Source organism: Haliotis cracherodii, unplaced genomic scaffold (genome assembly GCF_022045235.1).
Source record: "Haliotis cracherodii isolate W230 unplaced genomic scaffold, xgHalCrac1.p SCAF_9, whole genome shotgun sequence".
Lineage (NCBI taxonomy): Eukaryota > Metazoa > Mollusca > Gastropoda > Lepetellida > Haliotidae > Haliotis > Haliotis cracherodii.
The window spans coordinates 50,069,561-50,202,199 of record NW_027266343.1 but is presented as its reverse complement, the minus strand read 5'-3'; the positions used below and the strand labels follow the sequence as shown (position 1 = coordinate 50,202,199).

The window sequence follows — 132,639 nt, the reverse complement described above, 5'->3', positions numbered from 1 at the left end:
CGTTAAAAAAACGTCTCTGCAGCCTGCCAGTTCACCAAAGGTGGCAAAGATTGGGGTGGTCACCAATGACATTACGTATGCAGATAAATCAAGGTTTGGCCTCCGATTCACAAATAGCAGAAAATGTTGGCGATGTAGCAACGAGAGGTATGCCAGTGCAACAAGTCTTGACTAGGATCAGTATCGGGGTGGCAGTGCCATGCGAACTGATTTGGTTCTTGTGAATGAACTGACCAGTGATATGTTGATGACATTTTGTGTCCTGTCGTTCCATTTGCTAAAAGTATTGGCAGAAATTCTGACAATGCCAGACCCCATTGTGCCCAGTTCGTCACCGATTATCTCTTGACGAAAAAGTGGGCCAGTCAACTGTCCGTATGACAAGTCCCCAGACATGTCCCCAATTGAGCATCTGAGGGATGTTCTTTGCAGAGTGTACGCCAGAGACCCCAAACCTGCCAATACCAAAGACAAGCATACGCAAGTTAATCAACAGTATGCCATCGTGGACACACCCAAAATTAATTTTGCACACATTGGTCATCACTACACGCTCACTGACATTTTATCAGTTACCTTCTTTTGTTGGTAGTATATTTTGGAAAGAAATCCAGAAGATTACTGTTGGAAATGTACATTACATAGAGGGGAATGTCCGAGTAACTCTCCATTCCTTAAAAATAATGGAGCTGAGGCCCATTATTTTTAAGTAATGGAGAGTTACGCGGATATTCCCCTACATAAAACTCATCCCTACTTTTACACTTTGACAAAATATTCTGTAGTTGAAAATATTTGAAAAATTCAAATGCTGCTTCAAGATAATGTACGGTTGACAAGCAACTCTCCATTCCTGAAAAATAATGGAGCGTTCAAACAATAGAATGATGTCACAGATGTGTTTTAATATGTACCAAATACAGTAGCAAAATATTCTACTCCATACAAGTTTTTTGGAAGGCTGTGTAGCAATACTCATACAACGCCATGACAGTTTAACTAGTTAAGTGAAAAGATAGGATGTTCTTTTAAGTATATGTGAAGTTTTTACATGGTCTTCCGGAAACTTCAGGTCTTCATTGTGACATTATAATATATTATACATGACATTCACAGTAATCAATGTTTCCAGATATTTGTAACATAAGCATGATAAGCCCCAAAGCTTTTCTGTCAAGTGAAGGCAGACCATGGGAAGACAGCTATTTCAAAATATTGAATTGCCATGGTCACACTTGAGTCCAATGGTGGACTCTACATGATCTCCAGGGTATGGGTGACCCAGACATCTCAGGTGCTATAGTTGACTTCCCTTGGGCTTCAATAATCCTGTGATTGTGGGTTTATCAACACCATACTTGTGGTAAAAAGGGGTAAAAATCATCAGGAGCAAGTTGTGTCGCCTCATTCAATCTGTGCCTCCGTGCGTGCGTGCGTGTGTGCGCGTGTGCTGTCTATATTAGCCTGCCACATGCAGCAGGAAGCACTCCTCACTAACCATCACTTCAAAACATAACAGAAAGGCAATGATTTCTTGAGACTTTTAATATTTGTTTTCTGATATAAGACAATAATCATATATATTTGGGCTAAAACTTCATTTGGGAAAAAATCCTCTCTGAAATTTGACTCCATCCAAGTAACAGAAACTACATGATGTATAAATATGGAAATATTTACAGGAGAAAAGGACTTGATGACGGATGTGACATAATGTTGACAGAAGCATTTCTACAATAGGAGAGATGACCAGGAGGTCTGCAAAGTCTGCTGTGTTTATGGAGATGGACAAGTTAGCACTGCACAGGTCTAAGGTTCATCTATGTCAAGATTTCAGTCTTCCATGGCAAACTTCATGATATTTGATGGAGATGGTATGCTGTGTTGATGTAAATGAAGAAGTGAATGGTGCTATCTTAGCTTGATGTGAATAGTGATGTTGACAGATGAGAGTGGCCTGTGTGGGGGATGTGGATGAGGTCAGAATCAGATCATGATTACATTCAAGTTGTTCCATGTACACATAACCAGCATCCACTAAAATGTTAAGATTGGTGAAAGATAAAATCATACATAAACTATATACAATAAAACAAATGATAAACAGACTTGACATAAAACAACAACACTGATTGCTGGTCAACCATAACATAGAGGCATAGCGTCACCAACCATGGTAGTCATGACAACTCATTGCTGGTCATTCATAAGATCCAGGAATAGCGTCACCAACCATTGTTGTCATGGAAACATTGCTGGTCAACAATAACAACCAGGCAATGTATCCATCCATTGTTGTTCTGGTAACACGTCCAAATGCTGCCTGTGTCTTGAGCAATCCACATACACTGTTCCCAAAACGATGCTGCTACGAAGGGTGAGACTCGTATTCATGTCAATACTGAGATGTACAAACTGTCAATATCAACCATGACCCTGCTACATTCCTTGGGATATCTGTAGATCTTCCAAATTACTGTCCAAAATCTTCAGGGTCTGAAAAATCAAAGCATAAGTGAAGAGTTAAAATAATAACAGCAATAATGGAAGTGTGTTTTATCTGTGCTGTACATAAGTGTTGGGGGTCTGAGACATAGACTCACCTTCTCATTGGCGAGATGCAGCAGACACACAAAGGCAATGGGGACACTGAGATTCTTGGCCGTGTTGGACGACACTTTCGTTGGTAGCTTGGTGAGCAGTGTCTGGAACGTCCATGTTTCGTTCATGGCTGATGTTGTTGGAGGAGGCTCCATCAGGGTGTGGTCAGGATGACCTGATGTCTGGTCCTGAAACATTGTGGTTCACGTTTTGAAAGGGATGATCACATGTGTAAATCAGGGTTAGAAACAAACAGTTTTTGTCCACTAGTCCTTATAATGCTAACATATAGCAAAACCCTCAAAATGGGCCAATTTCTACTAGTCCTTATGATACCTTTACTATTGGGCAGTTTGGTAAGGACTACAGGACTAGTGCCAATTTCTAACGCTGTAAATTCTATTTAAATAAACCCTGGAATCAGTGTTGTGTATCATGGAAAAATGAAAACTATTCCTACATGAGAGGGATCTTACAGTTAGTGAGTGAGAGGGGCTATACCATGGTCATGAAAGCATGAACAAGGATGACGATCCATTACTGTACACACAATCAGATAAGACAGCCTGACCACCAGGGCTCCATTCCACAAAGCGATCTTAATGGTAAAATGATCGTAAGTTCTTAAGCTGTGTTTGTTGTTTAACACCACACTCAGCAATATTCCAGCTATGTGACGTCGGCCTGTAAATAATGAGTAGGGACCAGACAATCCATACTGTGATTGATATTGGGAGCCATGATCCTGGCTGTTGGGTTACGATGACATGCAATCAACAAGCCAAGGACCACCAGACCATTTGCTCGCCTCTTACGACCTGCATAGGTAGCTGGGGACCAATTTTGACCCGTGAAACAACACAGGTTAAATGATAAAAAATGTGTATAAATGCATAGTGATCACACAGAGTTGTAAAAGCTCTAAAGACTGTGGTATTTGACAGTCATGTATTTCCATCATTACCTCCTGTTTTGACGCTGGTGTCGTCAACAAGTTCCACATAGCTCCCTTCAGTTTACGTACATCCAACTTCTTGGCCGTCTTGGCATATGCAATATCTATCTTCGCAACCTGCAAACACCAAACATTTATGAACATCGAGTAAGTGAGTGAGGGCATATGCAATATCTATCTTTGCAAACACCAAAATTTATTAACATCGAGTGAGTGAGTGAGTGAGTGAGTGAGTGAGTGAAACACTGCTTTGGACAGTATTCCAGTTACCGTATTCGACGTAATAAGCTCCCCGCGATATTTGCTAATATATTGGCTAGTGAACAAACCCAATCAGCACCCCTTCCAATTGATCAATGTACACAAGACTTTTTTATTCGTGTATAATACGCACTCGTGTGTTATATCACCCTTAATTATGGGCAATTAAATTCTTGAAAAATATATCTGTCGCATGTAAACATTTCAGGCTGTTAGCATAAACCATGAAATTTACGATCTTTCAACTCAAAATAATATTCTAATAAGCGCCCCCTATTTCTAATTTTGAGAGCGCCCTGGGCGCTTATTACGTTGAATACGGTATATCATGTCATGTCAGTTTTATGTGAAAGGAAAGCCTGATTTATGCAGGTCTTGGATGCTTAACACTTTTGTGAAACCACTAGCACAGTGCTGACAAACGTAGAAACATAATTATATGAAGGATCACACCCTGCCATACCTTATAAGGCTGTGAGAGGAGTTTGTCTCCACACAGGGAGGTGGCATTCAGGCTGTCGTTGTAGGCCAGACTGGGCTGTGACATGTTGTCCTGAGAGGAGGCGTGGCTGTAGTCACCCGCCGTCAAGTTGAAGTCGAACCCACCACCCCCGTCTTCATCATCGTCCTCTCCCTGACAGATGGCAAAGTACACAGATTAACAGTGTTTCATCATCATCCACCTCAACATTTTTATACTACCATAGGATTAATCTGTTACAGTGATGTTAAGTTTGATTTGTTTAGTACTGAAACTCACACCAAGATCAGCACAGAAGTTCTCCCTGTCGTTTTCATTGTTGTAGTCGTAGTTGTCGATCTCATCGTCCACCCCGACACTGCTGCCTTGCTGTCGCTTGACCTGCAACATGACAGAACACGTGACATGACATAATTGTCATGACCCACATCGCAGGACACATGTGTCATGACACATACCACAGGACATGTAAGTAGCCCTGTCTACTAGTCTTGTACTTTACACCAACCCAACATCAGTTGTCTACTAGTCCCATACTTCTACACTAACCAGACACTAGCCCTGTCTACTAGTCAAATAATTCTACACTAACCAGACACTAGCCCTGCCTACTAGTCTTGTACTTTACACCAACCCAACACCAGTTGTCTACTAGTCCCATACTTCTACACTAACCAGACACTAGCCCTGTCTACTAAAGTACTCACGGAAATGAAATAAAACTGTTTTTCTCAATTTAAAAATCGACAACAAAGTGTTATGGAGCTGTAAATACGAAATAACAAAACACCTCGAAAAGTACTAGTCTGGATTTGCTAGTTTGATCTCAGTGAACAATACAAAATGTACTTTACAGGAGGTAATTTGTCGGCACTTTCAACATTCAAAAATAAAACTAAGTCCAAATTGACATAGCAGAAACAGACTATGCGTGCATTATGCACCTGTTCTCACCTGTCGCCAAGGTGTCATAGGTCACCTTGATCAACTTATACCTGGTTATGCCCTGTTTCACAATAGTCTGTTTTTTTCACATTTTTACACACTTTTACGTGTAAAAAGGCATAAAAACATTTGATACGCTGTATTTGTGCCACGGCCCAATTAGTACTAATTTAGTTGTTTGAATATTTACATATTTTGTATACTAACTGCATTTATTTAAGATCTGAGGTCGAAAAAACAGTTTTTTTTATCATTTCCGTGAGTACTTTAGTCCGATACTTCTACACTAACCAGACACTAGCCCTGTCTACTAGTCAAATAATTCTACAATATCCTGACTCTAGCCCTGTCTACTAGTCCGATACTTCTACACTAACCAGACACTAGCCCTGTCTACTAGTCAAATAATTCTACAATATCCTGACTCTAGCCCTGTCTACTAGTCCGATACTTCTACACTAACCAGACACTAGCCCTGTCTACTAGTCCGATACTTCTACACTAACCAGACACTAGCCCTGTCTACTTGTCTTGCTATTTATCACACTGTACCATGATCTTCGGCTTAAGGAACGGTCGGAACAGCTTATCAGCATCATAATGCAGATCTTCAGGTAGAGTTGTCTGCTCCTTGCTGTATCGACTCAGTGTTGTCTTGGTCAGGGCTGTGGCCTTGGACGTCTTGAAGGCAGCATCTGTGTCAGTCTTCTCCTGATAGTTGACACGAAATGCAGCTTTCTTTGTCTTGCTCTTCTGACTCTTATTTAGTGTCTTGAATTTGGCGTCTAAAAGACACAGACAGCGATTAGCAGGCAGTCACCAAATCAGGGGGATGTTTGCAAATATATCTTGAATAGGCCACATACCCAATAAACAACATGTCAGACCACTCAGATTGAGTTGGAAATGATAACGGTAAACATGTCCAATAAGCACAAGCATTTATCCTGTATTCCATTCTATTGATAATGACCCTGCACTCATTGATCTGGCTTCATTAAAAGGTCAAATCAAATCACTGTTCTTTCAAGATTGAAATAAGCAGCCATATCACCAGTGCTTGTCTCTAATTTTGTAAATCAAAGATGTCCAAGGAAAATTCTAATTTTGTTCAGAATTGGAATTTCCTAATTTCAGAGGCATGTTAACAGTGTATTTTTTACACTGCAGTTAAAGCAATAATGCTAAATGAAGCAGTAAAGCCTCTTCTTCATTATTGGTTCTGTTATCAGTGAAACACAAATCACCTTGACCAAGCCATTACGTTAGTTCTAACTGTGTGACAAGAATTGGGACCATCATAATCCACATGTGTGAGTTATTACTGATATAACTGACTTGGGGCACAATATCTGCCTCTGAGCAGGCCAAGATAAATCCCTGTAGCATTAAGTCCCTGCAGCGACAGTGGGGTACAGGAGCTGCTGTTGATCTGACACAATACATGGCAGTACTAGGGGTGAAACAATACAAGGTCACGATATGGTACGTACACAATACATAGGACACGATATGATACAAATCGGGATACACATATTTACATCAAATCGAGTGGAATCTTCTTGATTATGAATATTTCAGAGCAGTTTCTAAAGGAAAAGCTATTCGTAGCGGCTATATAGAGTAGTATTTAGTATTTAGAACACATTTTGAGATATTTGGCAAATATTAAATGTATACTAAGTAAATTTTTCAGCAAGTGTATCATCTTATATCCATGCAGAAAAAATAACCGTATGTGTATGGTATTGTCACCCCTCCATTCTGTGACAGTTCAAAGCTTTCAAAGACATGCACACACATATATTCTGTTCCTTTTGTCTGAATGTCAAACAAGAAGACATGCATGGGATCAAAAGCAAGACAGCTGGAAAAGGGCCCAACCTTTCGAGAGACATCCTCTCCTCCAGTGTGAGGGGCCAGCCCAGGTCTGCATCAGAGCTTTGTTGAAGTAGGAGTAGTCTGACGGCTGGGACGCCAGAATCTGCATCAGCGTCCCCGAGCTGCCATGGCTGCAGGAAAACATACTCATATACATAAGGTAGCTACGCGATAAATTAAAGAACAATGAAGAAAGAAGTGCAGTTTATTTCACAATAAAAAAATTGTTCTATCATGACGTCATTTCTGAAGATTCAAATATGCGCTTGCAACTTGAAGACAGCAGATATTGGACAACGTTATTTTCGAGAGGGAAGTGTCTAGCAAGTTGTTGCCCATAGATGTAGCTGGACTACGCAGATAAAAACAGTGGCCGAACGATCACATTCAAAAGAGGGAAAGTTATGACCTAGAAATAATCGGTACTAGGTACAGATAATCAACCTGAAGATTGTGAGAATATGCGGGAAATACCAAACTTAACCTGCCTGTTCGTAAAATGGACTTGTCAGACATTTCTGAGGTCGGATTCTATTCAGGGAGTCATCATTATAAAAATTTGGCTAAAAATGTTTAAAGCTTGTACATTAGGAAATAAACAACTCATGGTTGTTTCTTATTGAACAATAAAACACTGCAGGGATAATAAATCATGAGGTTCTGCACCCCCTCATGGTTTATTCTCCCTGTAATGTTGTATGAGTCTTTAGTTCTTAAATCAAGAACAATCCCAGTGCATCCTCACTTCAGTTGAGTGAGTTGCTTTGTGAGGAGCCTGGGGAAGAATGATAGTCGGTAGCTCAAGTGGGAAGGATTGGAGTTTGAAGCATTAGTTTAAACATTGTTACAGTTCAAAATTTTAAAAAATGAGTGGGTAGACAAACCATTTTGCAAGTGATGCAAAAATATAATGTCCACAGACAACAAGTGATTTTCAGTGCCAATGTCTGAGGTTATTACCTCATACAAGATGAGTTGACTTACGTGAGATCTTCAAATGCACTCTGAACAAGCATGGCAGCACGACTGTCTCCGACAACGTTCGACCTCTCCCCATCATCATCAAAGCCACCTGCATCTTCATCTACACACAGAAGTCACAGATAATGGAAACATGGCTTTCACACTAATGTTAATGTAAAGTGTAACACAACTGTGTTCTAACTGACAGAGTTTTACAAAGGTGATGGTAGGTCAAGCAGGAATAATTCAGCTCTCTTCAACTAGAAGAAATGTTGTAGCCATCATTATTAGACTGACCATCTTGAAAACAGCACTTAGGCTGTCTACAGTTATAAAACATCATGTGTCTTCATGTGTGACATTACAGAACTAGGTTCAGCCCCATCTATATTGCTTGAAGTTATCACAAGTAAACCACACTCATAAAGTCTAAGCATACAATTTACAAGTAACATCCTTACTGTGTTTCTTTTGCTATTAAACTGTTTACTTGATCTGTCTGTGGTAAGGCACCTTTTCATTCCATCCATTGTTCAAAAGTGGGAAAAGTACAGTACATGTATCTGAATCTTGGGACGCATTAATTTTCCATTTATAGCATTAAGAGTAGGGCAAGGACCCCTTCACTTTTATTCCAAACTTAAAATTTCAAAATTGTTCAAGTTATCTGGAAACCACTATCCCTCCAGTTGGTCCTGTGAATGTTGATGCTACAGGTTCTACCGGTCCTAGGTCTACTGGTTCAGAGCAGGCTCCACTGGTTCAGACCAGGCTCTGCCGGGCCTTGTTCTACTGGTCCAGACCAGGTTCTACTGGTCCTTGTTAAACTGGTCCAGATTCTACTGTGGAATTTGGTGCATCACAAATGGACTAACATTTAAACCAACTGACAGTTGGTTTTGAGGTGATCGTAATCAGCAGCAATTTGCCCACTCAGTCCTCAAATTAGGTGCTTTTTCTCACCAGCAAGGGATGCTAATGAGCTAATACTAATGAGGTTCAACAGACTGGCTACTAGCAGCACTTCACTTACTGTCACTGCCGCCATCAGCCATGTCGCCAAAATCTGTGTCTGGAGGAAGGCTTTGATGATCATCATCGTCAGCATCGGGGAAGATTGGCTCCCTTTCCGCATTCATGTCAAATGCATGCTCCGATGCACCTTTACTCAGCATGGAGCTCTGAAGAGGGCAACAAGCATGTTCAAGCATTGTCCCTTCTGGATCAACACTAAGGGTGTCATTGATTGGAAAGTTTACTGTTGTTGTCACGATATAACAATATCAAAATTCGCTATTCTGAAAATTTCCTATCTTGACATGGAAATAATTAACACAAGAGGCCCACAGGGCCTGGATATTTGCGCAATCATGACAAAATATTCATTTGCATTGTACATGTATATAAGACTGCAAATATTTCGTAATTTTGACTCTGTCAGCAATTAAATTGGGTGGATGGCAAATCTGACAGTATGAACGTGTATTCCTCTAGATACAAATGTAACATAAAGATCTGAACCGTATCCATGTTATGATCCAGGATAAATCATATTAAAGGTATTGGTAAAGGTATTCTCTTCATAACAAACAAATGTATACAATGTATCTGTTTATAATAGTGTGGGGATAATATCTGTTTGCATGTTATGGTCAAGGTTCTAACTCCTTTGGAAGTGCTGGACAGATGAACAGAAGGGCCAGTCCTGGTAGCATATGTGCATTCCTCTCATTACACTCTCAATTGTACATATGGTTATACGGTGGGGATCGTAACTCTGTCCAACTTATAAACTTTTTTTTAGCCCTGCTCCTTAGTTCCCGATTGTAGGGGTAGGGTTCAGCCCCGCCCCTCGGACCCTTGGTTGGTCAGCCCCACCATTTGTACAAATTTGAATCCCCACCACCTAGGGATGCTTCCAACCAAATATGGTTCACATCTATCTCTTAGTTCCAGAGAAGAAGTCACTTAAAGCAATATAGCCAAATTACCCCCATTTGGCCCCACCCCTCAGCCCCTGGGGGGTCAGCCCCACCATCTAGGGATGCTTCCAGTCAAATTTCGTTAATTTCCTACTAGTGGTTCATAAGAGGAAGTTGCTTGAATAAATGGCATAAGCTCACCTTGGTCCTTTGGACCCGGTAAGCTAATAATGCTGAATTTACTGCCTTCTTATTCCCCATTTTAACCATGGTAAGCTAAACAAATGTAAATGTTTCTGTGGCAGTGAATTATTAATTCAGTATTGATATTCATAAATTTGTATATCACAATATCCGATGACAACCCCAATCAACACTGAGATCACCTGAAATAAGACATAGATCACCAGACTCAAAAGTGTCTGTTTCATATCCTGGCCTATAATAAATCAAGTCTGGACCAGACAAAAACAGTGATTGATATTATGAGCAAAACCCCACGCCCTCGCGACACAATCAGTTAAGTCACTGAGCCTGACCACCCGTTCCATTTAGACTTGCACGACCAGCATAGCTGGCCCCGGACCTGCATTCTAACCCGGAATCCCCTCCGGTCTAATCAACACTGAGATGAAAGTCTAATCACTATTCCTACTCACCATGTCAGAGCCGTCCCAGTTCGTGAACTGAAACTCTGTATAAGGAGCACACACTTGTTTACTCTCACAGTCAAGTTTATCCAACATGTCTGAAAACAAAAGTTAAGACACTGAAGTTTTGCAAGTAATGAGATATCTTAAGCAAAACCAGATAAGGCTACAATCAAACACTGTAGATTATTGTTTGCTTCTGTCAAATAATAGGACTCCGATCATCAAAGTAACTCAACCAAGTGGAATGTTTGTTCCAGTGTGTTCACTACATTCCACCACTCTTCATGTGAATTTCCTTGCATTCAAATACGTCTTTCTTATAGCAATTGTTTGTGGATGACATGCAATGTATCAAGTCACTGCGTCTGACTACATGATCCATTTAGTCGTCTTTTATGACCAGCATGGGTTGCTTGAGGTGAGGTGAAATGGGGTTTAACGTCGTGTCCAAGATTATTGCACTTATATAGCGACGTGCATGCATGCGTGCGTGGGTGCGTGCGTGTGTGTGTGTCTGCTTGTACTAGTCCGGACTGATGCCGATTTATAGTGCTAGCTCACTGAGATACCATGTCGCAGTTTAACATGAATATCCCACTCAGACACAGTATACTGACTCCGAGCTGACCAGTCCTTGTTTTAGCCCCTTAATGCCAAGCGCCAGACAGGGTAACAACAAGTACCATCTTTTAACGTCTTTAGGTATGACGTGGCAGGGGATCGAACCCCGGACCTTTTGCTCTCCGGGGGGACGCTCTACCTCTAGACCACGGAGGTGGTCGGGTTGCTTGGGACCTGTATTCTTACACGGAATCCCCACAGATCCCTTTCATAGCAGTTTCTGCTGATGCAACGTAAAATCTTAATCCCTAAATAGTTGTCTAAATTTTCCCCATCAGTATTTTTAAATAAATGGCCCCTGTAAGGACTACGTGTCTTACCAAGACACACAATGTCAAACGTTATTTAAGTCCTTGCTCAAGAAAACTAGAACACAACAGATTCATTTAAACACAGATCTAATTCTCAAGCAGCTTTAAACAATCTTTGAATAAACATTAACTGAGACTAAACCTTTGAGATCGGTGACATTGAGAGACTTGGGGGATAACTCCGGGTCCTTGCTGTCCACCACCGACACCAGGGTCGACGAGTCCAGCACCAGCTCCTGACAGTCGTCATAGCAACGAAGGTTGTTCAAGATCAAGCCACTGGCACCACCCTCGTCAAATGCTGCTGACATAACCTGGAACATCGGATCCACCTGGAACACAGAATATTAGGGGTCAAGGTCATTATGAGTTGGATGATGAAGTCTCCTGTTGGCACAGATGCTCCACAAAATGTGAAGAATGACTTGTATGTTGAGAACTTGATTGGCAACATGACTACAGTGTGCACTATTCAATCATCCATGTAGGAAACAGTAGGAATGGACTTCACATAGAGTATGCATCATGAGTGACAAATGATTTAACCTCCAGCAAGGTCAAATGATGGAGAGAATGGATGTGAAAATTTTATGAATTAACATTATGATAACACAAAAGAGTATGGATGTTTGAATCATTAAACTTATTCAAAATTGAAGATTGCAATGTTTGTCTTGTTACATATTGTCACTGACATACACTGAACGTTCAGCATGTCAGTGGTTGATTTTCCTCAGTCTAACATTGAAATCCCCATCCATCACAGGCTAAAGGCATCTGAGTATGAGCAATGATATTACAGTAGGACATCAATATAACAAACTGCAAGGGACCGGAGAAATCAGTTTGACATATACTCGTACGTTGTTTGTTACATATAGAGAATCTCCCCAGAGTGCCATTTGATATCAAATATATCAACACGAGTTGATAAAAGTGGAAAGACCTCGAGGCTTGCAGATGAGTTTTTCCTCTTTTGTCAACGAGTGTTGATATATTTGTTATCAAAAGACACGAGGAAGAGATTTTATTTATCATTAAACATCGTTCTTCCAACTTTTTCAGTTTGTAGACAGTAATATACAGTGTCTTAAGTGTAAAAGGTACTGCTAACAGCTTCAGTAGCAGAGCAATTAGTGATGTCATTTGATTGTGACATCACGGTAACCATTGGTAAGCAAAGCATTGTGATGATCTCACCCAAGCAATATCTCCTGTTGGAGCCAGTTTTGGACGATAAATGTTTTATCTCGTGTTTGAGTGGATTCGCTACTCATTGAGTATAGCCAATTGCAAGTGAGACTAATTGACACTGTGAGATTTCTCAGTGTGTTGTACACATCACTAATTAGTGGTATTTCAGCTTGTCGGAATAAAATATCAGTTTGCTGTAGAGAGTTTGTTATATACGTACATTTTATATGATAATATAAGATAGCTATGTGATAAATTGCAAAGAACAATGAAGAACGAAGCGTGGTTTATTTCACAATAAAACAATATTCTATCATGATGTCATTTCTGGAGATTCGAACATGCACTCGCATCTTGATGACGCCAAAGATTAGTCGACATACTTTAGAGAGGGAAGTGTCTAGCGAGTTGTTCCCCATCGATGTAGCTGGGCCAAGCATATATATGCTATTGTCGAACAAATGCATCAAAAAGTGGGTGTAATACGACAATCGGTATTGTGAGAAAAGGTGCAGATAATCGACATGAAAATTGTGAGAATACAAAACTTAACCCCCTGTACATAAAATGGATTTGTCCGACATTGCCAAGGTCGGATTGTATTCAGGAGTCATCATTATATACATACATGTAAATGTTGTTAAAGCTTGTACATGTTATTGACATCCTGCACTCCCTCATGGTTTCTTCTCCCTGCAGTGTTTTTTTGCTGGATAAACGACCAAAAGTTGTTTATTTGTTAAATATATAAAAGATCAATAGGGGATACAGTAACAGTACATTATATCTGTTTGTTCTCTCTACCCATGTTCATTCTATCTGTGTTCTGTACATCAGTAAAATTCATGGAAATCCAGTGAAGCATGCCTTGGACCCCAAAATTATGACTGAGAGTTCCCTTGACAACAGATAGACCGAAGTAAATCTCTGTCCTAGGCTATCCCACCCTCCTTTACTAAGTGGTCAAACTTCTAGCATGATTTGTGAGAGTGTGTTGGCAAGAGAAGATTAACAAAAAAAAGCAATCAACTTTCCAGCTGGGTCAGCTAACCCCACAATAACCTTGCCAGCCAACCCGGACAAACAAGCATGTGTATGTACAGACAAGTGACCAATGGGCCACTGATGTTAAACAACAGTGTATCTGCTTCCAGGGGTCAAAGGACCAGCAGGTCAGTCAAAGCCAGCTCACCTCAAACTCCAAGTCAAACTTGTTTACACTGATGTTCTTCAGGTTTGTTTCTACTGTCCGACTTTTTCTAACCTGAAACAGAACCCTGACCTGTGAATCATCATAACATCATAGAGGACAACAGTCGTCTTGCAAGATGATGCATGATGAGGTGATCTAGATTTATCATCCAGTTTATAGTCTGAAAGGTAATTTAAGGTACCGACGTTTACTACAATATTTGAAAAACTATCGGACCTACATTAGAGCATTATACAGATGGTTGTTTCAATGAATGCTCGTTCCACCCGTGAAAGCTAAAAAGACAGATTTTTTATTCATGCACCGATATCTTTAAATGTAATATCCAGTTATGTATGACTGTTTAATAATCTCATACCAACTTTGACTGGAGTAGGTCCGATGGTTTTTCAGATATTGTAGTAAACGTCGGTACCTTAAATTACCTTCCAGACTATAGGCTACATGACTGACAGGAGTTTATCCACGAACCTAAACTAAGTGCCCTTGGCCTTTTAACTTGGAAATGTATTGGTACTTTGTTCACAATGGGGAAACTGTTCAAAGCTTCTTCTTTTCAGAGGCATCTTAACATTGTTTTGTAAAAATGCATTCAATGTCATAATAGAAAAAAATAGTTATCAAGCCTCTCCCTCTTTATTGGTTCCATCACTTTGACCAGAACCTCACCGGACATATATAGTTTGACCAGGACCTCACATTCATATATAGTTTGACCAGAACCTCACCGGACATATATAGTTTGACCAGGACCTCACGTACATCTATAGTCTGATCAGAAATTATTGAGAATTTTACATACCATTTTGGCCATCAATGTTTACCATACCAAAGGTGTATGTAGAACTTATCCTGACTTTCATTCAAGGGAGACAACTCAGTGTTTCATATTTGTAAAGTCTGACCAGACCACTGTGGAAATTGCAGCTTTGTGAAAAAGAAAGATTATAGAATCAAGGAATCTCATCAGCACAGGTCATTAGAGAGAGAACAGACATTCCACTATCAACTGTGCACCATGTTTTGAAAAATATTCAGAGTGGAGATTGAATTGAGCACAAAAAGGGAGCAGGTAGGCCAAAGAGATTTGACTGTTAGTGACACAGGGCGACTTGGTATATTAGCGTCCAAACAAATATTAGGCATGAAATGCTGAAAGGAGGAACAGTTCACGTTTCTAAAGAGACAATAAGAACCCATTTGCATGCAATGGATTGGCAGAAATCACAAGGAATTCCATCTCCACACCTGAACAACAAGATAGACATTTGAACATGGCTGATAACTTGTCTGTCGGGCTGCATGAAATTTTCCTCTACCTGCCTGACTGTCTGGCAGATAATTTTATGCCAGTTCACATATTCAGTTTTATTATGACTCCTTGTAGATTCTCAAGTAATTGTTAGTAAAGATATTTCTACTGAATCAAGACGAGTTTTGTCTCTTATTTATCGCAACTATATTTATAATGCCTGAATGCGGGCAGGTAACTTTGAAGATGGGCAGGCAACATTTATGGGTCACCTGCCCCACTGTTTGTTGGGTTGCAAAACTTTTCAAATCCTAACCTGAAGCCAACTGAAAATACTTGTGGAATCATGAAGGACAATATCAATAAAAATCTCAAAAATATATTTGATATGAAAGCAAAGGTATTGAGATATTGGGACAGTATGACTCCTGATTGGCTTACTTCTTTGATACACAGTGCGCCTCACCTCGCATTGAAACATGTATTAGAAAAAGAGGTGGTCTGACAAAATATTGAACAGTTTGCTGTTTGGTAGCTTTATGCAAGCAGTGTTTGTTGACAAACTTATCTCTTGCTCTATGACCATGATGACAGTAAATTATATTAACAATGTTCTCATTCATTTTCTGGTCAAACTATAACCATATTAACATGAATTGGGAAATATTTAATTACATAAAAGTCATGAAGAAGAAGTGTGTGCAATGTCGCTGAAGGTGAATGAATCCCTAATGGGACAGGTGGAACAATTTGGATAAAATCAGTGTGCCGCACAAGGTTTCATATTTCTGTACATCTAACCTTCTTCTTTTTCTTGAGATTATCAGGATTGTCTCCCCCTGCCAGGTCTCCCCCAGGTTCCCCGTCTTCACCTGGGTAGAGAAAACACCATAACATCAGAAAACATCACATCAGACAACATCGCAAAATCAGAAAACATCACAACATCAGAAAACATCACAACATCAGACAACATCGCAAAATCAGACAACATCCCAAAATCAGACAACATCACAGACAACATAAGAAAACATCACAACATCAGAAAACATCACAACATCAGACAACATCGCAAAATCAGACAACATCCCAAAATCAGACAACATCACAGACAACATAAGAAAACATCACAACATCAGAAAACATCACAACATCAGAAAACATCACAGATAACATCACATCAGAAGACATCGCAGACAACATCACATCAGTCTGTCCTCCATACCTTCCCCATCCTCCTCTCTGGGTTTGTTGGATCCCCGCCCCAGCCCGCTCAGCACTTTGTATGCTTCTGCATGGATACAGTCAACACGACCTGCGTAGATCTTGGCACTGGCATCTAGGGTTGAGCTGGCGATCTGGCACAGACAATATCATAGCATGTAGATGAGGCAGCAGTCTGCGACTTAGGCCACTGGTCCAAAGCCCATTCAGGAACAATTCTGTACGGTCTAGTAAGTTCAACTAATAATAGTCCATATAATAACACTAAAATCTGAAAATGATGCTTTAGATCCATGTTTGGGCTAGAGGGCTTATAACTTTTGGGGCACAGACAGCACCATGATATATGACAAATTGACACAGGACAAGGCAAGATGAAATTAAGAAACAATTTGCGCTACCCTCATGTATTGTGTAATTAAGTATAGTTTTGCCTGAACTATTATAGTTAAAGCATGAGGATGCTTGTGTCTTTTCTAGGATGCTGAATTTTAGAAAAAAACTTGTGTTTTATAAGAGATGGGTTAAAAAGAAACTTGTAATAAGCAGTGCCTTGAATTGAAAATCCACAAACTGACGGGCTGTTCCACCTAATTGCCTGTACCCCTACGTTAAGAGACACCTTTACGTTTTAAACAAATACAACTCCACTAAAACGGATAGTTTATTATTTTGATAGGTCATATTTCATTATCCAATCAGTGTGAGGATATCCATAAACACATGCAGCAATAAGTAGGATTATTGACTTTAAGTTTTTATATTACTTTACTTCAATTAATCATGTGACTCATAACATTCCACAAGTGCACTAAGGTAAACACAGCTGAAGTCATGTGGTTTAGTGATTGGTGTCGCTGGTTATTAAGAACTGACTTTCACTTAGTGTGAGTTCATTGGAGTATGAACCTTAACAGAGTGAGGGCCAAACTGTAGGAACGTCGGAGCTAACGAAGTCAATTCTCATAATTTATTATCACTATTATTCACCTCAAAGGATATACCGGTAGGCCAAGATCTATACACAATTTATTCAGTATGTGTGACTTCATGTTTACACTGACAGCCATAAAACAAGCAGCTGTTACACGGAATAAAATAGTTCCTATAAAAGTATATGTGATACGAGTATATGTACGCACAACTTGCTCTTCAGGAGCATCTGACACAACACAGATATTCAAATATCATTATTAGATGAAAAAGGTCTGTTAAGAACTACCTCCGTAAGTCAGTCACAATGATAGCTCACTGTAACACATTTACATCAAGTACAAGACGTTAAAATGGCCAACACGATAAACTTGACGGTTGTTATTGAACCTGTGGCGGTTACATGTTTTAGTCATCATTGATCAATTGGCCGATCATTGTCACTGTCAATCTAGACATGGATCGAGTCGCTACTACGATAGTTTGGATGAGCATTTCTCTGTTTTGCTCACTAGCATGGGTCTTAGCGAGGATATTCATGAACGATCATGCAGTCAAATTCTCTGACGTTTCTCAATGTATAATAAAACACTAAGTTCAAGACTAAAGGGTCTACATGATCGGAAACAACGCTTCTGTATTTAATTGTGCAAGGGAATTCCTATGGGTTCCCCCAGGAATGTGGAAGTAGTCCGTCAGTGTTTACATCATTTCTAGAATAGAGTCTCATCAAAAACGTATTAACGTCAAATTGCGACAGCCTGGGTCGTGATATTGTGTCGCCGTGGGATGAACATGGCAGTATAAGAGCAGTAGCTGAGGTCTTGTTTGACTGCTGTATATGGTTAAATGCTGTATGCTGAGCAACAGGGTACATGTGGTTATGAAACTTTTCAAGCATTGCTCATTATTTTGTCTAGAGAGACACACATAATTCCTAGGGCACCAACGCCCTCCTGGGACAAATTCGTGACTTCTGTGGCACAGACACAGTGGTTAGAATATGTTTGGGAAAACCATGTGGCATGAGAGAAGGTTGACATCATCTGTCCATATTGATCCCAAGGTAATAATATTCAAATCTTTGGCAAGTTTAAAGAAACTATTTCACCAATAATTGACGTGGATGCGCCATCTTGTTTGACAGTAAGGAAAGAATGATGTTACTATTGATACATTAGATCACGGGGGAGGTAATTTGAACAGCGTAACTCAAAAAGTGTACTTTGTCGCAGAAGAAAGTACAGTCGGTGCCTTTGATCTTTTAGCTTAGAAATATTGCCACAGGTCACTGAGTGATGTTTCGACTGACACAGGTACATAGTGAACCTATTTAGAGTCTAAAGATTATTTATTAAAATTGTGCATTACCAAACTGTTTGCAACTTCTGTAATTACAGAGTGTCTTTATATGAACAATAGCCTCATTGAAACAATGTGAACAAATGTGAAGAAATGTGAAGAAATTTACCCAATTTAGTACCATTTTACCAAACCCATTTCCCTGTAGTAACAGGAAACCAGCGCCCAACCAACCTGGAAGTTTTCCATCTTCTCCTTCTTGAGGAGCTCCGACATGTAGTCAATGAGCTGAAGGCTGAAGGCATTCTTAGCATTGATTTTCTACAAAACAAACAAAAACACCATATCAAATCAAATTTCTCTTTAACACAGAGATATAAAGATCCTAAATAAAGTCTAAAACATTTTAATGAACAACAGTGAATCTAACAGCATGTGTTTTGAAACCATAACACATCATTATGAGTCTTTGCAACAGAGTTGGACTACTTTTATCTTCAAGTGTTGCTATTCTTAATTCCAAAACACACCAAGGCGAGTTTTAATTGTAAATGTTCAAGATCCTAAATTACACAAACATTGCTTTTAATTTGATTATTATGGTGTCACAGTGCAAGAAAATATCCACACTACATGAAACTTCTTTGCCTTTCAATCTTGTCTAACAGAATGTTTTCTGTTAACTATTACTGCCTGTTTGCAAAAGTGACAATTTTCTTTTGTCAGAATTGAAAAGTGATGTCACCATGCTATGACTATGATGACAACCTAATCCATGAGATGGAACAGTCTGACGTAGCACACTTAGAATTCTGCATTGTTGAGGAGTTTGGCCCTGACTGACAGTTATTTCATCCTACTGTCAGAAGGTCATAAAATCTATCATGTCAACACAACCACAACCCTGACTATCAAGAGAAAGACATTGGTGCATCACACAGTCTAGTAAAGTAACAACCAGCAACATTCTCAATTTCACAACACATGTCAACCTACATTTTCTGTGGAGAGCTTGATACAGGATGCGTAGTGCTCGGACAGCTGATTATTGGTTAATCCAGCTGATCTGCGCCTGGAGGAAAAAGCACAAAAGTATTCTTCCTAGTGCTCCCACATTATCATCTGCTAAGTAAGAGGCAACAGTTCTATCTGGTGAAGCAGTAAGACATAATGAGTCATAATACATCTTTCAAATCATCATTATCCACTACATGTGTCATGGATTCACTTAGGAGTTACAACTAAATGCATGCATCCTGCAAATTGGGATTAAATCGTTATTTTGATTTTTAAAGATTATCACATCTTGTTCAAATTGGTATATTTTTTCAAGTTCTTAGTTTCTTAAATTCAAAGGTATTTCAACTTTGTATTCTCAGATTGCATTCAATGCAATAATTCAAAACTAAGTATTTATGAGTCGTCTCTACTGGTCCTACTAGACGTATGAAAACAATATGCTTGGTTCTGGTTACCCAACCCTACCTAATTTTACTCAGATTTATTAAATAAGACAATCCCCTGACCCTATCTTGCTGTTTTTTTAAATAATTTTATTCAGTGCTGACAATATGATTTCAACATGATTCATTAAATTCTTTTTACCCTGTTTAAAGATTGATTGTATATCTGACATGTTGGTGAAAAAAGCTTTGTTGTCATCCATGCAACAACAAGAGTGATAGACATGCCATGTCAGATATTTGAAAAAAATAAAATAATTTTCCTACCCTCTTTTATTTTTGACCACCTCCGTGGCCTAGAGGTAGAGCGTCTGCCCCGATAGCGGAAGGTCCAGGGTTCGATCCCCAGCCGCGTCATACCAAAAGATGTTAAAAGATGGTACTTGTTGTTACCCTGTCTGGCGCTTGGCATTAAGGGGCTAAAACCAGGACTGGTCGGCTCGGAGTCAGTATACTGTGTCTGAGTAAGGTATACATTTTAAACTTCAGCATGGTATCTCAGTGGGCTAGCACTATAAATCGGCATCAGTGCCGACTAGTACTAGCAGCCACACACATGTCGCTATATAACTGCAATAATCTTGGACGAGACATTAAACCCCATTTCACCTCACCCTCACCTCTTTTAATTTTCCATGTAATAGGAACCAAACATATCTTTTTGATAGGCCTTGTCAGTGACATGCAAGGCACCAGTACAAAGTCATTAGTCATAACAACATGAACAAGAATTAGGTGAGATGGGGTGAAATGGGTTATAACGCCGCATCCATGATTCTTGCTCTTATATAGCGACGTGCATGCACGCATGTGTGCAGCTGCTTGTACCAGTCTAGGCTAGTGCTGATTTTATAGTGCTAGCCCACTGAGAAACGGTCAAACCATGCCGTAGTTTTAACATGAATACCCCACTCAGACACAGTATACTGATTCAGAGCCAACCAGTCCTTGTTTTAGCCCATAATGCCCAGCGTCAGGCAGGGTAACAACAAGTACCATCTTTTGGTATGGCGCGACCAGGGATCAAACCCCAGACCTTCTGCTCTCCAGGTGTATGCTCTACCACTAGACCTTGGAGGCAGTGACAAGAATTAATAAGTTTATATTCACATTTGGGAAATTCCTGAATATCAGCCTCTGAACACGCCTTGATAAATCCCTGCCTGTATCACAGTGCTGATCACCGTTCTCATGTACTTAATTCAATCAGTAAATATAATACATAACACGTTCTTCAAAACACATTGAGTCAATCAGAGAAGGCAATTACCTGTCACTGACCGAGTGTTATAAATTGTGGAAATCTGATAAATATCTTCACAGTTCATAGTTTCTTTCACAGAGAATATGCGGGACTAGCCAAATTCTAGGGATGACTATTTAAAGCTGTTCCAGAAAGTGAATGATCAACAGTTTCTATTGATCATGTTGATCATATAGCATGACATTGATGTTAACCATGTTAACTATTGATGTTTTTGTCAGCTATTGTTTGAGCAGGTATTGCCATCGGATTCACAGTAATTCCGGTACTACACAATATCATTCTCAATTGCAATACCGTTAGCATGACTTTGTTTGTTATCTAATGCACTCTACAAATTCCAGTAATATTTTGGCGCTCTGTACATATAAAAGTCTGGACTACAGTTATTGACATCATGAGCATCGATCTACATAATTGGTATATACGATCACATGCAATGAATGTCAGCGATTCTGACCTCCCGATCCCGTTAGTTGACTCTTACAAGCATGGATTGTAACACGGATATTCACGGGTTGTTGGCATAACCAGAGTTAGTGTGAGGACACAATGGCCTGCTATCTAACCTGTCAGGTGTGCTGGGACTGGCTAAGTTCCGACGCTGCAAGTCCAAGACACGAGATCGTCGTCTCTCTTTCCTTTCCGCTGTGTCATCTCGGTCTCGTGTCAAGAGTGGTGTCGGACTCGACAAGTTGCTGTTCCTGCTGGGGGATGGCGACACGAACTTGGACGAGGATGTTGATGGACGTACTATTGGTGTGTTGGTGATAGGGGATAAAACATCTCTTTTTGACATCATGCTGCAGAGAGAAAGAGCAAGCAGATTAGTTTATGATGACTGCTTGTTCAAACTGGGTTAAATAAGAGTAGAAATACTAGAATTTGTTGCACTGCAACCAAGACATTAGGGATGTCATGATTCACTAATACATTGGTGCATCGATACTATTCTCAGACTATACAATATGTGATACATGTTTACCTGTATCGATTCATATTTCAATCATGTATCATTTCACACATGCCACATTGTTACTTACAGTGTTATTCCCTATGAAATATTAGAATTCTAGCAAAATTGCTCCAAATTAAGTATCGCAACGCATATCATATTGTGAACAAAGTATCACGTTCATATCATATTCAAAGATAGTCATATATATACAGTCATCCCACGCGATAACGCCCTTTGTGATATCGCAGATTCAGTTGACCCCGGGGTAATCACTGGTTCCCATAAATTTCATGCTATTTCCCATCTGATTACACGGTTTTGGTGAGCGATGACCTAATTTGATAAATGTACAAACAACAATAACACCTAGTTTGTTTTCTTTGTTAAAAACACATGACGTAGGTTCTCCATACCTAGACCTAATTACGATCCGACTTAACTTAATCAATTTAACTTCAATCGTTAAACAAACATTTACCTTGTTAGTAAGTTGTTACCCTTTCATATGTTTATGTTGCAACAGGTATTAATTAATGAGATCAGTGCTGAGAACTTTCGTGAATTGTTTTCAACATCAAGCGTGCTGCGTGTTGTCATTGGAATAACTAGGCCTACATGGCGGGTTTATGTGTGTTTAGGCTTTATCCAGAGAAACATCCAGACAAAAACCATAAAAAATTGGAATCGGAATTACATAGTCATCACATACAGTCTGAAACAAAGTGATCAACAGTTGTACATGTACATTTGTCTAAAAACAGTTATTGTCTGATTCATAAAGTCATAAAATGTAACCATGTATACTGTGATAAATATTTGTATCCGTTGTCATATATTTATATTTTATCTAATAAATCCTAAGTGTTGTATCACGTCCATCGTGTGTCCCTACTTTCCTGAGGTAAAGTTCACATTCTCCCGATATTAATGCGATCACCCAATCATTGCCTTCCTTTTTGTAAACAAATAGCCTATAATTCATTTGATTGGCTAGGCAACTTGTTTGATAAGGACTTAGGTGTGTTGAAATTAGCACTAAATTGGCACCTCTGCAGAGTTAAACTATTGTAACATTGATTTTAATATCAAACTCATATGTTATTTAATACCAGTTTAATAATTTGCAGTCTGAAACAGTGTTTGACTGGCTTATTTGTCGAACATTTTGTGCATAGTGGCTTCGTTAAGAAATGGCTGAACGCCCATGCAGTTGACAGTTTGCAACTTAGGGTTTATCAAAGTAAACATTATTTTATACATGTATATCTGCCCATATTTGCATTCAAGTTGTCCCAGCAGTCAAGGTAGTTAATAATAACATGATACCTAAACTTGTACAAAAGATTGATCTTACTTGAAGTAAAAAACACAAAAATAAAATCATACATTTTTATTTTTCTCAAACACTGTCAAATTTTCTTTTGTAACCATGCACATTTATGCCCATACGTGCCCATACGTTCTCAAGTGTGCATACACATACAGTATATAGGGTACTGAAAGCTGCTGAAGACAGCGGTTTCCTTGAGGGAAATACCTGAAGTGGGGACCATACAGCAGTTGACCCCAGTACATGTATTCATGTCCTCGTTAGTTCAACTATCACACGAACTACATTCCATAATTGAAATAATGCGGGTGTCTGATAACGCGGGGTGTCGTCCATCGCAGGGGATGACTGTATTTATATAGCGTAACATTGCTACAAGACATTTTTCTGTTAACAATAAAAGCAGCTATTTACCAGGGTTCAGAAATGTACTGTAGGCCTACTCATGGAACAATGTTTGTGTCAATAACCCATTTTGATGATTAAGGCCTATTGGCTATTACATCACTTTTATTACTGTCAGGAGAGCGGGAGGTCGGTGGTTCTGTGGATTTTTGTTTCAATCATTTTAGTTGAATCAGTTTTTCGACTTTCATGCACGAACTGAAAATGCGCCCTGCAAAGGGTGATGTGAATGTTTGTGTTTCAGTCTTTTTAGATAGACTCAAATGACATTAACTTTCCCTGCACGAACTGAAAAGTGCACTGCAAAAGATAATAACCCTATCATTTAAGAGTACGCCATGAAAAATATCTTTTGAGTTCTGGCATACATCTATGATCAGGAGATTGCGATAAACTGATGAAGAACTTTTGACAAGTCACAAAGCGAGCTATTGTGTGACCTATTTTCAGAAGGCTTTCAATGCTAAACATACTTTAGATTCAAAATCAACATACACTATTGGATCATACTTACGATCGTTATCAGTGTAATTCCAAATCCAAAGGTTTGTTTGACGATAATATATTGTTATTCTATTTATTCATCATTTAAACGAGCCGCCATCCGTTGATCGCGCACTTAGCGTAATATCGCGAGATCTCGCGGAAGTACTTCAGTTCGGCAAAATGGAACCATGTCGAAAAGCCGTCTAAACACGTCGACGAATGATCGCGATCAAGAAAACTATGCAAGAGTATTTCATTACAGCGTAGCCACTGCGAACTAATTTCATTACGTTAGTAGTTTTTCTGGTGACTACTGTGCCTCATTTCATTGCCCTTTGGCGTATTTCGTTTAACTGATAAGTTGATAATCGTATTCCGTATCAGACTCAGAGCAAAACAAACTTATGCCAAATTGTTGCGGGAAATACAAACTCTCTATCAAAGTAGAATACACTTAGTTCTTATGTTATACATATCTTGTGCACAGACAGCTTAAAACCAGTGGAGTCATATACTGATTGGTAAATGGTTGTGATCTGTTTCAACCTTATCGACTAAAAGGAAATAACCCAGTGGCCTAGTGAAATAGTTTTCATCACCAGAAACTGGTTTTGCTAATAATGAAGATCGGTAGTTGTATATATTTGACAAGCTAACACACTTGTAAAACGTTCTGGCTTACACAGGGTAGAGTCTGTTTGATGAAGATGCTAATGAGTACATGGGACATGACGGCAACCTTGGCCTACAAAAATTGCTATTCATGCATTCATTCATTTCAGATATGTGGATTGATGCTCATGATGTAAATCACTGGATTGTCTGGTCCAGAATCCATTATGTACTAAGAGCTGTCATATAGCTGGAACATTGCTGGGTTGAACAACAAACAATATCATAACTTGTTTCACTTTTTTCCCAGATTCCAAAGACTGATCCTGTAATTGCCTCTGTCACAATGAGTGCTGTAACTCCAACCCAGTCGAGAGGGCAAGACGCGCCTGGCTCTGGAAGAAATGTAGGATAGGATGCAGTCTTCATCACTATTGTTATCAGGTTTAACAACAAAAACTATACATCAATTGATACACATAGTTATATTGATATGTATCCAGATGGAAATGATATTGTATTATTGTACAAGATGTATCACAAGTAACTAATGCCTCGCTTCATCATTGCATCTCTTTCTACAACAGCCATGTTTATGTTGCAGCTGAGTACAGGTCTGAAGAACCGACTGAAGAGATGTGGGCGGTACCATTCTGCTACACCCTCAGCCAAGAAGCCCTGTATTGCAACACCCTTGTCTCCTGGACCTCTACACATATCAAGCGTGGGTTTGCCAGTCACACCACAAGACACGCTTCAGTCATCCACATCAAGGGGAGATAATTCAAACACACCCAAACCACTATCCTCATGTTCAAGAAGAATACGGGCATCCCTGTCCTTCAAGTCACCTGTGATGAAGACTGAGAGTTATGTCCCTGGAACTGGACCAGCAGAGGGCATCAGTGCAGCAGGGAGCCGCCGGGGGACTGAGGGGTGTCATGATGAGCCTTGTAGTGGAGACCCAAGTACTCCATTATCATCCAAACACAAAAGATTGACACAGAGTGGTAACAAGAGTAGATTGAAATTCTCTAGTGATGACGAAAAGATCAATCAGCAGTCTGCAGGTTGTGGTGACAAGACAGGTCTACATTCAGGTCGTAATGGTGACAAGATCTGTCTAAATTCAGGTCGTAATGATGACAAGATCAGTCTACAGTCAGGTTGTAGTGACGAGACAGGTCTACAGTCTGAAGGTTGCAGTGACATGACCACTTTGAGGAGGGAGAAGAGAGACCTCACACTACATCTGACGGCAGCGGAGGAGAAACTAAGAAAACTGAAAATGGTCAAAATGTATAGGTCAAAGGTGAGACACTTCACACATATCTACACGACCTACCAGATGTTAGTCACAGGGGGAGTGCTAAATAACACTGTTGCCTTGTCTCACACTTTCGTATTTTACTCACATATGCTTTAATTTTATTACTGAAACTTTGATATAGATATTGAGATATTTCATTAAGAAATCAAATTTGCTCTAGCTCCTTGTGTAGTTTAATAAAGTATAGTTTAGCCCTTCACTATTATTAAAGCACAAGGCTGCCTGAATCACTAACAGCTGGCTGTGATGTGGATTAGATATCAGCAACCAAGCTCCTTCATGTGTCTCATTTACTTTCTGTTGTCCAAGTTTCTAGAGTAGGGTAGAGGTGGCTAAGTTGACAACAGTGGTGTTGGTTTGAATCCTAGATTGCCCTGATTCTTCATCAGTTATCACCATGATCACCATACCCATGGCTGTTGGGGTTGGTCGGGTAGCCTAGTGGTTAAAGCATTTGCTCGTCACGCTGAAGACCCGGGTTTGATTTCCGACATTGGTACAATGTGTGAAGCCCATTTCTGGTGTCCCCCGCCGTAATATTGCTGGAATATTGCTAAAAGCGGCTTTAAACCATACTCACTCACTCCCCCATGGCTGTTGGATTCACCAAGATGTTAAATGTCCATGACCTGTGTCTCTTCTTGCTTTCCTCTCCTATTTTAGGTAACATGCTTTGATGACTGAAATACTGTTAGTTAGACCCAACTCTCCATCACTCACTCACTCACTCACTCCTGTTTCAGAACAACCTGCAGCAGCTGCAGGGCCTGATAGACAAATGGCGCGGAGTTACACAACAGGCTCTGTCAGATCTACATAACATGCTGCCAGAGCCCCGGCCATCTTTGGCAGACTTTGTCAGACACTTACAGATCGACTCTGATCTTGTTCAGCTTGACTTAGGAGAAGACAGTGTGGACTGAGGACTTTGTGTTGGTGACCGGAAGTCCCAGCATTTGTGATAAGAATTCCAGAGAGTGTCATATAAACTTGACGCAGTGATATAAACTTCAAACAGTGTCATACAAACCCCAGACAGTGTCATATAAACTTGACGCAGTGATATAAACTTCAAACAGTGTCATACAAACCCCAGACAGTGTCATATACACTGGATGCAGTGATATAAACTTCATTGTCATACTAACACCAGACAGTGTCATATACACTTGACGCAGTGATCTGAACTTCATTGTCATGCAAACCCCAGACTGTGTCATATGAACTTGATGCAGTGATATAAACTTCAGTGTCATACAAACCGCAGACAGTGTCACAAAATGTTGAACAGGAATTTATTCACCAGAATTTGTGATAAATCTACCTGTGTCACATGAAATCCTAACAGTATCGCACTAAGACCAGTGTCACACACCGTAGGACAAGACACAGAGATCTCTTCAGTCAGACATATTTGAAGAACTTGTCCAGTGAATACAGGAAGTTATTGAAGTTTTTTGTTTGTGTTCATGTTACCATCGGCGACGTTAGCCACAAGGGTGGCACTAGACTAACATCTAGTGGCTGAAATGAACATTTTACAGAAATCTTTTTTTTGTTAAGTTATTCTAATAAAATAATATAAAGAGAAACCAGGAGACTTTCGTTATTTTTAGCCTGAAACTGCAGTAATCGAGACCTGCCAAATATTATTGACTTGCATAGGCTGTATTTGATATTTGTTTCAGGATCTGTATGACAGACTGAGGTGGCATGGGTGGCCCTGTAGTCCAAGGTGCTGTAATTCACTGTGCAGAGTTGCATCCCTTGGCATGCCAGAAACCTATGATTGTGGGTTTGAATTCCAGTTTACTCATCTTCCCAAGGCAAGGGAGTTAACTGACTGTAAAAGTCCAGTTGCCAAACCAGTGGCTATTACGAGTTATGTCCCTCCTATTGACCTATCAGATTCAACCTCTCGTACCACTTGCATTTGCTTTAAACAAAATGGCGGCACCCAGCCAAGACAATCTGATCGATAAGCAAGATCTTTATTGTAATAAAACGGGTCTTACCTCATTAGGTGCATCTAATCATTTGAACACCTCGATTAGAAAACTGAAAAATATCTGTCGACGCCCAGTTGACAGTACATATGCCCTGCAAATCCTGCAATCAACTGAAATCTTCATGGCAGTCGCCATGTTTTTGATTGGACTATGCATAGACTCGTTAGTCCAGCCACAAAGTAACCCCACAATTCCAGCCTAGTTCATCAAGGGTAGAAACTGGACTTTTGTAGTCAGTTAACTCCCTTGCGAACGGAAGATGGGTTCACCTGATTCTGTTTCTTGGTTTGACAGCATCATATTCGTGCTTGGGGGTTTAACGTCTGGGATCTGCATCACTTATATAACTGGAATACTGTTAATTACGATGTTAAACTGACTCGCACACTTTTGCCCAAGTCCAGTAAAATTCTGTTCGGTCTGCTAAGTTCAGCTAATAGAAGTCCATAAGATTACACTTAAATGTACAAGAAAAATGCAAAGAGACAACTTCAGGCTAGTAGACTCAAAAGGTCTGGGCCCAGACTGACTGACGTGATAGCCTGATATCCTGGTCCCCGTGTGGATGCTGGCTCAGATGACTGGAGTAGAAGGGCTCTGTGACTTGGTAGATTGTGTCAATGTCATGTTTATATACTCTGATGCTCCAGAATGTCAATCATTCGATCAACTACTGGCCTGTAGGTGGCCTTTGAAACCGTTGAAATACTAGGGTGTAAAATGAACTCATTGAGGTCAATAGGTTCAGATGAGGCCATTGCCCCACTTGTCGAATCTGTATACGCTAATTTATGTTGATCATGCTATTGTGTACAAATTCAGTTTAATTTATACATAGATTTGTTAAAGGTACAGTACTCTGATATTAAGGTTTGACATTTGGAATATTTGTCTTCTTTAATGTTTTGTAATGCTCATAATAACATAAGCATGATAAGTGTAAAAAGTTCCATTCCATTGTTTAACAAGTTTTCAATTTAAGACAAGTTTGACCAAATCTCTTGCATGGGATCCAGATATGATCCTTTGATTTTGGATGATTTCAATCAAAGATAACATCAAAAAACTTGTCACAAAACTCAGGATTATTTTAATTGATAAGAAAAGTGCATGTTTTCAATCAGTGACCATAAACCTTCATGAACTCTTGGAGCGGTCCGGTAGCCTAGTGGTTAAAGCGTTCACTCGTCACACCAAAGACCCGGGTTCGATTCTCGACATGGGTACAATGTGTGAAGCCATTTCTGGTGTCCCCCGCCGTGTTATTGCCGGAATATTGCTAAAAGCAGAGTAAACCATACTCATGAACACCTGCATTTGTTCATCACCATATATACTTTATCTGACATTGTAGATCAAAGTCACTCATGAAATATGCATCACCAATGTTTGTTAACATATTTGTCTTTGTCAGATTTGTACCAAACTTGATCTCAACGATGGGATTTTCAGTCAAGTACCAATACTTATGCCCAATGGGGATTCTGGTTGATTTGTTCCTATTCTTTGTTTTATCTATATGACGGCGGTCTGGAAATAATCAAGTCTGGACCAAACAGTATCCTTTATTTATTGACATGAGCATCTATCTGGGATACGATGACAGCAAGCCTGACCACCCAATCTTGTTAGTCGCCTCTTTCGACAAGTATAGTCGCCTTTTATATGGCAATTATGGCTTGCTGAAGACCTATTCTCTACCAGGATCTTCATGGGTTGTAACCTATTCTGATTGTAAGTGTCGACCTAATGGATTTGGTGGTCAGACACTCACTTGTTCATGCCATGTCATCATATCTGACGACGTGCATCATTGCACACAATATCAATCAACCATTTGTCTTGTTCAGTCTCATCTATTTACAGCCTGCCATAGCCAGCTGAAATACTGGTATTGCAGAGTGTGGCGTTAAACAAAAAATCAAACAAAAGGAGGGTGGGTGTTGTTTCATTTGTCATTAATGCTTCTTTCTGCTCTCTTTTGGTCACTCAACCCTGGACAACACTTGTCCAGGAATCCTAATGATTTCATCACTTGGCCATGAGGGTAAGGACTTTGGATATAAAATAAAACTTGAGAGACCAATTTTCGTTTCAACAAACATGACTTCTGTTTACCGGTAGTCTTGTTTTGTCTGGGTTAGTCCATGGTGAGAGCTGTGCATCCAACAGTCAAAACAAGAGCCTAAAACTGCAGTTGGCTGAATCTATCAACCTTACGTGTTGGCTATTTTAGCCTCCAGTAAAGATATAACAAAAGACAAAGGCCAAATCTAATCATCTCAGAATGACTTATAACATAACCAACGAGTTGTCTGTGTGTGGTGTGTGTGTTTTCAAATTCAATGAACATATAAATTGGGTGTGTTTTTGAGCAGGTTAACACTAACAATATCAAATATAACGTAAAACATGTTTATTTACACAAAGCCTACATTTATTTACAGTTGAATAAAACCAAAGTATCCAGACAGTAAACTTCTGAGAAACCATTACATACAAGAAACTGACTGCCATATGCGCTGATGCAGCTCTTGCTGTTGTTAGCTCTCTGTCATGATCTTGCTGTACCAGTCTCGACTAGATGTCCGGCATATCCGCCTCACATGGCTGGCACCATCAACCAGGACAGAGAAGCTCCTGTCTGGAATACTGACTCATGGCAAGGTGTGTGAAGTATGAAGTACATCACCAAGGGGCCTAGGGAATGTACTTTGCGAACGATGATAGATGAGAGGGCAGTTTGTTGGTTGCTTCAGAGGGCAAGATGAGACAGTGAGGATGGGATGATGGTGTGAACAATGATCGATGGATCTGGCGGAGATATTTAGCACATTATGTTCAGATGTCTTTGAGTTGCAAGGTGCCAGGATTGGGCACAATACTGTAGGAGTCTTCTAGAGATGGCAGAGAAGTGTTCTGACTGGAGTCCAGTAAAGATATATCGGCAAATGGTACATCCACTTCTGGCAGGGGCACAGTCAGAGATTCCACATGCACTATAGTGTCTTCAACTGTAACAGTAATATTTCAATAATCAGTCACTATGTCTGTAGCATGTCATAATTGTTAATATTGAGCTGTGAAGGAAAGAAAAGTCTTGATGCAAAACCAGTTGCAATTCAAAGCAGTATTCAACATTACTTGTATGGGGAAGATGGGTAGCAACATTACTAGGTTGGATGAATATAATACAGGTAATTGGGTACTTCTACATTACTGGCTTGAATGAGCTGGAGTTCAGCATAACTCGGCGTGACAAGCTAGGGCTCTATATTACTTGGTGTGAGGAGCTGGGGCTCTACATTACTTGATGTGAGGAGCTGAGGCAATACATTACTTGGTGTGAGGAGCTGGGGCTCTATATTACTTGGTGTGAGGAGCTGGGGCTCTACATTACTTGGTGTGAGGAGTGGGGCTCTACATTATTTGATGTGAGGAGCAGGGGCTCTACATTACTTGGTGTGAGGAGCTGGGGCTCTACATTACTTGATGTGAGAAGTGGGGCTCTACATTACTTGGTGTGAGGAGCTGGGGCTCCACATTACTTGGTGTGAGGAGCTGGGGTTCCACATTACTTGGTGTGAGGAGCTGGGGTTCCACATTACTTGGTGTGAGGAGCTGGGGTTCCACATTACTTGGTGAGGAGCGGGGCCTCTACATTACTTGGTGTGAGGAGCTGGGGCTCTACATTACTTGGTGTGAGGAGCTGAGGCTCTACATTACTGGGTTGAATGACATTGGGGTTCTGCATTACTTGGTGAATGTGTATGAGTTGGGTGTGTGTATCTACATCACTGGGTTAGATGAGATGGGGTTATGCAAGACTTGCCATAGGAAGATGGAGTATTATGTTACCTGCAGCTATTTTGGGTGTTGGGAGGGCATCCAGCTGGCCCATCATCTCCTGAATCTTCCGGTCGTCCTCTTCATCATCACTATCACTCCACGTATTGTACAGACAGGGTGGACGCCAGCTGATCAACTTGTCGATGTACGTACTGATCCGCTCCCGCGCCGGCCACACATCCTCATCATCATCTACACAAGGAACAACTTAGCAAGAAACAAGTCATCACAGTTACAGTGTGGAAACGTCATATCTGTATTAATTATTTCTGGTTTCTACTGCCTGTACAGTTAATTGAGATAGAAAGGTCACTATTTGACAAAGCTGTCCAGAAACAAGTCAAATGTTTAAGGCAGTTTGAGTCAGCCATCTACTTTACCTGGCTCCTTCTCAATGTGCATCAGCTCTATGTCCTCACACAGTGAAGATGCAGGCTGGCAACTCCGGGCTGTCTGTAACACGGGCACAGATATCTTTGGCTCTTGTTTCCTTAGTCCTTTTTCCTGAAGGATCCAAAAATATCAAAAACTGTGCAGAAAAAGTATCAAGACGAAAGGCTGAAATAATGCAGTATTATTAACCAGACATAAGTATCTGATAAACAGCTGTTCTGAAATGAGACTGAAGCATAACTTTGTTTTGTTTGTTGCTAAAGCTGCACACTCACCCATATGATGGCAGGCTTTAAACAATAGAGTCCGGGCCAGACAAACCAGTGATTGATATGATGAGCAATGATCCATACCATCGGCGTACCGTGACATGCAATCAACTAAGTCACCAAGAGTGACCACGCAAACCATTAGTTTGTTCTTACGGACTACAAAGGCAGTTGGGGAGATATTCTAAGCTGGAATCCCCATGGGGAGGTACAGCTGTAAATGCCACTGACATAATAACCAATAGTCCGTACCTGTGACCTTTTCCCTTCTGGCTTCTTGAAACTCTGAGGGTTCAGAGAGAGCGGTTTCAACCCTCCAGACTTCCCCTTCACAGGCTTCAGGATTGTTCCACTTGTTCCATTCACATCTCCTAGAGCCTTGCGAGGCCGAGAACTAGCCGGTGTGTTGACGTCTCCGAGGGCTTTCCGTGGCTTCGTCAGGCCCGGGGTGATGGACTCCTGGAAGACTTTCCCACCTGACAGAAACACGACCAATACATCAATGACAAACTTCAACATGAAACTTATCATTTCAATCTGGATTATTACCATGATTACAATGAAAAACATTACTTCCAATAAATATAATCAAGAAAATAGTATTGACATGAATGCTCCTAGGCCAAAGCTAGCTGAAATCAAGCTAACACTGCATATATGGTTCCAAAGTGTGACTGTTATATGTTCCAGTCAGCTGTATTCCAGCTATATTTAGGCAGTCCGTAATTTAGTCCGGCCCAGGGCAACCAATATTTGAAACAAGGAGCAACAACTCATACCATCAGGGTACAATAACTCGTGTTAAGTCAGGTCAACCACTGTGACATTTCATTCCGCTCTTATGGTTTGTTTGTTGTTTTACGCCGCACTCAGCAATATTCCAGCTATATGATGGCGGTCTGTAAATAATAGAGTCTGGACCAGACAATCCAGTGATTAATATCATGAGCATCGATCCGCGCAATTGGGATCGATGACATGCATCAACCAAGTCAGCAAGCCTGACCACCCGATCCCGTTTGGGTTTAATGCCGCTTTTAACAGTATTCCAGTTATATCACAGCGTGTCAGCAGATGTGCGAGGAAACCCTGAAGTGATGCAGGTTGCTGACATTCACAACTTTGGTGAAACAAACGAACACAGGTATGGTGCTGACAAATCTAGAAACATAATTGTGGCAACCAGAATTCAAACACATGATCATAGGTTACTGGTTTGCCGAAGGGACACAGCAAATTCCATCACCTTAGACGACTGGTTCATCTGTGCCCCTGAAAAGAACTAGAAGGCATGTACTGTAAGAGTGAACAAATGTTGAAGCCAAACTTACGTATTCCGGAGGTGCTCCCATTGCGGAGTTTAGGGTTTACACCAAGTGAACTGGCATTTTCTTTGTCAACATGAATTTGAAACCTTAGTGCAGCCATTGTAAGCAAAACTATCTCTGAAATAAGAAAAGATATCAGAATTTACCAAAACATTAATTACTTTACCATTGTGTATCAGTGTTTATATGGTAGATTAAATAACAGCACTCACAGAAACTTATGATTTCTGGCCAATATCCTGCTAATGACAACTTATTGTTTTATTTATATCTGTACTGGGGCTGGGACGAGTACAAATTTACTACCCAGGTATCCAACCCCCTATTACCCCACCTAACCCTAACCAGGTACCTGTTTTAGGTCTCAAGAGATGTCATATTGGGAATTGTTTGATTCAAAAATATATAAGTCATAAGCCAGGATGGGTGAATAGTCAGAAAGAAAAGCAAACATTCATGACCTGCAGTCTATTCACAGAGTTTCAGATAATTAATAGTTCCAGTCATTAAACAATATATCACGTGACTATCCATGGGTCTTGGTTGTCCCATGGATGGGTATGCGGGTCCTACTCAGTACCCACCCCAACTCAGAAAACTGCCCCAGTTCTAATCTGTATTTCATATTCACTGCATAGGTATGAATAAAACTGTAGAAAACCTGTGACAGTCTGACAGAACATTATTGGTATGTACGCATGATGTAGGATTCTCCTGTAACTAACTCCACGTTTACTTCAATATCTACTTGCATAAACAATCAGGCTCAATGGTACCCTTTTCTTATAAAAGTCCTCCTTATGTTGAGTGTGTCGGCAAGAATGCAGTATACCCGCATCTTCCGCCAATTTGGTAAGGGATGTGCAATTGTTCACCTTATTATTGTTCAATCCATAGATTGAAATGTTCTTTTGCCAAGTATGTGCCCTTTTGCATTTAATTTTAAGTGTTATATATACTCAAAGTTCAACCTAATTTGGCAGGGAGAATCTTAGTCTTGAAGACAAAAAGGGACTGTAGGAAATGGAGGCAGTACTTAACTGTTGTCAACAGTACCACCGTTCACAACTAGGCCTTCAACCATTATCAGATAAACTGCTTACATCTAGGCCTACCATTTATCTGAATATTGCCAGTGTTTACAAATATTGATTTTTTTTTTTATATCATACAGAAGTATAGTGCTCAAGTTAAACGATATGTCAGGTCCATACGACTCCACTCTGTCAGTGTCAAGGGAACAAAAGACTCTTGTAAGCTGATGAAGCAGTGTGAGACTCGTCCATAAACAACATGGACAGGATCACCGCCACGGGGAGAGAAGCCAGCACTCTCAAAGCGTCTGAAACTGTTTGGACTATTTTTGCAGTAATTTCCGATATTCTGTGACCCTTCGCAATGCAACATGCATGGTGGCCATGGGAATAAAAGACTTTTCATACCATATGCATAACAACACGATGATAGATTCTAACCTGAGTTGTTGTCGTCGGCCTTTAGCTTTCGAAGAAAGCGCTTCCGATGTATCGACCAATCACGTTTGAGCTATTTCCAAACAATCAAACAGTTCGGCAAGATGCGTTTGCGCGATACTAACAAAGGGTAATTTGATTACAGGAAACGGTAATTCTTTTTATTCGTGTTGGAAAAGTAATAATGTTTATGTTATTTATTAGTGGTGTCTTTTACATCCCAAATTATTTGATAAAAAAAGTTATCATTGACATTCTATGAACTGTTTGATGTTCAAATTCGAACAGTTAATTTCCGAGAACGAGAAAACTGGTGAGCAAACGCATACAAAATCAAATAGTTCGGCAAAGCTCTTGTCTTGCGCCTGTAAACGTCAAGAAGAACCTGCAATCTTTTATCTTTTCATTAGTGTGCTCAAAGCAGCATTCAGTATCACCAGAAATATATATCCTATGATATATATACATACATATTATTACATAAAACGTTTTCTTTGGGAAAATAAACAGGTGATAATTTTGTATAAATAAAAAACTCAGCCTTCCTCTGCTTGAAATAACTCATCCTCAATAGAAAGTTTCGACCACAATATGGCCATCCTCATAAATACAGATTATTTCGTGAGCAAAGCCATAATATTTGACAGAATGACATGACCATGAGAGATAATACCTGTAACCCTTATTTATTATTAATCATTTCAAATCTTCAATTTTAAGAGGCCATACCAGTTGTTTACTGTGATGGGAAATGGCCATTAAGCATCATATACCCTTACTTGGAAACTGACACGCAAAAGAAACGTTACCAATCAACATTGTTTGTGCCTAAAAACAGAACAGGAAGATAATTGTATGGTCAAAAGACAAGAATTAACAACATCATTCCAAGTTACGCCATGAGAATTTAAGCTGGCCTAAAATGTACCTTATTGCAGTTTGATATGCATCAGTTGTGAGGATGAAAGGTTTGTTTTGGTCGGGATATACAAGGATAGGGGCTGTTGTAAGGGCTTGCTTTAGCTTTTCGAATGCCTGTTGGCAATTGTTGGACCAATCGAAAGACAGTTGTATGTATGGAGGGGAGGCGATGCCGGGAAGGTTTGCAACAAACACGAGGGCAAATCTAAGAAATGACACACGTCATGGACATTTTTAGACGGTGGGATCTGTGTGACTAAATCTATTTTTGAAGGATCACATGAATGCCATCTTTGCTGATGGTATGCCCCAAGTAGGTGACATGTTTTGTCGCAAATTTACATTTTCTTGGTTTTAGAGTGCGGCCTGCGTCTTTGATCTTTTGGATTACTGCCTTGAGGTGACTTAAATGTTCCCGAAACGTTTTGGAAAATATTGTCATCTACATATTTTAGTATGGAACGCCAATTCATTTCTTTATTGCCTCTGAAATGGTTTGCAGAAATGCCATTTTTGAGGCCAAAGGGGAGTCGATTCCATCCAAAAATACCATCGGGTGTAATTGAGGCCGACTTGTGTTTTGCATCTGGATGGAGTGTTATTTGCCAAAAGCCACTAGCACAATCAAGCACACTAAAAATATTGGCAGAGGTGGTAGAGGGTAGAGGGTAGAGGGTTTGGTAACTGGATTGAGGCGTCTTTAATCAACGGCAAAGCCATAAGAGCTATCACGTTTTTTAACCATGACAATGAGAAGTATCGCCGTCTCCCGTCCATCCACTGTGCCTATAACGGACTATCAGCCTGGTGACTGTCAGTCGGCTACAACCCAAACTCCTTGCAACGTGGTCGTGCGTTGCTTCTTGACGTATCATATCAAGGCTTGTTCTTTCAGTACCATTAATCTCAGCATGTTGTCACTGTCCAACGGTTTGGGTGTGGTTGAACAGTACATCGTTCCTTCTATATCCATAGCTTTATAGGCTGGCATGCTGCAAGTGCAGCACAAGTTTCACTTCAAACTCAAGTTCCACTGATCTGGGTACTATAGCACGCGCATTACTCAGCAAACTGTTGTGGTTGTGTTTGGGCCATTGATTCTCAACCATATTGTAACACTATTTGGGGTTTTGGACCCAACGTGTCCAGCTTTCCGTTTCTGTTTTTCGTCAGTTTACATTAAAAGTTATGCTACTTATGTCCACATCATCTTAGTAATTAAAAAGTACATTCCTCCAGTAGATGAGAGTACAAACATGTCAAGTTCAATGGGATTAGCTACACTTGGTCTTTTATTCATTATTTTATAAAATGCTTTATTATACTGCTACTTTCATTTACAAAATCACTTACATCTGTACAGTTATTATGTTTTAGTGAACAGTGAGAAAAGTTTAACATACTTTCCATAGGTTGAATTTGAAATTTGCCCTAAACAAATCTCAGCTCTCTCCTAAGTACCCAGTCGTCTAAGGCGCCGCGATTTGCTGTGCAGAGTTGCGTCCCTTGGGCACGCCAGAAACCTATGATTGTGAGTTCGAATCGCGGTTCGCCCCGATTATGTTTCTAGGTTTGTCAGCACCATACCCGTGCTCGTGGGTTTCACCGAAGTGGTAAACGCCTGAGACCTGCATCACTTCGGGCTTTCCTCCCACATTAAGCTGACACGCTGCGATATAACTGGAATACTGCTAAAAGCGGCGTTAAACCCAACTCACTCACTCACTCACTCACTCTCCTAAGTAAGAAAAGTCAACATAGCAACATTGCAGATTTAAATACTTTAGCGCAAACTTAAACACAATTGTAAATGATTGACCAAAATTAAATTTGAAAAACAGACGACAAAAAAAACAAAAAACAAAAAAAACGGGCAGAAGAAATCGTTCTCCAAACGACAAACTCCGCCACTGCTCGTGTTATAACGTTTTCCCGGTGTTTGACACGCAGCTCAATTTCAACGATTATCTGTTTTTATTTCTGCTCATCTATTTGATTACTGTGTCCACAAATTATGTCACCTTAGCAACAACGCTGAAGATGTTATGTTTCAGTTGTTAACTCAGGGGATTATAATCCTTGACAGGCAGTGTTTTGTTTGTTTGTTGTTTAACGCCGCACTCAGCAATACTCCACCCATATGACGGCAGTCTGTAAATAATCGAGTCTGGACCAGACAATCAAGTGACTGACATCATGAGCATCGATCTACGCAATTGGGATACGATGACATGCATCGTCCAAGTCAGTGAGCCTGACCACCCCATCTCGTTGTAGTCGCCTCTTACAACAAGCATAGTCGCCTCTTACGGCAAGCATAGTCGCCTCTTACGGCAAGCATAGTCGCCTCTTACGGCAAGCATGGGCATGTATTGTGTGGAACAGGACCAAGGGAAGCTGATGTTTATTACCAGAACAGGATGTTAGAAATAAACCACCAGTTACCGATTGTTAAATGCTTATATAATCACAATGTCATGGCCACAGATGAGATGTCCCCCCTGTTTGTAAAAGACCCATGAAATACCGATACTCCCTTGCAGGGGGATGCCAATCGAGTATATACCGAAAGAAGTGTACAGGATAATGATTGTATGATGGCCCGGAGGCCTTTTTACTGAATATACAAGTCTCTGTGTCTGTCTCTGTCTGTCTGCCTGTATGTCTGCCTGTATGTCTGTCTGCCTGTATGTCTGCCTGTATGTCTGTCTCTGTCTGTCTGCCTGTCTGTCTCTGTCTGTCTGCCTGTATGTCTGCCTGTATGTCTGTCTCTGTATGTCTGCCTGTATGTCTGTCTCTGTCTGTCTGCCTGTATGTCTGCCTGTCGAGATCATGGACGCGAGCCCAGAACACCAGCAGATGTCCCTCTTGAACTATAACATGACAACCACGTGGGTAGACTACAGCGTCCGGTTCCCTGCTTGGATCTGGAACCTCCATGGCACTCTTTGTCCTCGAACCAACAGCCATCTTGGACGCTTTCATGTACGTCTGAAAAAACCCGAATAGCTAGAGCACACTGAAACATTTACTAGTTCCTGGCGCAAATCAAGAAGGTTGGGCCTGCAGACAGGGCCAAGAGGCTGCAATTGGATCATGGTGAGTCTATAACGACAACTGGACCAGCGCATCATGCCACTCTTTGATTATCTTCCCGAGGCAAGGGAGTTAACTGAATATAAAAGTCCAGTTTCCCGAGGCAAGGGAGTTAACTGAATATAAAAGTCCAGTTTCCCGAGGCAAGGGAGTTAACTGAATATAAAAGTCCAGTTTCCCGAGGCAAGGGAGTTAACTGAATATAAAGGTCCAGTTTCCTAAGGCAAGGAAGTAAACTGAATATAGAAGTCCAGTTTCCACCCTTGCCGAACTAGCCTGGAATGATGGAGTTGTATGTTGGCTGGACTAACGAGTCTATGCATATCCAATCAATCAATTCAATCAAAATCGCGAAACAAACTCGACATCCGATTCATAAACTGCCGTGAAGATTTCTGTCGATTTCAGTATTTGCAAAGCATGTGTACCCTCAACTGGGCGTCGACAGGTATTTTCCTAATCTTTTCATGTTTTTATGAAAGGTGCATAGGTGAGTTGATGCACTTTGCGAAATAAGACCCGTTTAATTACAATACAGATCTTGATTATCGATCAGATCGTCTTCACTGGGCGTCGCCATTTTATTTGAAGCAAATGCAAGTGATATGAGAGGTGGAATGTGATTGGTCAATAGGAGGGACATAGAAGGGACATAACTCGTAATAGCCACATGTGTTGCTACGATTGAGCCAAGCCAAGTTCGGCAAGGGTGGAAACTCGACTTTTACCGTCAGTCAACTCCCTTGCCTCGGGAAGATGCTCTTTGGTCGCCTCTGCTGTGGAAGCAAACCCTCAGTTCAGTTCCTCGATGCTGCTGGTCGCCTTCTCAAGCTGAACTAAATTGAACTTTGAAACAAGCACATAAGGACTATATTAAACTGGGGCCCGTTCCACAAAGCGATCTTAGTGTTACGACTGTCGTAAGCCCGTGTTAAAGTTTGGGAGTTACGATCATCTTAGCGCTAAGATCGCTTTGTGGGACGGGGCCCTGAACTCTAAATCCAGTTCTGTTGCAAAACTCATTGTCCTACATTGACTAGTTCACTTTGTTATGGCCCATACAGTTGAAAGTTCGTCAGGCTTAGAACCTTTTGGCCAACCCTCGTAAAAGTTTTAGTTCTGTTCTAAGTGTGGATGCGTGTTTGGAACTAGATGCCCCCAACCACTGCCCTAGAATACACGAGTATCGGAGCGGAAAGATCATGACCAAGCACACTCATAAACTTACATTAAACATAACTGTTTACCATTGTTTACGGTCGTTAAGTACTGAGAGTTCAAAAATTCAATGCGTTCCTCACTCTGGGGAGATTTATGTTGTTACAAAAAGCAAAGTTCTCGAAAGAAGAGGTCTAGTAGACTCGTGTGAAAGTTGAATGTAACGAAGTTTGAAGATATTTCAGGGCATGGGGTGAAATATAATCGATGCTGATCTGGCGTTGTTTGAAGGTCTTAAGTGTTGATCCCCCCGACACCATATAACACCCCCATCCCCCACTCTCACCATTCCCATCCACACAGCGTTCTCTCTCCCCACCACAGTGTGACTGACTTGATTTGTTAACTCGGTGTACATAATGCATAATGTAACGGCGTTTCTTTTCACGCGGTCGAGAATTGATCCGTTATACCCGGACAGCAGATATTGAGTGACACATGCGGTGCCACGTAGTCTCTCGAGGAAGTTGTCAAAAAACGGCGAAGTGTCAAAAGATATATATTCAATTATTATCAATTTATTAATTATTTGGAACCTTCCATCCGCAGAGGTGTTGTAGAGCAATCATCATGCTGAAACGGCAACACAACAGAACGTCACCGTTTTCGTGAAAACGGCTACTGAAGGCTAAGCAGCACCTCCTATTTATAAAAAAAGATAAAATGATTTACGGAGTAGTATTTTAGCGGTCATAAAAAAGTATTTTAGCGGTCACTGTGCTCGGTCCGAGCACAGTGATGGGATTCGAACCTCGGACCTCCTGATCAGAGGTCGGTGGCCTTATCCACATAACCCAAAGAGGTTAACTCCGTCAGCAAGCTGACAAGGTAAGGGTGTCATCTGTGGGATGGCCCCACGCCCTGCTACAACATTTATTGTATTCATTGGTAACATTTATTCTACTTTTGTCACCACATTTCCACATAGCACTTATTTCATACCATTTATGTCTGAATAGCTTGAGTTAACTTGTATCGCCCCCATGTCTGATTTGAATATTGCAAGTTTCTCTCTCAACGCTTGTTTTGACAAAACTATCCACAAGACTAGAGGTGAGGTGAAATGGAGTTTAACGTCGCGTTCAAGATTATTGCACTAATAAAGCCACGTGCATGCGCGCGCGTGTCCTTGTTCAATCCGGACTAACCCCGGATCTGCCGCTCTCCGGGCGGGTGCTCTACCACCAGACGACGGAGGCGGTCTCCAAGACTAAAAGGAAATACAAGGTTATAAAGGGTTTCATCCGGCAGTGGCAGCTACTGCGTCACAAAAAGAAATGCAAGTCGTCTAGTAAGAGACGAGTATAAACGGCATCCGGGCCAGGCTCGATGACATGGTTGATGCATGTCATCTTATTCCAAATGTGTACATTGATGCTCATGATGTCAGTCACTGGATTGTCTCGTCCAGACTCGATTATTTACAGATAAATGTCATATAATAGCTGGAAGATTGCTGAGTGCGGCGTTGAACATCACACAAACAAAACTTTAAAATTGTGACAAACATAAAGTAAAATAAATTAGAAAAATACTATAGTGTGTCCTTCTTTCAGTGATGTATTATGATCTTTGGTTAATGTACAGGTTGACCCGGCTGTTAGTGTGTACATTGTCGCCGATGGGTTGGTTCGATATTGTTGTTTTCTTGTTGCATCAGTCTTGAGGAGTTATGTGTTTTATCATCGTGATCAAACTGTTCTACACATAGCCTTATGGCCAGAACGTGGTAGTGATATCTCTATGACATCCCTGTTGTAGATTGTACGGGCCTGCCTGTCATTGGTCCGTGTTTGTTGTAAACGTGTCAACAAACCATGTACTGTTACATGTTCGCTTACATTTAGATTTCCAATAGCTACGTCTTAATAAGCTACTCTCGACCTATAGTCAGTTGGCCAAGGGTGAAAAACAAGATTTTCGTTCCCACATTTTCCTGTATACCTTAAACCTTTTCTATTGCATAAAAGAGGTATCTTTACAAAATTTTCATTGGGATAGTACGCTTGCAAGTGTGTGCGTGAATTTTCAGGGGGTCGAAATTGCATAAATTGAAGGAAAAATGCATAATTTGACTAAATTGGTTGTAACATTTTTATTTAGTCATTAAACTATCCAAATTATGTCTTCGATTACAGGTAATGTGTTCGGTTATCTGAATTTGGCAAACATTACATACATGCACGCACGCACGCACGCACGCACGCACGCACGCACACCCATGACAAAAGCACAACATATAAAATGACTTTCTGGTGATATGGTAGATTTTTCTATATAGAAAATAAAAGACATTTAAAAAAAAAAAAATCACTCTCCCTTAGCATTAATTCTTATATTTATTTAGTGGTAGGCATTCATTATGAGTTGACAGATGAGCACTTCTTTGATATGCTATTATAATTCTTATAACATAAAAAAATCCAAAATGTAATATTCTCGTTCTTGTTCGTTTGAAGGCGGCTTGTAGACATTGGCGAATACATACTGTGAATAAATACCGTATCCAAGTTGTATCAAAATGGCGACGTCAGACGATTCCAGGGAAGTGTTTCAAAGAAAAGTTCAGGCTAGAATCGCTGGACAGTTTCTGAAGCAAATTGACCCAGGTAGATATGTACACAGGAAAAACGCAATGTCTCATTTCCCCGAAGTTAAACCTCATAGACCATGACACGTAAATAGTTGTCGATTAATTCAAGTTGTCCAGTTTTCGAGCGGCACCTATTTCTATAAGATCCACGCAATAAAATGTTTTCTTCACAAATTATTTATCCAGATAGACCATTCATCCGAAGAAACTGCTCGACTCTGATATATTGTATATGCAGTGTTTAAAAAAATGAAGCATGAAATACAAGGTGTCGTTGTCATGACCCTAGCTAATGTTGGATGTCAGATTGAGAGGGTCCCCAGATAGAAATAGAAACTATACTAGGCCTATTGGAATTGGGAGGAAGCCTCATTGACCCCAGGATCTAGGGCCGAGACAAGTACAAATTTACTACCGGGGTGCCCACTGTAGGGCTCTTGAGTTGGATAGAAAATGTCTGATTTGGAATTGTTTTACCAGAACCCTGGCCAAAAAACTGTTTAGATACATAAATAAAATGATCAGATCATGAATAAATTGAAGTTGACTGAAGCTTTATCTTTACTCAAACATGTAAATGTTGGAAGGAATGCATACATAGTCATAAAGAAATGCGAACATAAATGACTTGATGTGTAACCATTGAGTTTTATTGTTATTGTCATTACGTAATGTATTACATGACTAGCATGGGTCCGGGTAGTCCTGTGGGTACCCTGGTCCTTCTCTGGAACCAGCATGAACCAAGTACCGGAGTTACCCATACAAGCCCTACCAGGATTCCCTTAATTTCCAACAGAGTATTTATTAGTATCTATAGGGTTGGTTATGTAGCGGCCATAAAATTTCCCAGTCCCGTGATAGGATTCTGGCCTTCTGATCAGAGGTCGGACGCCTTGTCCACATGACCAAAGAGGTTAACCCCGTCAGCAAGCTGACAAGGTAAGGATGTCATCTGTCGGATGACTCCACACCCTGCTACATACTACACCGTCAACAGAAGGCACGTCCCGGGCCGCATTGTAGGGTACTGAGGCTTATTTTGCTCAAATTTGATATGAACGTGCTCAGCCCCATGTTGGGCACCAATGTAACGGCCTTAACATTTCCGAGTCCCTTGATGGGATTTGAACCACAGACCTGATCAGAGGTTGGACGCCTTGTCCACATGACCAAAGAGGTTAACCCCGTCAGCAAGCTGACAAGGTAAGGATGTCATCTGTGGGATGACTCCACACCCTGCTACAGTTACATGAGCTGGAAATCTACAAAATTTAAGCACTTAATATCACAAACATTCATAATGCAGCTGTTGTGACATCAGTGTTACGTTACACAAGGCTTGAATCATTTGTGTATATATATAATGTAACATATCAATCTGTATTAACCATGTCAGCCTCGCTGATCCAGTATACAACTTCTCAATTGTTTAAATGTTAAATACCCTGGACACATTACTGCCATAGCTTCGCTTTGAGTTTGATACAAATGACATAATGATAATCATGCAGATAAGCCATCCATAAACTTCGCCTCTTTCTGTAACCACGGAGACGGCTGTGAGTGTAGGAGATGGGGTTAGTTGTGGCCACTCACAGGCCCTGCCTAAGCACCCTCGTAGATGCATGTTTTGGGTGTTAATTGTTCATCTGTGTATAATTTTTGATAGACTTTTCGAAACATATATTTTAGTGATCTATCACCATTTATCATCACATACCACTACCAGTTTTCTGTGGCTCTTCTGTCTGACAAGGCGTTCAGGGCTGGCGACTACAAGTTAGGATGTTTACCATGTTTACATCATGTGACGCTCATGTGCCAGCTAGGTCAGCAGGTCAAAGTTAGACCAGGCTAAGAAAGGGTTATTTTTATCTGAAATTGCTGATTGTATTTAGACTGGCTGATGGGGACCCTCGCGATGGGTTTACCAACAAACTGTGTATATCAGGTTGTACCCAGAATTTCCTTGTAACTTTGAGATATCCAGACATTCGAGATAACGAGCCATGAACATTATATAGTAAGGCGGTCAGTACTGCAATCTCATTAAAATCAGATCTTAGTTCTCGCTACTGCTGAACAAAGATCTGAAGACATCCCATTGCGGGTCAGGTCAAACCGACCCTGTGCAAACTTTGACCATCCAATGGAATGACTGACAAGAAGTCGACATTAGCCAATCAGAAGGCAGCTTTTCCGTGGTTTACGGCACAAATGTAAATTGGCGACTACGCTTAGAAACATATTTTGACAAATTCTCAATTAAAATTTGAAAACTGAACAAAAGAACATTCTGGAATGGCTAATAGATGATCTAGATTGTATGGATTCAGTTGTTAAACCCGTAACTATCGTTGGAATTCCCTGTGTTAAAGTTTTCGAGGTTGAATGATTAGAAATCACATTCCCACTGTTACTTTCATGATCTAGTAAGCAACGCTCTGATTGGTTGGATGAAAGGTCGTTCTGACGTGACCCCTAATGGGATCCTCAGATCTTTGTTTAGCGGTAGCAAAAACTAAGATCTGATTTTAATGAGATTGGTCAGTACTGGAGAATAGGGTCAAGATAACGGGTTTCGAGATAACGAGTTTCGACAGTATCTGATTAATATTGTTATTTTAAAACTTTAAGTTCCTTTTCACAGAATCATTTACTCACATCCACACTGTTGTAATATTGTATTGAGTCATTCAGTGAAGGGGATCTTCTGTACCTATGATTGCTGCAATTTTCTTGCAATGTTATGTTGCAGATGCACTCGAGGACCCTGACCGATACAGTGGTAGCAATGTTGGCAAACTCTCCAGTCAGATTGACCCAGCGACACAGAAGAAATTTGAGGCGAAGTTTGGCAAATACCGTCGGAAGGAGTCTGTATTTAGCATCATGAACATACTCTGGTTGATGGCTGGCGTGGCAGTGTTTTACTTCTCAGAAATTGTCCTGGTAATCAGATACGACCCTCGTGTTGACAGGTAAGTGTTGTATGTCTTCGACATTGTCATGAATGTCAGTTATGACAGGCGATTGTTTTACTTTTCAATGTTGTCATGATGATCAGTTATGATGCTCACGTTGACAGGTGTGTGTTTTTTCTTTTCCGATGTTGTCATGGCGATCAGATATGATGCTCACATTGACAGGTGTATGGTTTACTATTCTGATGTTGTCATGGTGACACACGTTGCATGTCTTGGTTAAAGGGACATTCTGGTCAACTGGAGGACTTGATTAAAGAGTCACTCTCAGATAAAGTGACATTTTAAAGTCCATGGGTTATGGCCTCAATAGAGAGAACCAAGGCTGGCGATATATGGCACACTTCGCATGATTTGCAAAGATTTTACTGATGTCATATAATGCTCAGAAGAGTTAAGCCTTCAATAAATTGGTTTGAACTCTAACTCTTTGAACTTTGAGTGTATTTCATACCAGAATACAAGTGCCAGTTGTATGTCACATGCAATCTACAATTTTGAGTTCTACTGATTCAATTAGTAACATTTTTAGCAATATAAATTATTCCATTCTCAATTAATATGTGTATAGGATACAAAATCCAGTGGCCTGTTGAACCCCTACCCTTTTCAGTCAAACCCCTACAACGGGTGATGGTTGAGTACAGGTGAGTACTTGCCTGAACCTGTCATTCGACGTCACTTTCAGTAGGTCTAATTGTTAATTTTTTTACTTTTAGCTTACTCAACAGAAAGAAATATGACAAGACTTGGACTTTGGACTAGTGGCTAAAGTCACAGCCCTGCTTTGCAATATCCTGTGACATTAGCTACTAGCATGAAGTTTTGAATAGACAGTGCATTAAGAAAGTGGTAAAAATGTAACAAATGTTATATTTGGGATGACACTTTTTTAGTAATGTACAGATTCTAGTACTTTTTGGGTTGAATCCCATACAGGATTCGAACCCACACTCTCAAAGTGAGGCACCAAATCGCCAGCACACAAAAGTCAGCGATCTAACCAATTCAGCCACCGAGGTTTCCACTAGTTAAAGTTTGTTTTGTTCAGTACATTTATCTTAGAATGTCCATAAACTCTACTGAAAATGATGCCAAAAGAAAATAGAATAGACTCAGACATATTTGTCACATGTATATGACTGGTTTGAAATTCAAGTAATTGCTGTACCAAAAAAGATAGTTTCATAGCAGCATAGCAGCATAGCAGCATGTTTGCATGTTATGGCAATGACCCTGACCTTTTCTTGACAAGGGCAACTACTTCATATGGAATTGGAGTGGTTTCCCTTTGATTTCATCATCATCGTTATCATCATCATCATCATCATCATCATCATATTAAAGCGACAAAACCCTTTCCATATAAGATATGGAGTGAGCACCTTGTTGTTTGAAAAATATGTAGTCCTTTCGGTGTTGTGTGAAAAAATACTTAATGTCATTTGCAGACAGAAATCATAGTGTTTTTTGTAGATGGTAAACCAATCTGATAAAATAGATCTGTTGAGATTGATATAAAATGTTTACCATGACATCTACTACACTTGCTGGTGTATTTTCCACCATCACCGTACAGATATTCTAAATACTATATATTACAGAGATGCTCAGATGTGGATGCAGAGAAGCATCGTATTGGAGTAAAAGATCTGGGTTTAATGACATTGCAGTAATATTATTTTAAATTCACTCAAATTATGTCCTCAAGGATGTTTGCTCAGAGTGTGTGATGCAATCAGTCTGTTTCTGAAACGTGGCCATGCCGATATCATTTTTTAAAATAATTTTTAATTTGTTTCATTTCATATTGTTTTTACAAAACAGAAAAACAATGACTTCCATGTTACAAAAAATGTGTATGGCATGATGACCAATATTTATGGAATCTGTCTGAATTCCCATTTATAGTGCTGTGCATTTGGAGATGAAGTAATACTGCTTCAGTTGGTTCTGGAAAATCTGGAACGACGGAATATACTTTGTCTTCACGTGAGAAAATAAGACTTTTGCAAAGAATAATTATCAGGTTTCAATGGGTCATTACTTCTGAATTGGTATCCAAAACATATTGTTTGGTGATTTTTGCTTTGCTTTGAGCGCTGGTATTTAGCCAAAGTTCCAGCGCTGTCCAGATCGCTTTTACGTTGCTGCAATCCCAGAACAAATGTTCAGTCGTTTCTGTGTGTGTGTCACAAATCTACATCACAACATGCTGATATTATGCCTGTAGTCCATGTCCCGGTAGCCATGTTTTTGTTTTGCTGGATGTTAGGTGCTACATCGTGACAGTTTACAGGAGATAGCCTACAGGATATCCCGAGGAAATCCTGAACATACAGGATACTTACAGAGTGCTATATTTCATTGTTTGGTGTGAGTTTCAAGGATGAAGTACATGTAGGTTGTTCTTTGAGTTAAACCTTGTTCTTTTCTGAGGCTGAGTAGTGCACTCACAGCGTTAGAAATTAGCACTAGTCCTATAGTCCTTGCCAAACTGCCCGATAGTTGAGGTATCATAAGGACCAATAGAAATTTGCCATTTTTAAGAGTTTTGCTATATGTTATCATTATAAGGACTAGTGGACTAAACATGTTAGTTTCTATCGCTGACTCATATCGTCCTAGCTTTGTTTAATCCGGTCATATTGCAAGTTTCAGGTGTGTTTTTATACTGAATGACAAGAACATAGCAAAGTGCGCGAGTCTGTATATGGCGCCACGTTATGACATACGTTACAACATACTTGTGACATCCTGCAAATGTGACTTGGTTTCTTCAATGCTGGCTGAGAGCAAAACTGGTGTTGCCACTTGTCATAAGCCGGCGGTCATAGCTACTTATTTATTCATATATTGTTCGTCACATTTTCTTTTTTAGAATTATGTTTATTAATCTTCAACACTTGCTAGATCTATCTATTAAGGATAGCAGCTTTACGATGTCATCCTTCATTGATCAATTGTACATACCAGTAATAATGTAGGAAAGATACCACCCTGTGGTGAAGAAGAGTGAAAGTCAGCATTCATCATTACATCAACATCTATCTCCTAATGCAGTTTTATTATTTATCTTTAAAAGTTATATGTACATATATATTTAGGTACATATTTAAGTAGAAATTCAAGTATGCATTTATATGTCTCAGTAATTATTTTATGTACCATCACAAAAAAGATGAATCGCTAAGATGTTTGTCGTAAGTAAGACAATGTTGTGGGTTTAAAACCGTTTTTGAGCATGTTTAACAGTAGCTCTAACGGCAGTCGTAATTCTAGTCATAAGCTAAGATTTGTCTTGGCTAATACAGTTTCATGAATACCGGTAGGCTGTCTGATCAATAATTTACAGAAATATGAACTATCACTCTGTCCTCAAGGTCTGCTCCAGGATTGGCAATTTTTTTAACAAAAAGCAGTTTCCATTTCGCAGTTAGTGTCGTTAATTAATTTTAAGTATTTTTGTTTTTATGTGTTTCATTGACCTATTTCGAGTGATCAGCAATAGATAGGAAAATGAGTTTGGTATGACTAAACCAAGGCAGTGATAAATAATCAGCCATCGAGTTTTTAATCAAGGAAATAGTACACTTATCCTTGGTAATGTAGTATAATGAAATTTCATATATATCATCAAATACCCTGAATACAAACGGCACCTGTTTCAAACAGCCATAGTGATCATGATATGTCTTGTTATGGTTTGTTTGTTTGTTTGTTGTTTGTTGTTTAATGCCACAGTAAGCAATAATCCAGCTATATGACAGTGGCCTGTAAATAATCCAATTTGGACCAGACAAACCAGTGATTCACATCATGAGTATTGATCTACGCAATTGGGATATAATGAGATGCATCAACCAAGTCAGCGAGTCTGACCACCCCATCCCGTTAGTCGCCTCTTACGACCACACTAGGGACAGCACATGAACAAACACACATTAAAAGTCACCTGAAACAACATTTCAAACAGAATTTATTTCAAAACAATATTGGTTCAAAATACCCAATAGACTGGACCCAAGGGACAAGCATAGTTGCCTTTTACGGCAAGCATGGGTTGCTGAAGACCTCTTCTACCCCGGATGTTCTCGGGTATGTCGCGTTATGAAGATAGGTGTGGCATCATCTTGACAGTGTGCACACCCGACCTGGCAACACTGGGGTTATGTGGAGTACTGTACACATACCAGAAAAGTCCATCGTCTTTCACAATTTTGGCCGGTGATTTTCAATGCAAAGTAAGAGTAAAGTAGTGTGAATGTTTCTGTAAAACACACTAAAATATGTCACAATTTGATAAACATCCATATTAAACAGCGATAAAAACTAACATTTTCAGTCCACCAGTTCTTGTAATGATAACATGTAGCGTAACCCTTAAAAATGGCAAATGTCTACTGGTCCTTATGATACCTTATCTATTGAGCAGTTTGGCAAGGACTACAGGACTCGTGCCATCTTCTATCACTGTATTTAGTGAAAAGGTCTTAAAATTTTAGTTTTAATGGCGACCTGCAAGACTATTATGATGACGACTGCACCACACATGGCTTCTGATTCAATGAAACCTGCTAAAGTACCAACCAATCAGGTGTTGGAACACAGCTGACGTCACTCAAGTCTAGCGCAAGTTTACAGAGGCAACTGGGGTCAAACATGTGATTGAGGGCTGTTTTCCTATCTGTATGTAGCTTAACTCTAATAAATAAGGTATGCGAGGATACAGGCAAATACTTTACATTGGTATAGCTCATGGACGACACACATATATTTCCTGGTAATGTGACCACCTCTGTGGTGTAGTAGATAGAGTGTTAACCCTGGAGAGCGGAAGGTTGGTGGTTTGATCCCTGTCATAAGAAGAGATGTTAAAAAATGGCACTTGTTTAGACTTGTTGTTACCCTGCCTGGCGCTTGCCATTAAACAATGACTGGTCGACATGGAGTCAGGAAGCTGTGTCTGGGTGGGGTATCCATGTCAAACTACAGCATGGTATCTCAGAGGCCTGGACATTATAACACCAGCATAAACCTAGGCTAGTACAAAGCAGCCACACACACACGTGTGCATGCACGTCACTATGTAAGTGCAATTATCTTAAAGGCAACATTAAACCCAATTTCACTTCTGTTAGCATATACGCCATAACTAACACGAATAACAGAATCACTGTATGATTGCACACCTTATAAACTTCAGGTAAGGAGATTTGAAGGGATTTGGTCTTGAAATGATTTCTCTGATTGCTTCGGTTTCCAAAGATGATAACCATTACAATGTTGACAGCATCATTACGTTTTGCACCAAATGCCACCAATTTGATAAGTGAAATGCATTAGAATATTGGCATAAAACATCACCTGTTATTGATTTCCCGTGTTACAGTGCTTGCAGCCAATATTGAAAGCATGATTATTAAAAATACATGGAGTGGATGTTGATATTTAACGTCATGTTCGAAGTCTTGTCAAAAAGGATTTTTCCAATGTCTGCTTGTTGTAAATATATTTCAAAGGCATTTTCACATTGTGTTCGAAATAAATAAAAATTGCCAGGACCAACTTTAGAAGCCTCTGGCCCTGACTACACTCTTCAGGCCCTTATTTAAAAAGACTGCAGCTGATTGTGAAAAATAAATCGAGACGCCAATTCACTGCAGGCCATAACCTGATAAGGACCCACACAAATTTGAAACTCCTGGCCCGACGTGAAATCTACCTGCTACCGAGCCTACAGGCAGGCACCGTTTTAGCTTGGCTGGTTTATGGTTTAGATGTTCAGGTGAGTCAGTGTAAAAATTGATTTGGTGAAACATGCTCATAACAATTGCTCTTCCTTTTTATCATTCATTTGACATTGTGATAGAGAAACTGACCCTGTTTAGTCGTAGATTAAATTGTGAAAAATATAATATAAGCAGGGAGAAAGGAAAAGAGAAGAGATAAAATCATCTTCCCAAGGCAAGAGAGTTAACTGACTTTAAAAGTCTAGTTCCCACCCTTGCCGAACTAGACGGAATTCCTTGGCTCGATCGTAGCGCCACCAGTGGATATTACAAGTTATATCACTTCTAAGCCTCTCCGGTGGACCAATCAGATTCCACCACCTGTATCACATGCATTTGCTTAAAAAAAAAATGGCTTTGCCCAGTGAAGACGATCTCATCAAAACTCAAGATCTATATTGTGATAAAACGGGTCTTACATCGCGAAGTGCATCAAATCACGTGAGCACCTTGATTAAAAACATGAAAAGATTTGTAAAATGTCTGTTGACAACGAGTTGGCAGTACATACGCTTTGCAAATCCTGCAATCGACCAAAATCTGCCCGACAGTTTACGAACTGGATTTCGATTTCGTTGGGTGATTTTGATTGGACTATGCACAGACTCATTAGGCCAGCCAAAATGTATCTCCATAATACAAGCCTACTTTGGAAAGGGTGGAAACTGGACTTTGATAGTCAGTTAACTCACTTGCCTCGGGAACATGAGATAAAATGGGGACAGTGGAAGTCGATAGAGAGAGAGGAGGTGGGGTTGGTGGGTGGAGGTGGTGTGTGTAATGAATACTTGATAGTGTAGTTTGAGACATTCCCATTTACTATAGAGCTTCATGCTGTTTTTTTCAAAAATGTACTTTTCAAGATTTTGAATGCTATTTCAACTCAAACCCAAATAAGGTTTTTCTTAAGAACATTTACATGTTTTCAACATTACGATCTGCCAACAGCCTGTTGGTTATTGCAGGGTAGACACGATCCCTGCCGACCTAGTCATGGTGTATGGGGCGACTTTACGGATCGTATGGTTGTCATTGTTGACTTGGGTGTCAGCCTACCCCAATGGGGTGGATCGTTGCTTATTATATCAATCACTGGATTGTCTGGTCCTGATTTGATTATTTATAGGCTGCTGTATTGTTTGTAGGCTTGTTGTTAAGGCTACATTCAGCAATATTCTACCTTTATGACATCGGTCTGTAAATAATCATGTCTGGACCAGGCAATCCAGTGATTAACATCATGAGCATCGATCCACACAATTGGGATTCGATGACATGCATCAACCAAGTCAGCAAGCCTGACCACCCGGTCCCGTTAGTCACCTCTTACAACAAAAAAAGCATAGGTTGCTGAAGACCTATTCTACCCTTGATCTTCATGAGTCTATTTGCTGATGTAATATGGCTGGAAAATTGTTGAGTGTGGCATTAAACCACAAACAAAACAAACTGTCCATAATAAGATTTTCTTAATCTGGACATTTGTTCACCCAAACAAATTCACTAGGAACCATACAGTCTGGATAAATAGGTTTTCGCTGTAGCTCCAGAAATTTTTTTGAGCCTTTGACTATTTTCACTGAATGCACAAGTTATCATTCACATTGGATATTGATGGTTTTCTTTGTGTATTCAGCATATTTTTATTCCCTCGGGTCCAGTCTATTGGGTATTTTAAACCAATATTGTTTTGAAATATTTCTGTTTGAAATGTTGTTTCAGGTGACTTTTAATGTGTGTTTGATCATGTGCTGTCCCTAGTGTGGTATGTGTTGTACAAACACACAATAGCGATATACATGACTTATTAACAGTTAGTGGGATGTAGCACCTTGTCGTGCATTATTCACACAGTAGACAGAGTTCATGCAAGTGTGATGCCTATATTCCATCAGTAAATTAAGATCTGTAAAGAAGCAGAGATCCATATTCCAAAAAGTTTGTAATTATGCAGTGTGTTGTAATGTTATTTGATCTTGAAATTGTTTGTGTGTATTTGTAGAAATCCAACTAAAAATGGATTGGGTAATGATGATTTTGACAATGATGATATTGATGTGATAACTGTTATGTGTCTATTCCCAAATTGACACTAATGATGGGAACTGATTAAATCAGTGGTGTTTAGACTTGTTAATCCAACACTCTTGCACTCCGATGCCCACACACCTAATTTGTAACGAATTACCGAAATCACTCATTAATTAGTCTCGTTAATCCGACAGTGATCAGCATATTCCGTGGTCATCTGCCCGCGAGTACACAGCCTGTGTTTTGATGCGAGATGTGTTGGCTGGTAGCTGTATATTACAACGGCTGCAGAGATAAACTTGCTTAACAATAAACAATTAATGCTTTAAATAAAGAAAACAGGATTTATCACATGCTTAGATTACCTCAATCTCATTAAAATCAGATACAAGTTCTCGCTAGCGCCAAGGGCATCCCATCACAGCTAGGTCATGTCAGAACAACCTTTCACGACTGTATATTAATCCAGAAATCTGTACATAGAAGTTAGTGTGAGACCAACAAACAGCCAACAAGTGGTATATAATCAACAAATGTATTACAAAATTCACTATGTTTACAAATCAATACAAATTTCTGCACAGTAATTACAATGGCAGTAAACAATAGAGTCGTAGTACAATATTCAATGGTAATATATAATATGATGGCAGTGGTCAGTATCAAATACGAAAATACAGTGGTGATAGCAAAAGTCAGTGATAATAATATATATTCATCCAGCGGGGACAGTGGTCATGCTTCCGTGATGAGCTAGGCAGGGAATCAGGGATTATGAACGATCCTCACGTGAAATCTGGTCTTGATGTGATGAAATTGTTTGAGAGACAAAATGTGTGAGAGATGCGAGAGGCATGCTCTTGTCCCCTTATATACTGTCTAACTAGCGTCCAGAACTTTCTACACAGTGCTGTAAGGCTCTATACAATGCTGGGCACATCTCGTCATTTCTGAAAGTTACCACACTACTCTAGCAGCTAAATATAGTAACTTCCTGACGACTGCTTACCTTAAATAGTGCTACATTCCTAACGACTTATCACTGCCAAAATAAAATGCAATGAGCATCTACCGAATCTCAACAGAAACATGTGTCAACAATAACATACACTGCCGTATTACATAACTTTCTGATAATTGTACATGTGCAGTTTAGCAATTCTCATTTGCAACGATAATCCATGACAGCTGCATTGTTCAGAGCAGTAATGACGTCGTCCATTGTTCATTATGTATAAGTTAGACCACGAGGACCCAGTGTCTAATCGTTGAAATGGTTAATTAAGCCATGAGGGGCCCTGTGTGAAGCATGTGAAATCTGTCCCCCGAGCCTTTCGCACGGGCACCTTGCACTTTGCCAATTTGGGTTATAAAATGCTTATCCCGGGGCAACTATACCATTCAATTTGGACCAACTTGAGCACTTTTATCAATCACCTTAATATTACTTGCCCATCTTGATGGGCCTATTATGAGCAAACGTAGCCCTGATCAAGATAACAGTAATTTTGTTGCTATCCGTTCATTTCTTTGAACGAAAACCTACCAAATCACAAGTACTATACAAATACTAGAATGCAAAGAGAAACATACTGTATAAATATTGCATAAAACATATTTTGCAGTTCATAAACGGATAAGCCAGTAGTCCTGATGTAAGTAAATATTTAGTTGTTTATTTCACATAATTTTTCCCATGTCGCTGTGGCAGAAGCCTTCGTTAGCCTTCCATGCAGACTTCGCGGGTTCAAATCCCGCTGGTGACAAACGTTTTTCATGAAATTGTTCTATCATCAAGATAAATGATAGGAAAAATAAGAAGTTCCATCATTGCCAAGTGCTGTTTAACTAACAATTCAGTTGGTTAGACCACGGTCAAAGACAAAGTCACAGTAGATTAAGTCATCCAAACAATTTGATGTCTTGAGTGAAGTTTGTAACATTGACATTTTGTATGTTTCTCTTCGTTATCTTCTGTTTCTAATGAGTAATATATATGATAACCTATGCAGACTTGGAATTGAAAATTATCTGTCACTCGTGATTGAATGCTGGAAGTCTCTTGCTAAAGGCATGGGACATTTGCCATTCATTCACTGGGAAAAGATAATCCGTAATTACCTTAGCCGACATATTGTATTGCCAACAGATGTGACACACGATGGTTAAGTTTCCCAGCTGGTCTATCTAACACAGTAAGGGGGTGTCTAGTTGTCTGTCGACCAATCACACACCCCGAGTGAGTCATGTGGAGGGGTTCTGAGGTCTCGGATGGAAAGTTGTTTTTGGCATTGTTTTTTATGTTGTTCTAAACGACATTTCCAGACACTGGTATGCAATAATAACCATATTTTGAAACAGATATGTGTCACCTAATTGTTATTGAGATGGACTGTTTTATGTGGTGTTTTTTAGTGAAAAACTCCCGTAAATTGTTATTGAGATCACGGATTGGTGATATAGGTCAGTGTTGAGATTGACTACTTTATGTGGTGTTTTTGAGTGAAAAATTCCCCATTTACAACTTGATTTAGTTTCACTATTGGGGAAATTGTCCAAAGTGACAGCTTTTTAATTGACCTCTGGATGTAATGTTTTTCTGTGGGAAATTGTGAAGCAGTGATTGAAATTAACTGAGAATGTCTACTTGCCTGAATATTGCTAACATGTAGCAAGACAGATGTTGTGTATTGTTTGTGTTATCCTTCATTACACGAGTTGAGATGGCTCCTTGATGAGATGTGTTGTGCTTGTATTATCCTCCATTACATGTTTTGAGATGTCCCCTGGATGAGATGTTGTGTATTGCTTGTATTATCCTTCATTACACGAGTTGAGATGACCCCTTGATGAGATATGGTGTTTTGCTTGTGTTATCCTTCATTACATGTTTTGAGATGACCCCTTGATGAGATGTTGTGTATTGCTTGAGTTATCCTTCGTGACGTTTCGACATGACCCTTGACATTCAGAGTTTTTCCTGGCTGAGATTTATTAACTGTTGGCAGTATTGATCATGAGTTATCAAGTCTTTACTCAGCTCAATATTTCTTCTGCCATTTTCTGTCTTCATAGACACTCATTCTTCTTCAGACTGACACTCCATTATTTTTGTTAACCTGTTGCTATGGCAACTGATGTCCCTCGATCTGTCAGTCATTATTTTGGAGGATCATCATTAGGTTGGTTTAATTACCCTGGAATGTTTTCAGTTAGATGGGTTAGCTGAATGATAAATGGGACTTGTTTTTTCCACCCAGTAATCATGTTTGCCCCCTTTCTTGCATCAGCAAGAGTGGATGTAACTGTAATGGCCACCAAGCACCTGTTTTACATTAGTTGGGCTTCATTTTGTTTGGCGTTCATTAGAAACATGGAATCTGATGAAGTACAGTTAGTTCTGATCCTCTTGTCTCACCAGTTTGTCATCTCCGAGCAGCATGGGTTTCCTGGATTGTGACTGTTTAATGTCCTGGATGACGTTGTACGAAGCAACCATAGCACTACAACTGTCGTAAGTCTGTGTTGAGGAGTGGGAGTTATGATCACCTTGGCACTATGACTGTCGTAAGTCTGTGTTGAGGTATGGGAGTTATGATCACCTTAGCACTACGACTGTCGTAAGTCTGTGTTGAGGTATGGGAATTATGATGACCTTAGCACTAGGACTGTCGTAAGTCTGTGTTGAGGTATGGGAGTTACGATCACCTTAGCACTAGGACTGTCGTAAGTCTGTGTTGAGGTATGGGAGTTATGATCACCTTAGCACTACGACTGTCGTAAGTCTGTGTTGAAGTATGGGAATTATGATCACCTTAGCACTAGGACTGTCGTAAGTCTGTGTTGAGGTATGGGAGTTACGATCACCTTAGCGCTACGCCTGTCGTAAGTCTGTGTTGAGGTATGGGAGTTATGATCACCTTGGCACTACGACTGTCGTAAGTCTGTGTTGAGGTAGGGAGTTATGATCACCTTAGCGCTACGACTGTCGTAAGTCTGTGTTGAGGTATGGGAGTTATGATCACCTTAGCACTAGGACTGTCGTAAGTCTGTGTTGAGGTATGGGAGTTATGATCACCTTGGCACTACGACTGTCGTAAGTCTGTGTTGAGGTATGGGAATTATGATCACCTTGGCACTACGACTGTCGTAAGTCTGTGTTGAGGTATGGGAGTTACGATCACCTTAGCGCTACGACTGTCGTAAGTCTGTGTTGAGGTAGGGAGTTATGAACACCTTAGCGCTACGACTGTCGTAAGTCTGTGTTGAGGTATGGGAGTTACAACCAGCTAAGCGCTAAGTTAAGAATTGACCTTCACTTTGTGTGAGTTCATTGGAGTATGAACCTTCATAGAGTGAGGGCCAAACTGTATGAATGTCGGAGATCATTAGATGAGAAAGGTTTGTAAAGAACTACCTCATTAAGTCAGTCACAATCACAGCGCGTCGTAATACATTTACATCAAGTACAAGACGTCAAAATGGCCGACACGATAAATGTCACACGAGAGATTTCGGAAGTTGTTAATGAACCTGTGGAGGTTACATGTGTTAGTCATCATTGTTCAACTGGCCGATCATTGAAAGGTGAATAAAGATGTGTCAAACAGACACTAAGGTAAATTCATAATTTGCTGGAGACAGTCAATGTCAGCCTAGGCACGGATTGAGTCGATACTATGAAAATTTAGATGTGCATTTCTTCGTTTGTTTATTAGGATAGGCCGCAGCGAGGATATTCGTGAACAATCATGCAGTCATCCTCTCTGACATTTCTCAATGTATACTGAAACGCTGAGACCAAGAATAAAGGTTCTAAATGATCAGAAAGAACGCTTATGCATGTTATCGTCCTAGGGAATTCCCAGGGGTTTCTCCAGGAATGTGGAAGTAGTCCATCAGCGTTTACGTCATTTCAAGAACACGATCTCGTGAAAAACGTATGAACGTCAAATTGTGTCGTTCATACACTAATGAACGTCAATTTCGCAGTCATGTGACCGACCTCTTGTCCATCGGAAAAGCTGTATATCGTGTAAACTTCAAATTAACAAACGATATTGCTTTGTACAATGACACCCTGATTGTGTGTGGTTGTTGTTAACAATATTCCAGCTATATATCACAGCAGCCTGTAAATAACTGAGTTGGCCAAGCAAACTACTGCTTGATATTTCGAACAACATCCCACGCCATCAGTGTATCATGACAAGCAATCAACTAAGTCACTGAGCCTGACCATCCCATCCAATTTAGACACCCCTGATGACAAGCTATAGACTACAAGGCCTACACAAACCCAGGTCCTGCCTGCCAAATGTAGGATTAGATTGCTTGAAGATGTGTAACACAAATTGACAGTTTTGTTTTGAAAATTCAATGACAGCATGAATTCATTCACTGTTTCAAGGGGGCAGTGGTATAGGGTGGTTCAAGGGTGTAGTGGTATGGGGAGGTTGAAGGGGACAGTGGTATAGGGAGGTTCAAGGTGGCAGCGGTATAGGGAGGTTGAAGGGGACAGTCGTATCGGGAGGTTCAAAGGGACAGTGATATAGGGACGTTCAAGGGCAGTGGTATTGGGATGTTTAACTTGGGCATTGGTATTGAAAGGTTCAGGGGGGCAGTTGTGTAGGGAGGTTCAAGGGGTCAGTGGTATTGTGAGGTTCAAGGGGGCATTGGCATAGGGAGGTTGAAGGGGGCATTGGTATTGGAAGGTTCAAGGAGGCAATGGTATAGGGAAGTTCAAGGGGGCAATGGTATAGGGAGGTTCAAGGGGTCAGTGGTATAGGGAGGTTCAAGGGGTCAGTGGTATAGGGAGGTTCAAGGGGTCAGTGGTATAGGGAGGTTCAAGGGGGCAGTGGTATAGGGAGGTTCAAGGGGGCAATGGTATAGGGAGGTTCAAGGGGTCAGTGGTGTAGGGAGGTTGAAAGGGGCAGTGGTGTAGGGAGGTTCAAAGGGGCAGTGGTATAGGGAGGTTCAAGGGGGCAGTGGTATAGGGAGGTTCAAGGGGGCAGTGGTATAGGGAGGTTCAAGGGGACAGTGGTATAGGGAGGGTCAAGGTACTTGGTGGACCAAGGTGGGCAGTGGTACGAGAATGTTTTGTTTTAGTGTAGAGTATAGATTACACGCAACCAAATGTTTTCACATAGACTTTTATAGTAATTGATTGACTGGCATTCTAGAAGTAAGAATACCTCTCATCACTTGGTTGTTGTCACTTTTGCTTGATAACAGTATAAGAATCTGCATCGAAAAATCGCTATATACAATAAACCAGAAGTTGTTTTCCCTAAAGTTGTATGTTTTCTGACTTCCATGGTAATGTGATGATTTCATTTAAAATGACTAAGCATTCAACAGCTATCACATGTACATGTATGCACAGTCTGGCCTTAAAGCAGCATTAAAATAAAAAAAAACTTTGACGAACTTAGCCAGTTCCTTTTCCCAGTACAGGAAGCTAAACACATCATCCCCAGTTCTGCTCCAAATGTCATTTGCTTTAAAATATCGCTGGTCACATTCAGCATAAGTCATTAGGTAAAAAAGAAAGCACCAAATGTCAGAGCTTTGTCAGTTTAAATTACTGGATTCATGTTCATTTAGTAAACAGAAAAATCTTACACAAAATCATCCAATCACAGCTACCAGATAATTCAATCTTCACTGAATGAAATTGGGACAGACAGTTCAGGGATGCTTGTGAAAGATGTGACTAGAGTTACCTCCCTTTGCCCACATGGCCGCAAAGCCCCAGTGGACGTGGAGCAAGGCCACGATGGTGTAAGTCATGTGACAATAACTGTTGTGAAGACTGCACAAGTCCTGGAATCAAATAACAAAACAAAAAATGGAACATCAATCTAGAAATAAAAAGTCCTTTTTCAAATGAATTATATGAGTTTTTTGTGTGGCAAGCCCACTGGCAGATGGGAGTGAATTGCTGAACTGGCACTGGAATATTGATTAAATAGTCTCTGTGTCAAATATTATTGAAAAACACTACAAAAACAGCTATAGTAAATTGACCACAAACACGTCTTGGCATAACAGTAACCTCCTGACTGCTGCTGAGCGAAAGTGTTGCCATGGGAACTAGACGATTTACCCTTTTTATTTTCACGAGAAAGTTTTCGGATTATACCTAGAGCAATGTTTTTTTCTTTGTTTTGTAACATATGTTGCAGAGGAGGTATCGCTCGACTTCTTGTTGTGCTCAGAAAACTGTTGAGTCAGTGTAGGAGATTTCATTGCAGTAGTTTTAAAAGATGCACCATTGTTGTAATATAGGTGTTGGATACACCATTGTTGTAGTGTAAGTGTTGGATACACCATTGTTGTAGTGTAAGTGTTGGATACACCGTTTTTGTAGTGTAGGTGTTGGATACACCGTTTTTGTAGTGTAAGTGTTGGATACACCATTGTTGTAGTGTAAGTGTTGGATACACCATTCTTGTAGTATAGGTGTTGGATACACCATTGTTGTAGTGTAAGTGTTGGATACACCATTGTTGTAGTGTAAGTGTTGGATACACCAATGTTGTAGCGTAAGTGTTGGATACACCATTGCTGTAGTGTAAGTGTTGGATACACCATTGTTGTAGTGTAAGTGTTGGATACACCATTGTTGTAGTATAGGTGTTGGATACACCATTGTTGTAGTGTAAGTGTTGGATACACCATTGTTGTAGTGTAGGTGTTGGATACACCATTGTTGTAGTATAGGTGTTGGATACACCATTGTTGTAGTGTAGGTGTTGGATACACCATTGCTGTAGTGTAAGTGTTGGATACACCATTGTTGTAGTGTAAGTGTTGGATACACCATTGTTGTAGTATAGGTGTTGGATACACCATTGTTGTAGTGTAAGTGTTGGATACACCATTGTTGTAGTGTAGGTGTTGGATACACCATTGTTGTAGTATAGGTGTTGGATACACCATTGTTGTAGTGTAAGTGTTGGATACACCAATGTTGTAGTGTAAGTGTTGGATACACCAATGTTGTAGTGTAAGTGTTGGATACACAATTGTTGTAGTATAGGTGTTGGATACACCATTGTTGTAGTGTAAGTGTTGGATACACCATTGTTGTAGTGTAAGTGTTGGATACACCATTGTTGTAGTGTAGGTGTTGGATACACCATTGTTGTAGTGTGAGTGTTGGATACACCAATGTTGTAGTGTAAGTGTCGGATACACCAATGTTGTAGTGTAAGTGTTGGATACACCAATGTTGTAGTGTAAGTGTTGGATACACAATTGTTGTAGTATAGGTGTTGGATACACCAATGTTGTAGTGTAAGTGTTGGATACACCATTGTTGTAGTGTAAGTGTTGGATACACCAATGTTGTAGTGTAAGTGTTGGATACACTATTGTTGTAGAGTAAGTGTTGGATACACCGTTGTTGTAGAGTAAGTGTTGGATATACCATTGTTGTAGTGTAGGTGTTCAATACACCATTGTTGTAGTGTAGGTGTTGGATACACCATTGTTGTAGTGTAAGTGTTGGATACACCATTGTTGTAGTGTAAGTGTTGGATACACCGTTTTTGTAGTGTAGGTGTTGGATACACCAATGTTGTAGTGTAAGTGTTGGATACACCAATGTTGTAGTGTAAGTGTTGGATACACCAATGTTGTAGCGTAAGTGTTGGATACACCATTGCTGTAGTGTAGGTGTTGGATACACAAATGTTGTAGTATAGGTGTTGGATACACCAATGTTGTAGTGTAAGTGTTGGATACACCATTGTTGTAGTGTTGGATACACCATTGTTGTAGTGTTGGATACACCAATGTTGTGGTGTAAGTGTTGGATACACCATTGTTGTAGTGTAAGTGTTGGATACACCAATGTTGTGGTGTAAGTGTTGGATACACCATTGTTGTAGTGTAAGTGTTGGATACACCATTGTTGTAGTGTAAGTGTTGGATATACCATTGTTGTAGTGTAAGTGTTGGATACACCATTGTTGTAGTGTAAGTGTTGGATATACCATTGTTGTAGTGTAAATGTTGGATACACCATTGTTGTAGTGTAGGTGTTGGATACACCATTGTTGTAGTGTAAGTGTTGGATACACCGTTTTTGTAGTGTAAGTGTTGGATACACCATTGTTGTAGTGTAAGTGTTGGATACACCAATGTTGTAGTGTAAGTGTTGGATACACCATTCTTGTGGTGTAAGTGTTGGATACACCATTGTTGTAGTGTAAGTGTTGGATACACCATTGTTGTAGTGTAAGTGTTGGATATACCATTGTTGTAGTGTAAGTGTTGGATACACCATTGTTGTAGTGTAGGTGTTGGATACACCATTCTTGTGGTGTAAGTGTTGGATACACCATTGTTGTAGTGTAGGTGTTGGATACACCATTGTTGTAGTGTAAGTGTTGGATACACCGTTTTTGTAGTGTAGGTGTTGGATACACCAATGTTGTAGTGTAAGTGTTGGATACACCAATGTTGTAGTGTAAGTGTTGGATACACCAATGTTGTAGCGTAAGTGTTGGATACACCATTGCTGTAGTGTAGGTGTTGGATACACAAATGTTGTAGTATAGGTGTTGGATACACCAATGTTGTAGTGTAAGTGTTGGATACACCATTGTTGTAGTGTTGGATACACCATTGTTGTAGTGTTGGATACACCAATGTTGTGGTGTAAGTGTTGGATACACCATTGTTGTAGTGTAAGTGTTGGATACACCAATGTTGTGGTGTAAGTGTTGGATACACCATTGTTGTAGTGTAAGTGTTGGATACACCATTGTTGTAGTGTAAGTGTTGGATATACCATTGTTGTAGTGTAAGTGTTGGATACACCATTGTTGTAGTGTAAGTGTTGGATATACCATTGTTGTAGTGTAAATGTTGGATACACCATTGTTGTAGTGTAGGTGTTGGATACACCGTTGTTGTAGTGTAAGTGTTGGATACACCATTGTTGTAGTATAGGTGTTGGATACACCGTTGTTGTAGTGTAGGTGTTGGATACACCATTGTTGTAGTGTGAGTGTTGGATACACCAATGTTGTAGTGTAAGTGTTGGATACACCAATGTTGTAGTGTAAGTGTTGGATACACCAATGTTGTAGTATAGGTGTTGGATACACCATTGTTGTAGTGTAGGTGTTGGATACACCATTGTTGTAGTGTGAGTGTTGGATACACCATTGTTGTAGTGTAGGTGTTGGATACACCATTGTTGTAGTGTAAGTGTTGGATACACCAATGTTGTAGTGTAAGTGTTGGATACACCATTGTTGTAGTGTAAGTGTTGGATACACCAATGTTGTAGTATAGGTGTTGGATACACCATTGTTGTAGTATAGGTGTTGGATACACCGTTGTTGTAGTGTAGGTGTTGGATACACCATTGTTGTAGTGTGAGTGTTGGATACACCAATGTTGTAGTGTAAGTGTTGGATACACCATTGTTGTAGTGTAAGTGTTGGATACACCGTTGTTGTAGTGTAGGCGTTGGATACACCATTGTTGTAGTGTAAGTGTTGGATACACCATTGTTGTAGTGTTGGATACACCATTGTTGTAGTGTAAGTGTTGGATACACCTTGTGGTAGTGTATAAAAAGATACACTTTGTAGTGGGGAAAATGTTGGATACGCTTTGTAATGGAGAAAATGTCGGATACACCTTGTTGTTGAGAAAATGTCGGATACACCTTGTAGTAGTGTATAAAAAGGATACACTTTTTAGATGGGAAAATGTAGGATAAATTTTGTAGTGGAGAAAATGTAGGGTACACTTAGTCGTGCGGAAAATATCTGAGTAATTAGTGGAGTAATTGTACATGTACCCTGATACATCACACACATGGAGCTGTTGTGTCAGACATGTACCGTGATGCATCACACACATGGAGCTGTTTTGTCAGACATGTACCGTGATGCATCACACACATGGAGCTGTTGTGTCACACATGTACCATGATACATCACACACATGGAGCTGTTGTGTCACACATGTACCATGATACATCACACACATGGAGCTGTTGTGTCACACATGTACCATGATACATCACACACATGGAGCTGTTGTGTCACACATGTACCATGATACATCACACACATGGAGCTGTTGTGTCAGACATGTACCCTGATACATCACACACATGGAGCTGTTGTGTCAGACATGTACCCTGATACATCACACACATAGAGCTGTTGTGTCAGACATGTACCCTGATACATCACACACATAGAGCTGTTGTGTCACACATGTACCCTGATACATCACACACATGGATGCATCACACACATGGAGCTGTTGTGTCAGACATGTACCCTGATACATCACACACATGGATGCATCACACACATGGAGCTGTTGTGTCAGACATGTAACCTGATACATCACACACATGGATGCATCACACACATGGAGCTGTTGTGTCAGACATGTACCCTGATACATCACACACATGGAGCTGTTGTGTCAGACATGTACCCTGATGCATCACAAACAAGGAGCTGTTATGTCAGACATGTACCCTGATACATCACACACATGGAGCTGTTGTGTCAGACATGTACCGTGATACATCACACACATGGAGCTGTTGTGTCAGACATGTACCATGATACATCACACACATGGAGCTGTTGTGTCAGACATGTACCGTGATACATCACACACATGGAGCCGTTGTGTCAGACATGTACCGTGATACATCACACACATGGAGCTGTTGTGTCAGACATGTACCATGATGCATCACACACATGGAGCTGTTGTGTCAGACATGTACCGTGATACATCAAACACATGGAGCTGTTGTGTCAGACATGTACCCTGATGCATCACACACATGGAACTGTTGTGTCAGACATGTACCCTGATACATCACACACATAGAGCTGTTGTATCACATATGCACCCTGATGCATCACACACATGGAGCTGTTGTGTCAGACATGTACCCTGATACATCACACACATGGAGCTGTTGTATCACATATGCACCCTGATACATCACACACATGGAGCTGTTGTGTCAGACATGTAACCTGATACATCACACACATGGAGCTGTTGTATCACATATGCACGCTGATGCATCACACACATGGAGCTGTTGTATCACATATGTACCATGATGCATCACACACATGGAGCTGTTGTATCACATATGCACCCTGATGCATCACACACATGGAGCTGTTGTATCACATATGTACCATGATGCATCACACACATGGAGCTGTTGTATCACATATGTACCCTGATACATCACACACATGGAGCTGTTGTGTCAGACATGTACCCTGATGGGTCTTGCAGTTTGCAGAGCAACCAGGAAATAGACCTGCATCTTAAACCATGGTGAAGGCAGAATTCATACTGATGGTCCATCATGCTGCATTGGGGGGCGGTCGGATAGCCTAGTGGTTAAGGCGTTCGCTTGTCACGCCAAAGACCCGGGTTCGAATCCCGACATGGGTACAATGTGTGAATCCCATTTCTGGTGTCCCCCGCCGTGATATTGCTGGAATATTGCTAAAAGTGGCGTAAAACCATACTCACTCACTCATGCTGCATTGAGTTCAGTTTAGGCTGCAGTGTTAGAAACTAACAGTTTTAGTCCACTTATCCTTTATATAATGATAACATTTAGCAAAACCCTTAGAAGAGGCTAATGTCTACTAGCCCTTATGATAGTTTAACTGGGCAGTTTAGCAGGTAGTACAGTACTAGTGCCAGTTTCTAAAGCTGGACTGGCTAGGGGCAATGATCATCTTGCTATGTAGAATTCATTCATATTGAGAAAGGGTTGTGTAGAGTTTAGAAAGTACTACGTTGTTTGGACAGGAGGAAACAGTTCTTCATCATCATCATCATCATCATCATCATCATCATCATCATGATGCATACTCATCATGCATAGAGTGGAGTCGCTATATAAGTGCAATAATCTTGAACACAAAGTTAAAACCCCATTTCACCTCAACTGTCTTGCGAAAGAGGTCATCTTGCTATGTAGAATTCATTTGGAGTTGAGAGAGGGCAGAGTTAATCTTGCTGCCCTTGAATTCAGTTTGGTATGGAGAGGGAAAAGTTCATCTTTTTCAGAATTCTGTTTTGGCCGGGCAGAAGATGGAGCAGGGATCATCTCGCTGTGTAGAATTTGTTTGGAGTCAGGATGGGTCGCTGCTGAGAGTTAATGGCCTTCCCCAGTCAAATCAGACATTTCAGCAGAAACGTCGCCGTAATAATGAGAATCTCTATGTTTGTTTTTATTGCTAATAAGAAACTATTTTATATTCGGAGCCTGTTGTTTAATTCATATTGATTTTGTTTCTCTACAGAGATAACAAGTTTCAATTGCACATGATTCTCATTTGAGATTCTATCTCCGCCATGGTAGAACACAGGTATTTTGTGGTTAATTTGATATCTTGATCTTAGTTAATGGTGTTTTCCCAGTCGAAATGGGCCGGGCCTGTGTACAAGTTGCTTTCTATGCATATTTATGAGCTGAGCGTGGATGGGGTAATCTCCAGGGAGATGCACTCCAAACCTCCCCATCTCAGGACTGTATACTGGTGAACACCAACTGCCTGTTAAGATGACCAGTTCCTGAAATTATTACTCAATTAGCTGACGTTGTCAGAGGAAAATTGTCAATAATGAGAAAAACGTTAGCTTTTCCATGGAGAAATTTCATTAACGTAAATTAATGTTGAGATAGCCAAGGCCGAGGAGGCAATCAAATTATAAATCAGATGAAATAGATGCAATTATCTGTGAATTATTGTTGTGACCAGCCTTTCCTTTTATGCAGAACTGTTTATAACCATTATACAAGACTTATGGCTGAAACTCTAGAACTTGCCTGTCGGTACCATGGCAACAAGTAGGATATAGGTATTTCCCCACAGTATGAGCGTCAGTTTTGGTAGCAGTAGCAGGAGTAGAAGCCATCATACTCCGAAAGTGTCGTGTATATTGTATTTCTGTAAGCCTTTAAGAAAACACAATCTGTCTGACATTTCAAATTGAGAAATAGACAGTCTGTTATCGATGTGATGCAGCAGTTCTGAAGTGCTGCCAATATGGTCTTTAGAAGCAGACTTTCCTTATTCAATGGCTATTGCACCAGAGGCCTCTAATGATCTAATGTCAGGGAGATATGGTGCAGCATGGATAAAGTTTCATGTTTAGAACTATTATGCCATTACGCTGTTGTTAATGTAGTTGATTCTGAGCCTGGAAATCCCAGGCCATTGTGAATGTACATTTAACAAGTAAGCTCATCTAACTGTAGCTCATTATGCAAATTTATAGAGAAATTATATATCATCCATAACAGAGTTTAAGTCAGAAATAATGGGAATCTGTTGATTGTGAAAGTAGAATCAAGTTGCCCCTTAAGGCTCATTCATTCTACTCCCGAATCCAGACAATCCAGTGATTGACATCATGAGTAGCGGTCCATGCGATTGGGAAACAATGACATGCATCAACCAAGTCAGCGAGTCTTACCATCGGATCCCATTAGTCACCTTTTACGACAAGCATGGGTTGCAGAAGACCTATTCTAACCCAGATCTTCACGGGTCTGAAGCCACTATCAGACAATGATGAGTGGTGTACCAAGCTGTGCTGGTTTACCCACACTTTAATGTCATAAGGGGTGGTGGGGTAGGCTAGTGGTTAAAGCTTTCATTCATCATGCCGAAGGTCTGAGTTCGATTCTTTACATGGGTACAATGTGTCAATTCCATGATATTGATGGAATGTCGCTAACAATGGCTGAAAAACCCCACTCACTCACTCACTCACTCACTCACTCACTCACTCACTCACTCACTCACTCACTCAATGTCATAAAAGTGAGTGTGTGAGTATGGTTTAACGCCACTTTTAGCAATATTCCAGTAATATCATGGCGGGGAACACCAGAAATGGGCTTCACACATTGTACCCATGTCGGGAATCGAACCTGGATTTTCGGCGTGACGAGCGAACGCTTTAACCACTGGGCTACCCGACCGCCCCCAATGTCATAAGAAGACGGCAACAAAGAATGTACAGATCTGTATGGTCCTTGTAGTAAGCTTTGTATCAGAGACGTATGGCATGGACTGAAGTAAAGTTTCATTTTTTCAGCATTGTTTTTTTTATTATTATTTAATTTATGGATATGCCAAACCAAAATTTCACATTTAATATATCTGTACATAATATGAATGAAATTTACTATAGCTACTCTTTAATAGTAATGAAGTTAATCTGTCACGCCATGACAGATTAAATGTAGTAGTATGAAAGAATCGGGTGATCTTTAACTTCTTTTGAGTAATATACATTGGTATCAGAACATGTCCCTATTCATTAAACAGACCCCATCAAGAATCCATTTACCAGCCAGCCAGCCAGCCATTTCTTATTTGATGGTGAAAGATTTCGTTACTGTTATTGTTTAGCTCTCTGAATGTACCTGGTTAGAAATAGTGCCAATGTTCTCTTTTCTGTTTCCATTTATGATCAATCATTTATTGATTATCTATTTATTTTTTAGGGGGACCAATGATCAATCTTATATCAACCAATTCCCCAAACTACACTTGTAGGAACTAGGTTTATCTGCTGTATGCCCAGCATGGTGATTTGTTACGACCACTACAATCACTACTCCGCGACTGTGTACTGATTTACTCATGGGACCGGTGACGCTGCCAGCCCTTATCATCAGCATAATCTAAAACTTGATCCTCGAGTCCAACTGACAGTTCTGAGCAATGAAGGATCTCTGTCCACATCCGAGGACATTGGACTAATCTAGGGCAGTTTGATCTGGTAAACACAAAAAAGGTCATCTTGTCAATAACAAATTTGATTGATAGAGCACATATACGAAAGACCTAAGTTTTTTATTACTGAAAATCAACCACAGTCTGACCCTCTGTTCAACCTCCCTTTGACTTTAATACCCTGGTGATGATATATTTATCAATTTCCCATGTTAATGGTAGAATTTAATAGGAGAGCTAAGTCGATCAGATATTTTTATGTCAGTATGATGGTAAATAGGATATATGGCGAGCAAGATGCTATTTATTGAAGTAACGTGCGGCTGTTTGCCTGACATTTCCTGCCCTGCATTCCACTTCATCTTAGAAATCAATAACGGTAGATTTGTACAACTTGAGATATCCTGTGGGAGTGGGCGGGGGCCATTTTGGGCCCTGACAGCACACTTACGATCAATGGAGTCATCAGTACTGTATGTCAAATTCTGTTAGGAAATGTTTGTGTCGCTTTGGTGGTGTCTCGTAAATTACCCATAACTCCACATGGCAAGGCTTTGATAAATCAGCTGGAAGTGTCCCTGTGTATTGGAGTTTAGTAGCGATATATTGCAATTCATTTGCACTCATTTCCATGGAGAAAGTCGTTTGAAATCAGGGACAGCTGTTTAGTATGAGAGACTGGAGTGAGGAGGCTTGCAACGAATAATCAATTACTGCTGCAGTGGGCTGGGGCAGATAGCACATATAATGGGGGCAGCTACGATTACTCGTCCAAACCAAGGCGCATCTTCTTCTACTTTCTGCTCTGATTATTTTCCTCATTTGTCAGACCAGTGTCAGGTGGATTCCACTGTTTTGTTGAATATCAATAAAGAATGGCAGAATTATCTTCATCTGCCAGTTGCGTAATGAATAAAAAATTGATGAGGATCAAATTATTTCTGCCAAGTCCTCTGATATTCACCCTGTTTATTTCCCAATTGCTATAATGCTGTCAAGAATCTCCATGGATGTTTTATTTCCTTGATTGGAACCCGTGTTATCGGACAAGATTTTATTTTTTTCAAGGGAGATCCTCCAGGGCAGGTTATTGATCAGGAAACTTAGAGAAATGTTGATAGTTTGTTGTTGGCATGGTCGACAAATACTTGGGGCAGAGATAGAGAAAGGTGACACCAATCTGGGGAGGGTAGGGAGAGGAATTGGGGAGATTGACATGGTCGACCTGTTTGGGGAAGGGACCTGACAGTGCGCCATTCAGACGAAACTGACTGACTCCCCACTGTCGCTGTTCAGATGAAGCAGACAGACATGTTAACCTGACTCTCTTCCTGGACCATTTGGATGAAACAGACGGACATGTTAACCTGACTCTCTTCCTGGACCATTTGGATGAAACAGACGGACATGTTAAGCTGAAACCCTTCCTGGACCATTCAGATGAAACAGACGTACATGTTAACCTGACTCCCTTCCTGGACCATTTGGATGAAACAGACGTACATGTTAACCTGAAACCCTTCCTGGACCATTCAGATGAAACAGACGGACATGTTAACCTGACTCCCTTCCTGGACCATTTGGATGAAACAGACGAACATGTTAATCTGACTCCCTACCTGGACCATTCAGATGAAGCAGACGGACATGTTAACCTGACACCCTTCCTGGACCATTTGGATGAAGCAGACAGACATGTTAACCTGACACCCTTCCTGGACCATTTGGATGAAGCAGACAGACATGTTAACCTGACTCGCTTCCTGAACCATTTGGATGAAACAGAGGGGCATGTTAACTCTCAGATCGAGCTATCTGGTCCTCAGAGGGGACAATACAAACCAGACAGACATGTTAACATAGGTTGCCACCTGCCTGATGCAACTCTACTGTCAGAACCTCAAATCCCCAGCTCTAATAGATGAACATGGATTCTCAACTTTACAACAAATATTAAAAAAACATTTCTTTGCCTTCATTTTGAGGTGTATGCATGTGAAGCAATCAGTGTAATTTCCCGAGTATTTGTGGAGAATCAGCCAGTGGTAAATACTTAATGAGAAGAGAATATTGGGGCCAGCAACCCAACGTCCGGGCCCTTCATTGGGAGATAGGGAAGATCAGCTCCCTCATTACAAGGGGTTTTAGATACATGCCTGCATCAACATGCACTGCATGCAATATTTATACTCTTAGAGAAGTTTATATTATCATGCCTCTTTTTACATAACATGGTTTGTTGTCTTTGCTTGATAGCCATGTTATGTAACGTGCGTGTTGTGGCGAACACAATGCCTAGATGAATCCATTCTGCTGGTACGAAACAGCTATGAATCAGTCTGATTTATACAAGGATTTGATTTTTCCCTATCATTTCCCACTTCCAATAGCATGGAAAGTCCCTAAACCTATAATTTTGACTGTAACGGATCTCGTTAGGTAGGTCGTCCCCAAGGTCATTAATCTCATCATGGAGACTAAGATCTCTGCGATCTGGTTATTATGGAAGTGAAGTATAAAGCCTCTTGAAGAGCTAAGGAGGCTAAAAAGGTTAATTTAGGGTAGCATGTCATCTAATGCAGTGAAATAAAATACATTTGATAAGTTTGTGGTGTGACTGTTTTCATCTGCGTGTGACGTGCACCGGCGTTGACACATTGTGTTCTGTAACAGAACATAGCATCAAAGAAGGCGTGTTTGATTTACTCCATCTGGTAATCATCGGTCTTTGGCTTTCCTTCTCTCACCCTACAGTTCACAACCCCCCCCCCCCCCCTCTCTCTCTCTCTCTCTCTCTCTCTCTCTTGCTCTCTCTCTTGCTGTCTCTCTTGCTGTCTCTTTGTTTTTCTCACTCTCTCTCTCTCTCTCTCTCTCTCTCTTGCTCTCTCTGTCTCTGTTTCTTTCTCTGTCTCTGTCTTCTGTATCTCTTTCTCTTACTCTTTCTGTGTCTTCTGAAGAGTGAAAGTGTGGTGAAAGCCTCTCAAAATCGGTCATCATGTATGAAAAGTAGTTCCACAAATGAGTACCGAAGTGCCAATAGGACACAGACTCGTAAACGTCCATGTGAAGGCCGGTCTTGTTGACCCGATGTTGAATATTGCTAAGAGCATTGTGAATCAACTCACTCACTCTGTATCGATCTCATCAAGAAGGTTTTCTATGAGATTTTACTAACTATGATCTTATCAATATGGTTCTTCTGTGGTCCACCTCAGCATCATCAACTGAACGTGATGTCCATCATCACACTTTCTTCCTTGTGTTATTATTCCTAATCTGATCAATCAATTACAAGTGCTGTCAAATCTCACCATACGCTCGGATGAACAGCCTGAGATAGAGTTGTATCAACAATCCAAGTCAGCACACCACAGTGTGTTTTTTCTGAGTGGAATGAGATAGTCATCCTAGTAGCATCTGCCTACTCATTCTGCCCACTGCAACTTTGTCATGATAACCAGATCAGATTCCGTCCCTATTTTACATTTCTTGTGTTTCAGATTTTTTGTTTTAGTGAAATATCCAGATAGAAAAAATATAATGAAACGAAAATTCAGATTATTTTTTTTTATATATGTGGCAATATTTGTATTATGTTTGTAACCAGTATTAGAAGGCATACAGTTTAACGTATTTTATGCCCTATTTTTTAATGTTTGCATTTGGCAAAATAAGAAAATTTTTAGTTGTGTGTTTCACTTTATATTTTGTTTCAGGGTCATCAGGGGGTGGTCGGTTAGCCTAGTGGTTAAGGCGTTTGCTCAACACGCCGAAGACCCAGGTTTGATTCCTGACATGGGTACAATGTGTGAAGTCCATTTCTTGTGTCCCCCGCCGTGATATCGCTGGAATATTGCTTAAAGCGGTGTAAAACCATACTCACTCAGGGTCATCAGTAAACTATATTTTTTGTTTAAAATATTGTTTGATATGATACAGTGAACCTTGTTAAGTATCGTCTAAATATGATACTGTGAACCTTGTTAAGTATCGCCTCACTATGATACAGTGAATCTTGTTAAGTATCATCTAAATATGATACTGTGAACCTTGTTAAGTATCGCCTCACTATGATACAGTGAATCTTGTTAAGTATCATCTAAATATGATACAGTGAACCTTGTTAAGTATCGTCTAAATATGATACAGTGAATCTTGTTAAGTATCGCCTCAATATGATACAGTGAACCTTGTTTAATGTATTGTCTCAATATGATACAGTGAATCTTGTTAAGTATCGCCTCAATATGATACAGTGAACCTTGTTTAATGTATTGTCTCAATATGATACAGTGAATCTTGTTAAGTATCGTCTCAATATGATACAGTGAACCTTGTTTAATGTATCGTCTCAATATGATACAGTGAATCTTGTTAAGTATCATCTAAATATGATACAGTGAATCTTGTTAAGTATCATCTAAATATGATACAGTGAATCTTGTTAAGTATCGTCTCAATATGATACAGTGAATATTGTTAAGTATCATCTAAATATGATACAGTGAATCTTGTTAAGTATCCTCTAAATATGATACAGTGAATCTTGTTTAAAGTATCGTCACAATATGATACAGTGAATCTTGTTAAGTATCATCTAAATATGATACAGTGAACCTTGTTAAGTATCGTCTCAATATGATACAGTGAATCTTGTTAAGTATCGTCTCAATATGATACAGTGAACCTTGTTAAGTATCGTCTAATTATGATACAGTGAATTTTGTTAAGTATCGTCTCAATATGATACAGTGAATCTTGTTAAGTATCGTCTCAATATGATACAGTGAACCCTGTTTAAAGTATCATCTAAATATGATACAGTGAACCGTGTTAAGTATCATCTCAATATGATACAGTGAACCTTATTTAAAGTATCGTCTCAATATGATACAGTGAATCTTGTTAAGTATCGCCTAACTATGATACAGTGAACCTTGTTTAATATATCGTCTCAATATGATACAGTGAACCTTATTTAAAGTATCGTCTCAATATGATACAGTGAATCTTGTTAAGTATCGCCTCACTATGATACAGTGAACCTTGTTTAATGTATCGTCTCAATATGATACAGTGAATCTTGTTAAGTATCGTCTCAATATGATACAGTGAACCTTATTTAAAGTATCGTCTCAATATGATTTTGTGAATCTTGTTAAGTATCGTCTCACTATGATACAGTGAATCTTGTTAAGTATCGTCTCACTATGATACAGTGAACCTTGTTAAGTATCGTCTCAATATGATACAGTGAACCTTGTTAAGTATCGTCTAAATATGATACAGTGAATCTTGTTAAGAATCGTCTAAATATGATACAGTGAATCTCGTTAAGTATCGTCTCAATATGATACAGTGAATCTTGTTAAGTATCCTCTAAATATGATACAGTGAATCTTGTTTAAAGTATCGTCTAAATATGATACAGTGAATCTTGTTGAGTATCGTCTCAGTATGATACACTGAACCTTATTTAAAGTATCGTCACAATATGATACAGTGAATCTTGTTAAGTATTGCCTCACTATGATACAGTGAACCTTGTTAAGTATCGTCTCAATATGATACAGTGAACCTTGTTAAGTATCATCTAAATATGATACAGTGAACCTTGTGAAGTATCGTCTCAATTTGATACGTTGAATCTTGTTAAGTATTGTCTCAAAATGATAGTGAACCTTAAAGTATCGTCACAATATGATACAGTGAACCTTGTTAAGTATCGCCTCACTATGATACAGTGAATCTTGTTAAGTATCGCCTCACTATGATACAGTGAATCTTGTTAAGTATCGCCTCAATATGATACAGTGAACCTTGTTAAGTATCACCTTAACATACAGTCATCAAGTGAAGCCATGTCAAGTTGCACTCCATTACTGTCGCAAGGCCAAGATACTGACATCAGCATTACTGGCACGAAGATGGTCGAATATCAGCATTTCAATCGCTTCTCTCAAACTACAAATTGCTTGGTGTAATATATTGTCAGGATGACTTACAGCTAACAAGGTTTCGCTGTACATAAGGTAATTTGAATGTTTGCACCCTCTGGTAAGAAAGTCTCTCTAGTGGAATGATGAAATTTATTTTCTCTGCCAGACAACAGATCTGGGATAGATTGAAGTATCACCAGACCTGTTGTTTTTCCAGTCCGACTGTTCTCATCTCAGCCAGGTTCTCAGACTCACTTTGAAACTTAACCCTTGTGACAATATACAGCTGGACTAGAGTTCCACACAATGTAACCAAAGTCGTTCTAGAAGTACATCCTGTCTTTGGTACTCAAGAGATTGAATGTGATATTAATGAATTTTGAATTTTGTGTAAGGGTGTAGTTCAAAAGTTGAAGGTGGGATGAAATGCGTATTTCTCAAGTTTTCAGACACATCTAACACTTTTAATTGGGAAAATGATGTTTTATAGGCATTTCTCAGAAGTTGACGGATGACAAAATAGACACAATTTATGCCTAAGTTTTTTATTATATTGTAATAAGCAATGTGTCTGTATAGATCCTAGGGCTGGGACGGGTAACTCGGGTACTTGGGTCGAGTGGGTACTGAGTATGACACGGGTACCCACAGGACTACCCGGACCCGTGGATAGTCACGTGATATACTGTTTAATGGCAACAAATATCTAAAACTCTATGGTAACACTACAAGTCACTAATGTTCGCATTTCTTTCTGACTATGCACCCATTCTTTCTGACCTTTATAGGTTTGAATAAAGATAAAACTTCAGTCAACTTCAGTGTATGCATGACTAGATCGTTTTTTATATGTGTATCTAAATACATTTTACCAGGGCTACGGTCAATAAATTCCCAATTGGACATTTTACACCCAAGTCTTAAGATCTATAGCGGGTAGGGTCGGGTGATAGCGTGGTGGGTACCCGGGTAGTAAATTTGGACTCGTCCCAGCCCTAATAGCTGCATATACTATTATCAAGCAAATCTTGTTGTAAATGTCATCAATTGTTGACAATGTTTAGTGAATTCTATTTAGCAAGATTCATGTTGCTGGTGGTGCTCAGACCTTTATACCTCGGATGGAAATGAGAAGAATGATTAGAGCTGTTATGTACTGAATTCATCTGTAAATCTCCTCAGTTGATTTTGTAGGATGTGACCTGCCAACCCAGGCTTAAAGGTTTAAGATTTTTTGTCCAACATGGGACTATTGAACTGTCACTAAATATGGAAGATCTTGGCCTTTAGTATAAGTACACAGTGTTAGAGGATAGGATTAGTAGGAAGAACTTTTGTCCAACATTGGACTATTGAACTGTCCCTAAATATGGAAGATCTTTGCCTTTAGTTTAAGCACCCAGTGTGAGAGGATAGGTTTTGTAGGAAGTGTCCATCATCCACGTCATGTTGCTTGTAGTGAATGTGTATCAAAGGAACATTCGTGTTTTAAGTTGTGTACCTGCAATTAGTGTTACAGTTACTAATTGTGAAAGATGTTTTGGCACACATGTTATAAACAGTGAAAGTGTGCAATCAGATGGTAAGGTTACAAGTGAAATACATCACCACAGGCTTTCCTCCCACATAAAGCTAACACGATATAACTGGAATCCTGTTAAAAAGCGGAGTTAAACCACTCACTCACTCACTCACTCACTCACTCACTCACTCACTCACTCACTCACTCACTCACTCACTCAATCACCCACTCACCCACCAACTCACTCACTCACTCACTCACTCGACCACTCACTCACTCACTCATCCACCCACCCACCCACCCACCCACCCACCCACCCACCCACTCACTCACTCACTCACTCACTCACTCACTCACTCACTCACTCACTCACTCACTCACTCACTCACTCACTCACTCACTCACTCACTCACTCACTCACTCACTCACTCACTCACTCACTCACTCATCCACCCACCCACCCACCCACCCACTCACTCACCCACCTACTCACTCAGCCACTCACTCACTCACTCCAGTGAAATTTTCGAATCAACAAGTTTAGTTACTACAGAATCGTGTTGGACTAGCTGTGTTCTTTGTAGTAATGTGTGCTTCAGTACTGAATGTGATGTTGTGTTACAGATTATGGTTCAACATCGGCTCCGTGTTGATGGGGATCAACATCTGCATCGCCATGTTCCTGGTCGTCTACCTGTCCTACATCAAGAAGATCAGCGCCGACGACTGGGAACGACACTACCCCGCACTCATCCCCATCGCCACGGCAGCGTTTATATTTGGCGGCATCTGGTAAGACGAAAGTTGTAGCACGTAGACATTATCACAGTCCCATGTTTCTGACTTTTCTTATCTTCATATAGGAACGTGCCAGTGAATGCAGAAATTGGATTAGTCAACAAGATGGCAATGCAAGAGAGACTGCCAAATATTGATATCTCTTGAAACTTACACCAGCCAGTCTTAGCGAACAGCGATATTAGGTTATACAGACTGTGCAGGTTGTGCTGTTGTGGTCAGCTTGTTGACTGTGATTGATATGAAGAATCTGTTTGACAGCAACAGTTCACAACAGATATATCTTTCTTGGTGTTCTGCTGCTGTTTCGTGTTGCTGTTTTTTGTCGTCTGACACATTTTGATTCTGAAACCCGTTGAGACATCTGAGGGGTGTCTTATTTCATATGTTTCATCAGGGGGAGAATGTACAGAAGATCGTTTGATTCGTGAGCATGTGCCATAGTTCCATTTATGGGTAAACATGTTCTGCAGATCAATTCAAAATTGGCCATCATTGATAAATCTTTCTTCCTTGTAGCCCCTCAGAATTATTTGGCACCCTCAAAAACTCATACCCTTAATATATATTTGTTTATCAGATAGTTTATGAATGATTTCATGTAGGTTAATAAAACTTGGTCATCCTTTTTAGGGGTGGCATGGCTGGCAAATAAAGACTCCAAACAGTATAATACAAAGCCCAGTGTCACACACTGTATGACAAGACACTTATGCAGGGATCTCTTTAGGCTGAATATCTGAAGCATTGTCAGAATACAGGAAGTTCTTGTAGCCTTTTGTTTGTGTTCATGTAAGTGTCGAAGACTTGCATCACTTTGGGCTAAGCTCCCACATGGATCTCACATGCCGTGTTATAACCGTCCAAAGTGGCGTTAAACCCAACTCACTCACTCATTCATTTGAATGGGGCTACAAATGATTCATCGGAAGCCTCTGCAAAAAGTCATAGACGGTTTGATGTTCGAGTTAATACTTTATGTCCTATTTTATAACAAGTGCATGTAATTATATGGATGTATGTTCCAGATGACAACTGATGACAAACATGTCGTGACGCTATGTCGCTTGTGACATGTTTCATTATTTTCTCCAATGGCTGTGCAGGATGCACTCCATCCCTCACGTTCCACCTGCCTCAGTATGATGGATGCACTCAATCCCTCCTCAGTATGGTGGATGCACTCCATCCCTCACATTCCACCTGCCTCAGTATGATGGATGCACTCCATCCCTCACGTTCCACCTGCCTCAGTATGATGGATGCACTCCATCCCTCACGTTCCACCTGCCTCAGTATGGTGGATGCACTCCATCCATCACGTTCCACCTGCCTCAGTATGATGGATGCACTCCATCCCTCACGTTCCACCTGCCTCAGTATGGTGGATGCACTCCATCCATCACGTTCCACCTGCCTCAGTATGGTGGATGCACTCCATCCATCACGTTCCACCTGTCTCAGTATGGTGGATGCACTCCATCCATCACGTTCCACCTGTCTCAGTATGATGGATGCACTCTGTCCCTCACGTTCCACCTATCTCAGTATGGTGGATGCACTCCATCCATCACGTTCCACCTGCCTCAGTATGGTGGATGCACTCCGTCCCTCACATTCCACCTGCCTCAGTATGGTGGATGCACTCCATCCCTCACGTTCCACCTGCCTCAGTATGGTGGATGCACTCCATCCCTCACGTTCCACCTGCCTCAGTATGATGGATGCACTCCATCCCTCATGTTCCACCTGCCTCAGTATGGTGGATGCACTCCATCCCTCACGTTCCACCTGTCTCAGTATGGTGGATGCACTCCATCCATCACGTTCCACCTGCCTCAGTATGATGGATGCACTCCGTCCCTCACGTTCCACCTGCCTCAGTATGATGGATACACTCCATCCCTCACGTTCCACCTGCCTCAGTATGGTGGATGCACTCCATCCCTCACGTTCCACCTGCCTCAGTATGATGGATGCACTCCATCCCTCATGTTCCACCTGCCTCAGTATGGTGGATGCACTCCATCCCTCACGTTCCACCTGCCTCAGTATGGTGTATGCACTCCATCCCTCACGTTCCACCTGCCTCAGTATGGTGGATGCACTCCATCCCTCACGTTCCACCTGCCTCAGTATGGTGGATGCACTCCATCCCTCACATTCCACCTGCCTCAGTATGATGGATGCACTCTATCCCTCACGTTCCACCTGCCTCAGTATGGTGGATGCACTCCATCCCTCACGTTCCACCTGCCTCAGTATGGTGTATGCACTCCATCCCTCACGTTCCACCTGCCTCAGTATGGTGGATGCACTCCATCCCTCACGTTCCACCTGCCTCAGTATAGTGGATGCATTCCATCCCTCACGTTCCACCTGTCTCAGTATGGTGGATGCACTCCGTCCCTCACGTTCCACCTGCCTCAGTATGGTGGATGCACTCCATCCCTCCTCAGTATGATGGATGCACTCCATCCCTCACGTTCCACCTGTCTCAGTATGGTGGATGCACTCCATCCCTCACATTCCACCTGCCTCAGTATGGTGGATGCACTCCATCCCTCCTCAGTATGATGGATGCACTCCATCCCTCACGTTCCACCTGTCTCAGTATGGTGGATGCACTCCATCCCTCACATTCCACCTGCCTCAGTATGGTGGATGCACTCCATCCCTCACGTTCCACCTGCCTCAGTATGATGGATGCACTCCATCTCTCATGTTCCACCTGCTTCAGTATGGTGGATGCACTCCATCCCTCATGTTCCACCTGCCTCAGTATGGTGGATGCACTCCATCCCTCACGTTCCACCTGCCTCAGTATGATGGATGCACTCCATCCCTCACGTTCCACCTGCCTCAGTATGATGGATGCACTCCATCCCTCACGTTCCACCTGCCTCAGTATGGTGGATGCACTCCATCCCTCCTCAGTATGATGGATGCACTCCATCCCTCACGTTCCACCTGCCTCAGTATGGTGGATGCACTCCATCCCTCATGTTCCACCTGCTTCAGTATGGTGGATGCACTCCATCCCTCACGTTCCACCTGCCTCAGTATGATGGATGCACTCCATCCCTCACGTTCCACCTGCCTCAGTATGATGGATGCACTCCATCCCTCACGTTCCACCTGCCTCAGTATGGTGGATGCACTCCATCCCTCATGTTCCACCTGCTTCAGTATGGTGGATGCACTCCATCCCTCATGTTCCACCTGCTTCAGTATGGTGGATGCACTCCATCCCTCACATTCCATCTGCCTCAGTATGGTGGATGCACACCATCCCTCACATTCCACCTGCCTCAGTATAGTGGATGCACTCCGTCCCTCACGTTCCACCTGTCTCAGTATGGTGGATGCACTCCGTCCCTCACATTCCATCTGCCTCAGTATGGTGGATGCACGCCATCCCTCACGTTCCACCTGCCTCAGTATGGTGGATGCACTCCATCCCTCACGTTCCACCTGCCTCAGTATGATGGATGCACGCCATCACGTTCCACCTGCCTCAGTATGGTGGATGCACACCATCCCTCACGTTCCACCTGCCTCAGTATGGTGGATGCACTCTATCCCTCATCCTGTCTTATGTATTTTTAGCTCGATAAGGTCCTCATCAATTTGATGATGTTGAGTGTTTATGATCAGATAAGTCCTTGAGTTGAGCGCTTACGAAAAGAGAAGTCTCTGATTTTGTCATTTGAAGGTTCATAAATGCGTTTGACGGCTGTATTAAGAAAGAAGGATCTTGAGCATCATATTTCCATCATCAATATTTCCCTGCTGATGAACTAAACTACCTGACCCCTTGTGGACCTCAATCTGGTGATCACGGAGATGTTTCAAATGTCAGATGTTCAACAACAAAATCCATGTTTGCTATCCTCTGTGCTGTTACGTCCATCAATTCAATTGCTGTTTCCACTCAACATAAGCATTTTTATTTCATGAGACATGCATCTAACAGCTTGTGGGTCTGCCTCTGCTGACTATTGATGGTGATATAATGGGGATCCCAGCTTTGTGGACATCACTCGATGCATACAGTGGCGGCCATGTTGATTCATGGATTATTTCATCAGGTTGGAGATGTTTCACGTCTGTCTCATGGATCACTGATCCCTCAAAAACAGAAAGTCTTATTACATTTTTAGAATTCTGCTTTGCTTAATCTTTTTGCTGCTTTGTTAAACTTGATAATGGAGCTGTGATTGAGACTTTGGAATGAGTTGAACATGACGTCGCTCTGTTGAACTCTGTTTGTTCTGGGAATGTGATGAAATGTTTCAGGACTAACTTTGTGGAAAGTTGTTGCAACAAATTCACTGTGTGAACTCAGATGCATTATCCACCTTTTAAAACTTGTACTTGAAAGGAAATAACCATTTTGTTGCAGATTTGCAGATGTGATCCATAGATGGATTATTTGTAGCTCACCTGATTAAATTCCATCGTAAGCCTTCATTTAGTTTTACTTCTCTCTGAAATCGAAGGCCTATGAAGCTGAAACTTGGCGTGGATGATCAAAGCCTTTGTTTCCTAAACAGTAAATGCTTGCAGAATTCTGTTCTGATTTTAAATATGGCTGCCACAGCTGTATTTTGGTTTTTTACCCAACAATGACTTTTGACCATCTCATTATTTACTAGTTTTTACTACATTTTCACACTTTCTGATGCCTGTGGGTTATGATGCTGAAGTTCTGTGTACATAGTCCCAACAATTTGGTCTATGAATTTCTCACAGAATTGTGATGTAATTTTAAACATGTCAGCAATGTTGAAAATGTCAGTTTTGCAGATTTCTGCCATCTCAGCATGTGTCAGTGTGAATTTGATATTCAGTAAGTATGTGCTATTCCTGGCCGCGTCATACCTAAAGACGTTAAAAAGACGATGGTACTTCTTGTTACCCTGCCTGGCACACAGCATTAAGGGGCTGAAACAAGGACTGGTCGGCTCGGAGTCAGTATACTGTTTCTGAGTGGGGTATTCATGTTAAACCGCGGCATGGTATCTCAGTGTGCTAGCACTATAGATCGGCATCAGTCCGGACTAGTACAAGTAGCCACACACACACACACACACACACACACACACACACACACACACACACACACACACACACACACACACACACACACACACACACACACACACACACACACACACACACACACACACACACACACACACACACGTGCATGCAAATCGCAATATAAGTGCAATAATCTTGGACGCGACGTTAAACCCCCATTTCACCTCACCTCACACCCAATGACACATGATGTTCTTTGCTGTCTATTGTGATATTTGACACAGCTTCAACTTTTGATCTATTGCTGCCAATAGTGTATGTGTTTGTATTTTAACACCACACTCAAGAATATGCCATAGGACAGTTGCGGTGTGTAACTAATAAAGTATGGACCAGGCAGTCTAGTGATTGATATCATGAGCACTGATCCACGTCGTTGGGGATGGTGACATCTTCAACAAAGTAACCAAACCTAACCATCCGTTCCATTTGTTCGCCTCTTATGTCCAGCATAGGTTCTTGGGGACCAACTCTAATCTTGAATCCAGTGTGATGAACTATTAGGATAGGTTTGGCCGTCACATATCAATATGTATTTTACTGAACTTGGAATGGATGTTGTTGTGTACAAACTTCTGTTGTCTCTTTTGATCTCTTACTGCTTCTGTCCACTTCTTAAATTATCAATTATTTACAAATATTGCAATTATTTAAACCACCTTGAAGTTCAGCTCAATTTAGGATGAAAACAAAATAGGGTGGAAAGTTAAGGTTTCTGGGAACCCATTGCATGCAAGGCAGCTGGAATACACAACTCTGAAAACAGATGCTCCCTGTAAGTTATATGAAAAAAAGGAACAAAAGTGACTATTTATTATATTACGTAAACATTCCACAGGTGGATCCAGAGGGGGGTTCCAGGGAGTCCGGACCCCTCCCCACTTTTGAAAACCAAATGTAGTATGTTGTAGGCACTAAAATTATCTGAGACAGGATTTTGATATTTTTTACCCCTCTCTTAAAAATGCCAGATCTGCCCTTTATTCCCCCAAGTAAATGACTCCCTACTAAATTTCTAAAAAAACTAAAATTTCTTTGGTGGTACATGTTGTGTCTTTCCTTGAGTTATCTCCCCTAATGTGGGAAACCCTGCCCTCAGCACATGTGTTGTAATCCCTCCAGCATCATTATTTTGTCCTTGTGGACTACAAGCAACACATGTTTATAGTTACTTGGAGATAGGGAAATTTTCAAAATCATATGGTAGATTTTTGGTGATTTATATGACAAGATTCTCTATTATGTCTTAATATCAGTTACAACTGACTAGGGCTAGGACAGGTAACTCAGGTACTCGGGTCGGGTAGGTTCTGAGTAGGACCTGGGTACCCACACGACTACCCGGACCCGTGGTTAGTCATGTGATACATTATGTAATTACAATAACAGTAAAACTCAATAGGATAGGGTCGGGTAATAGGGTGTCGGGTACATGGGTAGTAAATTTGGACTCGTCCAAACCCTACTACTTACATATATTATTCTGCAAATAATGAAGTTATTCTCCTGGTTTAGATGTCAAGCTCCAACTAAATGCACCAAGTGAAAAACTTTTTGATTAGGTCAGATCTGCACTTGTGTCGATATTGTCGTACAAAGAAGTGTTCAATTTCCAATCGTTGTGATCTCTGTGCAGTGTGTTGATTCTACAGAGTCAGAATTCAAAGAATTATTTACGCATTGAAATAACCTAAAATGGACAAGCGGAAATGATCAATAGTCCAACCTCTTCTGATTCATCTATCACAGCAAATCAGCAAAGACCAAAATTAAGAAAGTTTTGGAAGAAAAACAGCCAGCACTGAATGAATTTTCAAAATTGTTCTCTTTAATGTTTGCGAAGTTTACAGTCAGAAATTTCGCAGTATATTTATAAACTGGAAGATAGAGTTGAGCAAGCAATCATCACGCAAGCTAAGCTTACTGAAACAAAGGCCTGATGAAATGGTCGCCAGGCAAGTTAAGGATTACAAAACAAAGGGACTGGCTACTCTATGAGGGCTGCTTGTTAAGGAGCCCGGGACCTTCTATCTGTCTGAAAGGCCACGGACGAGTTTACTCAGATCAGTTCCGCTTACCCTCCCGGTTGAGAAGCTCATAATGCCTGACGTGGGTACGGAGCAACTTGCACAGGGAACCTGTCATGTACGGTGGGGTCCAAAGCTTGTCAAGGCACAGATGCTGGTGAATGACCCAGGACATTGATCTGTCTGACAAGTGGCAATGTGTCCGAATAGCTAGATCTGTTCCGGATATTTTGATGCCTGTTTGGAATTTGGTAACGGTTCACAAGCTGATTCCTGTCACCTAACCCCCTGAGGAACCAGTTAAAGTTTACCAGAGGAATTGGGATTTTCTGAGATATTTAGCTCTGGAGAGAAGTCCTGAGCATTCCACAACTGTGCGAGAGACTTTACTTACGATGAATGACAATTTATCAATATTAAAGTTTAAAGATAAACTACCCCAATAACCGGCCAACCGGTTTATGCCATTCCTCAGCGGATGTTAGAATCGCATTCACTTGAATTAGATATTGATTTCTCGTATCTCGGACAAGCTAAAGAGCATCATGTGTCCGTTTATCGGAAGATATGGACAATCATGCACATACTTCACTGGATATTTTGTACGTATATCAATTGATTCAGAGCAGGAATTACATCGCTTCTCCTTCCGACCTTCAATGACTACACATGCATTATCCTAACGGAGGTGGAAAGGAAGAACTTGGATGCTGCTCCATCTCTACCAGACAGGTCCAAAGATCAAAACATCAAAAGACTCCAACCGTCAATCAACCCTGACCAAGGCTATTACACACACACCCGCATACCATCAACTCATCAAAGTTTGTTTGTTGTTTAACGCCCCACTCAGCAATATTCCAACTATATGACGGCAGTCTGTAAGTAATTGAATCTGGACCAGACAGTCCAAAGATTGACATCATGAGCATCGATCCACACAATTGAGATACGATGACATGCATCAACCAAGTCAGCGAGCGTGACCACACGTTCCCGTTAGTCACCTCTTACGACAAGCGTAGTCGCCTTTTATGGCAAGCATGGGTTGCTGAAGACCTATTCTACCCCGGATCATCACAGGTCTAACTCATCATAGACCCCAATCAGTCATAATCCTTGTGTTTATACTACTGACTCGCCCGGTCAACATGTTTCCTACCCTTTTGTTTACATAACAGAGCTTTTTAACTACATCTGATACCTACTTTACTGTATAAACACTGTCTCCTATCATGTTAATATACTTGTCAACCATACTCTGTACATCACTTGCTTGATAACAGTGTTAGAACCTACACCAAAATGTCACTCCTAATTGTAATTAGAAGTTGTTCATCCATATATCTTATCCTTACTTTGTACTCCAACTTCTAAATGCGTCTCACAGCAATTGGGTCCAAAGATGTGTTATACACATAACCACAGGCTAATACACAAATTGATGGCAATGGTCGTAGCTTTAGATAAAAGATAACATTAACCAACCATTTCCTACGCAGAGATTGACTCATACACTATCTGGGGGCAGTCGTCTAAGGTGCTGCGATTCGCTGTGCAGAGTTGCGTCCCTTGGGCACGCCAGAAACCTATGATTGTTGGTTTGAATCCCGTTTCGCCCCGATTATGTTTCTAGGTTTCTCAGCACCATACCCGTGCTCATGGGTCTCACAGAAGTGGTAAACGTCTGAGACCTGCATCACTTCGGGCTTTCCTCCCACATTAAGCTGACACGCTGTGATATAACTGGAATACTGATAAGGGCGGCGTTAAACCAAATTCACTCATTCACTCATACACTATCTTCCGATTCTTGGTTTAAAATTCAGATGAGTTACTAGTAGCCAGAGGAATACTAGTGACTTACCCTTGACTAGAGGGATTGTGTCGTGTCCAGATTTCAACAATCGACCAAACTGAAACCGGAGCATATTCTGGAAGATTTCAACCTTAACCATGCATTATTAGGTTCTGTGACAATTCCGCGATAGAATAGGTCTTCAGCAACCAATGCTGGTCGTAAGAGGCGACTTAATGGATCAGGTGGTCTCACTTGCTGACTTGGTCAATGCATATCATCGTATCCCAATTGTGTAGATCAATGCTTATGATGTCAATCATTGGATCGTCTGGTTTAGATTATTTTCTGTCCCACATCATATAGCTGGACTATTGCTGAGTGAGTTAAACTACAAATAAACAGGTTTTTCACGACTGCCCAGGTGCCACTCACAAGCCACAGACGTATGATCTTGGAACGCCATCGTCTACAACTTTTGTGAAGACTAAGTTTCCTGTTCCATTGACCGAGGGTCCAGTGAGCTGAAGCCTCTCCAGGGTTGACGAGAATTGGAAGTCAGTAACATCCGACCAATGGCTTCTCAGTGTTGTTCAGATATCCTATTCATGGTTTTATTTGTCCGCTTCATGAACCATCATACTGAAGACTCCAAACAATTATCTACAGAACAAAGCCGTCAGCAGCATTGAAGCAGCTATTACAGAAAGGAGTCTTCGTGGAAGTGAACTTGCTAGACATCTGTCCAGATTTTATCGCTAGTGGTCCTTGTTCCCAAGGACTCACCGGAACTGAGAAGGATAATGCAATGAATGGGCTTTGAGCATGCACTGAGTGTATGGAAGCTAGCTCGGTATAAGTACCAACATTATTATTGTACATGTAATAACAGCCTCGATACAACGTTCCTTGATGTACTGCTAGCTCAGTAACATTGCGGCGTATCCCTATTTGGTTCCCAAGAGAGTTCATTAAGAATTATCCTAAACAGCGAGAAAATCCAAATTGACAAATAACGGTTATGAATTATTTCTAAGTCGCAGTCCATTTATTTGTGAAACTTTAATGTTCCAGTTACATTATCCGGCAGTATGCTTTTTGGTTTTGATCTGGAAAGTACTAGTTCTCACTTAAATCAAGTCACTGTAACGAGAAACTTCATTGTTTGATTTAACACCATCTCAGTTTGATGTGATTGGTAAATAACACATGAAATTGCTTAGAACTTCAAACTAACCACGTGTAATGCACCATGTGAATCAACAACTCTCCTGTCCAGAGTTCAATGTGGCCAGCATATTACCTCTGCCACAGGCCAGAGCCATGTGACGATTCATCACATCTTACACAGTCCATTCAAAATAATGCATATGTGTTTAGTCTGTTTCATTTTTGACAAGTCTTCACATCTAGATAAACATATGTCATAGAATGGTAAACTGTCAATGAGAAACTACCCTAAAATGTGAAAAACTATTTCCATGTGCGTAGTTATCCTTTCTTTTCATTGGTTGTATTGGTTGGACTTCACATGCTGTCATCGAAGCCCAACAGAGAGCTAGCTATATGGCCACTTTAATGTATAAAGATATATTGTCATGCACCTCACTGTCGAAGTTGTAGTAGCATATCTATATAATAATACCAAACATTATGTAAAGCGCTCCAAAAGGCTTGCATTTGGCCAGTCTGTTCTGATTTAAGAATAATCGCGTTTGTTAACCAAAAAGAGAAAGGTTTGGTTTGGCAGCAGTTATGTTATCCTAAGTCACCACTGTGCCAAGAGTTTGAGTTTTGCCTAGCGGGGCAATTGGATTCCCAGCCTCCAGACGCCAGTAGTGGGACATAATATTGAGTTCAGCATGTCTGTGATAAAGGAGAAGAACTACCCTGTCTTACCTACAGCTAAGTTTTTTCACCTTAAAAAGCCAAGCTCATTTGTAATAGCATTGGAAACATGTTAACAGAGGGTATTCGCTGTTGCACATGGCCATACAATTATATTTGTGAAACTTGAAACTTGTGATAGGCCCTACTTTGAAATTTTTCGGTATGGAACTAGATGCTGCTAAATATTGCGTAGACTCCATTTCTCGCTCACAGAGACCAAGCAGCGCAGTCATGCCTCGCACAGACTTGTGTCCGGCTTCGTTGTCCATCATCTTCATCCTCCCACAGGGCCAATGACTCGACATAGTGTAACACATGTGGAAAATGAACCAAGGGAGATAATTGTTTTCGCCTACACATTATTGAGAAGTAGTATTTATTTAATGGTCGTGAAGAATTCCCTTGCCACAAGTAGGAGTGCTGTTTGCTGTTGTGTTCTGTATCATCTCCCAAGATGGCTGTACACAGTTTTCCTAGCATGCAACACTAAAGTTAATTGCGAACGAGGTCCTCCGGGACTTATGATGTGGGCAGATAGCCAGTAAAAAGTTAAGACTTTTACTACAGATCCCCAAACAGTAGTACAAGCAATGTGCAGGCCCACACATTGGCTCTGTTCAGTGTTGATAGATCCCATGTTTCTGTGGCCAATGCACTGTTCCCGACGTGAGATGGAGTGGGTGGCGTCTCTGCTGGTGCTTGATGTTGGTGTAGACGGAACTCTGTCTTCCGTGACTACCTCTGCTGCTCACCTCTACACTCCCTGATGATGCCGGCTGGTTGTGCTCTGTTTTCTATTGTTGTTACCATTGTCAGAAGGGTCACTGTCACCATTGTCATTCTTGTCACTATCACCATTGTAACCTTTGTCACTAAGAGTCATAATTGTAATCACCATTGTCATAATTGTCATCTTGATTGTCATAATATGTCACCATTTCCATTGTCATGGTTGTCACTGACCATCATGACCATTGTCATACTTGTCATCACCATTGTCATAATTTGTCACCATTGCCATTGTCATGGTTGTCACTAAGAGTCTGACCATTGTCATAATTGTCATCACCATTGTCATTATTGTCATCTCCATTGTCATAATTGTCATCGCCATTGTCATGGTTGTCACTAAGAGTCTGACCATTGTCATAATTGTAATCACCATTGTCATAATTGTCATCACCATTGTCATAATTTGTCACCATCACCATTGTCATGACTGTCGCTATGAGTCTGACCACTGCCATAATTGTCATTACCATTGTCATAATTGTCATCACCATTGTCATAATTATCATCACCATTGTCATGACTGTCGCTATGAGTCTGACCATTGCTATAATTGTCTCTATGGCCATGGTCATCATTGGTGCAGTGTTCGACACTAACACTGGTCCACTGGTCTGAGTCAAGTATTTTGAGTAAAGGACCAGTAAAATTAGATAAATAGTTGTCTCATGTTATTTTGGGGACTTACAAATTATGTTAAGTTTGTACCACTTTTGAATTGAGCGATAGATTGACTCTAAATTCCAAATTATTCAAGCTCATTTTCTTTAAAGACTAATGGATGTATTGCACACTCTCTGGGAGAAGGTGAAAAGTTGACTTGTTGCAAACAGATAAACCTCTGAAGTTACCCAACATTAACTTGTCTTTTCTTTCTGCCACTTGGTAAACATTGTTTGTTTGTTTGTTGTTTAACGCCTGATTCAGCAATATTCCTACGATATGACTGCAGTCTATAAATAATCATGAGCATCAATCTACGCAATTGGGACACGATGAAATGCATCAACCAAGTCAGTGAGCCTGACCTCATGATCCCGTTAGTTGCCTTCTACAGGAAGACATTGCGCTGGTATGAATGATAATACCATTGAAACCCGTTTTGGTCACCGACAGTGTGTCTGGTAGAGATCCAGCAGGACCAGTAGTTTTTCCATGTCCCGGTCCCCACAAAACACTGACAAAGTTTGGTTGGCACAATTGTCATGGTTGTCATCATTGCCATCGTCAACACTGTCAAAATATCCATTGTCACCCCTGTTACTTGAAACTGATAAGTTTGGATTCTTAAAAACATTTTTTTAAATAACAATTCTTCCTCAGTTGCATCGGCCTTGGCAAGATAATTCCCACCAAAACTTTGACGGCCTGTCAAAAATCTTTAATGAGTGTAAACCGCGAAACTTTGACCAAGTTTGTTTTTAATCAAAGTTTTTGATAGTGTAACAGGGGCTTTACTGCTGTGGTTCATCCTCTAGAGGTTAAAGTGTTTGCTCATCATGTTGAGGACCCGGGTTTGTGTAAAGCCCATTTCTGGTATCCCGCCATGATATTATTGGAAGATTTCTAAAAGCGGCATAAAACCATATTCATTCACTCACTCACTCATCCTCTAGAACAGAAGACGGTTTCAGTATCTACCTCAAGGTCTCCCCATTAATCACCAGCACTGATTGTGTCTGTAAGACAACCTTCGCAGATGAGGTAAAAGTGGAAGCCTGTGAAATACTGCGGCAGTTGTTTGAAAGGTCAGCCCATCAAGAGAAGCCTCCCCCGTGCCTCATAGAACACAGCCATGGACTCAAACTAAAACATACCCAAATAAAGTGTATTTGTCTAGACTGACCCATGCATAAAATACACCAGGGTCACCTTTGAAGCCTGTAGCCTGTAGCTCTCAGCACTATCACATGGACATGGTCACACCGTTTCTCTGTTACAGTGTTTGGATTCTTAAAAACATTTTTTTTAAATAACACCCTCTATGTGTGTCTTTGCCGCTCCTGGAGTCAGAAGTGACTTTGTACCACTTTGTACCACTTTATGAAACTACGAAAAACTCATCAAAAGTAGTAACTATTTTCTGACTACTTTCTGGAACGTTTGAGTCAGTAATGGCCTCCAATGCTGGTTATTGATTGTCAGTAAGTCATCATTATCCCTGTCTTGATCATCAGCAACTGTGAACTGTCATCACATCACTTAACCATTTGAGCTTTAACCATACACTTGATCATGAATAAAGCCTGCAGCAAATTGACACACAAGAAAACTTAGGTGAATCGGTTATCGTGATACAGGGGTTCTCAGGTGGTTATTTGTTGTCACATAGAACTTTAAATCAAATCAAGCTTTATCGTCAGAGCCCCCCAAGTTGGATCAATTTGTGTTGCTAGAGAGCCCGGATTAGAACCTGTCATATTTCATGCATCAGATAGCAGGAAATTGACTAAAAAGCATTATCACTGGTAATGCAAGAGTTATATCCCTTGATTTCTTGTCAGTCATGTCGGACGAGAATCCACTAGATTTCAATCATGAGAAGAAGAATAGATTGTTGGTGTTGCGACTGCAAATCTGCAATTTCATATGATTTGACGTCACTGGTGCAAAACATACCAGGAGACATGTGTCCTGATACTTTGCCGAACTGTTTCAAACATGGATCTAAAAAAACTGTCCTTGCAGCCATGGTGGACAGTAATATAGTATCTTGATGTAGATTGTTACTCCATGATATATCACGATTCTCAAACTTTGATAAAAAACTTGGTCAAAGTCCATTTTGACCAAGTTTTTGATAGTGTAACATGCAGACAAAAACTTTGATAAAGTTTTTGATGAACTTTGATGGGATAGAAACTGATCCTATTTCTCGTCAAACTTTGATCAAAGTTTGATGACGTTAATTTAATTAAGCCAATCAGATTGAAAGGAACATTTACCCCTTTTCAACCGGAAGTGCATAGCGTCAAGTCAAAATGAGCCAACTATTTTGGACTAAAGAGATGTTGGAAAAATTAATTGATGTGGTTCAACAACAATCAGCCATTCTCGGGACCAAATATGTCTTTGCCAACCCCGATGCTGCTGTCTCAACATGGCAATACACAAAATTCAGATGACAACAGCAAACAATTCTTCCTCAGTTGCATCGGCCTTGGCAAGATAATTCCCACCAAAACTTTGACGGCCTGTCAAAAATCTTTAATGAGTGTAAACCGCGAAACTTTGACCAAGTTTGTTTTTAATCAAAGTTTTTGATAGTGTAACAGGGGCTTTACTGCTGTGGTTCATCCTCTAGAGGTTAAAGTGTTTGCTCATCATGTTGAGGACCCGGGTTTGTGTAAAGCCCATTTCTGGTATCCCGCCATGATATTATTGGAAGATTGCTAAAAGCGGCATAAAACCATATTCATTCACTCACTCACTCATCCTCTAGAACAGAAGACGGTTTCAGTATCTACCTCAAGGTCTCCCCATTAATCACCAGCACTGATTGTGTCTGTAAGACAACCTTCGCAGATGAGGTAAAAGTGGAAGCCTGTGAAATACTGCGGCAGTTGTTTGAAAGGTCAGCCCATCAAGAGAAGCCTCCCCCGTGCCTCATAGAACACAGCCATGGACTCAAACTAAAACATACCCAAATAAAGTGTATTTGTCTAGACTGACCCATGCATAAAATACACCAGGGTCACCTTTGAAGCCTGTAGCCTGTAGCTCTCAGCACTATCACATGGACATGGTCACACCGTTTCTCTGTTACAGTGTTACTATACAGTCTGTCATTGTTAGTGTTACGCACGCACATGCACGCACGCACGCACATATGCACACAGACACGCACGCACGCACATATGCACACAGACATGCACGCACGCAAGCACATATGCACACAGACAGGCAGGCAGGCACATATGCACACACACATTACACCACACCGCACACACACTCACTCGCACACACACACACACGTGCGCACTCGCACACACGCACACACACATACACACTGCTCCAGGTAGATGCCGTATCAGTGTATTGTATGGATGAAAACTTGTCAAATACAGACAGATGCAAATTACAACCATATCACAGTACCCGAGCAAACAACACTATATGTCTCTCATGATTAATTGTTACAGTACCACCCTGTGAATGATGGCGTCACAAAGTGTGTTGATGAATTTCCGACCAAACAGACCTACAAACTCACCCTGAGATGATCAACAGTCACACATTTGGAATGACCTGAAAAACGATGCACTGGTGGACAGACAGGCAGAAAGCATGTAAAATCGCAATGTATTTCACTATTTCACTATCATACCAGTATTTGAAAAAATATGTCTGGAACTCGATAGTTCTGATTATGACCAGTACTGTATATTTTTGGAAATGTTTCTGAAGCACACCACACCACACCACGCACCGCACTGCACCACACCGCACCACACCACACCAAGCACCACACCACACCCGACCCCACCCCACCCCACCCCACCCCACCACACCACACCACACACCACCGCACCATGCACACCACACCACACCACACCACACCACACACCACCGCACCACGCACACCACACCACACCACACCACACCACACCACACCCCACCCCACCCCACCCCACCCCACCACACCCCACCACACCACACCACACCACACCACACCACACCACACCACACACCACCGCACCATGCACACCACACCACACCACACCACACACCACCACACCATGCACACCACACCACACCACACCACACCACACCACACCACACCACACCACACCACACCACACCACACCACACCACACCACACCACTCCACACCACACCACACCACACCACACCACATGCTACATGCTCATGCTCACACACTCACACAACACCACACAAAGCACACCACACCACACCGCACCACACACATGCTCACACCACACAACACAAAGCACACAACACCACACACATGCTCACACACTCACACCACACCACACAAAGCACACCACACCACACCGCACAACACATATGCTCACACACTCACATTACACCACACAAAGCACTTACACACACACATGCTCACATACTCACACCACACCACAAATTACACCACACAAAGCACACCACACCGCAACGCAACGCGCCCCGCCCCGCCCCGACCCGACCCGACCCGACCCCACGCGACCCAACCCGACCCGACCCGCCCCGCACCACACCACACAACACAAAGCACTCAACACCACACACATGCTTACACACTCACACCACACCACACAAAGCACACCACACCACACCGCACCACACCACACCACACACATGCTCACACACTCACACCACACCACACAAAGCACACATGACCACACACTCACACCACACCACACAAAGCACACCACACCACACCGCACCACAAACATGCTCACACACTCACACCACACCACACCACACCACACAAAGCACACCACACCACACCACACCGCACCACAAACATGCTCACACACTCACACCACACCACACAAAGCACACCACACCACACCGCACCACAAACATGCTCACACACTCACACCACACCACACAAAGCACACCACACCACACCGCACCACACACATGCTCACACACTCACACCACACCACACAAAGCACACCACACCACACCGCACCACACACATGCTCACACACTCACACCACACCACACAAAGCACACAACACTACACACATGCTCACACACTCACACCACACCACACCACACCACACCTCACCACACACATGCTCACACACTCACACCATACCACACAAAGCACACCACACAAAGCACACCTCACCACACCACACCACACCACACAAACACACAACACAATACCACTCCACACCAAGCACACCACACTGCACTGCACTGCACCGCACCGCACTGCACTGCACTGCACTGCAACGCAACGCACCGCAACGCACCACACAGTTACAAACTGTCCACAAACCTGTCCACAATTTAGTTTACTTCACTTTTTATACAAAAGAACTGCTCAGTTACACACTCTCCAACTCATGTCAGATAGTTAATACCTTGTGTTTGTAACTGTGTCTTGCTAAGATAGTGGTGACCCCTTGTCTCTCTAAGATAGTTGTGTCCTTGTGTTTCTCTAAGATAATGGTGACACAGTGTCTAAGATAGTGGTGACCCTGTGTTTCTCTAAGATAGTGGTGACCCTGTGTTTCTCTAAGATAGTGGTGACCCCTTGTCTCTCTAAGATAGTTGTGTCCTTGTGTCTCTCTAAGATAGTGGTGACCCTGTGTTTCTCTAAGATAGTGGTGACCCCTTGTCTCTCTAAGATAGTTGTGTCCTTGTGTCTCTCTAAGATAGTGGTGACCCTTTGTCTCGCTCAGATATTGGTGACCCTGTGTTTCTCTAAGATAGTGGTGACCCCTTGTTTGTAACTGAGGTAGTGGTGACCTCATGTCTCTCTAAGATAGTGGTGTCCTTGTGTCTCTCTAAGATAGTGGTGACCCTGTGTTTGTAACTTAGAAAGTGGTGACCCCATATTCTCTAAGATAGTGGTGTCCTTGTGTCTCTCTAAGATAATGGTGACACAGTGTTTGTAACTTAGATAGTGGTGACCGTGTCTCTCTAAGATAGTTGTGACCCTATGTTTGTAAGTGAGATAGTGGTGACCCCATATTCTCTAAGATAGTGGTGTCCTGGTGTCTCTCTGAGATAGTGGTGACCCTGTGTTTGTAACTGAAATAGTGGTGACACTGTGTCTCTCTAAGATAGTTGTGACCCTGAGTTTGTAAGTGAGATAGTGGTGACCGCATATTCTCTAATATAGTGGTGACACTGTGTCTCTCTAAGATAGTTGTGACCCTGAATTTGTAAGTGAGATAGTGGTGACCCCATATTCTTTGATATAGTGGTGTCCTGGTGTCTCTCTGAGATAGTGGTGACCCTGTGTTTGTAACTGAAATAGGGGTGACACTGTGTCTCTCTAAGATAGTTTGTGACCCTGAGTTTGTAAGTGAGATAGTGGTGACCCCATATTCTCTAAGATAGTGGTGTCCTTGTGTCTCTAAGATAGTGGTGTCCTTGTGTCTCTAAGATAGTGGTGTCCTTGTGTCTTTCTTAGATAGGGGTGTCCTTGTGTCTCTAAGATAGTTGTGTCCTTGTGTCTCTAAGATAGTTGTGTCCTTGTGTCTGTAAGATAGTAGTGACCTAGTGTCTTAGCGATAGTGATGGCCCTGTGTATGTTACTGTGAGGCAGTGGCGCCCCAGTGTCTATGACTGTGAGACCCTGGTATTAGCCAATGCCTCCCTGATGTGTTTTCATGGATGCGCAGATGTCCGTACTTTGCGCTTGATAAGTAGGTATGTTTCAGCAACGAGGACGTGTTCCTCTTCAGGATGAGTTTGTTGCATGTTTTGACATGTGCTGTAGACCCTGGTTCCTCCCACACGGACGTGAATGTGCTGTAATCTAGGGTAACCTTTAGAAATTGGTGGGGGGAGTGACATATTGTCAGCTATGAGTACAAGAGATGGAAAGTGAGTTGGCGAACATCTAGCCACCAGCTCACAAGGGTGAGAGATTTATCGAGGAGTCTGGGTTTCTCCAATAATCACATCCAATACTTTACCCAGGCCGTAGAGGGCCACAGTTTACGTGACTGTGTCTACATAGAAATTAAATCTCGCAAGATTTGTTTTTATCACGAGATAGGAATTGCTATTCTTGATGCAGTGCAAAGATTTTCTTTTCATCCGATGTCTCGCGAGGTTGTGTTGGACAGTCAAGCTTCCTCTGGTCTGTGTATGATTAAGGCTGACATGTTTCATGTGGTTGTTTGTGCCAACCAAAGTATACAAAACATATAGTTTGTCTGGGTCACAATGAAAGATATCCGTAGACATATAACGACAAGAGAGTCGTTGAGAATTCTTCCCCTTGGTGATTGACTTTGAATCATAAATCGATAAAAGGCATGACGTTCTCAGATTGATGAAGTTACACCAACTCACTTGGCATGAATGATGAATATAGTGGGGTGATCATGAAGAGTGACAAGGCGTGTGGAACACATTGCTGTACTATTAGGAAATTTTCTTCTTGCATAAATGACAAAATACAAGTCAATTAAAGTGGTTAACACACTAAATTTCACTTTAACCCTTGTGTGTCCTGCAACATCTAACACTTTTTGCCAACAAACAGTTACCCTAAACTTCACTTTAACCCTTGTTGACAACAAACAGTTACCCTAAGCTTCAATATTATCCTTGTTGCCTAAACTTCACTTAATCCTTGTTGACAACAAACAGTTACCCTAAACTTCACTAAACCCTTGTTGACAACAAACAGTTACCCTAAGCTTCAATATTATCCTTGTTGCCTAAACTTCACTAAACCCTTGTTGACAACAAACAGTTACCCTAAACTTCACTTTAACCCTTGTTGCCAACAGTTACCCTAAACTTCACTTAACCCTTGTTGACAACAAACAGTTACCCTAAGCTTCAATATTATCCTTGTTGCCTAAACTTCACTGAATCCTTGTTGCAAACATATGGTTACCGTAAACTTCACTTTACCCTTGTTGCCAACAAATGGTTACCGTAAACTTCACTATTACCCTTGCTCCCAAAAAACAGTTACCCTAAACTTCACTTTAACCCTATTGTTGCCAACAGTTACCCTAAACTTCACTTTAACCCTATTGTTGCCAACAGTGACCCTAAACTTCACTTTAACCCTTGTTGCCAACAGTTACCCTAAACTTCACTTTAACCCTTTTGTTGCCTATTGTCCCGTGTCCGAAACACGCTACAGTCGGAAAGCGCACGTTAAATCTCCTATATCAGTCAGTCAGTCCCTCATTCAGTCTTGCTTGACAACGGTATAAGGATCTATACCGAAACGTCGCTTTTCACAGTATTTAAGAAGTTGTTATCCATAAAATAAAATCTGATCAGAGTACTGTTTGTAAAAACTACAAGTGTTAAAATTGGTAAGACAGTCACAAGGGTTTGAGTGAAGTAAGGCTTCAAGGAGTTTAGCATTGCAGTAGTGTTTGAATAATAAGACTGACTAGATCTTTACATATGCCTGTATACTGACCATGAGAGTACACAAGGTCAGGAGGACATTGTTTTGACTGCAGCCATATTGCTGCAGTGGAGATGGGGGGGCGAGCGGGGTGCTGAATCCTGCACCATCGCCAGCAGCACCCCTGCCTTCATCATCTTCTCTCCATCAGCAACAGCATCAAGAAGACATGAGCAGCACAAATGTGATTAGTATATTGTTAATATGGTTGATGGTCCTAGATGTGTGTTCTGGTTCATGTCATGAAGGCCAGATCGGACATTTGTAGAATCAATGTTGCTGAACACAAAGGGGGATATTAATCCAGTGTTGAGTATCACTGAGGCATTGAATTACTCCATCATACTAGCTCCTCTCTACTGGTATCAGACTCTGTGAGGGGGTGTCGGCAGCCACATGGCCGTTCTGACCGTCTTAAAGGGGCTGCATGGTCACAGCAGGTGTTCTCTCTCTCTCTCAAGTAGAGTCCCTGTACATCTCTCTCATCACGTTACAGTACTCATCGCAAGTCAGATGTTTTAAAAAGTTAATACGAGGGATTTATTTAAAGATGGAAGTATGCTGACACGCAGTACCACATGATCAATTTTACCTGGAAATGACAAAATGTGCTTTTGTACTCAGTCCATCTCGAAACACATTGAATGAGATTCGAACCCGTATGATGACAATGATGCCTAAATACCCAGAACAACTTAGTTTGATTTTTGTGTCTATTTTGCAATTTGTTACAGTAATTTGAATATGTTGTTCAAAGTGTGTCCATATATATGTTTAAGTGAGGGGCTCAGTAGCATCAAATCAGCAAGACTACTTAAACCAATGTTGTTGCTGTCTCAAATGTTTATTGAAAATGTAGGGTAGAGAAAGGGAAGAATCTTTTTACCCTTGTCTTTTTTTATGATTTTGGGGACGTCAATGGTGTAGGTGGACAGAGACGGATGTTGATAGAAACTTATAAATAACTCACTATTTGTTTCTATTCCCGGTGATAACTAATGCTTAGATGTCACCACCAATTAAAAGTCAGATATCACCGGCCATCAGTATCACAAACACAAAGACTTTTCCTTCAGATGCCACAGCCATCAAGGCTAACAGCAATGATCTAATGGTTGACTGAACCGTTCTACTTTAGTTCTGTTGACTGTTTGTATCACAGTCATCATCATCATCATCATCATCATCATCATCATCATCATCATCATCATCACCACCACCACCAACACCAACACCACCATCACTGTTTGTATCACAGTCGTCATCATCATCACCATCACCATCACCACCATCATCATCATCCCCACCACCACCACCACCACCATCACCATCACACCATCATCATCATCCCCACCACCACCACCACCACCACCATCATCACTATCACCACCATCACCACCATCATCATCACCACCACCATCATCATCACTGTCATCATCATCAACATCACCACCACCATGATCATCATAATTATCGTCATCAGCATCGCCGTCATCGTCATCATCATCATCATCATCATCATCATCATCATCACCATCTCTTTCTGATAGGATGATACATTCATCTTGAGATTGGCTCTCGGCTCTCGAGGAACTAACAGCGGTCATCGATTAATTGTCCATGTGTTGCAGTGGTAGACCGTGATGTTTTTGACACAGTATGTAATTTAAGGTGTTAGGTCTAGTGGTGAACTGTGTTGTTTTTTTAAGCGAATATTTTTTCGAGTTTCAATGGTGACAAGTTTCATATGTTTATTATTGACAAGTATTTACCATTGCAGGGTGTATAGATGCCTTTGTCCTCTTGTTTCAGCTGTTTGTCTCATCGCCATTAAGAACTTGGTGGCATTATACATCGACGTGGCAGACACTGTCCCTTTGTAACATAGAATTTTAGACACAAGACTCACGAAACGTCAAATCGATAGCGGCTAGTCTATGTGTTCGAGTGGTCGTCTGTGATGTTTTTGACACATGTTGTTTTACCAAGTGTGTGTGGGTCCCTCCAGAGGGCGGGGCACCTGGCTCCTTTAAAACATGATGTAGACAAAGTAGTTTCAAAGCAGCAATTACACATTTGCATACTAAGAGCCCAGACTGGGTTCCATCACACTTCGGTATGAGCTTCAAGCTTGGCCAGCTTCTTTATCTAATAGAAGTACCGCTTTATAGATTATGGAGATGGGCTGCCAGATGTTGTGTGTTTGCATATCAAGTGATGAATGGTGATGTTGTTCTGGGTGATGCCGTCCCTGTTGTCCCTGCCACTGCTCCACAGCTACTCGCCATCCTTCGACACACCCAGGGAGTGGTCTCCCTTTCATTTGAACACCACTTCTCTGTCTGTGATCCAGTGGGTGTTGTTGGAATTTAAGTGAGCAAGTTGTTTTTAACGCTGCTGGTGTTCAAGTTATACCACAGCGTGGGAGTTTAAAGCCTGCCATTGACAATTGCTGTCAGTTTAGGTCATAATCATGTTCTCCGAGTAGAATGTTTGCTTTCTGAACTCATGACGTCAGCTGCTCCCCTATCCCTTGTCAAACTTTGCCAACCATTGGTCAGATGAAGCAGCCATGATGGAGCAGTGTCAGAAATAACTGCCTGCCCACCGGCCCGTGACTGGTAACTTTTCTGTCAGGCTACATGAAATTTGTCTCTTATTTTTTGTGATATTTCAATATTTATGATGTCAAAAAGCATGCAGGAAATTTTGAAGTTGGACAGGCATCACTTATTGGTCACCTGCCTGACTGTCTTGTTGGCTTAAGAATTATTTCAAACGCTGTGATGAAGAGAATTTCATAAAAATTGCAACATTAAAGGTTACTCACAGAATTCTGATCAGTTGTTCAAAATTTAGACTCTCATTGACCATGCTTTGATAGATCTTTGATATTATTGACTTTCCCTCCTAATGTTGACATGCAGAGCTGATATTTGGGGTTGTCTTTCTTACATGACACCACTATCTGATATTTCAACACTTTAATATTTTAAGGAACCTATTATAGACCACGATGTCTTATTTTCAATTTCTGAACTTCAAAAGCCTTTCAGGTAACATGTGGTACCTAATTCGTTCGATTACTGATAAGCTTTAACCAAACTGACCAAGCTTTGTTGCATATTGATGTCTTTGGCTGTATGAACTCAGACAATTTATAGACTAATTCAGAAGGCTGTTAATAATTGTGTTAGACACTAATACAATTTCCGTTGAATTTCCGTTTGTGGTGACCTTGTTGGGTTGTTTAGTTTCTAGGGCTCCAGGCCTGACCCACGCTGAAGCACACATAACACATGTGGTGTCTCCTTGAACAAGGGACTTGCTTTGAAATATGCCCCTGATCAACCAGGAGTGATGGATACCTGGTAGGATGTGATTGTCATGTGACTGTTAAGCTTCTATTGCCTCACAGGCAGAGATGGAGTTGTTTTCTCCGACCTGTGAAAAGCCGGGGTAGAATAGGTTTTTGAGCAACCCATGCTTGCTTTAAAAGGCTACTATGCTTGTCATAAGAGGTAACACAATCTCTCGCTATTGCTAAACAAAGATCTGAGGACATCCCATTACGGGTCACATTAGAACGACCTTTCATCCGACCAATCAAAGCGTCGCTAACCAGATCATGAAGATGACAGTTGGAATGTGTTTTCTAATCATGCAACCTCGAAAATGTTAACACAAGGTATTCCGAACGACAGTTACGGCCCGTACGACTGATTCCGTCAGAATTATCGTCTATCTCTTGCTTGCAGGGGATAAGCATTTTTAATGGAGGAGGCATTGCACAGTACGTGGAAAGCACTGCCATACAATCTCAAACATATATTAGACATTCTGGAGTGTTCGTTTGGCCAGTTTACAAAATTTTAATCGAGAACTGTGTCAACTTATTTTTCAATCGTAGTCTGAAATGGAAGTAGCCAGGTTGAAACGAGAACCGTAAAGCTAGAGAAAGCTGCTGATGTCGACTTCCTGTTAGTCATTTCAGTGGTCAGTCAAAGTTCACGAAAGGTCCTCTGGGATGTCCTCAGATCTCTGTTTAGGGTCAGCGAGAACTTAGATCTGGTTTTAATGAGATTGGAGGCAACAGGATCGGGTGGTCAGGCTCGCTGACTTGGTTGATGCATGTCATCATATCCCAATTGCGTGGATCTATGATCACGATGTGTCACTGGACTGTCTGGTACAGGCTCAATTATTTACATACTGGCATCATATAGCTAGAATATTGCTGAGTGAGGTATTAAACAACAAACAAACAAAACCAACAAGCAAACAAATGTTTTTCTCCCCAGGGATCTGAGAATGACAGTCAAGTGCAGACAGATGTATTGACAGGGGTAATAATAATTTAGCTCTTTGAGCAGGCCCCTGTGTGGTGTGGACATGAAGTGCAATATGAATGGCTTTGTTGTTGTTGTTGTTGATGTTGTTGTTGTTGTTAAGGAAGGGTATTTGGATCAGTGAGGGGGCAAGTTTGACCCGGTCATCTAATGCGCTGCAGTTCGCTGTGTGGAGTATCGTCCCTATGAGGGTTAAAATCCTGGTTCGCTCTGATTAGGTTTCCAGGTTTGTCAGCACAATACCTGTGCTCATGGGTTTCACTAAAATGGTAAATGTCTGAGACCTGCATCTCTTCACATTCTTCCCACATTGAGCTTACTACCTGTGATATTACTGGAATACTCTTCAAAGTATCGACTCAGCTCAACCCACCTCACTCACTCACTCACTCACTCACTCACTCACTCACTCACTCATTTGGAGCCGGTGAGCTACTGTTCCGTACGTGCTTCGATTGGTTGCCATGAACAACCAGCTTGATAGCCCTTTGTGCCAACTAGATGAGGAGGATGTTTTAAAAAGCCAATGATTGTGTCTGTCACTTCGTAAGGGCAATGTCTCTGATCCTGTATGTAAAAGTGACTTTTTCTTTTTCTTCAGTTTTTCCCAACTGGGATAAGTTGGCTGATGTCCTGGGTGACTGTCTACATTACGTTTCCATGCCTTTGTGAGCAGACACATCATTACAGTGGGCGCTCCGTGCAGCTGGGGTACGCTTGCTGATAACACATCAGTTGTCTTCAACCCTATGTTGCTGCTTTGTAGCTGGGATGCACTCCCTCGTTAGCTCACCTGGCTGTAATACTCTGAATGAAGTTATCGGGAGGTCTGTCATTAATTGCTGTTCTAAGCCCTTCATTTTGGTTGCTTGATAGTGCTTGTCGTAAGAGGTGACTAAAGGATTGCGTGGTCAGGCTCACAGACTTGGTTGATGCATGTCATCAAATTCTAGTTGCATGGATCGATGCTCATGGTGTCAGTCACTGGATTGTCTGGTCCAGACTCGATTATTTACAGACTGCCGTCATATAGCTGGAATATTGCTGAGTGCAGCAATAAACAAAAAAAAGAGAGAAAGAGTTGCTTGTATTTGGTGATCTCTGAAAGATACTTACTAAGGTGACTGGATCCTTAGCAAATGTTGAGTAGTCCAATTTTGAAAATAGTAATGTTCTGCCACTTTAGATTTTTTGTATCAGGATTAGAAATCATACTTGGGAGCAAAAAAATGCTGTTCTGTAAAAAAAATCATTTGTTCCTTATCTAAAATGTGTGTCAGAAGATCTGTAAACAAGGCAACAACACTAAATGTGTGGACTCCCGGTTGTCCCTAGCAACCTATGTTTGTTGTACGAGGTGACGCGGTAGTTTGGGTGGTCAGACTAGATTGATGACATGTCAATGTACCCGACAGACTCCCGGTTGTTGGCAGCAACCTATGTTTGTTGTACGAGGTGACGCGGTAGTTTGGGTGGTCAGACTAGATTGATGACATGTCAATGTACCCGACAGACTCCCGGTTGTTGGCAGCAACCTATGTTTGTTGTACGAGGTGACGCGGTAGTTTGGGTGGTCAGACTTGATTGATGACATGTCAATGTACCCGACAGACTCCCGGTTGTTGGCAGCAACCTATGTTTGTTGTACGAGGTGACGCGGTAGTTTGGGTGGTCAGACTAGATTGATGACATGTCAATGTACCCGACAGACTCCCGGTTGTTGGCAGCAACCTATGTTTGTTGTACGAGGTGACGCGGTAGTTTGGGTGGTCAGACTTGATTGATGACATGTCAATGTACCCGACAGACTCCCGGTTGTTGGCAGCAACCTATGTTTGTTGTACGAGGTGACGCGGTAGTTTGGGTGGTCAGACTAGATTGATGACATGTCAATGTACCCGACAGACTCCCGGTTGTTGGCAGCAACCTATGTTTGTTGTACGAGGTGACGCGGTAGTTTGGGTGGTCAGACTAGATTGATGACATGTCAATGTACCCGACAGACTCCCGGTTGTTGGCAGCAACCTATGTTTGTTGTACGAGGTGACGCGGTAGTTTGGGTGGTCAGACTAGATTGATGACATGTCAATGTACCCGACAGACTCCCGGTTGTTGGCAGCAACCTATGTTTGTTGTACGAGGTGACGCGGTAGTTTGGGTGGTCAGACTAGATTGATGACATGTCAATGTACCCGACAGACTCCCGGTTGTTGGCAGCAACCTATGTTTGTTGTACGAGGTGACGCGGTAGTTTGGGTGGTCAGACTAGATTGATGACATGTCAATGTACCCGACAGACTCCCGGTTGTTGGCAGCAACCTATGTTTGTTGTATGAGGTGACGCGGTAGTTTGGGTGGTCAGACTAGATTGATGACATGTCAATGTACCCGACAGACTCCCGGTTGTCCCTAGCAACCTATGTTTGTTGTACGAGGTGACGCGGTAGTTTGGGTGGTCAGACTAGATTGATGACATGTCAATGTACCCGACAGACTCCCGGTTGTTGGCAGCAACCTATGTTTGTTGTATGAGGTGACGCGGTAGTTTGGGTGGTCAGACTAGATTGATGACATGTCAATGTACCCGACAGACTCCTGGTTGTCCGCAGCAACCTATGTTGATTGTACGAAGTGACACGGTAGTTTGGGTGGTCAGACTAGATTGATGACATGTCAATGTACCTGACAGACTCCCGGTTGTTGGCAGCAACCTATGTTTGTTGTACGAGGTGACGCGGTAGTTTGGGTGGTCAGACTAGATTGATGACATGTCAATGTACCCGACAGACTCCCGGTTGTTGGCAGCAACCTATGTTTGTTGTATGAGGTGACGCGGTAGTTTGGGTGGTCAGACTAGATTGATGACATGTCAATGTACCCGACAGACTCCTGGTTGTCCGCAGCAACCTATGTTGATTGTACGAAGTGACACGGTAGTTTGGGTGGTCAGACTAGATTGATGACATGTCAATGTACCTGACAGACTCCCGGTTGTCCGCAGCAACCTATGTTTGTTGTATGAGGTGACGCGGTAGTTTGGGTGGTCAGACTAGATTGATGACATGTCAATGTACCCGACAGACTCCTGGTTGTCCGCAGCAACCTATGTTGATTGTACGAAGTGACACGGTAGTTTGGGTGGTCAGACTAGATTGATGACATGTCAATGTACCCGACAGACTCCCGGTTGTCCGCAGCAACCTATGTTTGTTGTACGAGGTGACGCGGTAATTTGGGTGGTCAGACTAGATTGATGACATGTCAATGTACCTGACAGACTCCCGGTTGTCCGCAGCAACCTATGTTTGTTGTACGAGGTGACGCGGTAATTTGGGTGGTCAGACTAGATTGATGACATGTCAATGTACCTGACAGACTCCCGGTTGTCCGCAGCAACCTATGTTTGTTGTACGAGGTGACGTGGTAGTTTGGGCGGTCAGACTAGATTGATGACATGTCAATGTACCCGACAGACTCCCGGTTGTCCGCAGCAACCTATGTTTGTTGTACGAGGTGACGCGGTAGTTTGGATGGTCAGACTTGATTGATAGCATGTCAGTGTACCCTACAGACTCCCGGTTGTCCCTAGCGACCTATGTTGATTGTAGGAAGTGACATGGTAGTTTGGGTGGTCAGGTGTCTTGATTGATGACATGTCAATGTACCCGACAGACTCCCGCTTGTCCCTAGCAACCTATGTTTGTTGTACAAAGTGACGTGGTTGTTTGGGTGGTCAGCATGTCAATGTACCCGACAGACTCCTGGTTGTCCCTAGCAACCTATGTTGATTGTACGAAGTGACACGGTAGTTTGGGTGGTCAGACTAGATTGATGACATGTCAATGTACCCGACAGACTCCTGGTTGTCCCTAGCAACCTATGGTTGTTGTACGAGGTGATGCAGTAGTTTGGGTGGTCAGCATGTCAATGTACCCCGACAGCATGAATTATTCACTGGTTTGTCTGATCCCGACACAATAATGTACAAGCTGCCATTGCAGAGCTTGAATAGTGCTGAGTGATGCATTAAACTACAAAGTCACAAAACAAAATATGTCTTTTTCTGTGAACCTTATTAAGCGAAGATGGCGAGACTGTTTCTGAATTAATAGTTAAAACAGAGTCAGATTACCTTTCTGTTAACGATTATTCCTTATCTGACAAAGGGCAGTTCAGATTTACCAGATTAATAACTATGTTTTTACTTAATACCTATTTCATAGATCATATTTCATTGGGAATTGGAATCATTGGCCTGAGGTTCAGTGTAAGTATTTCATAAGTAAACAGAGTCAATTCCATGGAGAATCTCAATGGTTTTGTCTGTTGATATCTAATATATCAAAAGAGTCTATAGAACTTTTTATACATTTATTGATGAGTGTTGATGTATGAATATGACGCACAAGGGTACAATTCTATATATAATCCAAAATTATTCTTCCAACTTTTTCAGTTTGTCATCAGTGTCTTGTGTGTACAGATATGGCAAACCAGCTTCAGTTACAGAGAGATTTGTGATGACAAAAACCATTTTGTCTGCAAGACACTGTGATGCAATTTCATTGCAGCAATATCTCTTTGGACTGTAAAACGTATCTATATTTCCTCTATTACACGCTGATACACGCCGAGTCAAGGGCTCTCACGAAATTAATAGACAGCATAGCATCAGAGGAAATACGGTAGTTTGATACGGATGTTTTGGGCGTTCTAGGCCGCAACCCTGACTGCTTCAAAGATGAATTTAAAAGATTTAACGAAGGCATATCTTTTGCGTACAAATGAAATGTTTATGAAACTGTTAGGGACATGACCAGAATCGGAACAATTTAACCCCTATTTCCTCATTGAAACAACTGACAATGAAAGTAAAATATAACATTATAAAATTGTTTGAAAAAACTTTCTTCATAACAACATGTTGTTTACAAACCTTTTTGTGATCGATATTCATTGTTATCTCCATCAACCATCATCGGGAGGATCTGGTAGAAGAGGATTTGAAAGTCCATCGCTCAGAAAACCCTCGTCCATTTGAAAAGCCACAAAAACAATGTCCCGCCATCATTGAAGTCAAACTTTCTGAAATTCATTTCAGAACACACACAAATTAAGAAAATCATACATGAACCACTATTTCTTAACCACAAATGTTTCATTTCATTCACACTCTAATCTTGAAATTGACAGGTAACACCATGCAGATAGGGGCGGTCGGGTAGCCTAGTGGTTAAAGCGTTTGCTCGTCACGCCGAAGACCCGGGTTCGATTCCTGACATGGGTACAATGTGTGAAGCCCATTTCTGGTGACCCCTGCCGTGATATTGCTGGAATATTGCTAAAAGTGGAGTAAAACCATACTCACTCACTCACTCACTCACTCACTCACTCACTCACTCACTCACTCACTCACTCACTCACTTACTCTTTCACTCACTCACTCACTCACTCACTCACTCACTCACTCACTGATGCAGATCGGCTGTACCTCGTGTCAAAATGTCCTGCTCATCTGCTGGCTAAAAAGTGGCTGTTCAGTCATACTTAGTTCCATTGGTAATCATATTGTAGAAGCAGGCTCGATCATTCCCAGTAAATCTACAGGTTAATGCTGAACCACATCATAGATCTGGGTTGTCATCTTGCTTCATTGAACTAGTTACGGAGAATGTAAACACAAGATTGTCAGCCGTTGACAGCTGTGAGGTGTGAGTAACCGTGATGTAGGTCAAGTTCGGCCATATCCAAGTTCGGGGTGGAGAGGCATATATTTTTTATGTTATTGTTTACTGGGGGTTAACTAACTAATAACACTTACACAAGTTAAATGTATAATAGAATGTTATTCATTAAGTTTGTTGTAGAAATATTTCCGTTTAGCATTTTAAGACCTTTGTGTACAAAAAGTCCCCCCTACGATAGAAATGGCATGTTCTTTTTCCAAGAATTGACCTCTCTCGCATAATTCCAAGAAATGACATTGTCAGTCCAAACAGTGCAGACTGGCATGGTAGAAATTAAAACATCTGTCTTTGGACTAAGTTTCGAGTGTTTTTTGTCAATTTCCTTTTGAAAAACTATGTGTTTTTAACACTTATTTTGAACTGCTCAAGACTATGGTGTTTTTAATTTTGAACTTGAGTAATAACTGTTACAGATATAACTACCTGTGACCACTTTTCAGAATGTTCTAAGATTGCGGACCTGTGTGTCTGTGTTGTTACGTATTGAAGAGAGCACCGTTTTCAAACTGCTGTTGCCGTCATGGTAGAATGTAGATAAACCTACAGCTTAAGCGCTCAGTTCTAAATTAAAATAAAGAGGTATCTTCTCTACAGTGGGTATCTATTCAAATTTCAAAACACAGTAGGTTTATCTCCTAATTGTAAAGCAAGCAGACCAACACTAACTGCACATAGTCATTAAAGGCCATCTAAGACAGCTAAGCTTAATTCATAACAAGGGGTCGACTAAGGAACCGCAATTCGCTGTGCAGAGTTGCAGAAACCTATGATTGTGGGTTTGAATCCCGGTTCGCACAGATTATGTTTCTAGGTTTGGCTGCACCATACCTGTGCTCGTGGGTTTCACCGAGAGGTAAACGTCTGAAACCTGCATCTTTTCGGGCTTTCCTCCCACATTAAGCTGACACGCCGCGATATAACTGGAATATTGTTAAAAGCGGCGTTAAACCCATCTCACTCACTCACTTATAACAAGGGACATGGGTAACAATAAACTGCAGAGTTGCATCCCTTTGCTGTACCAGGATCATCCCTTTCCTCTACCAGGATCTGCTGGTCATGTTTCTATTCCCACTAAAACCCTTTGACAATCCTGATTCAGCCTCTATGTCTGTTCAGGAAGGTAGGGAAGTACAAGAGTGACATGATTGAATGAAAACGAACAGATTCAGACAGCTGTTTATCATCCCAAACTGCTGCTGGTCGTGGATAATTGCTGAATATTGGCGCTATTGGTGGGATGAAGCGTCTGGGCTGTGTGACATTCCAGATAGCTGCTATTTGTGACCTGTCATCTTTACTTACAAACAGTCAAATAAGTGTAGATGCATGTCAAGCAGCAGATGAACTGAATGGATTAGAGCTTTGACATTCAGAATGGAGCATTTGCCAAGGTCAATTGTTTCTAATTACAATTGTCTTTATAATTATCAAGGTTCTTGAATTTGGTGTGGTTGTTTTGTTTGACTTCTCCCAAGCCTTGACAAACAGTGAGGCAGTATCAGCTTTTGTTAATACAAACTGGCATAGCCAAAAGGTCTTTTTTTACCTAGCTTGCATATTCATGGAAGATGGACTTGGTCTTGTTGAATTATCTCCCCTGATGAAGATGTGCGAGATCAATATCTGCATCGTTATTTGCAAATAGCCAAAATGTATTGTATTCCTCCAAAATGCTTGCACTTCATAGAAAAGTGTGATAATAAAACCAGCGTGGAAACTTCAAAGACTGCAAGAGCACTTATGATTGGTCAACTCTCTGATCGGCATCTGGAACTTCCGTTTGGTAAAAAGTTAATGAGATTATGTGAAGATTGTCCAGGATGGAGAGAGGGAAGCCGGACTTCAAAGGAAGTATCGTAGTAATTAACAGATATTAAGGTTTTCAAGGAAGCTGATAATAATGGAAGAATTATTCAGTTTTAGATTTTGTTAGAAGTCACCCATATTTCTTTTCTTGCCTAACACAAGTTGATGTGAAAATTCCATAGTTTGTTTGCAGAAACAAGTGATGGTGTGTGAGAGTTCTGTATGTATAACAAAACATTACTCAATACTTGTTTCATACAAGAGTGAGTGAGTGAGTTGTGTTTATCGCCGCTTTTAACACTATTCCAGTTATATCATGGCGTGTCAGCTTAATGTGGGAGGAGAGCCCGAATTGATGCAGGTCTCGGATGTTTACCACTTAGGTGAAACCCACAAGCACGGGTATGGTGCTGACAAATCTAGAAACAAAATCGGGGCGAACCCACATGGATTCGAACCCACGATCATAGGTTTCTGGCGTGCCCAAGGGATGCAACTCTGCACAGCAAATTGCGGCGCCTTAGACGACTGGGCCACCCATGCCACCTTCAGACAAGAGGTCTGTGTGTAGAAACCAGTCTGGGACTTAAGCCACTAGTCTGAGGCCCATATCTAGTAAAAACTAAGTTTGGTCTAGTACGATCAGCTAATTAAAGTCCATATGATATTAAACTGCACAGGGGGCATGGGTGGCAATTCGCTGTGCAGAGTTACATCCCTTGGGCACACCAGAAACCTTTGGTTGTGTGTTCGAATCCCGGTTCACCCCGATTATGTTTCTAGGTTTGGCTGCACCATACCCGTGCTCGTGGGTTTCACTGAAGTGGAAAACGTCAGAGATCTGCATCACTTTGGCCTTTCCTCCCACATTAAGCTGACATGTTGTGATATAACTGGAATACTGTTAAAAGCGCTGTTATACCCTACTCACTCACTCACTGAAAGGAACAAAAAATGATGGGCAGTAGAAACTACTGGCACAGACTGAGAAACACTCGTCATAAGTGTAAGAAAATCACTTCAACATAGTTTGCTTGAAGCAAATATATTTTCAGTCAACTTAGAGACTTTGGGGCTGCGCGGATGGCTTTCAAACAATAAGATATCATTAGATTCCAGGACTGGCTGTTTGATCATGTAGACCTTGATCAATGTGCTGGTGAACTGGGGAAAGACGAAGGAAATGAAGTACCTTCCATAATCTGCGGCAGTGTATCAATCTGAGATAAGAGCGCCACCTGGTGGAGGACGGAACGTGGCGACAGTGACACGTGTGGCTCAATTACAGCACATTCCCACCCCTGCAAGGTATCAATTTCCCACCAGATGAAATTCACTAATCTAATTGTGTCGACGATGGAGGGTGATATATTGGCTGCAGAGCGGGCCCAGAGCATGATGGGTATTAGTTATCGTACCAATGATTGCCACCAGGGGGAGCTAGCTTGCTGAGCACTACAGCATTAATCAGGTTACACACCTCCTTCATCCCATCTTGTACATCCCTGCTCTGCTTCCCCTAGTAATTCCTGATTAATTTGGTGGAGGTGGATTACATCTGATATTATTCTCCGGGCTGTCTTGACAGTCAGGTGTTGTTTCATCCAGGTTTGTCATTTGACAGCAGTCCGAAGTTTATTTCCTGGAAAATTGACAACTTAGGAAGTCACATGCGAAATGAACACTCTGTAGACCTTTCTTCTGACGGGTCTGGAAATTACAGCGGGACTTGATTATTGATGTAGACCAGGCCTTCATCGTATGCCAGCCTGAAGGACAGAAACTGAAAACAAACAAAAATATAACTTTTGATAAGATACATGCGTATTTGTCTGTTCAAAGTTGCTGATATCTCCGAAACTGTGAAAACAAACTGCTTGTATGTTTTCCAAAGTAGAAGTGATGTCATTAAACAGAAGTCCATGGAACTTTTTCGTAATTGAACTAGAGGCTGATTTTAAATATATCTGCATTGGGCATGTGTTTCTGAAGCTAGAAGTGATGTTGTTTGACTGGATATGATGTGATTAGAGCAGAAATGGGGTTCCTCATTATGATAGCTAGAGGCATGGTACATTGATCCTGTTGGTTGTCGTAGGCAGATGTTTCCTGAACGGAAGGAAAGGTGTCACCCTGGAAGTGCATGGTCGTATGTAGTCATGATGGGGCTTTGTAGAAATGGCTGCTTCTGTGTGTGCTGAGGTTGTAACGATACACCGATATTCTGATGCATCGCGATACTTAACCAACGATACGATACACGATACATTTGGGTCTATTTATCGATACGCCACGATACGGAACGCACATCTTAGTACAGTGTTTCCTCACTTTGGCACCCGTCAATATAGTGCTAACTCTTTTATGAAGTGTGGTAACACATGGCTCCCAAACCTTACTTACATTTTAATAAGCTCAAGTTTTTTCACTGACACAATGTTTTCCCCATCACAAAAAACACAGTTAACACCGGAAATACGAGTCAACAAATCCGAACTAAGTACACAATTTTATCACATTATTATGCTATCTAGTTATAAAAATGTGTTCATTGTATATCTAGACTTATGTTTGTAATATATTTTATTGATTTTATGCAAAATTTCATTCAATATTGTTTACATTGATTTAGTCGAAATCGTATGTGAAGTAATCTGTAGATCTCACAACTCACATCGATGCCTTGAAAACAACTTTAGTTGCCAGAGAATTGATTCATATATTATGAATGCCATACTTTGAATCGTCAAAAAATATATTTGTGGCAATTTTACTATTATATGTAAACATACCATTTTCGCAATCGAATCCATGTAGCACGGGAAGTCCCTCCGGTGACTGGTCAAATTGTTCCATACGTAAAAATATCCTGCAGTAGCAATCACCTGTACCAAACTGCTACGCTTATAGTTCTTATAATCTTAAATATATAAAGCTGCAAATAAAGTAACATAACATTGGAATATATTATTCCTGATAAAACAATAATTTCAGATACAATTTCTTCCGACCATTTCATCAAAATTCTTTGAAGTTGTATCACTGGGTACTTTTTAACTGAATCACTGGTAGATTGGGAGAACACGTGTATACAGCTGATTGCTCTTTCCGGCTTTGTTAACGAGACAATACGCACGGTAATCTTAATCTCTGCATATAAAACAATGCCTATGAGAGCAGGAAATAGAATTTTAATGGTAAATCATCAAGGGGTATCACTGTTTCCTGATAATGTTGACATTCTAATTTTTCTGAAAAAAAACCCGGAAGTTGAACTATTCAGACTGTGACTTACATTGATTATTTTCTGGTGTTTGAACTTTGAAGTTTTCTGCTGTTTTGAAATTTGACATGTTTTGATGGAAAGTAAGAGAAAATTCCACTATAAATGCTTAACAAGTAGTCTTGTTATTATAAAATAATTTTGACTTCCAAAATCATGAACGGTCCAATCCTGACATGCTAGAAGCCTTGAAAGTTAATAAATGCTGGAGTACTGTTTTTTCATCATTGTGTATCGAGATACATATGGTATCGTGACCTGAATATCGAGATACGTATTGTATTGTGATCTTCCTGTATCATTGCAGCCCTAGTGTGTGCAAGTCGTTTTTCATTCTAGTTTGTCAAAACAAGGAAATGCTGAAACAACATGGTACATGAGTGAATCCAACAAGCTGGTATGCATGTGGAGATATTTGACATTGCCATCAACATGACTCCTACGTTTCTAACAGTTGTATCATATTCCTGAATTATCCTTTCCATGGCCAAAGCATATTGAAACGTAATGATATTTTGGGTTTTAGAACGCCAGTATGTTTTTTGGGGTTTTAGAACGTCGGTATGTTTTTTGGGGTTTTAGAACGCTGGTATGTTTTTGGGGGTTTTAGAACACCAGTATGTTTTTTCGGGTTTTAGAACGCCGGTATATTTTTGGGGGTTTTAGAAGGCTGGTATGTTTTTTGGGATTTTAGGACGCCAGTATGTTTTTTCGGGTTTTAGAACGCCGGTATGTTTTTTCGGGTTTTAGAACGCCGGTATGTTTTTTCAGTTTTAGAACGCCAGTATGTTTTTTAGGGAGAACAATCAGCTTGCCATTCAGCCTGATGAAATATGAGCTCGCAAACAGTGGACCCTGTTCCTCTAGCATCACCAGACCTTTTTGAACGTTTAGTCACTTAGTCATGTTTATGGACTAACATCTTCAAAAGTTATATCTGTAAATAAGGCGGAATTGTGTCATTAGACCAGGGAAAGACATCTCTTATAAATTCCAGCCTTCTATTGCTTTGGCAAAAACGTATGGAGCGGGATGACTGTAACAGCACAATAGGGAAATCATTAGAAAATATACGAACCGACAAAAAACTCTGTTATGTTTAATCCTTTATTGGTTGCTGTCCCGAAAAAACATACCAGTTTTGAAAACCCTATTTTCATTACGATTAAATACAATCTGAATGTCCTCTCGAGAAAACCTGTCAGCCGTGCTTAGGATATGCTGCAATGAATAGCAGTATATGAAGCTTGTAGACTACTGGTTAGAGGTTTGGGGATTTTGTTTTTGCAAACTTTATCTTTTGAAGTTGTCTTAACCCCAACACAAGGAATCTCTGACTAGATTATCTCTTTGAAGTAAATGGCAATTCTAATCCTAGAGAGGGAGGTGAATAATTCACACCAGTCTCATGTGTGGCTGAAGGGGATCGCTTCCCTTCCCTGCTGCCAGCCGATCTACAGGCTTTGTTCATTACCACTTCCAGGGACCATCGGGCTCACTGGGAGCCAATCACCACCTCTTGACAAAGACAAGCCTTTTTGCATGTACGTTTTTTTACATACGGGGAAACATACACACATTCTTCATCGGCTGTGGTAGGAATTATTTAATGCCTAACTTTCACCTGATTGATTTCTGAAGAAAAGCGTGTTAAGTTGGTGAAGAGGGTGTTCATTGTTGGTTAAGTGGACTGAGCTCCGTCCTACTTCATCTGCACTCGATCACTACAGTGACAGGGAAATAGAAAAATGGTGGACTTGTACACCTCAGGCCACAATAAATTAATTGTTAGATTTTCATCTGCATTTAAGTTTTTTTTAAGTCCAGAGGCATTATATTTTTCTGTATTGTTTTAGATAACATTAGCTGTTCAAGGCACCTGTGAACATAAACTGTGGAAGGATGTGATTCATGTGAATGTCTGAGACAGGGTGGTCTGAGACATGGCTGTCAGAGACAGGGTGGTCTGAGACAGGGTGGTCAGAGACAGGGTGGTCTGATACAGGGTGATCAGAGACAGAGTGGTCTGATGCAGGGTGGTCAGAGACAGGGTGGTCTGAGACAGGGTGGTCAGAGACAGGGTGGTCTGATACAGGGTGATCAGAGACAGGATGGTATAAGACAGGGTGGTCTGAGACATTGTGGTCAGAGACAGGGTGGTCAGAGACAGGGTGGTCTGAGACAGGTGATGCAGCAAGTCTTTATGTCAAGTGATGTAGCATGTCTTTATGTCAAGTGATGCAGCATGTCTTTATGTCAAGTAATGCAGCAAGTCTTTATGTCAAGTGATGCAGCAAGTCTTTATGTCAAGTGATGTAGCATGTCTTTATGTCAAGTGATGCAGCAAGTCTTTATGTCAAGTGATGCAGCAAGTCTTTATGTCAAGTGATGCAGCAAGTCCTTATGTCAAGTGATGCAGCAAGTCTCTATGTCAAGTAATGCAGCAAGTCTTTATGTCAAGTGATGCAGCATGTCTTTATGTCAAGTGATGTAGCATGTCTTTATGTCAAGTGATGTAGCATGTCTTTATGTCAAATGATGCAGCAAGTCTTTATGTCAAGTGATGCAGCAAGTCTTTGAGTCAAGTGATGCAGCAAGTCCTAAGTTTTATTGTCTGACGCTCATTCCCTGCAGAGAAATGTTTAATGATTTCAGGGCCACTCCTTTCAGCTGGAAGGTGAATTTATCCTTGCCACGGGAACTGGTAAAACGTTGTTAGAAATAAAAACCTGTTCGGTTTTAGTTTACAGCTAAAAATCTCCGTGAGCAATCATGTCGAGAAAATGAAAGAGTATCAAATGTGAGTTTAGTGAATTATAGGGTTAGACTTGGTGGTAAGGTCTGTAATATAGCCGGCAATGTCTCCACTAACAGTGCCAGGAGACAGCCTCATAGCACATCCTCAGCACGTATCTATCACGAGCGCGGCCGGGCGGCCACACTGACAGTCTGACACTAACAAGCTCCATGATCTAGCGGGTCTCAGCTCATGGTCGTTACTGGCGAATCATGTCATCAACAGTTAAAACAAACCACTCACTTTCACCTTAAGTTAAGACTTTAGCACTTTCTTGCAAGTGAAGTTTCACCAAGTGTCATTGAAGATGTTTCTGGTCGGTAAACATGTTTACTGAAAAGTAGGAGGTGTATATGAGTTCATGGTCCGTGTACAGAGGGTGATAAGTGTCTGTTTGTCTGTCAGTGCTATGCATGAGGTTGCTGGAGGAGTTCCACTACAAGGGGAAGGGGCTGACATGTAAGAGGAGGTGGGGCTGTCTGTGGCTGCCTGACACATGTATGAGGAGGTGGGCTGTGTGACATATGTACGAGGGAGTGGGGCTGCCTGGTACATGTAGGAGGAGGTGGAACTATCTGGCACATTAAGGGGTAGGGGGTGGGGCTGTCTGTCACTTGTAGGAGGGGATGGGGCTGCCTGGTACATGTGGGAGGGTGTGTGGCTGTCTGTAAGATGTAAGAGGAGGTGGGGCTGTCTGTCACATGTAGGAGGGGGTGGGGCTGTGTCACACATGTAGGATGGGTGGGGCTGTGGTACATGTGGGAGGGGGTGTGGCTGTCTGTCACATGTAGGAGGAGGTGGGGCTGTCTGTCACATGTAGGAGGGGGTGGGGCTGTGTGACACATGTAGGAGGGGTGGGGCTGCCTGGTACATGTGGGAGGGGGTGTGGCTGTCTGTCACATGTAAGAGGAGGTGGGTCTGTCTGTCACATGTAGGAGGGGGTGGGGCTGTGTGACACATGTAGGAGGGGGTGGGGCTGTCTGGTACATGTGGGATGGGGTGGGGCTGTGTGACACATGTAGGAGGAGGTGGGCTGTGTGACATATGTACGAGGGGGTGGGGCTGCCTGGTACATGTAGGAGTAGGTGGGGCTATCTGGCACATTAAGGGGTAGGGGGTGGGGCTGTCTGTCACATGTAGGAGGGGGTGGGGCTGTGTGACACATGTAGGAGGGGGTGGGGCTGTCTGGTACATGTGGGATGGGGTGGGGCTGTGTGACACATGTAGGAGGAGGTGGGCTGTGTGACATATGTACGAGGGGGTGGGGCTGCCTGGTACATGTAGGAGTAGGTGGGGCTATCTGGCACATTTAGAGGTAGTGGCGCTGTCTGGAACATTTAGGGGAAGGGGGTGGGGCTGACACATATAGGATGGAGTTGTTGGATTACTGGAATGTTTTCTGGAATAACCCTACACTGGTATAATCCTTAGTGAAAATTTTGCACATTTTGACTGTAAAAATATAAACACGATAAAATAAGCAATGCTCAGGAGTAATATTTACTTCGTGTTGCAAGTCAAACTGGTGTAAACAAAAATCGCCTAATTACCAAGCAAGTGACCTATCAAAACTTTGTCACCATTACCGATGCTACCCACAAAGATACCTACATTTCCTTATTATTTCCAAAACTGTATTTCATTTTGTTGATAAATGTGACCATACGCACTTATACAATCAATAAAAGTGAAACATGCACTTACGAATTGCAAGAAAGATTATTAAACAGTCATACGTAACTGGATATTACAATCAACAAAAAGACAATCGGTGCATGAATAAAAAATCTGTCTATTTAGCTATCACTATATTTCATCAACAACCAGACCTGTTCGTCACGGTGGGAACTAGCATTCATTGAAACAGCCATCTGCATAATGCTACACAGGGCATCACAGGGCCATATGACACAGTTGAACCAATCAACTCAACTCAAAGGGTGCATGGGTATCACGCACGTTGAGATGCCCAACGCTTACACCGTACGTGTACGTGCGTGCGTGCGTGCGTGCGTGCGTGCGTGAGTAAACAATGGCTTGAATTATCATACATTAGTGAGAGAAAGCATCAAGACTTCCCATGTGAGACTTCACGATGTTATAACTTTGTAACAAATGTGAAATGTGTATCCGAGTATACCCACTTCGTCAATTTATTGCCAATATGTGGAAAACTGTATATCATTGTTTCATGTGCCTTGGCAGTGTTATATTTCATCCCAGCATCTGTGAGTTTGTGCGGACGTATTGTGGGTGAGGTAGTGTGGTTGTATGATGTGTGGTTTTATTCCCAGATGTGATGTACGTGTCTCGCAGCAGTCTCCTGTCCGACTGTTTATATCCGAATTTCACCAGCAGCTGCAACCTTAATTAATGTCCAACTGGGGCCAAGTTGGAACACACCAGATATATTGGTTCGCTGTGAAACAGTGACAGTCCCAGCATGCTCATTTTCAATCTGCATAGTTAACATTGATTTGTGTCTACATGGTGAGTCATGAAGGGAAATGATGTGGAACTTTCTGCAAATCAAATTGAATTTTCAATGAATTCTCCATCACTTGGAGACCAAATAGTTTGACTGTTAAGATACATTACCACAGCAGTTCATGGGCATGAGTGTATATTGCTGCTGTAGCTCACCTGATAGAAGTATAGCTCACCGTGCTTCATGTAACTTGTGTGGTTTTGATATGTAACTGTTACAGGTGGAAGGTTAAATACCCAGTCAATAGCTTACCTTGCTTCATGTAACTTGTGTGTTTGTAATGTGTAACTCTCAAAGGTGGAAGGTGAAACCTCAGTAGGTAGCTCACCTTGCTTCATGTTACTTGTGTCTTTGTAATATGTAACTGTTACAGGTGGAAGGTTAAAAACTCCATCCATAGCTCACCTTGCTTTATGTAACCTGTGTGGTTGTAATATGTAACTGTGTCAGTTAGCTGGGTAGCTGTTACAGGTGAAGGCTAAATACTCCATCCATAGCTCACCTTGCTTCATGTAATTTGTGTCTTTGTAATATGTAACTGTTACAGGTGGAAGGTTAAATACTCCATCCATAGCTCACCTTGCTTCATGTAACTTGTGTCTTTGTAACATCTAACTGTTACAGGTGGAAGGTTAAATACTCCATCCATAGCTAACCTTGCTTCATATAACTTGTGTGGATGTAATATGTAACTGTTACAGGTGGTAGTTTAAAAACTCCATCCATAGCTCACCTTGCTTCATGTAACTTGTGTGGCATGTAGATGTATCTAGGTTGAGGGAATTAAAAGCAGATAATTTTCATACATTATTTTTATTTGTTAAAAGTTAGTGCTGAAAAAAAATAGGAAGGACTGGTCAAAGTTGCCAGTCCAGCATGACTGGCAGTTTCTAAAGCCAGCAGGAACACTGTATGTTCAAGTCTGCTATTTACACTTGATATGTGTTCAGGTCTGCTATTCACAGTTGATTTCGGGGACACGGATGGCCCAGTCGTCTAAGGCGCTGTGATTCGCTGTGCAGAGTTGCGTCCCTTGGGCACGCCAGAAACCTATGATTGTGGGTTTGAATCCCGGTTCGCTCCGATTATGTTTCTAGGTTTGTCAGCACCATACCCGTGCTCGTGGGTTTCACCGAAGTGGTAAACGTCTGCGACCTGCATCACTTCAGGCTTTCCTCCCACATTAAGCTGACACGCCACGATATAACTGGAATACTGTTAAAAGCGGCGTTAAACTCAACTCACTCACTCACTCACAGTTGATATCTGTATGTTTCAAGTCTGTTGTTGCTACACAGTTGATGTCTGTTTCAGTCTGTCGGTGGGGCTGTGGCCGGTGTGGGGTCTCCTGACAGTCCCAATCCTCTTCACCATGTTCATGAGCTTTGTCGTCTTCATTGCAATGTTTGGATGAAAGGTGCCATGCTGCATCAGTGGATGAGACGTTGTTGGCTGTGTGTGTTAATGACAGCAATACACACCCAGTCCATCGGGGGCATGTGTAATTGGCAAGCAATCAGAGCAGGCAGAGTTTGGAAATCACCAGGGCTCGAGGAGCAGGCAAGACTCGTATGGTAATGGCAGTTGACAGTGCAGGTGACACACATCAAGTGGCCTCACTTGGGATGCACAACAGCTCCTCGGATGGACATTGCTGACATTAATATTCAGAAAGCCGACAACTGGTGCAGGAGGACGACATATTGATGCATGGCTGTGTTTTGTATCTGTACCCTTGAAAGCTCTTTCAGATGTCCAATACTGAACACAGCGTATCTATTTTATATTTGTATCTACCAAGGCAATATGGATAGTGAATGATGATGATTTTTTGATGATAATGAAAATGCATGGTTTTTTTTGCATGGATGAGGTTATGGCTAAAGAAAGTACATTGGTGATTTGGGCATGGATGAGGTTATGGCTAAAGAAGTGCATGAGTTATTTTTGGGCATGGATGAGGTTATGGCTAAAGAAAGTGCATGAGTTATTTTTAGGAAGGATGGGGTTATGGATAACGAAGTGCATGAGTTATTTTTGGGCATGGATGAGGTTATGGCTAAAGAAAAGGCATGAGTTATTTTGGGGCATGGATGAGGTTATGGCTAAAGAAAGTGCATGAGTTATTTTTGGGAAGGATTGGGTTATGGTGAGAGAAAGTGCATGAGTTATTTTTGATCATGGATGAGGTTATGGCTTAAGAAAGTGCATGGGTGATTTCAGCAGTGATTTGTTCTTGAATCAAGTGAAGGGTATCAATTCTCCTGTGGATGGTCAGCCAGAAATTTGAGGCCTTATTTCTTTCTCACATGTGTGTTAAAGTATTGTCAGGTTACTTTATAACCAGGGGAAGGATGGGAATTAGAGTTCAAGAGTGGGTTATGATCGAATAAACTGGGACCAACTTAAGGTCTTGTGTTTTTATGTTTATAAATGATGGTCCTATTCTTGACGGTTCATTGTGAGTCAATGCATGATGGGAAACCGCTTATGATTGTGTGAGAGTTTTATTAATAAATGTATCAAAATATCTGGGTTATATGCCCTCTGTTTTCTAATCCTGTTTCCATAAAGGATGGAAGAAATGCATGATTTTTATTTATTATTACATGAACCCCTTGATATGGTAATGTTTCTTTTATGTTTATGTGCTTATTGTAACTTTCATGGAATAAAATATTCTTTTACATTTAATGATATTATTTTTATCCCCCAACATAAAAACAGGGTATTGTGATGAACATGTCCATCCCCAGCTGCCTGTCCAAATGTTATCATTTCATTAAGAGGCGAGAAACCTAAATGAATTCAATATTTCTTCATGAAGATTTACACACTTAGAAGCATGAGCTGTTTGCCTTGTGGAACAGTGTTGGAATCTGCCTACACTGACAGCAGTGTTTTCAAGTGTGTGGGTGAATGTTGTTTAATGCTGAAGCCAGCAATGTTCCAGATATGTTGCAGCATCTGTAATTAACAGAGTCTGGAACAGGCAAACAAGTGAACATGAACAAGATGCATGCCATCACTGATTTGAAAACATCTACACTTATCAACCAAAACTCAAGGTTATAAATAGCTGTGACATAATTATATTTTATTCAAAATCAACATTTTTCAATTCTTCTTGTGCACTGATAAGTAATTGATTGCTAAATTATTGAACTAATGTTTCGTCATTGGATTCAATGTTTGTGTTTGGAAGAGCTACCCATTTACGCCTCCAGAGGAGCTACCCAAGTACACCCCTAGAAAAGCTACATGTACACCTAAAGAAGAGCTACACACATACACCTCGATAAGAGCAACACATGTACACCTCCAGAAGAGTTACCCATGTGCACCTCCAGAAGAGTTACCCATGTGCACCTCCAGAAGAGTTACCCATGTGCACCTCCAGAAGAGTTACCTATGTGCACCTCCAGAAGAGTTACCCATGTGCACCTCCAGAAGAGTTACCCATGTGCACCTCCAGAAGAGTTACCCATGTGCACCTCCAGAAGAGTTACCCATGTGCACCTCCAGAAGAGTTACCCATGTGCACCTCCAGAAGAGTTACCTATGTGCACCTCCAGAAGAGCAACACATGTACATCTCAAGAATAGCTACTAACCCAAAGCTCAAGAAGAGCTGCACACATACACCTCCAGAAGAGCAACACACGAACACCTCAAGAAGAGATACACAAGTACAACTCAAGAAGAGCAGCACATGTACACATCAAGAAGAGCAACACACCAACGCCTCAAGAAGAGCAACACACTCACACCTCAAGAAGAGCAACACACGAACACCTCAAGAAGAGTAGCACATGTACACCTCAAGAAGAGCAACACACCAACGCCTCAAGAAGAGCAACACACTCACACCTCAAGAAGAGCAACACACGAACACCTCAAGAAGAGTAGCACACGTACACCTCAAGAAGAGCAACACACCAACGCCTCAAGAAGAGCAACACATTCACACCTCAAGAAGATCAACACACGAACACCTCAAGAAGAGCAGCACACGTACACCTCAAGAAGAGCTACACACGTACACCTCAAGAAGAGCAACACACCAACGCCTCAAGAAGAGCAACACATCCACGTCTCAAGAAGAGCAACACACGAACAACACAAGAAGAGCAGCACACCCACACCTCAAGAAAAGCAGCACACCCACACCTCAAGAAGAGCAACACACGACCACCTCAAGAAAAGCAGCACACCCACACCTCAAGAAGAGCAACACACGAACACCTCAAGAAGAGCAACACACGAACATCCCAAGAGTGAGTGAGTGAGTGAGTTGGGTTTAACGCCGCTTTTAACATTATTCCAGTTATATCGCGGCTTGTCAGCTTAATGTGGGAGGAAAGCCCGAAGTGATGCAGGTCTCAGACGTTTACCACTTCGATGAAACCCACGAGCACGGGTATGGTGCTGACAAACCTAGAAACATAATCGGGGCGAACCGGGATTCGAAGCCACAATCATAGGTTTCTGGTGTGCCAAAGGGACGCAACTCTGCACAGCGAATCGCGGCGCCTTAGACGACTGGGCCACCTGTGCCCCCGATCATCCCAAGAAGAGCAGCACACCCACACCTCAAGAAGAGCAACACACCCACCTCTCAAGAAGAGCAACACACCCACCTCTCAAGAAGAGCTACACACGCACACCTCAAGAAGAGCTACACAAGTACATCTCAAGAGGGGCTACACACGTACACCTCAAGAAGAGCTACACACGCACACCTCAAGAAGAGCTACATACATACACCTCAAGAAGAGCTACACACGTACACCTCAAGAGAAGCTACACACGCACACCCCAAGAGGAGCTACACACGTACACCTCAAGAGAAGCTACACACGCACACCTCAAGAAGAGCTACACACGTACACCTCAAGAAGAGCTACACACGCACACCTCAAGAGGAGCTACCCACGTACACCTCAAGAAGAGCTACACACGCACACCTCAAGAAGAGCTACACACGCACACCTCAAGAAGAGCTACATACATACACCTCAAGAGAAGCTACACACGCACACCTCAAGAAAACCTACATACATACACCTCAAGAGGAGATACACACGTACACCTCAAGAAGAGCTACACACGTACACCTCAAGAGAAGCTACACACGCACACCTCAAGAAGAGCTACATACATACACCTCAAGAAGAGCTACACAAGTACATCTCAAGAGAAGCTACACACGAACACCTCAAGAAGAGCAGCACATGTACACCTCAAGAAGGGCAACACACCCACACCTCAAGAACAGCAACACACCCTAACCCCAAGAAGAGCTACACGCGAACACCTCAAGAAGAGCAACACACGAACATCCCAAAAAGAGCAACACACGAGTTTCACACGCACAATTTCTCAAGAGCAACACATGTACACCTCAGAAGAGATACACATGTACACCCCCAGGTAATACCCATGGACACCACAGGAACATTCACCCTTAAGACAGATACACATACACATCTCAAGGATGTTGTTTGATCAAAGAAGTATAGCTCAAGTTTTATATAATATATGTTATGTCAATAAACAAAGATTTACAGAAATGAATTTATGACTTTTTCTTACAATTAAAAAGTTCAGTCAGTAAAATCTGCCTGATATTTCAGTTAATTTGAAATAAATGATTGAAAATTTCAGTCACTTTACAAATTGACAGATTTTACGTTGACTGTAACACATCCTTAGAACGCCCGTAACATTTCATGCCACAATACAGCCTGACAGCTAGACGCCTGCCGAGTTACGACAGTTCACGCGAAAGGCATGCTATATCGCCAAACATAACACTTCCACGCAAACAGAGCTGGGGGCCAGCGTTACCACGCTAACGATATCGGATTAATGTGCTATATTGATATAAGTCTCTCGGAAACAAGTTACTGAAGTCTATTTCAACTTGAAGATTTCTTCATCGCCTGTGACGTCCGCGAATGCACATGAACTCCCACGCACCGCCATCAGCGACCGCCTCTCACGTGTGCCAAGTTTGTAAATAGCTGCGGGCGCTCTGTCAAGTGTTTTGCGTTATTTTTCAAAAGCATTTCCCAATTCCACGACGAGTTCATGTTAAATTGTATTGTAGGGTTCTCACCTTAAGCTGTGACTCGGCTTGAGGAGGATGCTGATTCCCAGATTACCAAGCCCGTCCATGTACTCAGGCATTAATACCTTCTCCTCGTATTGAGGATGCCAGCTGAGGCCTTCACGCCAAGACCTCAGATCTGAGGGCGAGTGTTTGTGATAACGTTGCACGTTTTAGTGTAAGGTGTTAGTTTTTTTAATTTAGAACAGAAGATTATTGGTTTTATTTCGAATGGCGTAACCTTATTTGTTTAATCTGTCCTACTCTAAACAAGTTAAGGAACACCTATAATTGAAAGGCTGTGTGTTGCAGTACCCATCCATGACAGATTAACTATAACCTTTGAGTAAATAATGTCATAAATGCAAAATGCTTTCCTCTGTGAAGCCTTTTCGACAAGCATGGGTAGACATTATATCTGTATGACGGTGGCCTGTAAATACTCGAGTCTGGAAGAAATATCCAGTGATTGATATAATGAGCATGGATCCAAGTCTCCGATGACACACAATGAACCAAGGCACCGAGCCTCACAACACAATTCACTAAGTCGCTTCATACAGCATATGAAATAATTTATTCTCTGGGAACAACTGGGCAGCGGTTGTACACGAGAACAGGAAATGGCGTAAATAGCATTGTGAGCAAGTAAATGGTTATTAATATTATTTTGAAGGATATTTGAAAAACATAAATTTGGACATTTTCATTAGTGGCGATAGTCTTCAAGTTGTATTTTTCTTGTAAGATTTTATTTAGTTGAGATTGCAGGTGTAGTATTTCTTTAGAAGCAGTTGAACATATTCTGTTTTGATATTCTTAATTTTCAGTGTACAATTTTTTTTCTCCAAAATTTCTTTAGCAAACATTTGTTGTGGCTATGGAAAAGGTTTTGTCGTTTTTATTTTATAATATTTTTTATAAGTTTACCCTTTCTTGATTTTATCATTCTTTCATTCTAGTAAATTGTTTGATGGGCATTGCTTCGAAGTTGACGGGTGACAAGGTAGACACAATTTTATGGATAACAACTTCTTTAATACTGTAAAAAGCGACGTTTCGGTATAGATCCTTATACCTTATCAATCAGTCTTGCTTGACAACGGAATAATGATCTATACTGAAACGTCGCTTTTTACTGTATTAAAGAAGTTGTTATCCATAAAATTATGTCTACCTTTTCATTCAAGTGTTGAATAATTTGGTCTCTTAATATTTTATTGAAAAACCGTTTGGTTGAGACATCTAGTGACTGCCTTATGTTACCAACAACACATGAATCTACTATAGTACTAGTCTCTGTTGGCTATGCAGCTTTTAATACGCCATTATTGTGGGCACATAGTAGGTTGAAACACAGCAACGCCGATAATTAGTTCAGTTAGTATATATTATTAATGGCTACCTGTAGGAAACCTTTCCCGGGCGTATAGTGTTCATGCGACTATGCTTGTCGTAATAGGCGACTATGCTTGTCGTAAGAGGCGACTATGCTTGTCGTAAGAGGCGACTATGCTTGTCGTAATAGGCGACTGTGCTTGTCGTAAGAGGCGACTATGCTTGTCGTAATAGGCGACTATGCTTGTCGTAAGAGGCGACTATGCTTGTCGTAATAGGCGACTATGCTTGTCGTAAGAGGCGACTATGCTTGTCGTAAGATGCGAGTAACAGGATCGGGTGGTCAGGCTCGCTGACTTGGTTGAGACAAGTCATCATATCCCAGTTGCGTAGATCGATGCTCATGATGTGAATCACTAGATTGTCTGGTCTAGACTCGATTATTTACAGACCGTGATCATATAGCTGGAATACTGCCGAGTGCGGCGTTAAACAAACAAACAAACAAACAAACCGGAAATGGTTCTTTCACAGTCTCCCATACAGGACAAAGCGATATGCGCTCTTTTTCACGTTAAAGGTTATTCTGATAACCTTTGTATGGTCTTTTTCTGGGACATCTGGGACATAGTCCCAACTCTCACAGGGCGTAGATTCCCTGGTATGTCTTGTAGAGGGTCTATTCTCTGGTTGAAGGTTCTGCATGTTGATCACATCACCATACTTCTCATTAACGCCATCTGGTGTTCGAGTCAAGTATGCATACTCTCATCGTGGCCCGACCCCCGAGGACCTCCCCCTCGATAGTCGTGGCGTGCCGACTGTCACTCCCTGTATTCCATATTACCCTGGAGAATACACCAGCACCGCCACATGAATCGTTTCCATGTTTCTTACAATCACCTACACCAACATCGCCCTCCCTCGCCGTCTGGGTAATCACCATGCAGGACGACTCTCTGTCACGAACAGACCGTATTTCATTAACTGCTTTCAGGCAGCGAATGGTCACTTGTTGCCGAACTGTACAACTGTGTGTTCTGACCCAAGTCAAAGACAACGTATCGTCTGTTGTTGCCGAACTGTACAACCGTGTGTTCTACCCGTAGTAATAGACAACGTGTCGTCTGTTGTTGCCGAACTGTACAACCGTGTGTTCTACCCGTAGTAATAGACAACGTGTCGTCTGTTGTTGCCGAACTGTACAACCCTGTGTTCTACCCGTAGTCAAAGACAACGTATCGTCTGTTGTTGCCGAACTGTACAACCCTGTGTTCTACCCCTAGTCAAAGACAACGTGTCGTCTGTTGTTGCCGAACTGTACAACCGTGTGTTCTACCCCTAGTCAAAGACAACGTGTCCTCTGTTGTTGCCGAACTGTACAACCGTGTGTTCTACCCGTAGTCAAAGACAACGTGTCCTCTGTTGTTGCCGAACTGTACAACCGTGTGTTCTACCCGTAGTCATAGACAACGTGTCACCTGTTGTTGCCGAACTGTACAACCGTGTGTTCTACCCCTCCTCAAAGACAACCGTTCGTCTATTGTTGCCGAACTGTACAACCGTTTTGTCATCTGCAACTATGTCATGTTCCCCCAGTGCATGAGTGAGTGAGTTTGTTGGATTCAACGCCACTTTGAGCAGTATTCCAGTTACGGCGTGTCAGCTTAATGTGGGAGGAAGGCCCAGTGTTCTGCATGTCTCAGACATTTACCACTTAGGTGAAACCCACAAGCACGGGTACAGAGCTGACAAACCGAGAACCAGGATTCAAACCCACGATCATAGGCTTCTGGGGTACCAAAGGGACGCAACTCTGCACAGCCTTAGATGACTGGGCCACCCGTGGTCACGAAAGGCCAGTGAAGGTCAATATACACATTTACACAATCCAGACAATTGACTTTACTCTCAGTTTGATGGCGCCGAAACAGATGGGGTAGTTTATCACCAGTGACATGCATCAACTCGTGCGTGCGACACAACAGGGGTCACTAGAATAGTATCCACGTGACGACAGATCGTCATAATCATTTTAACCTGGAGTGATGCGGAATAGCAACATAACGCCACACGCAAGATTGATTATCTCGGTCGGAATGACACGGTCACTTAGAACCAGCAACATTCCCAAAATCAATGAAACGGAAAACTCATAAACATCGCGAGCAATAACTTGCAAAAATACCCAAACTTCAAAACTGTGATCAAGTAGCTAAAAAATGACACGACAGAACATTCGTAAAACAACATGAAAAAATAATAACCAAATTGCAGAAAACACTGACTATGAAAGAACCGATAGATCAATCTATCAATTTTTGACCGAGTTTATACGCCTTTAAACCCTCGAAAAGATGTGTAAACATCTAAAAATACAAACGCGCTCTAATGGAGTCTCGGTTTGACTTAAGCCTAGGTGGGCGATGTGAAGGATCGGTCGCCTACCTATACATCATGCTTTCCTATCGATTACTTGGAATATGCTCCGTTACTATGACATTGTACACGAATCAATAACTGCTATAGATCTTGTAGGAATAGTACCATCTGGACATTGGTGAGAAAGAATTTAAATGGCTTCTATCAATTTCGGCTCCATGAATCTTTATCTCAACACACCTAAATCTTGGATCTGCAAGACTGCAAAACAGCATATAGACACTCACTTGAGAAACACGACATGAATTACGTGGAAAAAAACAGTTTTGATTCCTTTATGTATGACCAAAATGTTTTTCATCATTGATCGTCTATAGAAGATATTATATTCTTTCCACTGGATTTTGTTGCTCAAAGTCAAATATAATCATGAATTAAACAGCTGTCAACATTGATAACTTTGATTAGTTCCACAAATACATTTTCTGATTTTCCAGGAATATTGCTAAAATCAGTGTAAAACTATTATAAATCGCTTTTAGGATAAGGGTGTAAGGATAGAAGAGTAGTGCTCTTTCGTACTTCTCTTCCTGCGCATGCTATTACGCGTTTTCTTTCGGTAAAGCGGCGATATTTCGTCTGTTAAACATCATCCTTACGTGTTCTTCAATAGTTTCCATCACAGATTAAGACGAATGCACATAAACTGATGGACAAAAGAAAGTTTGCACTTTAAAAGTGGATTTGATCCAAACTTTACAAACGTTATCAAACGTAGGCTGAAAACAGTCGCGGAAACACCGCAAACTTAAGGTCCAAAACACAACTATGATACCCGTATCTAACACATCACCATCGAGTAAGCATTTTTTGCTTGTTTCAGTTGTAGCCACCATCAAACATGGGTGTATACTTTCATAACAGTTTATCTACACAGGACATTAATGCATATACACTTGTATCTACAAAGAGCATTAGTGCATGTATTTTCACATATCTACACAGGGTATTAGCACATATATTTAGATATACCTACACAGGGCATTAATGGATATATCTACATATACCACGTAGACATGTGTCAACGCCACATGCGGACAGGTGGTCAGCGAAGTTTTGTCTCAATTGTCCAAGATTAAGTTAATAGGATCACATGATCCACGTTCATCGCTCAATCTAATTTTTTAAATACATCCGTTGATAGCCGTTACGCTTTAACGTCACATGTCACGTGATGTATATATAACGTCAGTGACGTTACAACACGTTACGTCCGTTTCCAGCCAATCAAAAGCGAGCAAGAGTCCCCTGCAACTTCCGTTAGGTTTGCTTTCTTGGCATAAGCGTCAAATGTTCAGGGTAACCTTTGGGTCTATTTCAGGTGAGGTGAGGTGAAGTTGGGTTTAACGTCGCGTCCAAGATTATTCCACTTATATAGCGACGTGCATGTACGTGTGTGTGTTTGTGTGGCTGCTTGTACTAGTCCGGACTGATGCCAATTTATAGTGCTAGCTCCCTGAGATACCATGCCGCAGTTTAACATGAATACCCCACTCAGACACAGTATACTGACTCCGAGCCGACCAGTCCTTGTTTTAGCCCCTTAATGCCGAGCGCCAGACAGGGTAACAACAAGTACCATCTCTTAACGTCTTTTTGGTATGACGCAGTCGGGGATCGAACCCCGGACCTTCCGCTCTCCGGGCGGACGCTCTAACACTAGACCACGGAGGCGGTCCCGGGTCTCTTTCAGACTATCGTCTTCTTAAAACAAGTTTTCTTTAAACCGTTTATGTCGGAGAAAGTGTAAGAACGTTGTTTCAACTCAGTGTAACGTCAGTGACGTCGTAACACATATACAAACGTTTAGACTTGGCGTCACTTTTAAACTGTGGATCATAAAGGGACGGCGTTACCCTACAAACTAAACCAGTGGGTACAGACGTGATACAATTAGTTAAAACTTATATCAGTAACTTACGGCCAAATTCTCAGAGCCTTCTGCCTTAAACGACTCGTGTTACCGGGAGATACGAGAGGAAGATTGTCTACATATAACACGGTATATGGTGAAACAGGGGTACCGCTAGTCCTGCACCATGACCGTGGAATATATTTATTTTATGAAAATATAATAATCTAGAAATGCATACAAAAGCAAGTCTAGCCAGCTCAAGCTAGCTCTATTCCACTCTGAAATCAGCATAGGAAACTTTTTTTTATATTTTTAGAGTCAAGAAGGATATTGTGTAATATAGGATTTCAGACACTAAATGTTAGTTTAGGGTACCGCGTTCCTGGCAGGGGGGAGTCTAGCATTGCCGCACATTGCCAGTGTCACGACAGATTGACGTTTTCGGTTATTAGGTTATATTATAAGGATGGACCTACGGCAATGACGGCCACCAACGTTGTGATAATGTTTCAATTTCGTGTTCGGGTCTCCACGTGTTGATCGTGGCGGGGGCTATAAACTCACCAACTCCCAATACCAGTGGCAAACTACTTATTTTGACTGTCAAAATCTTCTCCTGATATCGATTCCCCGAGTCTCCAGCCTCCACAGTCGCCTTGGCCCCTCGCCTCCTGACAGCTTGGCACCAACACTCGCGACCCTGGTTTCAATCAGCATTGTTTAACCAACTACCTTCACAGAATAGTAAATAGACTGCAGTGCCTTCGATGCCAATTCTACAGAAGTCGCGTCTTCAAAATTCCTTCACATCGTCATCAACAGTTATGTCGCGAGTGTGATGTACACTTGGTAACGTTAATCGGGATGTTAATGAGGTCGCATTGTCTTTTGAGATTCGTCTACGATAGTGATGCTAGCATCACCCGCTCCCCCAACTCCACCCCACCCCACCCCATAACAAATACCCCCCCGCCCTCTCTCTCTCTCTCTCTCTCTCTCTCTCTCTCTCTCTCTCTCTCTCTCTCTCTCTCTCTCTCTCTCTCTCTCTCTCTCTCTCTCTCTCTCTCCTTGACACGATCCCCGAAAGGTGCAGTTTTCTAAATCGATTCTTCTATAGCGAAGCCGAACAACGATAGCGGTGCCATTATTTCCAATCCAATA

At 41.3% G+C, this 132,639-nt stretch overlaps 5 protein-coding genes across 6 annotated transcripts; 3 read left to right on the top strand and 2 right to left on the bottom strand.

Annotated features, from left to right (window-relative positions):
* Nucleotides 1-1,558: 1,558 nt before the first annotated feature.
* LOC139452384 (condensin complex subunit 2-like) lies at nucleotides 1,559-24,739 on the bottom strand. The gene is made up of 18 exons (XM_071233844.1): nucleotides 24,647-24,739; nucleotides 22,009-22,242; nucleotides 19,709-19,784; nucleotides 18,947-19,033; nucleotides 16,479-16,611; nucleotides 16,055-16,125; nucleotides 13,981-14,052; nucleotides 11,737-11,926; nucleotides 10,669-10,757; nucleotides 9,121-9,268; nucleotides 8,109-8,208; nucleotides 7,128-7,255; nucleotides 5,796-6,028; nucleotides 4,578-4,679; nucleotides 4,281-4,451; nucleotides 3,566-3,673; nucleotides 2,604-2,789; nucleotides 1,559-2,496 (listed from the first exon to the last, which is right to left on the bottom strand). The coding sequence occupies exons 2-18, from the start codon at nucleotides 22,239-22,241 to the stop codon at nucleotides 2,440-2,442; spliced, it is 2,184 nt and encodes a 727-aa protein (XP_071089945.1). The 5' UTR covers nucleotide 22,242; nucleotides 24,647-24,739; the 3' UTR covers nucleotides 1,559-2,439.
* Nucleotides 24,740-25,576: 837 nt separating this feature from the next.
* Nucleotides 25,577-27,483, top strand: LOC139452030 (swi5-dependent recombination DNA repair protein 1 homolog). Its single transcript, XM_071233312.1, has 3 exons — nucleotides 25,577-25,636; nucleotides 25,835-26,542; nucleotides 27,304-27,483. The coding sequence occupies exons 1-3, from the start codon at nucleotides 25,577-25,579 to the stop codon at nucleotides 27,481-27,483; spliced, it is 948 nt and encodes a 315-aa protein (XP_071089413.1).
* Nucleotides 27,484-31,006: 3,523 nt separating this feature from the next.
* LOC139452974 (uncharacterized) lies at nucleotides 31,007-35,934 on the bottom strand. 2 transcript variants are annotated; one of them, XM_071234599.1, is made up of 6 exons: nucleotides 35,884-35,934; nucleotides 34,412-34,525; nucleotides 33,333-33,556; nucleotides 32,799-32,922; nucleotides 32,428-32,610; nucleotides 31,007-31,583 (listed from the first exon to the last, which is right to left on the bottom strand). In XM_071234599.1, exons 2-6 carry the CDS (start codon nucleotides 34,506-34,508, stop codon nucleotides 31,411-31,413), a joined length of 801 nt encoding a protein of 266 aa, XP_071090700.1. In that variant the 5' UTR covers nucleotides 34,509-34,525; nucleotides 35,884-35,934; the 3' UTR covers nucleotides 31,007-31,410. The 2 variants fall into 2 exon arrangements, with proteins under 2 accessions (XP_071090700.1, XP_071090701.1); XM_071234600.1 differs by lacking the exon at nucleotides 35,884-35,934 and adding an exon at nucleotides 35,185-35,235.
* A 7,697-nt stretch (nucleotides 35,935-43,631) lies between these two features.
* Nucleotides 43,632-122,216, top strand: LOC139452471 (transmembrane protein 128-like). The gene is made up of 4 exons (XM_071233961.1): nucleotides 43,632-43,724; nucleotides 46,470-46,692; nucleotides 78,389-78,556; nucleotides 121,047-122,216. The coding sequence occupies exons 1-4, from the start codon at nucleotides 43,637-43,639 to the stop codon at nucleotides 121,144-121,146; spliced, it is 579 nt and encodes a 192-aa protein (XP_071090062.1). The 5' UTR covers nucleotides 43,632-43,636; the 3' UTR covers nucleotides 121,147-122,216.
* A 1,227-nt stretch (nucleotides 122,217-123,443) lies between these two features.
* LOC139451936 (serine/arginine repetitive matrix protein 5-like) lies at nucleotides 123,444-125,168 on the top strand. Its single transcript, XM_071233220.1, has 2 exons — nucleotides 123,444-124,008; nucleotides 124,252-125,168. The coding sequence occupies exons 1-2, from the start codon at nucleotides 123,444-123,446 to the stop codon at nucleotides 125,166-125,168; spliced, it is 1,482 nt and encodes a 493-aa protein (XP_071089321.1).
* Nucleotides 125,169-132,639: the final 7,471 nt, after the last annotated feature.

Bases quoted from the DNA above. Each gene is read 5' to 3' on its own strand.
- LOC139452384 (XM_071233844.1), bottom strand. From the start codon at position 22,241: ATGATGTCAAAAAGAGATGTTTTATCCCCTATCACCAACACACCAATA. The intron at 11,927-13,980 runs GTGAGCTGGCTT...TCTGTGTTCCAG, and splicing joins AGTTTGACTTGGAGTTTGAG to GTGGATCCGATGTTCCAGGT. The intron at 9,269-10,668 runs GTGAGTAGGAAT...TGCCCTCTTCAG, and splicing joins ACTGGGACGGCTCTGACATG to AGCTCCATGCTGAGTAAAGG.
- LOC139452030 (XM_071233312.1), top strand. From the start codon at position 25,577: ATGAGTGCTGTAACTCCAACCCAGTCGAGAGGGCAAGACGCGCCTGGC. The intron at 25,637-25,834 runs GTAGGATAGGAT...TTTATGTTGCAG, and splicing joins CGCCTGGCTCTGGAAGAAAT to CTGAGTACAGGTCTGAAGAA. The intron at 26,543-27,303 runs GTGAGACACTTC...CTCCTGTTTCAG, and splicing joins TCAAAATGTATAGGTCAAAG to AACAACCTGCAGCAGCTGCA.
- LOC139452974 (XM_071234599.1), bottom strand. From the start codon at position 34,508: ATGGCTGCACTAAGGTTTCAAATTCATGTTGACAAAGAAAATGCCAGT. The intron at 33,557-34,411 runs GTAAGTTTGGCT...TGTTTCTGTCAG, and splicing joins TGGGAGCACCTCCGGAATAC to GTGGGAAAGTCTTCCAGGAG. The intron at 31,584-32,427 runs GTAACATAATAC...TTACTGTTACAG, and splicing joins AACACCCAAAATAGCTGCAG to TTGAAGACACTATAGTGCAT.
- LOC139452471 (XM_071233961.1), top strand. From the start codon at position 43,637: ATGGCGACGTCAGACGATTCCAGGGAAGTGTTTCAAAGAAAAGTTCAG. The intron at 43,725-46,469 runs GTAGATATGTAC...GTTATGTTGCAG, and splicing joins TCTGAAGCAAATTGACCCAG to ATGCACTCGAGGACCCTGAC. The intron at 46,693-78,388 runs GTAAGTGTTGTA...GTTGTGTTACAG, and splicing joins TACGACCCTCGTGTTGACAG to ATTATGGTTCAACATCGGCT.
- LOC139451936 (XM_071233220.1), top strand. From the start codon at position 123,444: ATGTACACATCAAGAAGAGCAACACACCAACGCCTCAAGAAGAGCAAC. The intron at 124,009-124,251 runs GTGAGTGAGTGA...AACTCTGCACAG, and splicing joins AACACACGAACATCCCAAGA to CGAATCGCGGCGCCTTAGAC.